This window comes from Mya arenaria, chromosome 8 (assembly GCF_026914265.1).
Source record: "Mya arenaria isolate MELC-2E11 chromosome 8, ASM2691426v1".
NCBI classification, from domain to species: domain Eukaryota; kingdom Metazoa; phylum Mollusca; class Bivalvia; order Myida; family Myidae; genus Mya; species Mya arenaria.
In genome coordinates, this window is record NC_069129.1 from 16,763,332 (window position 1) to 16,888,765 (window position 125,434).

At 35.4% G+C, this 125,434-nt stretch overlaps 4 protein-coding genes, 1 long non-coding RNA gene and 1 other non-coding gene across 11 annotated transcripts; 3 read left to right on the plus strand and 3 right to left on the minus strand.

Annotated features, from left to right (window-relative positions):
• Positions 1–38,503: 38,503 nt before the first annotated feature.
• LOC128243243 (DNA replication complex GINS protein PSF3-like) lies at positions 38,504–43,703 on the minus strand. Its single transcript, XM_052960866.1, has 4 exons — positions 43,507–43,703; positions 41,798–41,930; positions 40,716–40,857; positions 38,504–39,945 (listed from the first exon to the last, which is right to left on the minus strand). The coding sequence occupies exons 1-4, from the start codon at positions 43,604–43,606 to the stop codon at positions 39,709–39,711; spliced, it is 612 nt and encodes a 203-aa protein (XP_052816826.1). The 5' UTR covers positions 43,607–43,703; the 3' UTR covers positions 38,504–39,708.
• Positions 40,996–41,068, plus strand: Trnal-uaa (transfer RNA leucine (anticodon UAA)). The gene has a single exon. It is a non-coding gene; the product is annotated as a tRNA-Leu (tRNA).
• Positions 43,704–43,798: 95 nt separating the features above from the next.
• Positions 43,799–80,845, plus strand: LOC128243245 (uncharacterized). Of its 3 annotated transcripts, XM_052960870.1 has the most exons (5): positions 43,886–43,917; positions 46,946–47,022; positions 77,990–78,151; positions 79,240–79,356; positions 79,976–80,845. In XM_052960870.1, exons 3-5 carry the CDS (start codon positions 78,038–78,040, stop codon positions 80,048–80,050), a joined length of 306 nt encoding a protein of 101 aa, XP_052816830.1. In that variant the 5' UTR covers positions 43,886–43,917; positions 46,946–47,022; positions 77,990–78,037; the 3' UTR covers positions 80,051–80,845. The 3 variants fall into 3 exon arrangements, with proteins under 3 accessions (XP_052816828.1, XP_052816830.1, XP_052816829.1); XM_052960868.1 differs by lacking the exon at positions 46,946–47,022 and having other exon boundaries at positions 43,799–43,917; XM_052960869.1 differs by lacking the exons at positions 43,886–43,917; positions 46,946–47,022 and adding an exon at positions 73,532–73,607.
• LOC128243242 (uncharacterized) lies at positions 47,177–73,540 on the minus strand. The gene is made up of 2 exons (XM_052960865.1): positions 73,327–73,540; positions 47,177–49,991 (listed from the first exon to the last, which is right to left on the minus strand). Exons 1-2 carry the CDS (start codon positions 73,388–73,390, stop codon positions 47,938–47,940), a joined length of 2,118 nt encoding a protein of 705 aa, XP_052816825.1. The 5' UTR covers positions 73,391–73,540; the 3' UTR covers positions 47,177–47,937.
• Positions 80,846–83,832: 2,987 nt separating the features above from the next.
• Positions 83,833–94,329, plus strand: LOC128242309 (uncharacterized). 4 transcript variants are annotated; one of them, XM_052959411.1, is made up of 4 exons: positions 83,833–84,050; positions 86,342–86,904; positions 87,062–87,280; positions 87,814–94,329. In XM_052959411.1, the coding sequence occupies exon 4, from the start codon at positions 87,850–87,852 to the stop codon at positions 91,999–92,001; it is 4,152 nt and encodes a 1,383-aa protein (XP_052815371.1). In that variant the 5' UTR covers positions 83,833–84,050; positions 86,342–86,904; positions 87,062–87,280; positions 87,814–87,849; the 3' UTR covers positions 92,002–94,329. The 4 variants fall into 3 exon arrangements, with proteins under 4 accessions (XP_052815371.1, XP_052815372.1, XP_052815369.1 ...); XM_052959409.1 differs by having other exon boundaries at positions 87,062–94,329; XM_052959410.1 differs by having other exon boundaries at positions 86,342–86,748; positions 87,062–94,329.
• A 14,440-nt stretch (positions 94,330–108,769) lies between these two features.
• LOC128242315 (uncharacterized) lies at positions 108,770–110,520 on the minus strand. Its single transcript, XR_008262579.1, has 4 exons — positions 110,445–110,520; positions 109,728–109,840; positions 109,447–109,504; positions 108,770–109,084 (listed from the first exon to the last, which is right to left on the minus strand). It is a non-coding gene; the product is annotated as an uncharacterized LOC128242315 (long non-coding RNA).
• Positions 110,521–125,434: the final 14,914 nt, after the last annotated feature.

Sequence of the window (125,434 nt, forward strand, 5' to 3'; positions counted from 1 at the left end):
ATCACTGGCAACATGTATACAAAATCTCAGGAAATTTCTTCAAACTGTTTTTGAGTTGTGACTTTATAGTTTTTGCACACTTCCTGCCACTGACGAGATACCAGGCTGATGATATTTTCTTAAAAAAACAACAGACATGCTAAAAACTGATAGGTTTGTATGTACACCAACATGTTTCAGAAGTCCTAAAAATTTTAGTTACATAAAAACGTTCTGAGGTACAATTTTCAACACATAACAAGTGAGCAACACACAAATCTTTACAAGCTTTTAGCATACTTTGTGAGGTTATCAAACCGCAGTATAGCTGAAAGCTAAACATAGTACATGATCATTTCCTTATGGAAAACAAGTATTAAAGTTGTCAAAAATTCAATGTATTTATTTTTTCAAGCTTCATCATGAAAGGTTCAAAATGGTCAGGTGAGTATAATAACGCTTTTGCTTATGTGATCTTCGTATTCAGTAATTTGGCAAAAGATGACCTAGTTTACACACAGTTTCTTCATTTCAACACACATATTAATTGATTCCTTTCATGTGTTTTTTGGCCCTTTTTGAGGCCAAAATTCGACACCATTCCCCTCCTGAAAAGGTTTTTTTTTTCCTACACCAGTAAAAAAAAAATCCCCTTTTTTGAAAAGGAGCATTGACTCCTAAACATTATGCAAATGTAGCCAAACAGTGCCATTCATGAATATGTCGATAGGTTTGATGAATAAAAGGTTTGAAAACAAGTTGAACATGTGTATAATGTTAATTCCCCCCCCCCTTTTTGCCAAAACGACGCTATATACACCTATCAAAGGGCCCCGCCACGAATCCCATGAAAGTGGAATAAACCACAGACTCGACACAATCATTATGTCTACTTTATGAGGTACCTCATCACAGAAAAATAGTCTTAAAGTAATTAACATCAACAGATTGTGGTCACCAGCAAGAAATAACAAGCAATAAAAAAAGTTGGTTTTTGTATTCAATTTACCGAAGGCGGCCCTTCAGCATGTTCAGAGACAACTGTGGATTGGGCAACTGTCCCACAGTTCCCTACAGCATCTGAAACACACAGTTGAGTTGAATGTATACTGTTACAAACTCATTAAAGCTAAAAAAGTTTCACACAAATATACTGGTATTCAGGTACAAAAATAACACATGCAATTATTAACAAACTAGATGCTTACATCACCAAATTACGAACATACAAGATCTAGATGTATAAATCAACATGTGTTTGTCATTCCGAGAAACAATGTCCCCCAAGGTGACACCCAATACGTGATTAAATAACCCAGACTGAATAAATCTGTTAATTGAGAACAAGCATAAGTTTTACTGAATTAAGCTTAACAAACTTTCTGAGGTTTTACTTCAACACACACACACACACACACACACACACACACACACACACACACACACACACACACACACACACAATTCATTACAAACTTTTAGCATACATCATGAGGTACTTTAAAGTTGATGCTTGTCTAGATGCAACAGAAACATGTATGTACCTGTTTCAGATCATAAACTCAATTAATGTAAGGATGCCTCAGAGTTATAGTGTCCGCCTCGCAGCCAAGAGGTGCTAGATTTGATCCTCAGTCAGGAAAATGTACTAGTTTCCTCTCATATTTACACTCAGTACTGGTAAGTTTGACCAAGGAAACCGACTGGAGTGTGTTTAAAATAAGCTGTTAGCTTTTACACTAGCTTTAGCACTCCAGTTTACCATGATAAGCATGTTCCAAGACTTCTGCTGATTCACCGAGAGCATCTTCAGATGTTTCTGTGACCTCTGTAGTATCTGCAGCTGTATGACCATCTTTAACAGCATCTGAAATGTATCAAAATTCTATACCACGCGCACATCTGCCATGCCACAATGCCATGAGATATTAAAGTGTTTGTCTTATGTTCACAGACAGGGTTTCAGGAGTTGTAGTCATTTTAAAATTTTAATTTTAAGTTATATACAGTCATTTATCACACAGCAACACACCATTATTTAAAAACTTTTTGCATACTTTGTGAGGTAATAAAACATAGACAAGTGTGACCTGGATCTTTTACAAAGGGAAACAGGTCTTAACGTGCTGTCTTTATGTGGTTTAGATGTGCAAAGTTATTTTAAAATCTGTCCAAACATCAAAACCTTACAACATGGATATGACCACCTATACTCAATGTATATATATTGAACAATCTATAATGATCAAACACAAAGTGTGACTTTGACCCTGGAGGTAAGAACACAAACCTTGCACGTAACACCTGCCTACAGTATACTAAACATGTGTGCCAAATAATTTCAAAATGTCCATATATGTGAAAGATACAGTTCGGACATGAACAGATTCATACTCTATGTCATTAAACGCAGCATTCCATAGAAATCAAACCATAAGTGTGACCTTTGAGGTAGGGACACGGGTCCTGCAAGTGGAATGTCATCTTTGTATGCAAAACAGCAAGTTACTTTGAGATCTGTCCATACATGAAAAGGATACAGTCTGGGTTATATAGTGTAATTTTGACCTTGGAGGTAAGGACATGACGTCTTTGTATACATAACACATTTGCAAAAGTATTTTAAAATCAGTCCATAGATGACTTAATAACAGTCCAGACACAACTGGGAGGGACAAAGGACACACGGATGATTTTAATAAGCCCAATTGGGATTCATGATTATTTATGATATATCATAAAAGTATCTGTCTTCAGCACACAACCATGTATATCAAGTGCCATAAAATCATTTTACAATTTTAAATTATGACAAACCTTCTGAGGTACAATTCTAACACACTAAGGACAAATGAGCTGGGGGTAATTTTACATAATGATGAACTGCAGTAGCGATGATTGGGTGGTCTTGACAAAGGCCAATCACCAAGGCTTTTTCACCTTCTTTGCTAGGGGCCGAAATTAGGCTACTTCACAATTGGGAAAAATTGCATATTTTCACAATTTCCAGATATTTTTTTCACAATTCCCAGATATTTTTCCCAAAAAGGAAAATCTTACTTCAAAAACTTATAGTAAACAAGAGGCACATCAGTGGCCAAAAGGTTCAAGCAAAGACCACCTAACGAACATTTTCGTCAAGTTTCATAGAAATACAATCATCAATTTTTGAGAAGTTATTTAAAAAAAAATTTTACTTTAATAGCTCTGGCTGCCATGTTGTGCAGTGGACCGAAATGATTTGGGCAATTTGAGTAAAGGAGCACCAAACAAACATTTCTGTCAAGTTTTATCGAAAAAAGGTCATCGGTTTCGACGACAAGTCGTATAAAGTTTTTTTTATTTTTTAGCTCTGGCAGCCATGGTGTGCAGTGGACTGGAACCATTTAACAAATTTTGGTTAATGACCACCCAAGGAACATTTCTGTCAAGTTTCATCAAAATCTGATCATCGGTTAACATTTAATCTGAATAGATTATGAAGCAAATATCTAACCTGAACAAGAACTGACGAGATAGAATCGACTTGGTGTTTCACTTACACTTTTCGGCCATTTAAGTTACTAAAAATAGCTGTTTCATAAACTTTCAGAATGTCACTTAAACGAAAATTAATGTTCAGTCTATATATACTTTCCTATGTATAAATGTAAGGTTTTTAAATTGATCTTTTTGTGAGAACTTTATGCTTATATGTTTACTCATAAATTATTATTGTTTAAAAATTATTTAAAGATGCTATACGTGAAAAATTAAGACATTATTTTTTTTTTCTATTAAAGGGAGGTAATTCAGTAGTTAAATGTAATCAAAGCTATTAAAGCATGGCATTTCTTTTCTAACCATGTTGATATTATTGCAGTCTATTCAAGCAAGATGCCTTTTGTTTTTACATAGTACCCATAGGTTCTGAAAAACAAGGAGCACTATTCCCAACAGAAGGATGTCACTCCCTATCACTGCATGAGCATCATAATAAAGAAATGTTTACTCAAACTGCAAGCTGCTCAATTGAAATAGGTATTTACCTCAAGCATACAGTTTTATAATGTGGCAAAATAGTCGGACTACTTGATTGTCATTCGGACTAGTAAAATATGCCATTATGCTATTCCAACTGGCTAGTAGGTTAAAATGTTTTTCGTGAAGACTGCGGACGAGAAGTCCTTAAAGGTTTTTCTATTTTTAACTCTCGCAGCCATGTTGTGCAGCGGACCGAAACCATTTGGGCAATTTTGGTTAAAGGGCATCCCGATGAACATTTATGTAAAGTTTCATCAAAATCTGATAATCGGTTTCTGAGAAGATGTAGTTTAACGTTTTTTTCTATTATTAGCTCTGGTGCCCATGTTGTGCAGCAGACCAGAACTGTTTGGGCTATTTTGGTTAAGGACCACCCAAGTAACATTTCTGTCAAGTTTCATTGCAATACGATCATCGGTTTCTGAGGAGAAGTCGTTTAAAGGTTTTTCTATTTTTACCTCTGGGGGCCATCTTGTGCAGTGGACCGAAACCATTGAAGCAAATTTGATAAAGGACCATCCAAGGAACATTTCTGTTAAGTTTCATCAAAATCTGATCATCGGTTTCTGAGAAGATGTTCTTTAAAGGTTTTTCTATTTTTTTGCCCTGGCAGCCATGTTGTGCAGCGGACCGGAACCATTTGAGCAATTTTGGTTAAAGACCACCCAAGGAACAATTCTGTCAAGTTTCATCAAAATCTGCCTATCCGTTTCAGAGGAGATGTCGTTTAAAGATTTTGCTATTTTTAGCTCTAGCGGCCATATTGTGCAATGGACCGGAACCATTTGAGCAATTTTGGTAAAGGACCACCAAAGGAACATTCCTGTGAAGTTTTGTCAAAATCCGCTTATCAGTTTCAGAGGAGATGTCGTTTAAAGTAAAAGTTTACGCACGCACGCACGCACACACGCACGCACGCACGCACTCACGACGGACAATCTGTGACGACATAAGCTCCATGGCCTTCGGCCAGTGGAGCTAAAAATAATTATGTTTGAGCAAATTATTCTTTTGTAATCTTTTAAGTTAACAACAGAAGAATGCTGTATAATTTAAATGTTATTTGATGACCAATTAGTCTATATATCATTATCAATTCTTTCCCTCGATTTAAAATCAACTCTGTGAAGACTAAAACTGATCTCTCTCCCTCTTTTGTCATTGCGTCATGTTAAAAAAGTGAAGTCAAAGACATGAAATGAAAAGGCTAGGCCTCTTCAAAAATTTTGGTGAAAAAGCCAAGATCACATAATGAATTAATTATGGAAAAAAACTATTCATTTCAACAGTTTTAAGATTCCCACAAACATTCTGATGAACAACTTTTAAACACAAAATTCTAACAAACAAAAAAACAAGTCACAGACTGAAAAAGTAAAAAACTATTGAGATTTTTTTTATTACATTGTGGATTTTTACTGCAATAGTAGGACAGGGCTTTCTGTAATCTTGTTCAAATGGAGAACAAAATTATGAATATTCAAATGGTGGGGCGGAAAATTAAGTCATATAACTTTTAGATGAAATTGGAAAATAAAATAATGTAAGGCAAATACCAGTGTACATGAAATGAGTCAGAGAACATGACATTGCCAGGCTTTTATATATCATATGTCATGTGTAAATTCGAACTACGACAGAAAAAAATTGTCTCTCTATATTTAATGATACAAAAAGAATTGTTTGCTTTAAATTTTTAAGGCAATATGATTTTTTTTATTAAACATTAAATCCCATGTACACGCTTCTTAGAAACAGTAGGTACCAAATGTTTTAATAATCAATATTTTTGAACGCTAAAAGACTTTTCATGTACACTGAATATGTAGTTCTCACTTTTGCATATTCTGAAAAACCATGCAAAAAACAAAAACAATTAACAAGGAACATCTCGATATTACTGAATTGTTCAAAAACCACAGGCTAACATCATTTTTCTGCAAAATGTGGTATACAAGTTTGTAAATGCAGAGACATTGATGTCAACATTATGATTCAACTTACTATCATAAAGTTGCCGATAGTTGTCTGGATTCAAGTTAAGTCCATTTGAATGAAATAGCATTGATTGTGTGCACCTTGCTTGTAAAACAATCTCATTTACAAGGAATTCAATTATTGATTAAGTCATGTCTGTATCTACACCATAGGCTATGTAATAAATTATAACATACATTTCAATCAAGACAAAATTAGAGTAGTATCCGTAAGTTTTTATAGGTTTTAAAGGGAAAAATTCATAAAAACAAGCAATGAAAGAAATAATTCAACACTTAACGAAACTAGAGGTTGAGGTTGTACAATATAATTTATAAGATGTAATTTTGTTAATCAGCAGCATTTTTCTTTTATTAAATATAATTTACCTTACAATAGCATACAAAAAGAACTGTCATCCACCATGAATAGGACAATGATTTAAAGATACGTAATAGGGGTCGAATTTAGCATTTGCATATTGCAGGTAAATTGGGAAATGCAAGTTGTCTAGAGTTTTAAGGTACTTAAAACAAGAAAAAGTAACAAAGGGCAGAAACTCTGTAATTAGCTGAAATAGAATCGTGGTTCCTGTACACTGCACTTCCTCTCATTATGATCTATCACTGTTTGAAGCTTTATTAAATTCAATCCAATAGTTTTCAAGTTATGCTCGGGACAAGAAAAAAGTATTAAAGGCCATAACTCTGTAATTAGTTAAAATAGAGTTATGGTTCTTGTGCACTGCATTTCCTCTCATTGTGATTTACCATTGAATAAAGTTTCAATAAATTCCATCTAGTAGTTTGCAAGTTAATTAGTTAATGTCTGGAAAAAAAATTGACAGCAAAAAACAAATAAAGGGCAATAACTCAGTAATTAGCTATGGTAGAGTTACTGTTCTTGAACACTGCACTTCCTTTCATTGTGCTTTACCATTGTATGAAGTTCCAATGAATTCCATCCAGTACTTTTCAAGTTATTTTCCGGACAAAAAATTAACAAAGGGCAATAACTCAGTAATAAGCAAGAATAGAGTTATGTTTATTATACACTGCACTTCCTCTCACTATGCTCTACCATTGTATGAAGTTTAACTTCTGTTTGTCGGGGGTATAAAAATGCGAGTGAAAACTCTTGAAAAAGAGCAACTTTCAATTTGTTTACTTTCCATTTCTTGTAAACACACAAAATGATGACGTATACACAACTCACACGTTGTAGACTGTTAATTCGTGCTCAGAGTCTAGAGGGCAGTATTTGACTTATATCAATTTTGAGGCACAGTCCATCATCATGACAAGCAATAATATTTTTAAAGTTTTTTATGCATTGATATTTAATATCTACGGAGGCCGATGGTGATGATCAAACTAATTCGACATAGCAGCCAAAATTAACAAACTGTCCAAAGAAACTGTTACTCAATGGTAGAAGAAACTCCACCTAGAATTAGACTTCAATACAGACAATGATGGGAACATCAGCAAGATATTTTGTGCAGACTGCATATCAGGCCTATTCAAAACATTTTTTGTTTTCACAAACCTTATGCTATGATTATGACCCAGAAAACATTGTTGTTGTTTTTAAGTACATTACATTTTTCTAACAAACACAAAGGGGTGAGCAGTATTTTTTTCTAAAATCAATTCCCTGACGTAAGTCCACAAATATGCTGCTAATGTATCACCACAAAATCATACCTATATATGGATCGATATACTGCATATAGCACAGATTCAGCTCATTTTCAGCCGTGTTTGTCTGAAGGCAGTTTTGGTTGGCTTTTTTTCTGCGAGGGCGTTGATTCTGGACAAAAACATCTGCAATTGCAATAAAAGAAGCTGAAACAATGACAACATATCAACAACAGTCTGATGTAAACAAACAGCCACTATTCAATCCACTTACGTCTCGCGCCAGTTAATGACATAACCATCTGGGTTTACACAAATGACAAGCTTAATCAATACTGTGTATCAAAAAGTGTTTCATCTAGGCTTTTTAGCATAGCTCCCAATACTGCCATGTGTGATTGGTGCTTTATGAGCAGACGGTGTGTTTGCATAATTAGACCCTAGCTTATCTCATTATCAAATAAGTAAGTCATTAATAATCAATGTAGTCTAAATAATTTCGTGAATCTACTTTTCCCATAAACATATTAACTAGATGTTGTCAAAACAGCATGCATTTAAAAAAAACGGGCAAAAGTGACTAATGAAGGTTTTCTGAAGACAGTCTGAAATAGCATTTTTAACCAAAGGCCACTTGGACATAAAATCCATATATCATAAGGCCTGAAAGTTCCAAAAGAAATGAGGAATACATGGATGTGTACTGAGTCCTATCTCGATCTGCTATAACTGTAAAAAATATGAAAAACAAACACATTGCTCTCATTCTTCCGATATTTCGACATCTTCTGAGATGGATGGGTCTTTTTACAATCAATAATAGGATCGTTTTTTTTGAAAATAAACAATTGTGTTACAGCCATTAAAATTTCAAAGATTAACAGAAAGACAAATTTGAAAACATGGTTTGGCTGCCTTTTAACATCTTACTTTTGCTTTCACATTACGATAAAGATCGGTGACAGCTTATAGTTTCCATTTAACTGTATTAGCATTATGCAATAATATACTTATATTCTATATTTCACATCTGAATTCATCCTTTTTAAAAGGAAAGGCAATAAATTCAGAATCAGATCAGTTATGCAATAGAACTTTAATAAATCATACTCCAACAATGACTGTAAAAATGACTTCTGACTTAAACAACATGCACATGTTGCCACACATTTAAGACCATGATTTAGGAAATAAATTTATATTAATTTTTGTTTTACTCAAATCTGGGGCATTTATGCGCACTCTTATTTAGTCTGTTGATGTTTGTGTTGTCAATGTATATATACAAATCATACTGCATCGATTGTGGCTGCACATGCAGATTCTTGCCTAGTCTAAAATAATAGACATGTTATATGGGATTCTTCAATACAGTAGTGGTCAAAATAAGCACAAGCCCTTAAGCCCTGCACTGGTAAAATGTCTTTCGGGCTTGCTCAAATTCTGAATTTTAAATAGCAGTGCTTGTTAAAAAAATTGATGCCAAGCAAAACTATAAGAATTCATCCAAAAGTATAATTTTCATGACTGCTAATTCTTGCCTACTGGTAAACCACAAAATGTCAGTTCTTGCGGTGCGGGGTGATACAGGAATCCAGTGGATTTCACGTGAATTAAAAATTGCTCTAATTTCTTCATTTTTTTACCAATTTCAATAAAATTTGAAATATAAACCCTTCATGAGGCACTTTCCAATATGTATACAATAAAAAAAAAAATATTAATTAAAATTAATGCGTTCTGAGTGGATTTCACGTTTTGGATTCCTGTAAAACCCTGTACCCAGTTTTTGTGTTCTAACTGCATGATCAGGCACCTCGCATCTGTTGCATGTTTTCGATATTGAGAGAGCCGGTTTTCACACACTATAATCTCCTTTAACCACCACATAAGCATGTACTAAACACCGTTAAAAACCTTACTATAAAGTGTATATATATATATATATATATATTATATATCATTATACAGTACAGGTATGTGCCATGTGCTGTGGTATGAAGTCTTAAACAATGGTACAGAACGATGTTGAAGTGTTCTCCGACATCCATTAGGCCTTTTTTTAATTATATGTTTTACGAACGGCCAGAGTTGTGAAGTGTCGTAGGACATGGTTCATACAGAAATTTCATCTAAAAATTCAAGGACTTTTCCAGGAATTTCAAGGGAAAATGGTTTTTCAAGGACTCATTTGGTATGAAATATAAGCTTTAAAAATATGTCAACAATATTTTTTACTAGAATTTCTTTAAGATACAAGTTTGATATGCTTAAAGAAATTCTAGTAAAAAATATTGTTGACATATTATTTATATCGGAAACTAAATTAGATAACTCTTTTCCAGATGCTCAATTTTTGGTGCAAAACTACCATTTTTGGAGAAATGACCGTGATGGGAAGGGTGGTGGGATAGCAGCCTATCTTAGATCAGATATACCTGGCGACAGGCGCAGTGAACTTGAATTTAACAATATCGAATCAATTGCAGTTGAGGTTAACCTAAATAAAGTCAAATGGCTTTTCTTTGGGGCATATAAACCACCAAGTATGTCGAATGAAATGTTCTTTTCTGACTGTACACATATATTAGACAAATGCAGTTCATTATATAGTAATTTCACACTGATGGGAGATCTAAACTTTGATACACTGTGTCAAGCTAAAAGCACAACTCTTAATTATGTATGTGATGTATTTGATCTGAAAAACCTTGTCAGAAAACCGACCTGTTTTTCCAAGAATTCTAAACCATCCATTGTAGATGTCATTTTAACTAGTAACCACACCTCCTTTGGAAAGGTTTTTAATTTTAAATGTGGCCTAAGTGATGTTCATAATATGATTGGCTTCCAGTTGAAGGCTGAGGTCACAGCTAGTAAATCAAAGTGGTGTTCATATAGAAGCTATAAAAACTTTGATGCAAATGCTTTTAATTATGATTTACAAACACGTTTGGCTGCTCTAGATAGAGATACAAATGATATCAACAAGTCGTATAATGATTTTAGCATCGCTTTTGTAGACACTGCAAACAAACATGTTCCTGTAAAGCGTAAACGAAATATAGAAAAGTCAATTCCATATATGAATAAAACTCTCAAGCAAGCTATTTTCAAGAAACGCATGTTACAAAATATTTACAAAAAGTACAGCACCAGTAAGAACTGGGAAAATTTCCGCAAACAAAGAAACCTAGTCACAAGCCTAAAAAGGAAATCTATGAACAAATATTTTCTAGAAAGATGCGTTGGAGGTTGCAAATCTAAATCTTTTTGGCAAACCGTCAAACCATTTTTAACCAACAAAGGCACTATAGTAAACAAAGATACACTTCTGTGTGAAAACAATGTGCTAATAAATAACCAAGAAGAGGTGTGTACCATTTTTAATGACTTCTTTGTGAACGTGGCTAAGGATATTGGTACAGAATCCATTGATATAAATGAAAACCACCCAAGCTTAACTTCAATATCATCAAATCTGAAATGTAACGAGAAACTCAGCTTTAAACACGTAGATACTTCTTTTATTAGCAAACAAATAGACAAACTATCTGCCAAAAAGGCAACCGGCCATGATGGCATTCCTGCCCAACTACTTAAAAACTCCAGAGATACAATTACTCAACCAATTACAGATATGGTTAACATGAGTTTTTCATCTTCAGTCTTCCCAGAGACTCTAAAATTGGCCCAGGTGACTCCTATCCACAAAAAGAACAGCACATTAGACAAAGGCAATTACAGGCCAGTGAGTATACTCCCGATAATGTCAAAAATATTTGAAAGAGCCATAAACACTCAGCTAACGGAGTTCTTTGACCTACATTTTAATAGTTCACTTTATGCCTTTAGACCGGGATATGGCTGTCAGAGTGCCCTCCTAAAAATTACTGAAGACTGGAAGAAGGCTCTTGATGATAACAAGTATGTGGCAGCGATTCTGATGGACCTTTCTAAGGCTTTCGATTGTCTGCCTCATAACTTATTACTGATGAAACTTGGTATTTATGGTGTCACTGATAGTGCACTAGAACTCATTTCTGATTACTTAAGCAATCGCAAACAATGTGTGAAACTTGGTACAGAAATAAGCCCACTGAAACATATCTTTAAAGGAGTACCGCAAGGATCTATTTTAGGTCCTGTGCTTTTTAATATATTTATCAACGATATTTTCAACTTTATACATAGAAGCAATCTGTATAATTATGCTGATGATAATACTCTATCATATAGCGACAAAAACATAGACAACGTTGTCAAAACTTTGGAGTCTGATAGTAATATATTAATACAATGGTTCTCAGATAATCATATGAAAGCCAACCCCGAAAAATTTCAAGCCATTGCAATAGGACAAAAAACTAAGGACCAAAATATAACCTTTAACTTGAATGAGACAACTATAAAATGTGAAGACAGTGTCAAACTCTTGGGTGTCACAATAGACTTCAAACTTAAATTTGATGTCCATATTTCAAGCATTTGCAAGAAAGCCTCAAGACAGCTTAATGTTTTAAAGCGAATAGGTCATAACCTTTGTAAACTAGGAAAGTTAAACATATATTACTCATTTATCCTATCAAGTTTCAATTTCTGTCCAATTACTTGGCATTTTTGTGGCGAGGTGCATACTAAGAAGCTTGAAAAAGTACAAGAACGAGCCCTCAGATTTATATACAATGATTACACATCTGATTACCCAAAACTTTTATCTAAATCAATGTTGCCAACTCTTTAAGCTTAGAAGGTTAAGGTCCATTGCTATAGAAACCCATAAAATTATCCACAAGCAGGGTCCAATGTATCTACATGACTTAGTGGTTATAAAAGAACATTCCTTTAACTTTAGATATAAGATGATGGCTGATATCCCAACTGTAAGAACTACAACATATGGGTGCAATTCTTTCAGCTCCGGTGCCCCTAAACTCTGGAACTCCCTTCCGCAACATTTCAGGGAAGAAACTAATTTTAATCATTTCAAGAGTTTAGTCCGGGCATGGAGCGGAGATAACTGCAAATGCTCATTTTGCATATAAGAATGCTGTCATATATCATGCTGTAAAATGTCTTAATCAAAGATGTGTTGGATGGGACCTAGCGAGCTTAGACTGCCTAGGCAGCTGGTCTCTTTCAATGTGTCTTTGATTTAAATAATGTTAATTAATTGTGACTTCTTTTGTTTTATTTCCCATGCTAAATGCATTGTTGTATTACCTTGTGATTAGTATTTTCGATTAACTTATGCTTTAAATTATGCTAATTTACCTACATCTTATATACAGCCTAATGTCTATCAACTGCCAAATATGTTTTTGTGATTTTATTATAAGAATTATTTATTTGTTTCAAGTGTACATGCTGTACTGAATATTATTATTTGCATGCACTGATGTGTGTGATATATTAGTAATTATTTTATTATAAGAAATATTTATGATGTGTGTGATATATTAAACGTATTTATGCTTTTTTTATTATGTCGGTCAAAAGCTATTCATAGCTTATGTTAAACTGTTGATGATAGTACCCGACAATAAATAAATATTGACTTGACTTGAAGCTCTGGAAAACATTTAAAAAGCACAAATGTGTATAAATCAGTAAAAAAACACATTTTAATATTCATTTATTATAAGAAAACTTCATCTTTTACACATCTTTTTGTACTTTGTAAGCCAACGAGCATTTCTTACCCGTTTTACCCATTTTAAAGCATGATCACAAATAATATGGATTCCATCGTAAAAATTAAATACAGTATGGATTTTGATAAACGACAGTGCGGATTTAGGCAGGTGCGTGTTTATACGATTACGTCATTGATATCTGTGTAAACACATGAGTACACCACAGCGAACAAAAATGCTGGTTTGTAAAACCTTGAAAGAGGCTTCAATGAAAATCCAGGAGCTGGAAATGCAAGATAATTTGTGCCTGACTCTAGTACGAAGAATTTTGCGAAGACGGTATTAAATATTTCCATAATTTTATGCATTATTTAACTATTGATGCTTGCAATTTTTTTTTCAGCAAAGCACATCCATTTTACTGATTTAGGTGTATACCATGCAAACCCATGATACACTGACAGGTTAAAACAGTTAACACTGATTGATTTTTTTGCTTTAAAAACATTTCAAAAGCAGTACATAGATTAATAAATGACCATATAATTTGACCGACAGGTTCTAAAGCAGTGTAGTTAAACAAATGACAATTGGCTTTATACTGGTAGTCATAGCTGGGGCTCACGTTCTAAAGCACTGTAGGTTATCAAATGACCATATATATATTAAACTGATGATCGAGGCTCGGGGACACGTTCGAGAGAACTGTAGTTTATCAAATGACCATATATCTCCATACTGGTAGTCATAGCTGGGTGACACGTTCTAAAGCACTGTACATAGTTTATCAAATGACCATATGTCTTTATACTGGTGATCATAGCTGGGGGACACGTTCTAGAGCACTGTAGTTTATCAAAGACCATATGTCTTTAAACTGGTAGTAATAGCTGGGGGACACATTCTAATGCACTGTAGTTTGTCAAATGACCATATATCTTTATACAGGTAGTCATAGCTCGGGGACACGTTCTAAAGCACTGTAGTTTATCAAATGATCATTTATCTTTATACAAGTAGTCATAGCTCGGGGACACGTTCTAAAGCACTGTAGTTTATCAAATGACCATATATCTTTATACAGGTAGTCATAGCTCGGGGACACGTTCTAAAGCACTGTAGTTTATCAAATGACAATATATCTTTATACAGGTAGTCATAGCTGGGGGACACGTTCTAGAGCACTGTAGTTTATCAAATGACCATATGTCTTTATACATTATACAGGTAGTCATAGCTCGGGGACAAGTTCTAGAGCACTGTAGTTAATCAAATGACCATATATCTCCATACTGGTAGTCATAGCTGGGTGACACGTTCTAAAGCACTGTACATAGTTTATCAAATGACCATATGTCTTTATACTGGTGATCATAGCTGGGGGACACGTTCTAGAGCACTGTAGTTTATCAAAGACCATATGTCTTTAAACTGGTAGTAATAGCTGGGGGACACATTCTAACGCACTGTAGTTTGTCAAATGACCATATATCTTTATACAGGTAGTCATAGCTCGGGGACACGTTCTAAAGCACTGTAGTTTATCAAATGACCATATATCTTTATACAAGTAGTCATAGCTCGGGGACACGTTTTAAAGCACTGTAGTTTATCAAATGACCATATATCTTTATACAGGTAGTCATAGCTCGGGGACACGTTCTAAAGCACTGTAGTTTATCAAATGACAATATATCTTTATACTGGTAGTCATAGCTGGGTGACACGTTCTAGAGCACTGTAGTTTATCAAATGACCATATATCTTTATACAGATAGTCATAGCTCGGGGACAAGTTCTAGAGCACTGTAGTTTATCAAATGACCATATGTCTTTATACTGGTAGTAATATCTGGGGGACACGTTCTAGAGCACTGTAGTTTATCAAATGACCATATGTCTTTATACTGGCGATCATAGCTGGGGGACACGTTATAGAGCACTGTAGTTTATCAAATGACCATATGTCTTTATACTGGTGATCATAGCTGGGGGACACGTTCTAAAGCACTGTAGTTTATCAAATGACCATATATCTTTATACTGGTGATCATAGCTGGGGCACACGTTCTAAAGCACTGTAGTTTATCAGTTGACCATATGTCTTTATACTGGTGATCATAGCTGGGGGACACGTTCTAGAGCATTGTAGTTTATCAAATGACCATATGTCTTTATACTGGTAGTCATAGCTCGGGGACACGTTCTAAAGCACTGTAGTTTATCAAATGACCATATATCTTTATACTGGTGATCGAAGTTTGGGGACACGTTCTAGAACACTGTAGTTTATCAAATGACCATATATCTTTATACTGGTAGTCATAGCTTTGGGACAGGTTCTAAAGCACTGTAGTTTATCAAATGACCATATATCTTTATACTGGTGATCTTAGCTGGGGAACACGTTCTAGAGCACTGTAGTTTATCAAATGACAATATATCTTTATACTGGTGATCTTAGCTGGGTGACATGTTCTAAAGCACTGTAGTTTATCAAATGACCATATATCTCCATACTGGTAGTCAAAGCTTTGGGACACATTCTAAAGCACTGTAGTTTATCAAATGACCATATATCTCCATACTGGTAGTATTAGATTTGGGACACGTTCTAAAGCACTGTAGTTTATCAAATGACAATATATCTTTATATTGGTAGTCATAGCTGGGGGACACGTTCTAGAGAACTGTAGTTTATCAAATGACCATATATCTTTATACAGGTAGTCATAGCTCGGGGACACGTTATAAAGCACTGTAGTTTATCAAATGACAATATATCTTTATACTGGTAGTAATAGCTGGGTGACACGTTCTAGAGCACTGTAGTTTATCAAATGACCATATGTCTTTATACTGGTGATCATAGCTGGGGGACACGTTCTAGAGCACTGTATTTATGCCCCCACAAAGTGGCGGCATATAGGGTTGCCCTTGTCCGTACGTACGTCTGTACGTACGTACGTCCCGAAGATTGTTTCCGATCTAATTCTTGAAAACCGTTTGTCCAATCCTCACCAAACTTTAAACACATGTTTGTGACCATAATATCTTGATCAAGTTCGATAGTCATGGAAATCGCTTTAGTTATTTAGGAGTTACGGCCCTTTTTTGCCAAAAATACTTCAAAAATATATGTTTCCAATCTAATTCTTGAAAAGTATGTGTCCAATCCTCACCAAACTTTACATACATGATTGTGACCATAATATCTTGATCAAGTTCGATAGCCATGGAAATCGCTTTTGTCATTTAGGAGTTACGGCCCTTTATTTGCAAAAAAAGACTTGAAAAATACGTCTCGAAGATTGTTTCCGATCTAATTCTTGAAAACTGTTTGTCCAATCCTCACCAAACTTTAAACACATGTTTGTGACCATAATACCTTGATCAAGTTCGATAGCCATGGAAATCGCTTTAATCATTTAGGAGTTAGGGCCCTTTATTTCCCAACAATACTTAAAAAATATCTTATCCGATCTAATTTTTGAAAAGGATTTGCCCTTGTGCAGATTATCCTGAATAATCATTATGGCTTATTTTCTGTGACAAAAAATCGAAGTGGGGGCATCCGTGTCCTATGGACACATTTCTAGTTTATCAAATGACCATATGTCTTTATACTGGTAGTAATAGCTGGGGGACACGTTCTAAAGCACTGTAGTTTATCAAATGACCATATATCTTTATACTGGTGATCATAGCTGGGGGACACGTTCTAAAGCACTGTAGTTTATCAAATGACCTTATGTCTTTATACTGGTAGTAATAGCTGGGGGACACGTTCTAGAGAACAGTAGTTTATCAAATGACCATATGTCTTTATACTGGTGATCATAGCTGGGGGACACGTTCTAGAGCAGTGTAGTTTATCAAATGACCATATGTCTTTATACTGGTGACCATAGCTAGGGGACACGTTCTAGAGGACTGTAGTTTATCAAATGACCATATATCTTTATACTGGTGATCGAAGCTCGGGGACACGTTCTAGAGTACTGTAGTTTATCAAATGACCATATATCTTTATACTGGTAGTCATAGCTGGGGGACGTGTTCTAGAGCGCTGTAGTTTATCAAATGACCATATGTCTTTATACTGGTGATCATAGCTGGGGGACATGTTCTAAAGCACTGTAGTTTATCAAATGACCATTTATCTCTATACTAGTTATCAAAGCTTTGGGACACATTATAAAGCACTGTAGTTTAACAGATGACTATATATACCCCGGTACATATCTATACATAACATTGGTTGATATGACAGGAAGTATATTGTCTTCAGCCGTGTTCTTATTCCACTGACCATACACATGTATATTAGAGATTTTGACGGGACTTTACCTTAAAAGCTCTGTTTTTTAATAAAATTCTCTTACCATATATCTCTATAAAGGTGACTTTCTCATGCACTGAGGGTCAATTGACAGATGCTCATTTTTTTTAGATTTGGCCTAAAAAGACCTGTAGCAGTTAACAAGCTATTAGAAGCACAATAGCACAAAATAACCACCACCACTTTCACCATAAAGTGTGTGCGTGGTGTCTGTCTACACGTGCTTGCTTCTGGAATGTTGAAGAACAAACTGTGTTGAAACGCCAACTGGTAAGACTGTGCTTTGTGTTTGTAATTTTGTATAATATATTGTTTCTGCCAGGCCTAAAGTAAATGTCTATGAACAAGTACAGGTCTATACTCGAGTACAGGATTGAAATATAAACAATGATTTAAAGAGCATTGAGTTGATGAGTGAGAACAAAAATGATATACCCATGTACATTTACATGTTTAATAAATAATGCATCTCATACTCTGAATAATAATTCATTTTGCTATTAGGAGCTGGTCATGGCCCTTTGCCGCCCTTCATCCAGAGCCTTCCACAGCGATGGCAGATACATCGCTGCCTGGACCAACAGTTGACCATGCCGTCCATGATATCAGTAGCAGCCATGAAAGCATCTACAGAATTACATCTGCCTATTAATGGATACATTCTGCACCACTTCCATGTGTAAGAATAAAAATTCCATGTCCTCAGCATCAGCATTTCTGTATTTAAAACTAAAAATAATTAAAAAAAATTAAATAAAAATATAGTTTTAAAAATTATATACAGACAAAGTAAATTATATCATTTGTTTCATGAATGTGTTTTTTTTTAAAATGCTGTTAAAGCAACTGTGCACCAGATGATCAAATTGCAAGAAAAAAAGAAAATTGTCGAAAACTGACATAAACTGACATGACTGGTATTAATGTGTACAATGCATTGATACGTGTATTTACTAACTAAAGTACCACATAGTTTACAATTTATTAAGTTTAACAGTTATTTCATATTTTTCCATTCAAAAAGATTACTGGGTATGTTTACCTAGTAGAATTCATTTCTTATGCGTGATTGGCTAGTCGATGTTATCACATGATGTTACCAAGTTAGGTTTATAGCTTTAATATACCTCTTGATTGAAGTAAGCTTTCGTAGCATAGTTGATACAACACTGGACTTAAATTTTGGCGACAGATTTTTTTTTTACATTTGTACTTTTTTTACAATTATGACATAAAAGCGTAACACATTCTATTAAATAATTGTCCTGAGATATGTTACAGAAAAAAACTTTTAGTGCCAATCTGGTGTACAGTCCCTTTAAGGCCTTATACTTGTAGACTTATTGTTTATGATAGTCTGTTTAATCATTTGATTGTATATGGGCAACATTTTATGTAACATTACTTTATGTAAAAAGTTTTATAAAAGGTCACTGTGAATTTAAACAGTTTTCAAATATGTACATAAAAATTGCAGGCTGTCAGTTTGAAACGTCTCTAATCTGACAGAAGGAAGGGAATGAATCCCCAGGATTGTTCCTCAGGAAAATCTCTTCAACAGGCTGTTGTCAGTTTGCATGCTCTTTGGATGGAATTACCCTAGCTTGGCTTGCAGAGAATCTGTGATATAAAAGAACTCTTTTGTGCTGCATTGTGTCATTGATTTATTGACCTTAAAGATATTTTATATGTATTATGCGACTATTGTAAAAACAATGGGCATATGTTTTAGCATATGTTTGCAAACAGACACGTTATATTTTTGAATAACTTGAAAATACATTTTGTAGGTTGACTTCACACCATGAAACATTAATGGTAGGTTATATTTGACCAGAACATGACAAGTATTGTTTTCGGAGTTTGTTGGTCGAAGTTGAAGGTCATGGCAAACAGTGGTTATTTTGCACAATGACCATTGAATTCTTTGACCTAGGACCATTAATATTTAGTGATTGATATATCTCTCCAACTCATATGTGAAAGGGACATGACGAAATTGAGCAAGAGCATATTAGCATTGCAAATTATTATTTGTGCATTTTTAGCTCGACTATTTGAAGAATAGGTGGGCTATACTATCGTTAACAATTCTGCGTTAAAGTTTTAATTTTATGAAATAAAATCAAGAGTTTTTATCCAATGGTAATCAAACTTGGTCAGGCGATTTGTCGGCATGTTATCTTGAAGATATATGAATATGGGTCATCCCTGGTCAAATTCTAGGTCACTAGGTCACATCTTAGAGAAAATATTTCCATGTCACAAATTCAACATTTTTTTCATATCTTTATGAAACTTGGTCAGAATATTTGTCTGCATAATATCTTGAAAGTTTTTTAATATGGGTCATCATGGGTCGAATTCTAGGTCACTAGGTCAAATCTTAGGAAAATCATTCCACATCATATATTGAACAATTTTTGTCAACTCTTTATGAAACTTGGTTAGAATATTTGTCTGCATAATATCTTAAAAGTTCTATATAATATGGGTCACCTCAGATCAAAAACTAGGTCACTAGGTCAAATCTTAGGAAATATTTTCCTGATGTCATAAAAATATCTATGCTTACCAAAGCTATCCATATCAGTTAATAACTAAATTTAATTGTTATTTTATAAACACACATCCCAATCATGATTTTCAGATCTAACCATATTTTTCAAAAATTTAAACTTTAATTAACTTTAAAAATATTTGTGTACATGAAATCTTAGATGATAAAGTGTGTCATCTGGGGTCAAAAACTTTGTCTCTGGGACAGATCTTATTGGAAAAGCTGATGTATTTATAAAATGTTCGTTTTTCCTCACACAAATGGAATAGTTTCTGTTGATCAAGTTATTTGTATGAATGATATCTCCGATGAATATAAATATGGGTCTTTTTGGTTAAAAATACTAGGTCACTAGCTCAAATCCTAGGTTTGCAAAATTGCATCATCAAATAAAAAATCCAGCTTTATGCGGCCAGGAGGAGGGCAGCATCAAATACATCTACAAACTTAGTATACAAAGTATTATAGAGACCTCTCATGGAATTGCTTTTGGGGCCCATAGGATCAAGGTCACTAAAACAAAAAAAACTATTGAAACTTAATCGCACACCAAAGGCTTAATTAATTAGGTTTGTCTGTCAATCATTGAAAACTTGTTTTTTTTGCCATGCAGCATTTCTTGCTTAATTCTTATTTTGTCTCTTTATTGCATATTACCTTTATCATTATTGTATTCATTTCTAAGACAAAGCAGCATATAGTTGAGGGCACTGCCCCATGACAGCTCTTGTATATCCTAAAAAGAATACAATAGTGATATACCCTGATATAGGTAGTTTTGGTACATAATCACGGTTTAAAGTCTAGCTTTACTGGCCAAAGATCAGAAGATCTGATGTGATGGTAATGTGTACGTAGTATGTGCTTCCGAGCACCTGTAAACAATTGCTTGTGAACACCATACAGTCTTTAGTTATGATTGTATCTCAATAAAATAGTATTTAGATATCCAATAGAGCTCGGTTCGTTTCGAAAACCAGTCAGATCTGCCCATGCATGCCTAGATTATGGGCCTTGAACGTCTGTGCGTCTGTAAACAATTGCTTGTGAACATGATACAGTCTTCAGTTTTAATTGTATATAGATGAAACTTGTACAGTATTAAGATATCAATTAGAGCTTGGTTCCTTTCGAAAACCAGATCCGCCTTTGCATGCCTAGATTATGGGCCTCAAAAGTTAAAAAAAATGCTATTTTTAGGTAAGTCTATTTTTAGCCAAGTCTACATGAGCGAATTCTATTGTTAGACAAGTTTACATGTAAAGTCACAAATTCATGTGAAAAATTGTTCAAATTAGGCTCCTGGGGTCGTTATTGGCCACGCCACTGGGTTCACAGGTTTGGTATACTTAAATTGGGAAATGTTTGAATATCTCTATGTCTGAAACAACTGTGCAGACCCTTGTTATTTTGAATAAGGATTATTTTAGTGGTCTGCTACCATTGTTGTTCAAATTATGCCCCTAGGGTCAAAACTGGCACTATCCCCGGGGTCACAAGTTTTTTAAGAAATATTTTCAAAATCTTCTTGTTTCAAACCACAAGGCTCATATCTTTGATATTTGTTGTGGAGCATTATAATATTATGTAGAGCGTCTAGCAAAACAGTTGAAAGTATGTGCCCTGGGCCAGGGCCAAAGCTGGCCCCATCCCTTTTGTCCTTTTAAAGCTACAAAAATGAAATTTTGACCAATAGTACAGTTTTGTAGCACATTTTATTCTCCTCAGATGACCTTTACTTGGCACATAATAGAATACTATTAGTTCATGCAACTAATATGCTTACAACACTTTCTGTTCTCAGATGTTGAATGTGCAATGTTTTAAGCTAACCCAAACACAAACCGTGAACAATATGTTTGTTGGCTATTACTCATACATACATGCTCTGGATTAAAAATAATCACATGAGCCATGCCAGTAGAGCATAGGCACTCATGGGCCTCTTGTTTTTTTTTTAGAAAAAAAGCATACTGACCGACCCTATTTATTTTAGAGAAGTTAGCTGAAACTAAGAACTGTTTTTACCTTACTTTTATATTAGATAGTGTATTAGTAAGATTTTTGCTTAAAGCTCCATTTAAGGTAACTGTTCATCTCAAATGTAATAGCTTTTGCCTTCAAACTTTTAAAAGTTCATTGAACCAGTGGGTTCATCAAGATGTATATCTGTAAATGTTTCTCCCTAATATGGGCTTTTATGTATGCAAACAGAACATTGAACAATTGGCTTTCTGTGTAAAGTAAACCCTGTCCAGAACATTTGTCAAATTGCTGTGTCAGCACTTGTTTAAATGGATTTATTTTATTTTCATATTATGATTTCAAATAAAGTATTTAAAAATGTTGATTTCTTGTATAAAGTGATTACTACAATCCTTATAAGTCAACAGGAAGCTTGAAAAAGTATCTGTTACATGATTAAAAGCATTTTTCCATTTTGCAAAAAGCAGATGGTTAATTTATACCACCTTCAGGTAGTCATGATGAACTCTTCAAAGATATCCCAGGTAAAGGTAGTCACGATAAACTCTCAAGTTATCCCAGGTGTGCATGGTCACCTCTTAAAAGATATCCCAGGTATTCATGATCACCTCTTCAAAGATATCCCAGATATTCATGATCACCTCTTCAAAGATATCCCAGTTATTCATGATCACCTCTTCAAAGATATCTATCCCAGGTAGTCATGATCACCTCTTCAAAGATATCCCAGATATTCATGATCACCTCTTCAAAAATATCTCAGGTAGGCATGATCACCTCTTCAAAGATATCCCTGGTAGTCATAATCAACTATTCAAAGATATTCATGATCACCTCTTCAAAGATATCCCAGGTAGTCATGATCACCTCTTTAAAGATATCCCAGGTAGTCATGATCACCTCTTGAAAGATTTCCCAGGTAGTCATGATCACCACTTCAAAGATATCCCAGATATTCATGATCACCTCTAAAAGATATACCAGGTAGTCATGATCCCCTCTTCAAAGATATCCCAGGTAGTCATGATCAACTCTTAAAAGATAACCCAGATATTCATGATCACCTCTTCAAAGATATCCCAGGTAGTCATGATAACCTCATCAAAGATTTCCCAGGTAGTCATGATCACCTCTTCAAAGATATCCCAGATAGTCATGATCACCTCTAAAAGATATACCAGGTAGTCATGATCACCTCTTCAAAGATGTCCCAGGTAGTCATGATCAACTCTTCAAAGATTTCCCAGGTAGTCATGATCACCTCTTCATAGATATCCCAGGTAGTCATGATCAACTCTTAAAAGATTACCCAGGTAGTCATGATCAACTCTTAAGATTTCCCTTTATAACCATGCAGTTGTTGCAAGCATACTTTAAAGCCCTGGTCAAGGGGAGATCAATGCAAACTGAACATGGATGGTTTGTGTGGAAATGAGCCCACTTTATTGGTAGAAAGTTATATGTGATTAGTTAAACAACAAGTCAAATTGCAGATGATGTTAGCAAAATGATGCATGAAGTTAAATGACAGGCCATAGCTGTCAGACTTGAAAGGAAATTCACTTGGTGGTTTAAGCGTGAACAAAAGCCAAGATCAATCAATGCTTCAGACCCTTGATCTATGTATTTTAGCGTGATTTGCAAACAAAAGTGTATAATAGTTACTGTGTACTTTCAGAAGAATTAATATGTGACACAGTTCACATAAGTTCCGCTTATGTTGATTGTTCCATGCAGATAAGTAACCATACTTGTATGAAAAATTATTTCTCAATTTCACCAAGCATAGAAAACTACCTACAATGGAAGTGTTTTTGTCACAGACTCAATCATGTCATCTAAAATCCACACAATTCTTTCATATTATTTCAATCGTCTCTTCAACTTTGGCCCATTTCAGGTGACCTTTTTTCAAAGCACAGTAAAAAAGACCTTCATCATATAGTTTCTTGTAATTCCTCAGGTGAATCCGATTCTGTTTATCTAGTAGTTTCTTCACATAATCCAACCTATTTTTGTAGATTTTCTTAATCCAATGTCCTTGTAACTCCTCAGGTGAATCCAATTGTTGAGCTAGTAGCTTTCTTCACATAAACCTTTTCTTGTAGATCACTTTCTTAATCCAATGTGACCTTTTTTCTCTAATTCCATTTTTATGTCTCTTCACTAAACCAAAAGTTACCTATTTCTTAACACATCCAGTGAAGACTTTCTTTTAAGTCTTTACTAATTCTAACCACATTTCTTACACTTGTATAGATCCTGAGTTTTATCTGTAGACTTCAAATCAAACAACTTTTTTTTTCATAGTTTATCAAACTTAACATCTCTTTGCTCCTGAAGTGTATCCAGGTGAAAATCCAATCTAATGATTCCAGGTGATCAGTTGATAAATTGCATTGCTTAATATATAGAACTTCACATCAGCTGTCACCGCCATAACTACTCATATGAAACATTGAAGGCTGGGGCGTAGCCAGCGTTATGCACTTACGCATGTGTGTAACATCAATTTGAAAAATGAAAAAATAAATATGGCAAAAAATGGCATCAAATTCAAGGGCTAAGCTAAATATTGATATCAGAATAAAAGGGAAGATCAGCTATAGTAAGCATTGTTTCTCTGTGTTGGATAGCTTACTGAGCCTAAATCAATCACTTGGTTACTACAAAGTTGGCGGCCCCGAACCTATAAATCCCTCCAAATACACATCAGTGCCCAACATGTTAGTTCTATACTTCATTTTTTTCCTTGGGGAGCCCCCCTGAAGCTACAGCGATATTCCTCCTTCAACACCATCCCCATTTCGTGCGTAACATTCAGTAAAGCCTGACTACGTATCTGGAAGGCATGTACCAAGTAATTTTAATGCAGTACTTAAAAGTGGCTCGCTTTTGTTTTTGGACCAAATATTAGTTTTCCCGGAAATGCATCTGAAAACACAATTTTTATCATTATTTTATGTTATCAATAATGCAGAAAAAAAATCCAGTGCATAAAAATTTATTTTGTTTTTTGTGGGGTTCAAACCCACGCCAGGAAAAACCAAGTAAACAGTAAAAAAAACAGCTGGCTAGTCAACACAGCCACCGGGACTTTAACAAAAATGGTGAATATGTTTGCCCCTTAAGGAAACATTCATTATATCCCATGATAATGTCAATCAACCAATCAAGCAACACTACAGCTGTAATTAATTTTGAATACATGTTTGAAATTGTGGTCTTCAACATTATTTTGCTAAAGGGTTCCAGCTTTTGCTATTTTTGTTTTAACACTCCTTATGATTTTACACACTTTGCATTTAACAAATTATGAGCTTGTCACTTTTAAACATGTCCCCTAGCAAAAGTCACCAGTTGCCTAACTACAGCACTTTAAAATGTGTCAATCAACTATGAACATAAATAAAAATGGTCATTTGGTAAACTACAGTGCTTAAGAATTTGTCCCCCAACCATGATCACCAGTATTTAGATATATGGACATTTGTTAAACTACAGTGCTTTAGAATGTGTCCCTCACCTATGATCACTAGAATAGCTAAATATGGTCATTTGATAAACTACAGTGCTTTAGAACGTGCCACCCAGCTATGATCACCAGTATAAAGATATATGGTCATTTGATAAACTACAGTGCTTTAGAACGTGTCCACCAGCTCTGATCACCAGTATAAAGATATATGGTCATTTGATAAACTACAATGCTTTAAAACGTGTCATCCAGCTATGACTACAAGTATAATGATATATGGTCATTTGATAAACTACAGTGCTTTAGAACGTGTCCCCAAGCTATGGTCACTAGGATAAAGATATATGGTCATTTGATAAACTACAGTGCTTTAGAACGTGTCACCCAGCTATGATGACCAGTATAAAGATATATGGTCATTTGATAAACTACAGTGCTTTAGAACGTGTCCACCAGCTATGACTACCAGTATAAAGATATATGGTCAACTGATAAACTACAGTGCTGTAGAACGTGTCCCCAAGCTTCGATCACCAGTATAAAGACATATGGTCATTTGATAAACTACAGTGCTTTAGAACGTGTCACCCAGCTATTACTACCAGTATAAAGACGTAAGGTCATTTGATAAACTACAGTGCTCTAGAACGTGTCCCCCAGCTATGATCACCAGTATAAAGATATATGGTCATTTGATAAACTACAGTGCTTTAGAACGTGTCCCCCAGCTATGACTACCAGTATAAAGATATATGGTCGACTGATAAACTACAGTGCTTAAAACGTGTCCCCAAGCTATGGTCACCAGGATAAAGATATATTGTCATTTGATAAACTACAGTGCTTTAGAACGTGTCACCCAGCTATGATGACCAGTATAAAGATATATGGTCATTTGATAAACTACAGTGCTTTAGAACGTGTCACCCAGCTATGACTACCAGTATAATGATATATGGTCAACTGATAAACTACAGTGCTTTAGAACGTGTCCCCCTGCATTGATCACTACAGCCATATGATTTATAGTCAAAATACTTCAAAACGTAATGGATGTCTTAAATTTCAGTGTTAATGTTGGATGCTTTTTAAGATAAACATAAATATAGGATTGATAGGTATTAAAATTCAAACAATGGACTTTTTGTTTAGCCCTTCTAAAATACAAGCCACAATAATGCGAGTATAGGGAACTTTCGCCTATTCAAAAACCGTTAAAGACTCTAAAGCGGCTGTTTATATGGAGTACTAAAATACTAGCTTAGAAATCTAAATCAAAGTCAAAGATGGGCCCCTCAAAGATGAAGTACAGTGTAGATCTTCCTTTATTTCTTAATTGTTTGATTTACCCTAATTATTTCATAATATAATCATGGGAAAATGTGGCAACTACGAACATTTTTTGAGGTTACAATAAATATTTTCTCTTAAACAAGCACATTTAATTTAACACAATCCATTTCCTTGTTGTTACAATGGGCCTTCTTTACGCGGATTGAAAACGGTGTTATTCGCAGGCAGCTGCATCGCACTTTCGTATATCCTTACTACTATTTACGAGGTCTATCTCGAAGCTTGCCGGAGATGGCCGAGTTGTTACGATTGGCTCTCTACCTCATTTAGATATTGTCAAAAAACCGACACAAACAAGATGTCCTCTGGAGTAGTTTGTCCCTGTGGATGTATGGAAAAAGTGTCTACATGTATTTGGGAGATGTGGAAGAACTATATTTAAAACTTCTAATGCAGAGCTCCAGATAACATTTGAGGGCTGCTTGGTAGTTACACACCACTTTTGACTTTAATTGGGTAGCAGCCATTCTAATTGGTACAATAAAAAAAGTTAAAATTAAACATTGTCAACACACTTTTTGGACATTTAGTATTTAAAAAGTGATGCAACATGGGCATCGACAACAAAGAGGTCAGTTTATATATTTAAAATTTGTGAAGAAAAAACAAAAGTTATCGCTATGTTTAAAGTCTTCTTTCGAAGCAAAATGTTGCCTTCAGACGTATCATTTGTGACGTAATTTATCACGTGGTATATACACTCACTGATCTACGACTGTAACAAACAGAAGAGTTGCCTCTCTTTCAGTGTCGTTTGAGCCCATATCTCGGCCACTAAACAGGACTTAGATTTGAATATTTGACTGCTGGGCGTGTCCCTGTAGTGTGCAGTGCATTATTGAAAGCAAAGGCATAAACGATACAGAATATTTATTGTCGTAAAATAGTTATTTCATAAAGATTTAAACAAACAAAATCCAAAAACAGACAAACATAAATTTAACTATGAGGAGAAAATTGTCAATACTTCTTACATATGTGGTACAATACGTAATGTCTCAAATATAATTTAAACCGCTAAAATCATTTAATCGTTGTTTGTAAATATAAATATAAGTAGTAATGCATACGTATCATTTATTGAAACAACTTCCTTGTCATTTGAAACCATTTAATAAAATCAATGAATGAAAGATAAATACAATCTTTAAAGTCGGTCCTGAGCATATGCAATCGAAGTCGAGACTGCTGTTTACAGGCTTTGGATGAATTTTGAGCTTTCAAATGAGCTCCTTTCCCGAGAGATGTTCGTTTATTCTTCTCTATCAAGTTTAAAAGCGAGATATACGACATAAGCAAAAGCTTTGCCTCCTAGTTTGCCTGGGTTGAGCGACTGATTTGCAAGTCGATTGTCATTCTTCTGAAAGAGGAAGTAATGGATCAGTTGTTGTTCTAAAGCAATACTATAAGTTTGCTGATCAAATATTTCATTTTTTCGATTCCGTTTTGGTTTTACATCCGGTAACAGTTCTTTTGTAACTGCGCAAAGAACAACCATCCCGTCAAATCCATCCACTTCGTATGTTTTTCTCCATCGACCATTAACTCCATCAGCTAGTCTCCATGTCTGAAACTTTGAAGGATCGAAATCTTTGCCATCTCGTTGTCTAGCAAACGTCTTTCCTATAACAAAATCTTCGATTGCTCCACGTTTTGCATTAATTTCTTCAATAATACCTTCTGTATGTTTCTTAAGCTTGTCCACGGACTCACTGAACGTTAGAGGTTTCCGTTTAGATTCTTCCACGTTAAACAATTCAGCCAAATTAGAAGTGTATCCCCTTTTAGGGTTTTCTTTATTTAAAAGGTCATCATACTCAATACCAATACGTGGCATTGTAATGGATTAGTTTTAACGGTAACGCTAGTTTACTTCCCTCTCGATACAAATTAATGCTCTGAAACATAAAATGTATTACATTAGCTAACTTATCTTGTAAGTAAGCAACATACTTATGCTATTTGTTTAAAAAACAACATTTACTTCTTGTCGCATCTTTTATCTATTAAACATATTCGATTACAATTAAGGATTGAAATTTGAATGCTATGGTTAAGGCAAGAATCACCTGGCCCCAATTTCTCGAAACTTCTTAAGTTCATTATAACAGGATTAAGCTAAGCTCATTATTTTTGTTTTCTATAATATGCGTTGTATTGACTCCTTCAAGAGTTTTTAGACCTTATATAGGAAATATCTGTATGATAATCACAATCAACCATTTTTTATTTATCAAAATCGATTTTAAGTGTGTATTTCGGCTTATTGAAATAAGCTACTTAAGCCTGTTAAGCTTAAAAAGTTTCGAGAAATTGGGTCCTGATATCACGCATCGATTAAACACTAAAACATATGAATCTATAAAATACAATGATGGAGTACTATAATATGTATATCAAAGTCTTAACAATTCCCTCAGTTAAACGATGTGAACATGATAACCATTTTACAATAAATAAATAAGACAGAGACTGATGGATTGATAACTATTTATATGCATCGTCCTATATATATACTTGTATATTTACTGGGATTTAAAAGTCAAATGACACCTGACCAATAGTTGGAAAATAAAAATAATCTCATCTTATCATCTACAGCGTAGACCCTGATAAGAGAGCAGCAAACCGAACGTTTACGGGCTTTTTTCAATTCAAAAGGTGTACAATTCTACAATTATTAAAATCATAGTTATGGGCGGGCCTTGTTTAACCTAAACATACTCGTATTGTCAAAGGTAACATGTATTTAAAGTTCCATTAAAATACCTTGAACGACATTAGTGTTCTAGCAAACATAAAATAAATGCACGTCGACAACAACGATGACGCATTAAGGCTACTACAACACGTCGACCTTTTCTCCGATTTTTTAAGGCTAGCTTAAACTATAGGATTTGGAATAAACTAGGGATTACATATTATGTTATGTAGAAATCCATTCGGAGTTCGCTGATAAATTAAATAGGCATCATTATTTTTATCAATAAAATAATGACTTGTTTCAACATCATGTGCTCCAACTTATTTCATTTTTGCGAAAACTTAAGTGAGGGACATATAAGATGCGGAACAAAACAAATTGCACTAGAATATACTGAACGGCCCTGTTTGCACCAAAAACTCATTTATGAATAAATATACGAGTTATAACTAATCAAAATCCATTTTTACAAATCAGACAATCATCGTTGCCATCCACTTTAAACAAAGAACATTATATGTGTTGTATCAGTCAAAATAACATACCTTATAACGCCAGTGAATATCACAAAAGAATCTTGCAATGCAGAAGATCCGATACATACAATTGTCGCCGTGCTTATGACGATATCACAGTAAGAAATAACATTTGTATTTGTTTATTTGTAAATAGAGCAGCCAGGCAACCCCAATCAATAGAATGTGAGTTGATGTATTGGAAAAAATGAACTTATCTATTGCTCCCATAAGAAATGTTTGAGGCGAGTTTTAAATAACGATTATCTGTTTTGGGGCAATCAAAATTGAATGCACGAAACTATCACGTTTCGTTCAAAGAGATTATTATGAAATTGAATAATATTGAAATGAAATAAAATGTAGGTACCTGTTGTTTTTTTAATAAAAACTTTGTGAAATGAATAAATGTTTAACTATTTCCATCAATCTCCACTAAAGGTTCTATTACATTACTTTATTTTTTATTTTTAAAAAACGTTTCTTTATCGTTTAACGACGCATGTTTTGTCTTTGGCACCTATATAATTCAGACTATCTGTTGTTGGTTTTTCATGCAAAATTGTGTAACTATAGTTGTTACAATGTGAATGTATATATAAATATGAAAAGAATGAAGGTACCTTTCAAAAGACCACAACAAAAAAAACATTATTGACAAGCTTTTTAAATCTATTTACAGTAAACTTCTGCGCAGGCAAGTAAGATTTATCAAATTTAGATAATTAATTAGGGTTTACAAACAATAACACACTTTGTATCAATTTCAATGAAAAGGTCAAAGTAACTGATCTGCAACGAAGAACGAACAAATTGATCAACAGATAAGTTCATATTGCACAAGTCGATACTGCCTTTGTTTTTTAATATCTATATCAAAGACGAGGCGTGTCAAAGTGACTTTGGGTTCGCGACAGGATTTTGATTCCCAACGCCCCACGCAGCGTTGACATGACCCTGCCTTTGACCCCGCCCCCACCCACACACATTTTTTTCTAATGGTAAAAACTAAGAACAAAAATCATATTACATGAACATTTATCAAATAAATCTTCATATCAACAAATTTATGCTTCAAACTTATAATACTGGTATTTTTACATTTATCTGTTAAAATATGAAGGTCCTCATACGGTGGGTGGTGGTTTTGTAACAGGCTGGTGAAACTTATCAAATCGAGTAATATTAATTAGAACAGATGAAGTAACAATTTTTCATATTTGCGCATCCTAGTCTCTGAAGTTTCATTTATGTCGCAAGGAAGACGTAAGACAGGTTGGACCGAAAAGATCGATTTATTAACAAAATCATGTATTATTACGTAAAGGGATACAAGAAAATTAGGCATAAAGTTGGACGGCAAAAAGTCCATAGTCAGTCCAACAAAAGGGGCGAGGAGACACACAACACAAACGTACAACGATTGACATTGATCATGTTATATCATAAATAACAACAAAATTGATGGTTTGTTTTTTGAAAAACGAAAAAGACTTAACAGATTCATTGACTAGAACACTAACAGTTAGTTATATAAACTCTAACAAGAAAAGAATAAAACAACCTGAAGTATTTCTGAAGTGTCTTACAAAAACAAGTATAGATATAATACAGTGTAATTTGAGATAAATGACCTAAAACAGAAAAGAGCCACACCGAAATGACTCTTATGACTTGGCAATGTCAAATGTAAATGACAATAAACATAATGAGAAACACACGCATCAATGTCTCCTATATGGCAATTCTAGTATTTGATCAAATAATTAATGCAATCGCGCAAAAAAGGATAAAAGTTTCAGTTAAGGTTTGGTGGCAAGTTGGCATTTTCAATTTTAACTAAAATAAAATATTCTTGTCTGTATTGGTAAGGCCCAGACCATTGATATTTAGTTTGTTAAAGTAGTGGGCCTTTACACGCACGCACACAAGTCAGAGATGGCGGGTCCCAAATATCAGACTCAGCAGATGGTATTCTAGTTGAGTTGGGCATAATTGTCATAGATGAAGATTTCAGTACCGTCAAGATGCATTTTCCGAGGACTGGTTGGCTGGTCGTTTTGGGGGAATGGTAGCAGGATGGACATATACATCAAAACCACAGTGTCCTTGGCTATGGGTCTACAATAAGGTTGGCCAAACGACTAGGTCAAGGCTTAACATGACCTGCAGCAAGATTCCCAACAACATCAGTATGTTGGCCTTTTTTACCATACCGAAATGAAAGGCACAAAAACAACAAGCATAGTTAAATGGAAATAGATAATGCCAAAATTAGTGTTATTATGTTCGTTAAGGCCAGGGTATGTGTGTGTGTGTGTGTGTGTGTGTGTGCGTGCGTGTGTGCGTGCGTGCGCGTGTGCGTGCGTGCGTGCGTGTGTGAACATCGCCAACACTGCAATACTGTCATATCCACGTACATTGGAGTGCAGTGTGCCACACGCAGGGCGATGTCTTAGTCCCTGGATCTATCTTAACGTTTTCAGCCAAGTTATGTTACATGCACAACTGAACAAAAAGTGTTGAAAGAACTTTAATAATGTGCAGGGACAATAAGCAGTTGGAAGAATGAAAACAAACTAAATATGAACACCTCATAAACTGAATCTATTATGTTTGGCAGTACCACACAGTTAAACAAATGTTGTATAATTAACGAAATAGACATAACTGGTGACAAAGATCGCCCTGTCAGTGAGTCAGTTTTTTATGGTACATAGGTGCTTATTTGGACAAGACTTTAAATCTAAAGGAGCATGTCGAGGGATGAAAGCGAAAAGTGTCTATCTTCTTCTTTATTCTCATTCACCCCTCTATGTAGAAACCACATGAACCATATGACCGCAATATTAAACTATATCAGAAGTAATGGTATTCGTAAATTCGTACTGTAGATAATACAAGAATCTTCATACTTTCATAAGTCATTTTGCACTTTAATTGATTACAGCAAATTTAAACTGATGGCATAGCAACATGTTATCTATACCACATGCAACGAATTTATATATGTGTGCAAAACTAGTCTTAAACCGTAGCAATTTTATAAGGTCTAAACAACCTCTATATAAACTGCATTGGTTACCTACCAAAGCCAAAACTAGTTTCAACTTTTTATGTTGCATGTACCAGTGTTTTGTTAATACCTGCATACCTCACGGAACTGTTGTCTAAATTCAATTAAATTATATCAAGGTTAATGTTTTCCGATTCAAAAGAGTGGCAGTTTGAGATACATTCGAACAAACGTAAATCGTTTAATGACAGAATGAGATGTTTTTGTACAATTGGCCCGAGACTCTGGTACAAACAAAAACGCATCTTATGACTGCTATGCATTGTTTTAGATATAGTAGTCAAGTAACATCATTTACAAGACTTTTCTGACATTGTCTTGTATACAGTACTGAGATATATAATGTTTTTTTGTCGTTACATTCATCACTAGCGGATCCAGGGGGGAGGGGGCGCACCCGGACCCGCCCACCTAAAATCGTCAATGCTTAGTTTATTTAATATTTAGTTTTATATAAAGGAGAATAAACGTAGTAAAATACGCCAAAATACATCAGTTCTGACTAGCAATGGTTAAATTATCTTGGGGAGTATCCCCAAACCGGCCTACAATAATTTTAAACCAAATAAATTTTCAAATATATATACGTCAGCATAATGTCCGGCGTGCCTTACATATTGCATTTCACAGAGAGAAATTTAACACAGTCGAAAACGAGCTGAAATAATCCTTAGGAGTCTGAGAAAATCAGAAAGTTCCATCTAGATACGTCTGCAAGGAATTGCGTCGCAAAAACATGAATGTCACATATAAATGATGGAAGCTTACTTGACTGTTTTGATTTGTTTAACAACTTGATGGTATAATTGTATAAGAGGTTATCAGGGTAGTTTAAATCATTGATTCCATAGTAGTTATATACATGTAGTTGCTTTTTCTTATTTGTAATTGATTATATTTGGAATGTATTGCTTGCTAAACTCATACGTTTAGCAATTTGTGTACCTTCTGTTCGTTCAATATGTTATCTGAATGTTACCCGTATTTTTAAATATCAATTCGTACAATGTTTTATACATGAACTGACTCTCTGAAGTTTGAGAAAATCTCTCTCCCTCTCTCTTCCTTTCTCTCTCTCTTCCTACCTCACCCCCTCTCTGCCTACCTGTTCCCTCTCTCTTGTTCTACCTGACCCCATTTTACCCCCTCTCTGCCTACCTGGTCACACTTTCTCGTTCTAACTCACCCCTTTTAACCCCTCTCTGCCAACCCGTTCCATCTCTCTCGTTCAACCTCACCCCCTTTTACCCCCTCTCTGCCTACCTGTTCCCACTCTCTCGTTCTACCTCACCCCCTTTTCACCCCTCTCTGCCTACCTATCCCCTCTCTCTCATTCTATCTCAACCCCTTTTACCCCCTCTATGCATACCTGTTCCCACTCTCTCCTTCTACCTCACTCCATTTTACCCCCTCTCTACCTGTTCCCACTCTCTCTTTCTACCTCACCCCCTTTTATCCCCTCTCTGCCTACCTGTTCCCACTCTCTCTTTCTACCTCACCCCTCTCTGCCTACCTGTTCACATTCTCTCTTTCCACCTCGCCCTCTTTTACCCCCTCTCTGCCTACCTGTTCCCACTATTCTATCTTCCTCACCCCCTCTCTGCCTACCTGTTCCAACTCTCTTTTTCTACCTCAACCCCTCTCTGTCTACCTGTTCCATCTCTCTCGTTCTGCCTCACCCCTCTCTGCCTACCTGTTCACATTCTCTCTTTCCACCTCGCCCCCTTTTACCCCCTCTCTGCCTACCTGTTCCCACTATCTCTATCTTCCTCACCCCCTCTCCGCCTACCTGTTCCAACTCTCTTTTTCTACCTCAACCCCACTCTGTCTACCTGTTCACACTCTCTCTTTCTACCTCACCCCCTTTTACCCCCTCTCTACCTACCTGTTCACAACACTCTCTCTTTCTACCTCACCCCCTTTTACCCCCTCTCTGCCTAACTGTTCACACTCTCTCTTTCTACCTCGCCCCCTTTTACCCCCTCTCTGCCTAACTGTTCACACTCTCTCTTTCTACCTCACCTCCTTTAACCCCCTCTCTGCCTACCTGTTCACACTCTCTCTCTTTCTACCACAGCCTCCTTTTGCCCACTCTCTGCCTACCTGTTCACACTCTCTCTTTCTACCTCACCCCCTTTTACCCCCTCTTTGCCTTCCTGTTCACACTCTCTCTTTCTACCTCATCCCTTTTACCCCCTCTCTGCCTTCCTGTTCACACTCTTTCTACCTCACACCCTTTAACCCCTTCTCTGCCTACCTGTTCACACTCTCTCTTTGTACTTCACCCCCTCTCTGCCTACCTGTTCACACTCTTTCTACCTCACCCCTCTCTGCCTACCTGTTCACACTCTCTCTTTCTACCTCACCCCCTTTTACCCCCTCTCTGCCTACCTGTTCACACTCTCTCTTTCTACCTCAACCCCTTTAACTCCCTCTCTGCCTACCTGTTCACTCTCTCTCTCTCTCTTTCTACCTCACCCACTCTCTGCCTACCTGTTCACACTCTCTCTCTCTCTTTCTTCCTCACCCCCTTTTAACCACTCTCTGCCTACCTGTTCACACTCTATCTACCTCACCTTTTACCCCGTCTCTGCCTACCTGTTCACACTCTCTCTTTCTACCTCACCCCCTTTTACCCCCTCTCTGCCTACCTGTTCACTCTCTTTCTACCTCACCTACCTCATCATCTCTCTCTCTTCTTACGTCACTCGCTCTCTTTCTTCCTACCTCCCTTTCTCTCTAACTACTTCAATCGCCCCCCCTCTCACTCTCTTTCTCCCTCCCCCTCTCTCCTCTCTCAAATCTTTCCCTCCCCCTCTCTCTCATAATATTACGACTCTGTAAACGAAGTAAAATAATACCGGGAAGTTGTTTTTCTCTGAAAGCCGAAAATAAGGGTTCAACTACATATAGTTGATTATCGCACGATTAACAGCAGCAGTAGTTGTGATAGTTGAAATAGTAGTTGTTGTTTTAGGAGTGGCAACCCAAATCAGTAGCAGCAGCAGCGACAGTAATAGTAGGGGTTGCAGCATCATCACCACCACCACCTACATAAGTGATTATGATGGTAATGATGATGTTGCTAGAATGAAATGCTCCAGACTTCAAATATTTTTTCTGTAGTTTTAAACTTATAATAAGATTATAAATACATACACACTTCACATAAATTGCAGTTGAAGCCTAATATTACTTCAATAATAAGCAAATTCTGACTTTCTGCAAAATTTGTTATGTTCCAAGTTCTTTACAGCCTGATTCAATGTGCCCTTTTCTCCCTTAGCACCCTGTCCCTTTTCTGCAGCACCCTGTCCCTTTTCTGCAGCACCCTGTCCCTTTTTTTCTTAGCACCCGGTCCCTTTTCTGCAGCGAACTGCCCCTTTTCTCCCTTAGCACCCTGTCCCTTTTCTTTCTTAGCACCCTGTCCCTTTTCTTCCGTAGCACCCTGTCCCTTTTCTACAGCACCGTCTCTTTTCTGCAGCACCCTGTCCCTTTTCTGCAGCACCCACTGTTTGTTCTGCAGCACTCTGTCTTTTTTCCGCAGCACCCTGTCCCTTTTCTGCAGCACCCTGTCCCTTTTTTTCTTAGCACCCTGTCCCTATTTTTTCTTAGCACCCTGTCCCTTTTCTGCAGCACCCTGTCCCTTTTCTTTCTTAGCACCCTGTCCCTTTTCTGCAGCACACTGTCCCTTTTCTGCAGCACCCTGTCCTTTTTCTGCAGCACCCTGTCCCTTTTCTGCAGCACCCTGTCCTTTTTCTGCAGCACACTGTTCCTTTTCTTAGCCCCCTGTCCCTTTTCTGCAGCACCCTATCCCTTTTCTGCAGCACCCTGTCCCTTTTCTGCAGCACCCTGTCCTTTTTCTGCAGCACCCTATCCCTTTTCTGCAGCACCCTGTCCTTTTTCTGCAGCACCCTATCCCTTTTCTGCAGCACCCTGTCCTTTTTCTGCAGCACACTGTCCCTTTTCTGCAGCACCCTATCCCTTTTCTGCAGCACCCTGTCCCTTTTCTGCAGCACACTGTCCCTTTTCTGCAGCGCACTGTCCCTTTTCTGCAGCACCCTGTCCTTTTTCTGCAGCACACTGTCCCTTTTCTGCAGCACCCTATCCCTTTTCTGCAGCACCCTGTCTTTTTTCTGCAGCACACTGTCCCTTTTCTGCAGCGCACTGTCCCTTTTCTGCAGCACCCTGTCCTTTTTCTGCAGCACCATATCCCTTTTCTGCAGCACCCTGTCCCTTTTCTGCAGCACACTGTCCTTTTCCTGCAGCACCATGTCCCTTTTCTGCAGCACCCTATCCTGTCCTATTTCTGCAGCACACTGTCCCTTTTCTGCAGCACACTGTCCCTTTTCTGCAGCACCCGGTCCTTTTTCTGCAGCACCCTATCCCTTTTCTGCAGCACCCTGTCATTTTTCTGCAGCACACTGTCCCTTTTCTGCAGCACACTGTCCCTTTTCTGCACCACCCTGTCCTTTTTCTGCAGCTTCCTGTCCCTTTTCTACAGCACCCTTTCCCTTTTCTGCAGCACCCTGTCCCTTTTCTGCAGCACACTGTCCCTTTTCTGCAGCACCCTGTCCTTTTTCTGCAGCTTCCTGTCCCTTTTCTGCAGCACCCTGGCCCTTTTCTGCAGCACCCTTTCCCTTTTCTGCAGCACCATGTCCCCTTTAAATCATGGCTAAAGCCCTAGAAAAACAATGACCTGATCATTCTGTCCATGATCTACATGCCTTATTCTATTAATGTTAAGGGCCATAACTATACATGTACTTGAGGAAGCTACACAACTTTACTCAGGTGCATAACATGCTGGTCAACAGTCTAGTTATTAACACGCCTCTGACTCTCAACCATTTGGAGATATGTAGGACACAAGATTGCATACACTATACGTCATATTCTCACACAGCCAAGGGCCATAACTCTGAAATAATTGGACAAAGCAACACAAAACCGCATGTGCACAAGTTCACGTGTTAGTTACTTTTATTGTTAAGTTTTGGGGCTCATATTCTTTGGATAAACACATGACACAAGATTGCATACTCTGACTTTATTTGTTACTAGGTCAAGGGCCACACCATTGCACTTACTGGATGCAGCCACACACAAAACCCTAGGTACTTCCCATCCTGCTTAACATTCAAGTTCCATGACTCATGCTTATATATTTTTGGGGATATTCACAACACAAGATTAAGTGTCTGACAAATCTATATGCCACCCTTTTTCAATTGGGGCATTAAAAAACACATTTTCTAGTTTATAAACTTATCAATAAAATAGCCTTTATTCAGTATATATATGTTTTACAGATAAATAATATGTCATATACTGTCCCAGTGTACAAGAACAAGAGTCCTGGGGAGCTTACACTTACACCAGTCTGTTGTTTTTCAGTTGAAAAAGGGACATAACTCAACAATTATTTAAGCCATATAACTCAACAATTATTTAAAGTGACACTGTTATTCAAAATCAATACATACACATGTTAAACATACATAAATTTGGAGTGATACACCCTCAACTACTTACTAAATAATGCATTTATGGAAAATATTAATTACTAATAACAGTATTATAACTGTATTTAAAAGCTGAAAACGCAAAAATATTAAATAATTGGTGAATGCCCAAAGATTTACTATGGTCTCATTAGGTAGCAAAACCATGTTTTCTGCACATTTCTTATAAATTAAACTTGGTACCCTTCATAAGAATCATTGTTTTCGACATGTTTTCATCCTTTTTGATATATTAAAGCAATTGTTAAATCTCATTTTGGAGTAAGAGTGCATCTTTAAGCCAGAGTGATAAGCCTTGCTTTACACATATGGAAATTGTCTCTTTGTAACAGGTGTACCAAGTTTCATTTGAAGATCTTGGAACAGTTTTTGAGTTATAACCAAGTTTCAAGTTTTTGCACTTTGTTGACACCAATGTTATGGCAATACCTCAGGGCTTCCATTGAATTTGAAACTGGAAGTGAACTTCCTTGACACCAATATTGGAAGCTTTCCTCTGAAATATTGAAGTTTATACCACTGGAACTCTCCAGAACTCTTGTAAGAATGTTCCGCTATTGTCTAATGAGATACTTTAAGTGATAAATAATTTATAACTATAACTTGCATACTTCATTAAATTGTATTTAAAGAATTCATTTCACTTCAAGACTTATTGAAAATGTGGCCATAAAGTAACAAGGACACCAAGTTTTGATATTCTTAACTTCCATGCCTATACTTTGGGAAGTTTTCTCCAAAATAGAGGAAGTTTTTGTACTTCCAAGGACCCAATTTGTTAAGTTTTTGGCACCGTTTTAGGAAGTGAAATACTTCCAAACTTCCTTTAATGGAAGCCCTGATACCTTATTTTCTTCTAAAAGCACACGGCCTATAAATCATATTACAAAAGTTGATTACATGTACAACAAAGATCAAACAGGTTCCTCCATGATAGCGCGTTTTCTTTTCCTGTGTTTTTTAACCATTTCTGATGTGACCAGTTTTTCTGTCTGCCGAGTCTCCCACCTCATAAAGTCATTGAGTCCCAACTGACCGGCACGAAACAAAAGTCTCTCCGACTCGTCCAGTTTCTCTGTGAGTTTTGATGTGTCCTCATTATAACTGTTCTGGGAAGAGTCCATCACTTTCCGGAATCTATGTTGGAAGGACTGGAAAAAAAGGATCTTACTAAATGTAAATTTTACGCCTAAAAAAAGGATTTGTTTCAGGAAATTGGACCAACAGTGTTCTATTTAAAATACAGACAAGTTAAAACCTTTGACAGACTTCCTTTTTAAATCTATTGATATTTACAAAGTCTTTAACAAAGCAGTTATGCATGGATTACGGCTATTTCAGAGAGACAGATAAGGTGGATTTTGAACCTCAGCAGAGTAAGGCATTAATCGATTTAATATTGTAGGGTTGAGGGTAGCAGGCTCAAGGCATCTTGGCTTAACAAACCTAAATCATATTCAATTTTAAGGGTAGGTCACTACATAATATTTGTCATCATTTTTGAAACCAGTTTAGCATCTACTTTAAAATTATTCAATAATCATGAATCTATTTGTTTGGAAACAACTGTTGAAATGTTTTAATTGTTAAATACTCTTGTATATGGATGAATACTCTCTGAATAATTTTAAGGGTGGGTAAATTACCCTTTGGCCCAAAAGCTTAACTGGAGCTCTGCTATTTTGAATGATTGCAAGCTTAATAAAAATCTTGCTTTCATCATACATGCAAGCTGAAAGCTGACGTTGACAAGCATTTTGGCCACATCAGGCAACTCTGGCAGGCATTTGAATGAATACTTCTAAATAATTTTAAGGGTGGGTAAAATACCCTATGGCACAGAACCTTATTTGGAGCTGTGCTATTTTGAATTACTGCAAGCCTAAGAAAAACCTTGCTATCAACAAACTGAAAAGCTCACCTTGACAAGCATTTTTGCCACATCCTGTGACTCTGGCAGGTCGAACTTGAGAAGATGGGTTCCAAAGCTGAAGTAGTAGGGCCCCAATTTGTGCAGATCTACTACTGATGCATCAGCCGTTAATATCTCCCGATATGACTCTCTGAAAGTAACAAACAACTCATATATCCATACTAGAAAAAAACAAAAACAATGCTTTATGGTTGTATTCTGCAAAAATAGAAAAATTATGTTTGTCACAGTACCGATACCTATACAGGTGGTGAGGAGGTGTGTAAGTGGACTGGTAGCTCAGTTGGTAGAGCACTCGCCCTAAAAGCGAGGGGTCCCGGGTTCGAGCCCCGGTCTGACTGCATATTTTTCTCACCCTGTTACATTTGGCGCACAACAAGGGACCATGGCAGCACTGTTTGACAGGATTATGCACTCTCAGTGCTAATTATGTGTATTCCTTAGCACTGGTGTTCCTCAAATTAGAGGACGAATTTCCAGTTTGTGGGGAAGTATGTCACGGTACCAATACCTATACAGGTGTTGAGGAAGAGTGTAAGTGGTTTTGCCAGGTAGGGTCAGGTTGCCCTAGACACAGGTATTTTGAATTAGAGCCAATTTAAGGAACAATTTAGTCCACTTGTTTAACTTTTTTGACTTTCGAGCTTATTTCAAGACACAATTAATAACCGGTTTGGGAAAATAACATTTTTAATAAGATACATGTTATAAATCTTCTTTGACAACAACACTACATTACATAAGTTTACATGAAAATGTACATGTTATGCAGGGTTCTCCTATAGACACAGTTGGCACTGGACTCACAATTATTGCTACCACTTTAAAAAAAAAAATACTACAAAAATTGAAAGAGAACTAAAATGGCAGTCGACCCTGCAACTCTTAAAATGTTTCAATTTCCAACGTGCTCATTTTTTTTATATTTTATATATTAGCAGGGTTTGTTAAATATTTTGATACCAGGCACAAAAATTCTAATTTTCAGTGACTAACAATAAAATTGATTTTGGGACTCCCATATTTCAGATTCAAACGATAACACTGTATCAAGCAAATTCTATCATTACCTATACTGTTTTGGTGTCTCAACACTGACCATGTGTCTTTTGCGACTACACAAGGAACGAGCCATCCAGTGTGGGAACTCTATCTTGGTGCCAGGCATAAGATCTTCATTGATAGAACTTGAGTCCAGGAAACCTATAGTGCAAAAAAATAAATAGTTTTCACAGTAATCAAACTGTTTGTTTGTGCAGAATGTACAAGCCCGAAGACCAGAGTGGAAAAAATCTATAAAAAAAAATCAAAACCAGCCTCCTACACACGAGTCCGCCCATTATTATTAACCTTTGCAGCTTGCCTGGCAAACATTTTTTACTCCTGACACTAGTAAAGTGAACCTGGAAAAAAGTGTGCCCATTGTCGGGCTCAAACACGACCGCCCGAATACTGGAAGGGCGCTTATTAGCCACAATAATGCGCATTTAGGGAACTTTTTTAACATTTGGATAATCATTTTGTTCCCTAAACGCCACTAGTCGACTGATCCATATCAATGTAAACTATATTCTTCAACTGGTACTCCACAATACTAAACACTTCACTGTTATGCACCAGTCAATTGTAACCACGGCCCCCCCAGGTTCGGGGGTATACCGGGGATAGCCGGGGAAATGGGCCGTGTTTTTACCTTCCAGGTGGCCCCGCAGTGCCGGGTGAATGCGTTGGTTTTGTCTTCACGCCAAATATAGCAGGAAATTGGCCTTATCTAGGGTCCCATGGGTGCGGGGGCATTTGGCGAGGGTTTTACCAGCAGATCTTCCCAGCAGGGCAGAGATTTTGCCCGGGTTTGGCTGGACCGAAAGTCAAAGTCACCGCTATTCCCCGGACCTTGGGGGCCATGGTTACAAATGACTGGTGCATTAAAAAAAAAAAAAGTTACACTTTAATTATTTTAGCCAATATCTTTTAATTAATACACTTAAGTGTTTAATGAAACACAAATAATAAGTTTAATTTAGATCGACTTTAGTCAATAAAGCAACGCCATTTTGAAACCATCTAGCAGGTGCCCGTTATCTTTCCGTCAATATACTTAGCACTGGGACCTGTCATTCTTGGCTAGGAAAAAACAAGTGGGATATGGACGCGTAGAGTCGCCAAATAAAAAATTGTCAAAGACTCTGAAGCGTCTGTTTATATGGACTAGGCGCTCAATGTTTTCAATAAGAACTGGCTGCCGGCCAAAATGGATGGTTCAAATGGCAATTGGGCCGGTTCAAATTTGGAAAACTAAATGAATTTTAAGTAGAATAAGTAAAAGCTGGTCGGTTACTTTACTTTTTGAGACGGTTCAACCGAAATTTATTGAGAACCCTGGGTGCTTATCAACTGAGCTACCCGGGCAGCTGTTTCCTTCTTATGTTTTTACTAAATTTGAATTGCAGTGAAAAACTGTACAGGGCCTTAAAATCTTTCTTCAGTCCAATGAATTGATAATTTGAAACGCCAAAATTATATAAATCACAATATAATGAGTACTACTTTGAAAGTAATTTGATTTGTAATCTATTTTCGCGACACTTTGACAGGAAAGTTTTTTGTGAAAATATCAATAAATATAGCATAATAGTGTTATATTATACCTTTTTTAGCAATTATAGACAAACATATTCATTGAAAATTAATTAAATGAAAAAAATGTTTTGATATCACTGTTGATTCAATTATTGTCTTTTTCCAAAGGATTGGTGCTTTGCACATTTATCTAACTCACCTAGTCGATATATTGGCATTTCTATCTTGCATGGTATTTTTTCATTTGTTGCCAATATGTCATCAATGTTATAGTAATCGTCGAGGGCTTCAAGGGCCATATTTGTGTGGGGCGTAGCGCTTTTGTTTACAATCTAACTATTTGCAGCGACCGCCAATCGAAATCGAGGCTTGATCTAGTAGGGATAGGTTTCTAATAAATATTCGGAAAAAAGAAACGCCCCATTCGTTAATGAAGACATCAAAGTTTGTATCAGTTTAATGTCATATTATTTTTATAATTATTATTTGCAGAAACACTTGAAATTGGAATGTCTTAAGGGATAATAAAAATCATCTATAACAGCTGCTCCCTAAAAATGGAAATTCCACCGGAAGCTGCACGTGGTTGAAGTAAACAAAGTATTGAGAGGTAAACATGTTTTACATTCTGGTAGTAACTGACAATAAACAATCAGTCTAGATACAAAGGCATGTCAAGGAAATAGATATATATGATTTAGTTGCTTAATAATGCATGTTGTCGTTGCCATCAACATTAAATTATCATCTGATTAATTATAAATCACAGTATTTTATACATGTACACATTTGTAAAGCACGGTACAAAACTATGTGAACTTTTATTGGACATGATTACAAAAATATTAGCAAATTATTACGTACTTTTTATAAGCATTAATATTCGATCGATGCTAACTACACCAGCAGCAACGATTTATTTCTTTTATTTTTATGAAGTAAACAATCGAAATGAAAGGTAACTCATGAGCCATCTTTTTAAAAACTGGTGTGTACTGACCTCCCTTATACTTTAACATGTATACTATTATGATAGGTCATACGTCTAGCCTTGAGTGCAGTCTTTTTGTTATTTTTGTTGTTTATTTTGGCTTAATAATATTCTACGAAGTTGTTTCATTGTACATTTTTTTTCATATTATCACAGATACTGTGTACATAATATGATTTGTTTAAAATTTGAAACGTGGTTTTATAATTATATCCAGCAATGATTGACAAAAAAAAGAAAAGTAGTTATAAGAAAATGACTGAACCTTTACTTTTTATAAACGTATAATAACCATTTTATTACATTTTTTTTCGTCGTCGACATCATGAAAACACGTCTATGTAATATTAAACATTCTTGACAAGACTCTGTGGCCAAGGTTGACCTACACACGAGGCTTGTCCTGATATCGCCGGCCAGTTGTTGAGCCAGCAAACTCTAACAATGGGTATTGAGGTGGAATGTAAGTTTATTTATATTCGCACTTGGGCTTTGCCTATTCGGCGAGTGCTCCGTTAAGATTGTTAGTCATTTTAGGTTTTAGGAGCATAGTGCAGAGACAGAATGTAACCCTGGTTAGAGCTACCCTGGTTCTATAACGTGCACCAGTGTATAGCACTGTCACACGGGACCCCCATTTATCGTCACTCCCGGAAGATGATTAGTATTTTTTTAGTGGTGCGACGGGGAATCGAACCTGCGACCCCTGGATTGATATTAAAGTGTGTTACCACTAGAGCACGGATCCGCCGGGTATTGATTGTCAGGCGCCCGGTATATAGGATAGGAAACTCGAGTAACACAATCTCGAAAGTAGAGTGATTCATTAACTGAACTTGTTCACAATACAGTTTATGGAAGGTTCTTTCCAAAATTATTGTCAGAAGTAAGCATAAGACATTTACACAGGTTAACCTCACAGACTACTAAGCCGATTTCAAACTTTCCTGAAGAAGTTCCGTCAGGAAACATTACCGATGACAGGTTCTATAATATGCTTATGCCATTATCTCATGTCACAATGAATTATAGTTTGTTAAACATGCATTTTTGAAAAAAAAACCCAGATGCCCTTTAAAAATAAACACTTACCGAATAGGATTTCCAGAAATTCTCAATATAGATAATATTATGACATTATATCATGTCACCATGAATTATGATTTCTTTAAGATGCGTTGTTTAATAATAGATGACGTTTAAAAAGTGATTTCCTTCCTTACTCAACTCGGCGTGAACACCTTGGAACAGCTCTTGAATTCTACTTATCGTTTCAGTATTCTGCAGTGTTTTATACATTGTATTAAATGATAATTCTCTCAGCAGTTTGATTCTTTTAATTTTCTATCATTTCGCAATGCATGCGAACAAAGAATGGAAATAATTATCTGTCGGGCTGTCTGTCTGTCTGTCTGTCGGTCGGTCGGTCGGTCGGTCGGGCTGTCTGTCGGTCGATGGACAAGGTGTCCGCACAATAACTCGAGAAGGCTTTGACCTGAGACATTGTTGATAGTATAGAGACCAGGATTCTCGGCACCCCAGTGTATTCATAGCCTATATCGTATATGGGTTATAAAAACACTGGGGTGCCAAGGGTGAGAGACCAGTAGAATATTTCCTAAAGATTTTGGGTTAGTAGGTCAAAGCTCCAGGTCACGGCTAACAGTTTTTTTGAAACTTTCACCCGCACTCTTCCGTGAGAACGCTTTGACTTGGGACAATGGCACTTTAATGGGAGGGTGTACTTTACGAGTAGTTGACCCCTATCGTTTTTGTAGTCACTAGATCAAAGTTCAAGGTCACAAAAGTATACTTTGTCCACACTTTTATCATGTTGTTACAGTTTGGGTGGTAAGTAGGTCAAAGGTCAACGTCCAGTAGAGGGACTCAGAAAACAATAATTGTTTTGGTTATTGCTTTATACTTTTGCAAGCCCTGCTCTTTATCACTCCGTTATTAATCAATTTAAATGCTCACAATTGTTTTAATGTGTTCATTACTCTGGTTTTACCGAACCAAAGGTCAACAACACGACGGAAATGTAAAACTTCATTCCGAACATACACTGGGTATAGGTAGACATTGGGCCATGAACTTCGCTGCTTTGTTGTACTTGACTAGTATATGTCCTTATTTGTTTTTATATTCATTAGTGACAGACAGTGGTGTTCTGAGACTCTGTCCAAGTAATTTCAGTAGGTTAAGTACGATATGAATAAGACCATGACACTTAAAGATGCACTCTAACTCCCCGAAAAGATTAACCACAATTAATACTATTATTTCAATATTCCAAAAAGGATGAATAAATGTCGAAAACAAGGGTTCTTATGAAGGATACTGCGTTTAATTTGAACGAAAGGTGTAGAAAACTCGGTATTTCTACCTTATGAGACGATAATAGATCACAGTTAATCTCTTAGCATTCACCAATCATTTAATTTTTTTGTGTTTTCAAGGTAACGGCCAAATGTTTTTTAAACGTTTTGCCCAGGGACCATGCAACTTCTGCGGTAGGTTGTACTTGAACAAGATCTTAACACTATTATTTTTTATAGTCAATAGGTCAAAGGTCAAGGTCAAGTTACTGGTATGTTGCACTTGACCAGTAAATGATGATCATAAAAAAGTTTGTTTTTAATTACAGTCGAACCCCATTGGCTCGAACTCGCTTGGCTCGATTTCCTGGTTGGCTCGACCTTGACCGATTTCATTCTACTGAATGTAAGCATTCCCGCTTGGCTCGAATAACCCGATGCTCGAGGTATTTTCCTCGGTACTAGGGATTCGAGCCAATGAAGTTCGAATGTAGTTTAATTTAGTTTAGTTTAATTAATTTCGGAAGTCAGTGATCATTATACACCAAAACAAAACGTACTGGAATTTTGAACTATTTATTGAAATAATATTCCATTGAATAATAATGTCACCAAATGTTTATCTAAAACATTTGCGATGTAATGAAAACAATAATAAACTTTAAAAGTTCATATAAATGTAGACATTTCACAAAACTGTATACATCGTATACCCGATCGCGACTATATAAACACATTAGTACAACTATTCTATAGATTTAAATATGATATCTACGTATGAACCATTTACAATGAGCATTAGTGATGGAGAGAACCGTTCAGAACATTTTGTTAAGCCAATCTTCACCTTGATAATAAGGTATATGCAAATTAAAGGGTTTGCTGAAAAAATAAGTGCAATTGATATATAAAACTAAAATAAATTTTTAATTGGAAAAAAAATCCCTGTTCATCAAGGTTTTTTAAATGTTTTGACAAGATTTATTCACCCGAAGTGGCTCACAAAACACAAGGACTGTACTATTTGTTGGTAATAACATGTTTACCTTAAGAAATAATTGAAACTTGTACAGAGATGAACCTGGTTTCGTCTGCGCATGAATAGGCAGCTTAAACAGTGTATGAAATTGAAAATTTATTACATTGTTAGTTGCTGTTTCTATATCCAGCAACTAATAACTCAGCACTCGCGCGTTTCTAAATGAATCTGTTTCTTTTCGCAATTTAATGATTTGCATTTGGCAAATATTTAGGTGCGTAATTGCGCCTGTTTTAAACAGACATAATGTTTATCACAACAACATAAAAATCCACTTAAGCTTTAAAGAAAACGCTTTGATTCCGTAGGTTTCTCTAGGTAGATGGCAAACTTGGGACCAGTGCTCTTCTTTGAGGTGCTGTACCCTACAATAACCGAGGGTAGATATCCCTCCTTCTGTTTCTCGGTCACTGTGTCCAAAATTTGTTCTGGCGTCTGACCAAGGCTGAACAGCCACGTCGTTTTTCGGGACTTTTTAAACAGTGCTGAAAACTTCGGCCTACCTCGATGATTTGAGGCGTCTAGGTATATTAACCTGCTTTGCTGCTTCGCGTATTTCTGGACAGCCCGCTCTAATCTAGCTTCGTTAAGGTCCATTTCCGATGAATATATTTCTTTTTGATCTTTTTCATTGCCCGAATCGGCCTCTAGAATGAACGTGAGCAGAGCATCGTCGCGATTGTACTCCAGTGATTGTACGAGCGGTTTAAATCCCTTTTCTTCGTACAGGCTTAGGAGCGTCTTGTACGGTCGGTCAAAATGTTGAATCCCGTACAAAATGTGACTGTCATTTCTAAACGCGCCCTTATGGAAGACGCCGATGAAAACAAACGAGTCGCGGTGAGAGAAGCTCTTGTAGTTCTGAATGAAGGTGATATTGTAACCCTCCTCTTCCAACTCCAATTTCCGCTCCACGAGTTTCCTCAGCGGAAGTCCAGCCAGAGCCACACACTCACGGCTCGCCTTGGGGTCCTGCTCTGCGATCACTGTGATGAATGTACCATCGTCATGCGTGTAGGCATTCACCCAGACGACATTAAACTCGACCCGTTTCAATGCAATCAGGAACTGGTTTGCCCTGTGCTCTTCTATTTTCAGCTTAATGACCTTCGTCGAGGACCCCATGCTAAGAAGGCGGTCATACAGATCATCTACGAACGAGTTGATCGTAGGCCAGTGTGTCTCTGACTCGATCATGACCCGAGAGAGCTGCTTCAGGGGCGCGTCTATGGACGGCTTCCCTTCAAACAAGAGCGTCCAGGCTACCGGGTCGTTCTCATCTCCCGTGTATTCACGTTTGAGGTGGAAGCGCTGGAGGTTTTTGTGGAGAAAGACCACATCCGGCGCATGCGTCTCGTCGTTCACCCACACCGCGCCGTTCTCGTGCACCATGAAGCCCGCGCCGAACCACGATGTGGCGTCAGGTGCATATTTCGGCTTCTGTAGCATGAGATCGATGGTAGTGGCATTTAGAAGCATGTAGTCTGCGGTGCCGTCAATGCATTGCGCGAGACGCATGACGTCATAGGCGTTTGTGAACCAACCGAGACCAGAATCTACAAGATGGGGCTGAATGTATGCGTAGTATTCGCCAATGACTTGATGTTTTTCGCGTAACTGTGCGTTGATTTCCCTTGTCTTTTTGCCTTTGAACGGCAGGTTTCCCTCCGTCTGATGGGGTCCAAGCCGCGTGTGCCACATACCACAATTTACAAGAACGTCTTCCTTAACGGCGACGGCGTACGTTTCATTTGTAACTTGTTCAATCACTCTTCCAAGAAGCAAATATCCATAATTTGACACAGAAGATTTCGTCCCAGGGGTAAAGTCCAGATCTTGTGTAAGCATAAACTTTATGATGTCTTCTTGACTCAGTGCTTTTTTCAGCTTTAATTCTTTAGAAATGTTCACAATGTGCTGGTTCCCGTCTACTAAGAACTCATTGAAAACGGGGTCGGCGATTTTCGAAATGTCCGCGTCCCACCCACCGGAGTGACGCAACAGATCGTCCACCGTAATGTCAAAGATTCTGTTATCTTTCACAACATTTTTTTCTACCAAATGTGACAGGGCGCCATCAGCCCCGAACACTTTGTCACTAGGGTACATTTTCCCCTCCTGAATCAGTTTCAACGCTGTCAGGGCGGTGAGGATCTTGGAAATGCCGGACGCCGGAAGTACGGTGGTCGCCTCCATCATGTGGTCCGTCAGCGTGGTGCCGTACCCTTCCACGTAAGCAAGCCGGTTCCCGACCAGAACGCCCGTGGCCCCGCCCTTGTAGCCATTTTCGTCCATGAGGCTGCGGAATGCGACGCCATACTTGGTACCCCGCGCTTCTGAAAGTAGAAAATCGAATCAATAGTTTGATACATTGTTATGACGTATGTTTAAATATGTCTACTGGCAAACAGATTAAATTCATCAGGTGTTGTACCCACTAGCGGATCTAGGGGGGCGCACCCCCCCCCCCCTAAATCGTCCAAGTTTATTTTTTATTTCAATATAGGATAAAAACACTAGAAAGTGTTAAAATTTCCTTGGGTGAGTACCCCAAACACCCCTGCCAACACTTGAAACCAAATAAATTTCGGTTCTGAGGGAGGGGCGCAAGTCAAAAGGTTACGCCCGCGAAGTTACGCCTTCTCCAACGTCGAATCCTAGATCCGCCCCTGGTACCCCTCAATACACTTGATTGAAGGACATTACTAATGCATGCGTTGTTCATCGACCTTATCACACATGAAACATGACAGATTAGTAAGAACATTACATGAAACGAATAGTCAAAATCGTGTCCGTATTTCTCCCCTTAATGGTATTATAATTTTGTCAAGATCTTGGATTCTTCTATCAAAAACTATGTAGCGTTTTGACATTATATCGAGTTCATGCTGAGGTATAATAAATTCAATATTGTTCTATTACATATTTTGATTATTTAATAAGCAGTCTTTTGTCACAATTTATTGTCATCCATCAAACTTAATGTCATATTTCAAACTTGAAACATGTACAGTATTTTATGTATTAGATTATTAATTGTTTAGCGACATGAAACCGGTGATGATGTTCACTTATTTCATGTACGAAATTCATTTGATGTTACGGCGTATGGCTTTGAGTTTCTCAACTTTATTTGCATGTTTGCTGAAATCAGAAAATACAACAGCTTTTCAAGCAGGGGGTTGGAACATTGGCATTAATTGCATACACAGTTCTTTGTTACACTCAATATCTATCCGTCTTTTCATCTCAAAATGTTTGAATTGCTTTTGGCAAATGAACCTAAAAGCGTATTTACATTTCTTACATTAAACTTTCATAATATTTTCAACTTAATGTGAAGTCACTGAAAAGCCGCAGTGTAATGAGTTTCAAATGTCAGGGTACTCTTGGTGTTTGTACAATCTTATATTTCAGTTTGTCGGGCCATCTTTGAATCTCGGTATCGTAATAGTGTTTTTGTTCCGTTCTCCCATGGCTTATTTACCTATCATTTATCATATAGATTACACAACCTGACTGCCGAAGAATAAAAGGCCCCATTGTCGGGTGTTCACCTACCTGGGTAGAGTTACGGGTAGCCTGGTACTTTCAACGCTACCCGGCTACGCTATACGGGGAAAAAAAGTGTGCTATCAAGATTTAAGTTTTGAATTTTTAATTAATGTTTGGTTTGATAGCAGAGACAGCTTCTTCAGAAAAAGGTATACTTTGGCGACAACACATAGTTATTTGCCAGATTAAGTAACATGAAATGCATATAGTTTTTTGTGTGCAGTTTTTTGTGCGATAAGTTACAGCCAAGGACTGGTTTAATTTTGAATAGCAAGCCCAGTTAAAGCCGCGAGTGCTGTGGTTAGCAAAATGGATCTATTGAAGGCACAGGCTCACACTAGCGGATCCAGAGGGAGGGGGCGCAATGTTGAGGGTGGGACGGAAGTCATTAGGGAACGCCCCCAAACGTCGAAACCTCGATCAGCCCCTGGATCACACATAAATACTCATCACTATCAGACAGCAACTTACATTGGCTTTATATCGACAATATATCGGGGGGGGGGGGGGGTACTGTCAGAAGGTAGCATAACTTATATATTAGTTGTATCATCTACCACTATACACACGTTTCCAGTTATTGCAGTCTAATACCTTATACGACCAATGACCCCATGATAATGCCTTCAATAGTTTTGAATCAAAGCTCATGTCATTTTGACTTCCGAAAAGACTCTTAGGCGATGCTCTTAACAGCCCTTGAGTAGCCTGTCCACACGATTGACACATTTCAAGATGGGGACCCTGGGGTGTGACTAGAGTTGTACGGGACTATTACGCAGGATTACTTCGGGCTTAAAGCATTTAAAACACACTTGTCTCATATATCATTTTCACTTTAATGATTTTTGTACATTCCATCGCACAATCTCATTATATGGTTTTTAAGGAGGAAGATGTAGTTTTGAATAAACGATGTTCACCGAAGCGTCGTTTATTATACGAGATATTGTCAGCTTTTGTAGCTCACCTTTCTATGAATTGCTCCGTCGCTACGAGTTTAGAGTGAAATTTAACACTGTTTGTAAGAGCCCCTGTCGAGAGGCAAAATATTTTTACACACCTGATGGGGTCCTTAGCGGATAGGTTACATAATATAGACACAAATTGTAGATGGTACAGAAATTGACCCATTTGATTGTTCTGGTGTGAACGTTTATGTCGAAACATTGGTTCACATCTATTCAAAATTTTTAAAGGTTGAAAGATGTGATCCATTAAAATACAACACTATCTTATTTCATGAGTTTTTCTTTTTTTGTCTATCACTCAAACAATTAATCACTTTAGGTACACTCAATTATATTTGGCGTGGGATGGGGTGGGGGGCTTGGAATGGGGGGGGGGGGGTACAGGTTTTAAAATCATTTTTTCTTGAAAGTTATTTATGTCACAGATGTCTTTTCACATGAAGTAGAATCCAATTTTAATTCATAGTACTGGTATTTTGACCCCCGTCATTGAAGCATTGATGACGCGCTGCAAGTTTATTTAGTCAAATTCTTATCAATGTGATATGTTTAACCTGCTTTTTTAGAAAATCGATCTTCTTTCAAATCAAAATTTACATTCATGAATTCAGTTTGTTTAGTAATTATTTGCGGATTTACTCCGTCGGGTAGTCCTTTATGCTTGCCATGTTAATGTCTAGCGATATCTTCTACAAGGGTTGAACACCCCAATGAAATGATAAAGGTATTAGAAAGGATTTCCCGGGCCTTATTGACTCAGGTCGTGTTATTCCAAACTTTTACGAGGTCATAACAGTTTAGTTTCTTCTGAAGGTATATGATCTGCAGATACTTTATATCTATTATGTCTGCGTTTTAGCGAGAAAACTGAGTTTATATTTTACCGATTTAAAAGGTCAAGTTTGGTCTATATGGTATGCAGATACCTTTTATCTATTATGTCTGCGTTTAAGCGAGAGGAATGACTTCAGATTTTAGCGATTTATTAGGTCACGTTTGATCTATATCGTATGTAGATACTTTTTATTTTTTATTTCTGCGTTTTAGCGAGAACACTGATTTTGGATTTTACCGATTTATAAGGTCATGTTTGTTCCATATGGCGTGCAAGATATATACTAACAAAATGTATTAAAGTTCGTATGTTGATTTCCAGCCATGTTATTCCAAGCCTTTAACGACTGACATAAAAACATAACGTACTACAGCTATTATTACGTACTAGAGGTAGAAGGGTGCAAATATTTGTTCAACTCTATGTTCAGAGTTATTGGAAAGCAATCATCTTTATAATATTAACTCCCAATATGTATACCTATTTTGACCATAAGTATTTTGACGTGTTATATAGGAAACGAAATCGGGAACAAAATCGACTTTGAAATAACGTTGTGTTAGGGTATAAAGGGTTTGTTAGGGTTGGGGTTAGTTTTGAATCCGCTACATCATTTAAATAATGCGAACATATACCCATTTAACACCACCTTCAGCGTCGATGCTGTTTTCAATTACAGCCTCCTTTGATGTCGAAGTTGGATATTGAAAAGCAATGTCTTGTTGTACACAATCAAAGATCGTTGTAAGATTTCCAACTAGTATTGCCAACAAACTTACGGGTGGAAAGATTTTTGTTAATCGAATTTGAATTTAATAATTGATCAGAATATAGATCGAATGCAAAGGTATATCATAACATTTTACTACTCTCAAAAATATTGCATATTCTCTTATTGAAGAACCGCTCTTGAATGATAACGATCATTCATCATAAAATGGTTTTTGCAGCTGCTCGGTGAGTTCAAAGTCAATTTCCGTCAGGGTTTTAAGACATTATATGCCCGGCTACTTCTTAAGAACTTTCTGATAATCAGAGGATCAGGAGAGGTATAACATTCAAAAACCTGGTTTTACAATTTTCCACCAAGATGCTTTTGCCAGCCCAAGATAAATCGTATAATGAACAATACTTATGGTTAAGAGATAAGCCTTTGAGTGTGATAACGAACAGTCCTATATCCCAGTCTAGACTGAGACTCAGAAAAGCCCTTCTACTAAATTTCAAAGAATCATCTTTATTCCATTTGTTTTTAAAAAAGTATATGTAATTAAAGGTACAATTTCAAGTATAAATAACATTCAGAAAATTTTACCATCAAATCTCAACTAGAATGAGAGTTGCAAAGCAATACAGATTTTCAGTTTCGCCTCTTGAGTCTGAACTCAGACTTGAGGTAAATATATGATATTGATATTGCAGTTTCGCCACTTGAGTCTGAACTCAGACTTGAGGTAAATATATGATATTGATATTGCAGTTTCGCCACTTGAGTCTGAACTCAGACTTGATGTAAATATATAATATTGATATTGCAGTTTCGCCACTTGAGTCTGAACTCAGACTTGATGTAAATATATAATATTGATATTGCAGTTTCGCCACTTGAGTCTGAACTCAGACTTGAGGTTATTTGTAATGGCCTCAGTATCAAAATATATAATATTGACCGGCATTTATTTCATTTCTACAACTGAGGCTTTACATCTGTACCAGATCTTTGTACCAAACGTGCGCAAACGCTATGAACATTATTCATTTAGAGTGGTTCACCGTTATCCTTTCTTGTGTTGGTCATGAGTTAAGTGAATATTATTAAAATGACATAATAATGCAAGTATGATTTATGGGTAAAGTACCAACTGTTTCTGTCAATAAAACCAATGGAAATGAATATTTCATGCGGGCAGAACCCATTTCAAAGTTAATGGGAACCGATGCATCATACATTTTGTTTCTTAATGTACCGTCGTTTCTAAACAGAGTATATATATATATATATATATATATATATATATATATATATATATATATATATATAAATATATATATATATATATATATAGACTTAAGTATTGGTTTCGTTATAATTTCATAATAATTAGCATAATTAGCTGTAATGTCTGGTTTGCACTCTGTAGAAAATATGTTGAACGCATATGAACCATTGTTTTCAAAGATATATTTATATACAATAAGATGATGAGTCGAGAATTACAAGCTGTTCGTTGACATTCATTCAGCTTTTTGTTTGATTGTATTTAGGTAACGTTCTGCTGGTTGATGGATTGATAATTAGTTAAACATTTTTGTGTCCTTGCTTGATCAAGACATATGTTACGTTTGTTTGAAAAATTGATGTTAAAGTTTATGTTCATGTTGGTTTCAAATATTGTTTTAACCCCCTGGTTGCTCAAAGTTACCTCCATTGAGACCATGAACCGTATTGATTTTACTTTTTATTTGTGAACATGAATACAGTGTAAGAACTCTAGCTTTATTGCAAAGTGGTTACACAGTAAAAAATTGCCGTATGTGAATAATTTGGTATAATATTTGCCTATGGACCTACAACATGCTGATAGAAAATGTTCTGTTCTGTTGTATGACACCATTTGCTGTTAGTATTTACATGGATATGGTTTTTCCTAGGGATGAACCCGAAGGCTTAGTTTTTAACTTATTTATCTTACAACTGTAACGTGCGAGCCAATGAAACACCAGCAGATCCCTTTAGGGAAAAGCCTGAATGGGTCCACTTGTCTTTATATACACTAACTTTGCTAATTTGCATATTACCAACCAAGTTTATCCGGTTCCTTCAGGGAAAAGCATGCTCGACCCTGAAGGGGTCCACTGGTCTTTATATACACTAACTTCTCTATTCTCACATAGCCCGGGCTTTGCTAATTTGCATATTACCAACCAAGTTTACATCCGGTATGAACGTACTTCCGTTTTATACGGAATATTATTATGAACGTACCTCCGCCGCCTACAGCGGACCGTTACACAACGATTGTGAAACAAGTTATTGCACCATCATCTAACTCACTCACGTTTGCATGTTTTGCTTTTTGTTATTGGGGAAACCGGAGAACCCGGAGGAAAGCGACTTGTCTGCCTTGGTGACCAAAACCCAAAGTCACACTTAAGGCTCTTACTTTAAAGGCAGGCCCAATTACGGTAAAGCCAATTGCGCAACAAAAATAGTACCTTTAAAATTAAGTAGATAATGAGGGGGTAATGCGTTTTCAATGAAAAAGTTAAATAAAAACCGGGTTATCAAATATTTATGCACGACAAACCGCATATATTTATTTACTTGACGTATTCTTATAAAAATAAAACACGTCTGTTATGAACGATTATCAATGGAATATTGATCCATTGAACACAGGCGGCAGTATTGGTTAGTATCGCTACCACTTGCATAAATTGTCATTACCCATCGAAAACATTCTATGTTCTATCCCTAAACGATACTACCGCCTATGGTATGTTCTACCTGCCTGAGCAAAACTCGTAAGTGACTGTTTTCGTTAAAGAAATATATTACTCCCGATGGCCAAGGCTTAAAAAGATACACTCATTCAATGTTAAACTGAAACGTTTCATTTGTCATTTGTTTTTTATCGTCAGGTTGTTGAGAGGTTCAGAGAGTGTATGGTAATTTATTAAATTACAAATTGCATCGGTTGCCTTGAAACTTGAAATATCTCGGTTGCTAAATGAGTGCGAAACTTAAAACGGCGAACTTCCTTGCAAGGTGCAAACCAACTTTAGAATACAAGTGTACGGTTCACGTAACAGGTCGGGTTGAAATTTAAATCAACTTCTTGCTTCTGCTAAAAGTATTTAGCTCGTCTGTTTTGCGAAGAAAATATGTCGAAGTATTAAGTATTATCATTGCATTGGTGTCATCGTCGGCGGCGATGGCGGCTTCGGTGTGATTACATATTATGCACCAGTCAATTGTAAACACGCACCCCACCCCCAACCCCCTCAGGTCCGGGGAATAGCGGGGACTTTGACATTCGGTCCAGCCAATCCTAGGTAAAATCACCGCCCTGTAGGGACAAACTGATGGTAATATCCCCGCCAAATGCCCCCCTCCCCCTCACCCCCGGGGATATCCTAGGTAAGGCCTATTACCCGCTATTATTGGGAGAATAAAATCACCACATTCACTCGGCACTGCGGGATCACCTGGAAACACGACCCATCCATTTTCCCTGCTATTCGGGTATACCACCGATCTGGGGGTGGGGAAGGGGGAAGGGGATACAATTGACTGGTGCATTAGTTTAGTCCGCTTAAAATCATGTACTAAATATAATATACACTCAATATTTCATACAGAGGAGATCGTCATCTGGCAACCTTTCCTTCAGCCGATCAGACGAAGCTCGAGCGAGTACTAAGTCAGATTGGCATCGGCCATAACTCGAATAAAAGGTTTTAGGTTATACATATATTCGAGTGAATCTTTATAGACACATTGCCATAGTCAATACGCACATGTATACTTCTACGCCGCTGTATCTAGCTTAAATAATTGTCGAGTTATTCATTTTGTTTCACTGAGAGAAAAACAAACAAAACAGACCAGCGTGTGCGTTCGCCCCACAGCGCTCTTGTTATACGCATTACGTTTTAATGATTTGTTTAGGAGATACGATTAACACGGAAGGTATATATACATGACGGATTTATTAGATATTACATATTTTTTATTTTTCATTTCCCGGATTTTGCTGGTACTTAAGTTTTATGTAAACATTTTTAACCGAAGGGTATTTTCACGAAAGTACATATGTAAATGAAAACAAATGAAACGTTTTGTGACTGGAGATGAGTACGAAATCGACTACGTTATAGATATGTCGGGTCAATTTTCGTTCTATTATTACTTTCTTTGGTTACAATGAAGCGATAGTAATTTTGTTTTATTGCTATTTCATTTCACTTCGTACTTGAACGATTTCATACATGATGTAAAGAACATTCGATGCATTCAGGTATTTTATTTCAATTTTAGCACAGAAATATCCCCATAATTCGTCTTAGTTAACTTATTTCTCGGTTGAAAAGTGTATAAAATTTGGGGTTAAAGGCAGGCTTTATGAACGTTTTGTTATAAAGTTGTGGTTGAAATACAGCATGGGTGTTCTTTCGCAGGTTTACAGCTAATGTTTGAACTTTTAGAGTATATTTATGTATAAACATGGAAATGGCGGTTGCTGTTGTTGTTTTTTTTTAAATTTCCAGTCGCTAAATTTCATGTAGATCGAATTGGACGGTGGAGTGTACAGAAAGGTTGCCCCATATTCTGTAGATCGCCCGAATTGAGACTTACATATACATTGAGGCGACCTTTCTGTACATCGCCCGAATTGAGACTTACATATACCTAAGGTATTGGGTATGTCATGTTTGTATTCGTACATGAAAAAATGAAATATTTAGTATTCCACTTTAAACCGTTTTGTGCATTCAAATCTGATATTTAAAGTGAAATTTTATCCTGTGGAAAAAACTTTTGTTATGATGCATCTAGTTTTACAGTGTAAATCTTTATTTGAACAAACTGGTTTTTACTGTGTAAATCTCTATTTGTTTGCCATTATATTTCCTATCACGACTGAGGTCAGAAAGCGCATAAATAGTTCGTAAAATCCATTTATAAGCCTCAAGATGAATGCAAAAAATGAAAACATATTATTCACCTATGGCGTCATGCCCTGGCTTGTTATTGCGAACAATTCTGATGTTTTTACGATCTTTCAAGACTAGAAAGATAATAGTTGCTTTCTCTCTCACACACTCATTCTGCCACAGGTATGTTTAAATATCTGGAGCTCAAGGAATGGAAATGTTGTTTGCTGTTTAATTGGTTTGTTAATTACGGTAATAGATTAACCATGCATATTAACTGATGTGACCTATTACTCTATTAACTTCAATGAACTAATCATAACAGTTATGTTTATATGTATCTACAAAAGAATACAAATAATAAAAACACTTATTATAATCAGTACTTAGTTGGCTGTTATTTCATTGATAATGAAGTAAATGTCGGCAATTGCAAATTAATGTTATGTTTAAAGATGCATTCTAACTCCCAAAAAAGATTTACTATAATTACAATTGTTTTGATATACCAAAAAGGATGAATAAATGTCGAAAACAATGGTACTGATGTTTACGGGGTTTAATTTTAAAGAAAGGTGCAGAAAACATGGTATTTCTACCTTATGGGACTATAGTATATCACCGTATAACTTTTAGCACTCACCAATCATTTGAAATTTTTGCGTTTTCAGCTATTAAATACGCGGTTCCAATCTTGTTATCAATAATTAATATATTCAATAAATGCATTATTAAGTAAGTAGTTAAAGGTGTATCATTCAAAAATGTCTTTGTTTTAAATGTGTATGTATTGCTTTTGAATAAGATTGTCACTTTAAAAGCATAACTGAGCTTTCTAATAGTCCATGATACAAAACAAAGAAATCATTCATATCGCAATAAAACCTCATATCAATCTAATTGATACGAAGCCATATGGTAATATTCAAGTCTGTAATAAAAGTTCAAAGTAAATGCTGAATAAAAAGAAACATGGTTTGAGGTAATAACGCGGAAGTTTTTTAAAGCTTCTCACAGATTTACCGTTTTTACAACTTTTTTTATTTTTTGTCTTCGAAAGAGCAAACTTTTGCGTAAAAAATTGTAAACCAATGATATAATGTTGCTGCCTAAAAATCAGATCGTAGATTTTCATATATCCGTTCGAAAAGTAATGTTTTGTGGCTTAAATCGTTACTAACGGTTTTAGAAAAATGTATAAAACATCAATTTTTGAACTTAAATATAAAAGTCTGCGATCTAATTTTTTGTCAGCAGTCTTATATAACTGGTTTTCTTCGATTTTCGCAAAAAAATGGCTCGTTCCAAGACAAAAAGTTGTCAAAACGTTCAATCTGTGAGAGTGCAGCTTTAAGTCTATTCTGCATGTATTTCTGTTACAACATAAAACTGCATGATGTATTGTTTTATATTCATATCAACATGTTTATCCGTCAGCCAATTTTTATTCAGCAATGCCCTTTAAGTTTTGAGTAACAGACTGGTTAATTACGATGTAAGTATTAAACGTTTTTATTGGCATACACAAGGTTATGCATTGTGGTTCTTAGAATTGTAGTTGGTATTAAATGAAAGTTTGTTATGGGCATAATCTGGGTCAAGGTAAATAAAAATGTTATACATTTAAAATTTTAAAGCGTTACCTAACATGTTCTTACATTTTCATAGATTAGGATACAACCTAAATGTTCAGCCAATGAAATTGCAGATATGTAATCATAAAGTACTAGGCTTTATCATTAATTATTTCAACTTTCGCGGATATTTAAAGGTCCGCATATTGCCACTCGGAAACAAACCCTCTGAGTCAGATTTTACGTTGACAATGTGTCAGCCAATGAGTTTGTTTTCTAAGATAGTTAGATTGCCTTAAAACACGTTTTCAGCAAACGAGGAACCACACGTGACGTCATGTCTGTAAGTTATAAAACTGCAATTATAAAAGATTAAGAGTGCTGTCCGCCCGGTTAGCTCAGTCGGTAGAGCGTTGGACTGTTAATAGGACAACCCGGGTTCGATTCCCGGGCGGACCAGGTCACTTCTGTTGTGATTGGTTATGAAATCCTTTCTACGACCAATCGCATTGTACCACTGCCCCTGGCATGTATAGAAGTTGTCAGTTCCTTGCAGAAGTGAAGGCACCTAGTACTGGTTCATCGCCCAGGATAGGTGTGCGGTGGTTGAACTGTCACTCTGGGACCCTTCAATGTGCTCACGCCGGGACCCGGAGTATAAACTACTAAACCCACCATTAAGAGTGCTTCTTGTTAAAGACCGTTAGGCGATCTGATTGGCTCTAAATTTAGGTCATATTCACAGGGAAAATATTTCTGTTATGTAGGGTCAGTGTCAAGGTCACTGTTATAAATATAGGAGGACATGATAAGAAATATTAATTTCTGACTATGATGATTTTTGGTATAAAAAGGCAATAAGCTGAACAAAATTGCCTGTGTTTTTATTGACCATATCTCCTCTAAGCCTTTTTAATTAGCCTGGTTTTATCGAAACATGATTAAGTTTTGAGCCTTTCCTTAAAATAGACACATCATTTTTACATTTCCATGACGTGTGTATGATTACTTGAATATACAAAAACTACTTAGATAAATAAAGCAATTTTATATGCTTACAAAATCCATTTGCGGATTGCAATCTGTCGTAAAACTTTCAAGAACATTATCACATTTACAAACTGATGTGTCTCGCTAGGTGCCCAAATTATGACTCATCTAGGATGTTTTGTAAGTTTCATACCGCGTTAAATTTACGAACAATTAGACTGTAACATTGTCAAAGCGGTTTTACATCAAACAGGTATCTGCAGTTTATGCATGAACACTTAAACTGACTTTTTACAGGGCATTTGCATTTAGGCGTAAAAACAATTATGTTTGTTTCCACAAACCCGACCGACCCTATTTTTGTTCTTCCCGACCCTACACATTTTTTTACCGTAATTAATGTGGAAATTTTTTTTCGTAATTTTCTAAAAAAATGTTTATTTGGTTTAAGTGGACATGTTAAAATTTGACCGTTTCATGTTTGAAATTTTCTACAATAGCGATATATCCTGATATTGGTCGGTTTGGAACAGAATCCCGGTTCTCAAAAGAAAAGATAGTAACAAAAGTTATTCCTACCTACCTCCCCTATTATGTTCGAGCTGTTAGTGAAAATATTTTATTTGTTTTGGCCTTAATTTCTGATGATTAAATTTGATAACAAAAACTCAATTTGCTGTCTAGATGGAGCGATACAGTTAGCAATATTTCACATATTAAAAGTGAAAAGTTGCATACAATCGCACCCTGTTGGCTCGAACTCGCTTGACTCGAACTCCTCGATGGCTCGAACTAGATGTAAAGTACCGATTTCTTTCGAGTTCGAGCCAGTGGGGTTCGACTGTATATAGATTGGGACATTCATTAACTATAAATGTTTGTTTAATTAAATAAATTAAGACATAGTTTAAACACGCTGGCATTTTTAATGCAACAAATCAAAATCAACGCTGTCCCTCAAACATTGGAGCAATTATTCGTTAATTCAGATATAAATCATTTACATTTTTGAATAAACGTTTTGATTGAATGTATCTGACTGGCAATAATCAGACAATTGTAAATTAAAAGACCTCGGAGACGTCACTTAATACCCGAATCTTTTTTTTTACTGACAGCTTACAGACAGAATATCTTTCATAGAGTCATAAAACTTTTGATTGAGAGAAACTGATACCTCGTACCTTTGTTGAGCTAGGCACACCCGTTTTTGATAAAACAAAAAATAAATAAAAAACATACACATATTTTATGTTCATAAAATGAAATCCAAATTGCACTTAATAATCTTTTTTGTCAGTCGACGTGATAAATAAAAGGTTTCTTTATAAAAAATGGTTATAAGCTTAGTTATTCGTTATTAAAAAAAGTAAGTCTTCAGACTTTACTGTTCTGTTCGTTATATTAAGAATGTGACATGTTTCAATTTGAGTGGATTAAAATTTGGTGTTCCGAGTGCAGCTTTTCTTGTCAGTGACTTCTAATAATAAGAACAGAACAGAACAGAATTTAACGTAATTTTATTAAGTACAAGCATGCATATATACAGCTTATCACCATTCGAACAGCTATTATGATTATAACATGCACCCACACTTATCACGAATACTTTATGTTGAATATATAAATATTTGAGCTGCAATAAGTTTACGGCTATATATTAAAAAGATTTTATTTTATTTCCAGCTGTGCACAGGTGGTTTAGAATATTAAGACATTTCAACTTCAGAGCCCACCTGTCAAACTTGTGGTTAGGTATTTCGTATTTTGGCCTGAATCTGAACGTGACTGATGATATTTGATACTATTAATTAGATGCGCCTAGCGTGCATTAAACTACAATAATGCACACTAAAATCACAGTCAGTAATCTATCTTGTTACGCGGAATAAAGGTTTGGTTCTTTTCCAAGTGTGAGAAATGCGGTAGACTGAAATAGGATAAATTGTCAGAAATTATGTGCAAGAAGGCACATGCAGCGCGTACATCCTCCTATACATGTATGTAAATAACCAAGCACGTGCATGCATGCGCGCGCGCGTGCGTGTGTGAAAACGTGTGTTTACGTGCGTGCATGCGCGCGCGTGTGTTTTTGTTTATACGCGTGTTTGCGTGCGTGTGGGTGGGGCTGATCATTGAAGGTTACACAACGGAACTCTTTCTAGGAATTCTAGAAATATGTCCCAAACATTTATAAATTTGCATTAATGATCTTGTATTAGAAGTGATTTTCCCATCGCCTTGATTGATCTAGAGTTACGTGTTTCATTAGCAGCTTTGGAAACGTCTACCTTCGGCCTAAACCTGTAAAAGCTCTGACATAAGCGAGTAAAACACACCATGCTTTATTTTGATGCACGTAAACTACTGTTTTGTAATAAGATGAGACATTGTTTATTTATAAATTCCCGTTGAGTACCATATAATCAGGTATGCTTTTATTAGACGAGCTGGCTTTTATCTTAACAATTTTATTGATAAAAAACATATTCTTATCATCCCACACAGAGATTTGGGTAGTAATTTTATCAAATTGTGTTTAAATTTCCAAGAGGTAACAGTCGAATTTATTTCCTCTTTTATTTTACGCGTAAAATTAAATTAAAATATGATAAATAGCTTAACTGGTAAAGGTGAATTCAACTGCTACATCTATAGATGTGCAAAATTTGATTTTCGGGCCAATTGAACCCACGAAATGAAACCAATATAACGTCTTTCATAAAAACGAATATATTGCCCTTAATGTATTCCAGAAGATGTTGCAACTAAAATAGCTCACACAGATATCGCTATATTGCATTTTTAATTGTTTTAGATTAGGGAAAACTATCAATGTCTGTTAATTAAATTTTAGTTTCATAAAGCATAGCTTTATTTTTGCATTTCTCAAAAGAGCGTTGAATATTTCAGCGACTAGGGAAGGTTACTGTATTTGTTTTTGGCTTTTAAGGAAGGTATGCATATTCTGGTTTTCCTGGAACGTTTAAGTTGTCGCATATCCCTTTCTTATTAAAAGGTTATGTGTATTGTGGCTTTTCTGGGAAAGTGTTGCATACTAATACGGCGTTGCTGGAAATTTTGTTGCGTTCATAAGCTTTTCTTAAATGTTTGCTGCATCTTTCTGACAAGTAGCTGCAATCTTTCGCATTCATGAACACATGAACACAGTCGTTGCATAATTTGGCTCTCAAATACCAGATAGAAGAAGATTAAATTCGACGTCAATTCTTTCTCAAAAGATGTTACATCTTTATGGCTTTTCTGAATGGCTGTATATTTTTGCGTTTCGAAACGCTGGTTTCATATTTTATCTTTTCGTAATGGTTATTGCTTTTTCAGCTTTTCTAGAAAGCTGTTGCATATTTTGGTTTCTTAACTTTATTCTTAAGAACCTTGCATAGCGTTTAACTCCCCGATGCTTTGGCTTTGCAGGACTCGCCCGGCATATTTTGGCTTTTTAGAAAGGACCGTTACACAAAAGTCTAGCTTTTCGAAAAAGTTGTTGCACTAAGGCTTGTTTGTTTTTAAAGTTCACGCACATTTTGGATTTTCGAAATGGTTTAGGGATAGTTTTGGCTTCTTTTAAAGGTAGTTTCATTCTTTGGCATTCCTGAAATGTTTTTCCTGTGGTTGTCCGGTATGCGGAGTGGTTTGGCACACTCGCTTTTCACCAATGCGACCCGTGTTCGATTCCCTGCTTGGGTACATGTGAGTTTGGTTTGTGGTCACCTAGTCGGGCATGTTGGTTTCCTCTGGGTACTCCGGTTTCCCCCACAACACAAGACCACACTCTATCGTGACAACGGGAGTGATTAATATAATGCTGTAGTAACTTCTTTCACAACCGTTGTGGAAAAAATACGTATAACCTAAAGGTTGTGGCATAATTCGACTCAAATTTAAATATTAGGAGACGCATGTAATTTTGAAGGATATAAGACGCCGTCCATTCATTTTAAAACGTATACATTTTAAATCTAACATTATAATCCCACCGGTACACAGTATTCACTGATTCTACTGTTTACCCAAAATCGTCGATTGCTTTGTTTAACAATACCTGAAGTTTAATAAATAATATCATTTTCGTCCGTTATCAACTATATTCCTAACATAATATGCACGCACCAGACACTAACATTGTCTTAATGTGACACCCGCGGGGCTATGATCTTTGTCATGGAGTTAAAGAGATAATCAAAGATTGTATGCCTACTTTGGCAGGTTTTGTGGGCTAACGACTCAGTTTACAATGCACGGCTGGGTTTGACATAAGAACAATAACAACGTCTGCCGAACCGCCATGTAGATTGATTTACCGTAGCAGGAGGTATACTGAAGTCTTGGTTGGAATGCCGTGACAAGGGGTATTGTTTTCTGTTGGCGTAGATCAGAACATTGTCAGATGAGTTGCCCATAAATGACTTTGCTATTATGAGTTGTGTTGATAAATGGCATATGTTCTGATTGTCAATGCTCATTAAATGTGTTCTTGTATTAAATCAAGTTTTGTAAATTTTGATTAAGCTACTTAAGTTTATTTAGAGAATTAGAGAACCTACTGCTTGCGCCCCCCCCCTTTCACAACTTTTTGTCATGTGACTTTTCTGGGGGTTTCTAGGAGCCAATTCCTCGCACCATGCTAGCGCGCTTATATTCCCGATCAAGCACTGGCTACCCGTTCTTGCTCTTGCAACTTTCCTTCCTTCATCGTAAACATTTTCATTGATGTGAATTAGTTTTAATTCTTAGGTTGTTTCATGACGTGCTCAGAAGTCTGTTTGCATTATTATAATCTAAGCAGATGCTCTTTTTTAAGTAGTTATCAACTTCATTAGTAAAGTTTCTGCACACTTTAAGCGATTGTTTTCCTATGCGCGTCTACCCGTGCACCGCGTTCGAGCAGTCTGTGTCTATTATGAGCATTAGCCAACTGCTAAACAAATCACTCATGTTTAAACCAAATTTTCTCCACGTTTGCGAAATTCCAGTCTCGCTAGGGTATACAAACTTTGAGGAAAAAAATCAAACAACGTGATCATTACTGCAGTATGTATAGATAGCTGTTCTATGGTTGTCCATGTTCTTTCAATTTATTCTAGCAATATTTGAAAACTAATTTAAGTTCTCAAACGAAGTTTCTGGCTATCTGACTGCATATATCTCGAAAAACATGATAAATATCTGAACTGATAAATAGAGGTGTTTTATTAAGTTTTTGTATTACGGATGTGGTACATGTAAGGGTCACATTGGCAAAGAGATGACCATCTGATTTTTCATTACCGCAGCTACAGCTGTATTAAACTGTTTAACTTTCGTTTGGCCAATGTCAGCCATAATGGTAAGTGATTGGTCAAGTAAACATCATTAAACAAAAATAAGTTATTTGAATGTATCTACGCCCTACCCAGGCTTGGTTGAACCGAAAGTCAAAGTCCGCGCTATTCCCCGGACCTTGTGAGGGTGGTTGCGTGGTTACAATTGACTGGTGCTTTAAAACCTTAAAACCTTACGAAGGTCGATATACAGTTTGAAGGTTACGCGCACATTGGTTAAACTTTAATCCAAATATTCGCAGTATCATTTCACCATAGTATCCGTCAACAAGCGTAAAATTGACACGACATCTGATGGACGTTCCATTTAACTCAATGTCCATCGAAGACCTGTTCTATTGTCGAATGTAATTGCTTGTTGGTTCGGTTTCAAGATTTCCATGGGTCATCAAAAGTAATGGCCAGTAAGCAACTTGTAATGTACTCGCCTTACACAATTAGTAAATAAAACGAGATTTGAGTTGAGTTGAGTGTACTCGCCTTGCGCAAGGTTTGAACATTCTATCAAGTTGAATCTTTTTATTGCTAGTGATTTGGTCGCTATATTTATATGGTGTTTTTTTTGCCTTTCTCTATCGTTCAACTGCTATGTCCTCTTTAAACTATGGAGATAAAATTGTACCAAATTTAAAAAAAATACATGTTTTGTTCAAAAACTGTTCTTTTCAAAAGGAGTTCACTAATTTTAGTTCTTATTCATATAAAGTGAGTTATCAAATTTTCATCTATTTTTTTTATTTCACTCTTTTTCATTTCAAAAGTTTCCTTATACATGGCTACTTACAATTCTGCACATAGTCAAACAAAAATGATTATTATTGATTGAAACCTGCGTTTGTGGTTGCGATTGTTAATCGTCTATGTTATAACATTTTTGTTGTGGTTGTTGTTGTTGTGGTTGTTGTTGTTGTTGCTGCTGCTGCTGCTGTTGCTGTTATTATTATTATTATTATTATTATTATTATTATTATTATAATCATTATTATAATCATTATTATAATTATTTTTATTTATATCATTATTATTATTATTATTATTATTATTATTATTATTATTATTATTATTATTATTATTATTATCATCATCATTATAACTATTATTATTATTGGTGTTGTTGTTGTGGCTATTGTGGTTGTTGTTGCTGCTGCTGCTGCTGCTGTTATTATTATTATTATTATTTTAGTATTATTGTTTCATTATTGTTGTTGTTGTTGTTATCATCATCATTGTTGCTGTTGTTGTTTCTGCTGCTGTTGTTGTTGCTGTTGTTATCAACGTACTACATGGTGCATTTAACTACTAGTTTCTGCGTTATCTAAAGTACAAAGCACTTCTAAGCATACGTAAATATGTTTGTTAACATGTCATTAACAACATTCTTGCTATTGTGTAGCCTTCCATCTTGTACAAAACATCAAAAACCTTGTTCCAAACTGAAAAAAGACAATTTGCCAAAAATGTGTTCCTGCCGTTGCCCATGCGTTGGTAAAACGTATACTTTTTGCATTAGTTCTGCCCAATTTACCTGGCGCTTGGAGAATTTAGGATGAAATTAGACGCCCGTGTATTGTTTGTTTCGGTGTATATCCTTGGTTTGTGAAACTTTGTACAATATGTCCACTTAAATGACCAGGGTAATGTTATGGGTACAAATTGTTTAGATGTTGTCTGTAATTATAAACACATTTCAAACGTTACTGACCGTGTTTCTGATTATGAAGAATTTCTATATATTTTCTTTTCTTTAGGAGGTTTTATGGCAAACCACCTTGAAAAACAGTATAGTTTTGTATAGATGAACTTAGTTAAAGAAAATATTGATGTATTTCAATCGAAAATAAACATTCCATATTGTACGTTGAATATCAGTTGTTGGTCTTTGCAAAGCAATTTGTTTTATTTCGAGCGAACAAACATGCTATTAAAGGTTGGATGGTTAATGTTCACCTCAAAATAAATGAAAACCAGTATCACACGATACGAACCACAAAATAGATTATTTAGAAATCAACTTCAATTTAAAACAGATTACCCTTTTGGTGTTTGGATGAGAAAACCTCGTTTGCACTGATTTTTGATTGCAAAAGCAGACCTGAAGCAATCAGTCGGTATACTGGGAAACCTGCCTTTGATCTGGTTTATTTGTTTGGCAAAGAAAGAATTCATTGTTTGTTGTAGTTCTATATGTCTTTGCTTTTCTGTCTGTCAATTAGGTCATTTGACGATTCATTGTTGATTTACATCTCAAGAGCACAATGTTGAACTGTACCATGTTGTAGAACGGTCTTCTTGTTTTCGTCTATGCATTAACTTCCATATCGGAACGGTAACAAGTAGAAGGAGCTTAACTGTGCAATAATATATCAGCGTGCGAATAAAGTACAACGCTTTCACTTATACGCATGCTATTTATTGAACGTTGCCCTTAACAACATGGTAAAAAAGTGTTACGTCATCCACAACCCTTATGTTTGAAAGTATACAACTTGCGCTACGTGCTCATGTACACGTTCAATAACTCGGGTTGTGGGCTTAGTAACTATTAAATAATTGTTATGGATATTATAGTTAAACTGATTTAAAAGAAAATACTAAAACACCTATACGTATACATGGTCGATTGTAAAACGCATTGTTGTAAACCGTTACAGGGTGAGCTCAAACCAGCACAGCTTAAACAGCGGTCTCAACTTGAATAAGAAGTACAGCAGATCATAAGTGTGTCCATGAAACTCTCAATGTAATACATATTTGACGTAACAATGACGTAATTAACAAAGTTGTTTAATTGCATCAAAGTACTGAACAATCGGCCCCATTAACTTCTATCCATTGTCTCTTAGATATTTTCATTGCTTCATTTAAAAGGTTGGTGTTCAGATAATTGAATTGCTTCATTTAAAAGGTTGGCGTTCATATAATTTCATTGCTTCATTTAAAAAGTGGGCGTTCAGAATCACCCCCTTGCCCAATTAAGTCTATTAGTCCATTAAAGCACTGGTCAAGTACAAGGTTATTTGATATTTTGTATCATGCAAAACTGTAATGTCAATTTAAGAAATAAACTTTTTTTCAATTTCCCTGGCGTAATTTTAGTTTCGACCGTTATAAGTTATTAAGACGTTTCGTGAATAAATAATGTAAGAAAATACCCAAGATGGTTATTACAGTTATATAGGTTTGTAAGTTTTAAGTGGATGGAGATGGCCTTAATCGAAGAGGAAATTATCACTAATTGAAAACAAAATGTATTTAATTCATGTTAATGGAATTTATGTTTCATTGCCATTTTAGAATGATATAAAATATGCTATAAACAGAATGTGTTTTAACGAAAATTTTCGTTTTAATTTGTTCCAGGGAATAAATGTAAAGTGCTTTCTAGGAAAATGAAAATAATTTAAAAAAAATAATGGTAAATAGTTACGAAACCCTTAACATACCAAGATATAGTTTATTTTATTTTTGGTATTTTAAGCCATTATTTCAGCAGGCTTAATTGTTTAGAAGACCAAAAATAAATAGTAACAATCCTAGTGTTTTGCACGAAATGTCTTTATACTAGGCAACGCGCGTGCCCGAACCGCTCTTAAAACAACCCACTGAATAACACCAATTAACGACAAATTGGAACTATTATGGTCCATTACGTCGGAAGCTTTCTAAAAAAATAAAGCAGAATCCGTCGTTCTAATTGGCGATGGTATAAGCGTAAACACTAAATATGTTTTGTTATTGAGAACACTCCTTTTCACCCTTCTTTTCTTCAGATGGCAAGCCTTATTTGATAAAAAGCATGTTTAAAACTATATTTAGAAGATATTTATATTTTTGAAATTACCAGTAAGTTAGAGAGTAAGTATGGTCTGATGGAATAGGTTTCCGCCTCTCATACAAGAGGTTGTTGGTTCGATCCCCAACAGGGTCATTTTCACAAGTCCTCTCAAAATCGACACCGGTACTGGTTTACCCCCAGGAAACGGATTCTGTGTGATTCTATAATCTGTCAGCTTTATCACAATTGAGCAAAACGAAACTAGTGTAAAAAGATATTTTGTAAGTTAGTATTTTAACCAGGAATCGGGCACGATAAAAGTACATTTGTTTCTTTCTCGGAATGAATTTTCTGAAATGGTAATGAACTGGCGCTGTGTTTTTAAACATTTTTTCTCATCATTATCATAGATTGTTTTCGAAGATGACCGCATTCTAGCTTTATCCGAAAACATATCTATTGTATTTCTATAATTCATTATATTTATACCTAACATATGATAAACCGAATTGTTTATGTCCAACTGTTCTTAAAAGTCTGCAAACAGTTGTGGTCAGTTTACATAGTTTTAATAGAAGCCTGGACAATAAAGGTGGTTCCTTGAAGTGTGAACAGTATAGAAACAATAGGTGTACGGTATGTACAAGAACATGTGAATTGGGACCTAACTCCTGAGCGTATTCTTTATGGTTTATGCTTACCGGTTTTTGCTCCAAACTTAGGGTATAGTGTGTTTTATGTTGAGTTGAAAATGAAATTTTGCATTTCTAACTTGAGTACTTGACACCATCGCTTTCAAACAGTCATCTACCATAGTGGTTCGAAACGATTTTTTATTTTAAATGTCTGTGATTCATTTTGAAATTTGCTTGTATTTGTCTTAAGGACTAACATATTCGAAACAAAACTCCTGCGAGTCCAAAATCGTGGGTCCTGAGCAAGAGAATGCGAGTCCAAAATCGTGGGTCCTGAGCAAGAGAATGCGAGTCCAAAATTGTGGGTCCTGAGCAAGAGAATGCGAGTCCAAAATCGTGGGTCCTGAGCAGAAGAATGCGAGTCCCAAATCGTGGGTCCTGAGCACAAGAATGCGAGTCCCAAATCGTGGGTCCTGAGCACGAGAATGCGAGTCCCAAATCGTGGGTCCTGAGCACGAGAATGCGAGTCCCAAATCGTGGGTCCTGAGCAAGAGAATGCGAGTCCCAAATCATGGGTGCTGAGCAAGAGAATGCGAGTCCCAAATCATGGGTCCTGAGCAAAAGAATGAGAGTCCCAAATCATGCGTCCTGAGCAAGGGAATGCGAGGCGCAAATCATGGGTGCTAAGCAAGAGAATGCGAGATCCAAAACATGGGTGCTAAGCAAGAGAATGCGAGTCCAAAATCATGGGCGCTGAACAAGAGAATGCGGGTCCCAAATTATGGGTCCTGAGCAAGAGAATGCGAGTCCAAAATCATGGGTCCTGAGCAAGAGAATGCGAGTCCCAAATCATGGGTCCCAAGCAAGAGAATGCGAGTCCCAAATCATGGGTGCTGAGGAAGAGCATGCGAGTCCAAAATCATGGGTGCTGAGCAAGAGAATGCGAGTCCCAAATCATGGGTCCTGAGCAAGAGAACGCGAGTCCCAAATCATGGGTGCTGAGCAAGAGAATGCGAGTCGCAAATCATGGATCCTGAGCAAGAGAATGCGAGTCCCAAACCAAGTTAACATATTATTTCCTCAAAGGTAATTATAATAATGCTGATGCTCATGCGTAAGAATAATGGGTCCTTAGGAGAAACAATTAGTAGCGGGGAACCGATGACTCGGTATGTAGGTCAAAATGCTTTTCTGAAATCTACGAACCATGCTCGAAGCATTGCTCGAAGCATCAACGCTATCCTGTTGTAATGAATCGTTATTGTTGACAAAAAGAAAATCAAATTACTTTAAGGAAAAGAACCATTCATTTACCCCTAATATATCTATATACCAATTAACTTTGCTTAACTTTCCTTTATAACCAAACATTTTGTGCTCCTTACTTAGACTGTAAAGTGTTTTACATTGAATTGAAACCTTTTTAAACTAGCGTTGGACTCGCCACCGTCGCTTTGAACTGTCGCTAAATCATCCTAACAAATCTATATAACATGATGGCTGCATCAAACTTGTCGTTTTGTATTTAATTGACGACGTTATTCCTTACTACGTTGATGTTTACCATTTAACTATGCTGTTTTAAAGTGACACTCTTATTCAAAATCAATACATACACATGTATAACAAACATCAAATTTGACCCATAAACCTTGAACTACTTACTAAATAATGCATTTATGGAAAATATTAATTATAACTGATAACAAGACTGTAACCAAGTTTTAAATAGCAGAAAGCGTAAAAATATTAAATGATTGGTGAATGCTAAAAGATTAACTGTGGTCTACTATAGTCTCATAAGTAGAAATACCGTGTTTTATGCTCATTTCTTTCAAATTAAACTCGGTATCCTTCATAAAACCATTGCTTTCGATATTTATTCATCCTTTTATTAAAACAATATTATTACTTGTGGTAAATCTTATTTGGGAGTAAGAGTGCATCTTTAATACTATTTAATGAGTTCTGGGTTTTATATCACTGTTTCCTGGTTTTAATGTTCATTTAAGTTACCATTAGTTTTTAGCCATTTATTGGTTTAGTTGAATAGGAATATCTTATAAAAAAACGTACTTCAATATATTGCATACTTTACAAGAATAAATTAAATAGTAATTTTGTACATCTTTAGAAGCTAGTGTGTAAATATCATCTCCTACTTTGCAAATGACTGTTAAACGTTTCGCTACTTTAATAATGACTTCCATAAAAGTACTTAACTTAGTTCTTTATTCAGGTGATGGGATATATATTACAGGTTATTTTGCATAATTACCCTTTATTATTCAACACAGTATAAACACATGCGTTTAATAAACTAAGAAACTCACCTGTAGATCTCACAAATACAACCAAAAATAAAATCCAAAGTTGCGAACACTTGAAAAATCCCATTCTGAATGAAATATTCTTATATTTTAAGTTTCAAAATCAACAAAATCTTTTATTTTACACATTTGTATACAGTTTAGGTAGTATCGTCTCTAAAATCCCATTAGAACGTCGAATCTATACTACCGGCGAATGAGTTGAACGGCTGGCTAGACCTAGCGCACACTGACATTTTACTAAACCACGTGATTCGATAGATGGCTTTATGAAAATGCTATAGGTAGGTTTCGTATGTTTTTATTGCAAAAATCAAATTAACAATTAAGAATAACTTACTATTTATTTTTAATTTTGGACATTTATTGGAAGGTATTTAGAAACATGAAAATATCGTTCACTTCATAAACTTACAGGTGTAATACTAGTATTGGTTCGTAAATGATATTCATTCAGGTATAACTATGATACAAACAATCAGAATTGTTGAATACGTATGTGTTATATCACTTTATTTAAAGCATATAAAAGAAAACATTTTTTTTAATATCAATCAAGTTTGAACAAAATGTTAATTGGGAAACGTCCATTGTGGTCAGATTGCTTTAGCTTTGGTAATTTGGAAATACACAACGTGTAATTTATACAGTGTCTAATCAAAGCATGTGTATTTGAATTTAAGCTTAAAGAAAATAACATTATGATTCACAGATAGATATACAGTTTAACTAGAAAAAAAATGCGCAATGTTATATTATGAAGGACTCTGATGTATGTATACATGTATGGTGATGTATCTCTTCAATTCTTGTTTATTGAAGTTAAATATATACCTATAAATGTAAAACTGTGAAACTGTGAAACATTGTCTGTATAAAAGTATTGTAGGCGTGATGTGTCGCCTTCCACCCTCCAGCGTACCAAATTATATTTTAACCCGTGAATTCTTCGTACCGGAAAGCATGTATTTGTTTTTAACTATCCTGAAAGTGACGAGAATCAAAACTGAACTAGTCAATCAATCGACCAATCAATAAAGTAACCAATCAATCAATTAATCGATCAATTAATTAAATGTGACTTAAATTTGGTATAGCAAGCGTAGCATAGCAGACATATAAGGATGACGATATTCGGCGCCGTCCACGTCGTTGCTGTCGGCGTCACACTTCCGTTTCGTTCCCGATCAATAACTGTTGACCGACGGGAGCAAAGTCTTTAACCTTGGTATACATGTGCACTTTCCAAGATCAGTAGATGACCCCTCTTATTGTTTGGGTCATTAGGTCAAATGTCAAGGTCATATGACATTTTCATAAATAAAAGTCGTGGTGACCTTTATAAGAACAAATTTGAGCTCTCACGGAATTTTAGTGTATTTCTTTATATTATTTTCGACCCTGTATTTTCCCTGTAAGACGTGTTTTACAGCTGACAGAAATATGATTCATGTTCCATTAAATGTGTCTTTGTAAGGAGATTGAGTAAATATACAAAATAACAATATTCCGTGAGAAGAGGGCAAATATAAATACTGCCATAAGACAGGCAACCTTTGTAATGTTGGTCAATATTGTGAATTACCTTTTCAAATACCTCAGCTATGTTTTCATTTAGACGATGGAAATATGTATCCAATTACTTAGATCAATGCTTTTTTACGTAAATATTTAGGTCATTCAGATTGTATGTGACATTTGTTGATATAAAAAGTCTTAAAGGTACTCTTTCACTGTTTTTTTACTGGCATTTTTTTTTAAATCAAAATGTTAAAATTGTTTTTTCCTCCTTTTATTAACAGAACACTTAACAGAGTCTGGCAAATACTCATCAACACAGAATGTTGTAAGTTTAAGCCTAAACTCATTTTACTTGCAATGGCGTCTATACTTACGATTTTTGGCAAAATATATATTTTTTTGCATTGCATTTTCAAATATGGTTAACAATAGCGTTCTCACTTGAATTTTTCATGATGTTTTATCATTGTAACAACAACAAAACAACAACAACAACATGCATTGGTGAAATTAATCTGAACAGCATAAAGCATGACGTTAGAGGGGGGTGTAGCTAATGGATGGGTGCGCTAGATTCGCTTGTGTATATAAAAATATTTTATATATAGCATTTTAATGATTCAAATTAAGAATAGATATATCCGTAAAAATGTTTAATATAACAAATCATAATGACAATTATATTCCATGGTAACTGTATTCATGTATAAACGTAGCATAATGTTTACTTTTTACACAAACTCAATGTTCCCGATGTCTTACCTTATAGAAAGTGGACGAGTCACTTTAAACTTGGGGATTGTCAAAGTTTATTTTACTTATCACAAAACAGTTTGCGGCTATCATTGAAAACTGGGTACTTGATGTGTTTTCTATCTATTTAGTATTTTAAAGCGATGAAAAATTCAATAGGAGCCGTGTATAATTTCTTCAACGGAATCTACTAAAAGATGAAAAGATTCGAAATTCAAAGTGTTTATTTTTCAAAGTGGGTGTACAAAAACATTAAAGGAAAACTCTGCCAATGAAAATAAGCTTTATTGCCTTTCGTTATTGCTTTTCGAGTGCAGTGTATATTCCTATACATGCTTTTGAATATTTGTTATCTGTTATCGTTAATTCAAACTCTTTCCGAAGAAGATAATGAAGATATTTCGCCATAGTTTATATGGATCATTCACAATTTTAATTTTATGAACTTTAGAAAATTGGTATTTTGTTTGAAAATGTGCAACCGGTAAAGAAAGTTATTCATGCTATTGTTACCCCCCCCCCCCCCCCCCCCCCCCATTGAGTATTAGTTTAAAGCTGCACTCTCATAAATTTACATTTTTTACCCTTTTGTCTCAGAATCAGCTCATTTTGGCATCATGAGTGCCTTCAATTCAGTCATATAATATAACTCGACACAATAGAACACATCTTAATCGATTGGTAAACTGCCCAAAAGTATTTTTTCTTAAAGCTTTAGTAACGCTTTTAGCCATGAAACATTTATTTTCAAACCTGAACATAAAAACTGCGTTCTACGTTCTACTCTTTTGTCGGCAGTTTTTTATCACTGGTTTCCAGACATTTACGCAAAAATTGGCTCATTACAAGTCAAAAAATATATAAACGTTTTCAAAACAATCAATTTGTGATCTTGCAGCTTTAACAGGCTTGTACTAATATGCCATTATAACAATGGGCGCTGACAGAATTGTCTAAATACGAATTTTATATTAAGTATAAGTTTGTTTAATACCCTTCTTTATGTACGTGTATACGTTTATGACTAACCCCGATGTACATGTTGTTAAGCTGTATATGCATAAGTCTAAATAAAACGTATGCTATATTACAAAATCTAAAACAACAACAACGTTGATGCGCTTTTTAAGGTTAAACATCAAATGAAAAAGCGAATACAGACTTCTTTCTTCTATCACGCTATGATGTATATATCTGTAAATAATTACTTTCAGGAATTCGTTTACTGGTTCCATTTTACTTTCTTAGAACTGTGCACATGTTGAGATTGTGTGCAGGTGTTGAGGTTTTGATGTCATAGGTAAACGTAATGATTAACAGATGTGGTTATAGGGGACTTCCTGAATACATGTATCTTAATTATTTTTCCGCGTTTACATATGCAAATGACAACTTATAATTACATAGTTTACTCAATCATTATTAATTCACGAAATACGTCCGCTATATTTAACATTTTTATAAAACCGCTGTAAAAAATACTCTTTGGTTACCCGGCCGGGTCTCTTTCGAAACCATTTTTGCTTTAAAAAGAGCATTTCATGTAAGTGTGAATGTTAAAAGTGAAGCTTGATTAGTTTCATTATCGTTACGTTTTCTTCTTTTTAATTTACTGTCTATAAAGAGAACGTAGACCTAATGACATAAGCTTGTTTAATAGCAATATAAGTTCAGATTATGTAACACAGATGGGACATTTCTAACTAAATTATGTTTTAGTATTCGTATATTGTTGGTTTTATTAGTGTTTGGCGCGAATATATCTTTACTAACCAGTGCGCATGGGCGGACCGCCAAATATCCCTATTAACGAAAATCAATTTATGACTTAATGGGACTTAAGCGGTAGTATGTGTTAGATACCTTCAATATGTAAAAATAAGATGACATGAATTAAATATTAATGTTTAAGAATGGGCGGAGTAAACGTAGTGAACAAGTCCATCTTAATCATTAAGATTTTAATTCAGGGCATCGTAATGACTTAGAATACAACCTCATTGGCGTACACAATGTTATCGCAAAATCCCACGCAATGATTGTGTATCGGATGAGTGGCAGTGGGCGGACCTTAAACACCCGGGAAACTTGAAATTTTAAATGATGTACTTAACGAATGCCTATCTCATGCAAGTTAAATGGTTGTAATTGTAGGTTTTATTCTAAACGTAAATCAAACCCGTCCGGTGATCCCATATAACGGAGACATGCGGCCACTAACCTATTTTGTTGAAAATAATTGGGTTTCAACAGATTAACCGGATTCACCACCGCCTGTTTATTTGACCTTATTTGGGTTGTGTTTGTGTGGAAGGTCAACCTATTCGATCAGATTCTTTATAAACGGTCAGCTGTAAATGGTTTAAGCACCTTTTTGCTCTTCTATTTCCAGATCCCTTTTAATTGAGCACCACTCCCGCCCCCGCTGCCGTCGAATAACATGGCTAAAAACAAGCCAAAATCACAGAGCCAGAAGAGCAAGAAGCAGAAGGCGTTCGTTGTTAACTCAGTGAAGAAGGCAAAAACGAAACCAATAGCAACCAACTTGAAGAAAGTAAGCCTGTTTCCCTCCCTGCTTTCATCCTTGATTTGTCTTACACGCACACGTGGATTCTATCCAGATGAATTAGATTGTTTTACCCTTTGCTTTTGTTAGCCCTTTTATCTTGCTGTCGATTGATTGTAATATTTATTACATCATCAAGAACAAAAAACATTCGAGGAGTGCGAGCAAAAAGGGTCTATCTGCCTTGTTATATAATGTCTCTTAGAACCATTTCGCTTACACCGTTCGAATTGTTCTTGCTACTCGCTAATTCATATGTTGTGGGTGTTAGACTGACGTAGTATGGATGCAGTTTCGATTGGATTCTGGGCCCACTTATTTCACTTATGTCTCTTATGTCGCTTATGTCACTGATTTCAATGATGTTGATTATGTCACTGATGTCGCTTATGTCACTTATGTCGCTTATGTCACTGATGTCGATTATGTCACTGATGTCGTTTATATAAATGTCACTGATGTCGCTTATGTCACTGATGTCGCTTATGTCATTGGTGTCGCTTATCTCACTGATGTAGCTTATGTCAGTGATGTCGATTATGTCATTGGTGTCGCTTAAGTCAGTGATGTCGATTATGTCATTGGTGTTCGTTATGTCAATAATGTGGATTATGTCAGTGATGTCGATTATGTCATTGGTGTCCCTTATGTCAGTGATGTCGATTATGTCATTGCTGTCGCTTATGTCACTGATGTCGCTTATGTCACTCATGTCTTGGGTTTTAGAATTCAGTGTTCTTTACCATTTTTGCTCTCCTAAGAGCGATTTTACTGACCTGTCTAACAAACACTACATGGAATGCTCATAGTATTCATATTATATTTATAAAATTTACTAGTTGTAATGTAGGTGAATCCTGCACGATGTGAAATAATTAGTTTTAATCTTTGTTTATATTTTCATGAAAATGTGGTGATTTTTTTGTTTTGCGGAAATTAATGAGCATACGGCAGTAATGTTATAGAATGATAAATAATGGCGTGTTATATAGATTAAGAATGTTTCTTTGGAGGTCTACTCTATCTTACTTTGATTATACTCTCATGTGATATCAATTAAATTGTTTTGTTTTTAGATGAACCTTCAGTCAAAGGCAAAGACGGAGAAGGCTGACGAAAGTTTCCGCTCCATCCGGAAGGAGCTGACAGAAGCGGCTAAAACTTCGTCACAAAAACCGAAACAGTCACCAAAGGTAACTGGTGTATGGCATAGTTGGTTTGGGTTGAAGGAGTTCTCTCCCATGCCGTTAGCTGGTACCTCACATTCTAGCTTGCGATGACATGTTTGCGTTCTTCCCACACTTAACGATAAGCTTTTTTTATTTATATCAATGATATTGGATCAATTCAAATAAATTAATCAATGTAAATCATGTGCTGCATGAATCGACTTACATGCTACATAATTTTCTATTTTAAGTTTCGATATTTCGAAAGTTTTGCTATGTAAAAGTTAGATGAATTGAAGTAAATTATTAATGAATAAGAATAGGCGGGATAAGCGTCATCAAACTGACTAAGAATACAACCTCATTGGCTGATGCATCGATAACGCAAAATCTGACACAACAGTGACCGTAGGCGGACTTTTAATCACCCGCGATAGGTGAAATTCTTAATGATCTAGTTTAATACTTAATGAATGTCTATCTGTAAATTCATTGGCTGAAAATGTAGGTTGTAATTCTAATTTGTGATATGATTTATTAACTAGGGTTGGGTTGAGTGTGGTGTGCTTAAGTGTCATATCGGCGTTCATTTTCCAGTCAACAGCAAGATATTTACGAAACATGCATTTGATGAATTTTTCAGGCACAGAAACTGCCAAAGAAGGACGTGGAAGCTGTTGATATGGATATTGCTGCCGAAAGCTTCTCCAAGTTGTGAAGCACGCGTGAAATAACATTTATTAACTATATAATAGCCAACTTTTTAAAAAAATGAATATTTCCGTATGGATTGGAATGTTGCTGGTGAATGAAAAAAACTGGAACATCTATGCGTTTGAGAGTGGAGAAATAAGCATAAAGAACATACGTTATACTAAAACTGTGCATAACAAAATATACCTGTTCGGAAATATCTCCTGAAATTGCATTTGTTAAAGAATACTTAATTCTGAAAATTCTCACAAGCTGTTAAGGAGGACATCTCTGTATTACAGTTACATTTATGGCAAGTAGTTGAGGTTAATAATAAGTTATCATGGAAAGGCTTGACGTTATTTTATACTAATTTAATATAAGGCACAGTTTCTTTTTTTCCGTATAGTTGATATTGATGGTGTTTGTTTTTATCAAAATGTTCTCTACTTGTAAAGTAAACTTTGATTGTGTACCCTTATAAAATGTGTTTGAGACGAAACTGTTTGCTTGTATTGTTTTTGATGTTTTTACTGCTTTTGATACTGTCTTAAAACGAAATTGAGTATGTAAACTACACTCTTCAAAATTGATAAAGAGTCATTAAAACGACTGTTTTTTTTTACTTTTATACATAAACTGTCTACATGAAATCGTAGCTAGGTCCCTTTATACTGTAATGACCGACTGTGTTTCTCAGCTTTTGTCTGCAATCAGTATGTTCTATATCAGTGAATGAACCATTGACTGTTTAGATGATCAATAAATAATTTTGCAGAGTGTATTATCATACCAAATTCATTGGAAATAAATAAATAAAAAACAATCCATATGTTAGTTGATCTTGTCGAAAAGAGTTGGTTTGCCTGAGGCTCTTTTTGTCCCAGTGAATAGGCAAAGAAGGAACTTATGAACCTACTGTGTAACATATCTTTGATGAAGATTATTCTATTCGTGTATGTGCTTAAATAGCTATTGTTAACGAGTGTTTACCAGTGAATTATAATTCAGAAATTACAAACCCTCTCCACCCAATAAACGCATACTCCTTATTTCCAAAAAGTTCCAATTCAGGGTTTTTGTGAAATAGTGAAGTTTAATGTTATTTCATTTATAACAGAAATCAGCTTTTTGATTTGACATTCGCAGTACATGAAGAAAATTAAGTAATAGAGGGGAGGTAAATATGGCGGTTTTGAGCTCAACTGATCACGGGGTTGATTCCCCTTCATGCCTGTGACTAACAAACTCATTTTATTTGACCCATAAATAAATCTAATTTTTATAGCAAAAAATATACTCCAGTTATTGCTTAAAACATTGAGTTTATACATTTTTTTGCAGTTAATGTTTTCCTTGAGAATTGCTGATGTTATGTTCCTATATGGGAAAAAACTGTTGTGAAATCCTGTTAAACGCATGAATAGATAACATCCATTCTGTATTGTCGTGAAATACTCTACTTTCTCTACCTGCAAGGTAACTATCTTTGCCTGGTACATGCTCAGCTGTTAGCCACATATTATGCTCACAGGCATATTCCCAAATTACACGTGCAATATCATTGCATTGTTTTGATCGGATACCCCCATGTGATTGATGCATGCAACTGCCGTAGAATTTTCAACTCTTACTCTGATGTGCTTATCTTTTAGGCGCAATGTATAAGCCTTTAACCCAAGTATCACAGCGTTTAGTTCTAAATTATTGATATTGTCTTTAAAAGAAGCTTGAGCTACAGTCCACTGGCCACCTGTACTGTTATCTTTACATACTGCCCCCATCCGTTTGAAGAGGCATCGGTTGTCAGTGAGATCACTGGAATGTCCATGTAAAGAGGCGCCTCGCTGTACTTGACAGCTCATAACCACCAGTCTAGATCATTCAGAAATTCAGCACTTAAATTCATCTGGGAATCAAAATTGCCTTTATTATATTTCAAAGCACTTGTTTTATCCTGTTCTAAATATTTTGTGTAAAGTATCTCATAAGGTATTGCAATATTATACGAAATCATTTTCAATAAAGCTGACCTCTCCATATAAATCTCAAATAATTCCTAAATTCCTCGGATACGTTCACGGTATAATATGCATCTTTTAAATATCGACTCCAGAAACAACCAGGTGTTATAAGCCGCATAGCCGCATGTAAACTTTCCATTTCAAAATGTATGTACTCGATTGACTCATTAAGAGATTTTAAGTTTAATATCACTCTGTATGAACCATTAGATTTTGGCCGTAAAAACACTGCCGAGATAAATTCCGCCACCATAATGCTCTGCAGTCTCTATTACGCCTTAAAGTAAAATACTCTCTGTTTCTCCATCCAGCACTAGTGTCTTTTTTTGAATTTAATTTAGTTTCACGTACACGAGACTGATTTGGCCTGTCAATAAAGTCTATGGTACAGCAGTGAAAAGTGTCTAAAATATTATTGTTAGTGGTCAGTTGTTCACATTGGGTACCGAAATGCTTTCGTCTGCCTGCTTATTTAATGGCATGTTGTTTGGGAGTCGCACTGAACTGTCCCCTGTGCGATCCTCTTCGGGGATATCCCCTCCCCCTCTGTGTTTGAGGATAACGCGGTGGATACGATCGTTATCCTAAAAAAGAACCTGATTTCCGGAAGGCACGGTGTTTCGTGTAATGTGTCTGTCTGAATTTCCCTGCACGTACTTTAAATCCAATTTTGTTTGGTTCAGTTAACGATTCCAGCTGATCAATGATATTGTCCCCGAATAACATCTGTGTGACAGGATTCGTAATGGAACATTTGGCCTGATATTCCTCGTTCAAGTCGCGCTTGTTTTATTCCCGCCTGCAGTCATTAGCATCTGCATTTCCCACGGCAGTCAATACTTTGGCATCCACCGATTTTGTAACAAGTTCATCAAAATTCACACTCTCCTGGCAATCCCGTCCTGCAACCAAACTATCAATCACCTGCATGATCGGCACCATAGCTCTGAGTGCGAACTGCTGGATCTTTTGAAGCATTACGTCTTAAGAACGCGTTTTCGCTTCAATTATTCTCCATATTTCAGGATTTACTTGAGGGGGATTCAACTTCGTGACGTTTTCTGCCACGGGGTTCTTATCTGCCAAATCACTCCGTTTTTTGTCTTGCATTTTCTTGTCAATGATATTGTTTGTCAAACAGGCCAAATGTCCCGAAACTGGTGAGCCTTTAGCTTCACTCAATGACAAAGCCGCGCAATGCACTCAAATATAACAGCCACCGTAACTGGCTGGCTGCAGCTGGCCTGGTCAGCGACATCAGGCGTTGGCATTGAGGAAGACTCATCTTCACTCTCATCGCATGATTCATGCATTTGTTTGCGAAGTCAATCTACGTCTGGCTTCAAATGCGCGAAAAATTGCATCATCTCTTGCATTTATGCGACGACCTAGTTAAGTTATATGTTATGCGATTTACAAAAACAATAAAGAAACTATGTATTTTCTCCTATAATTAGTTAGACATAAACGTGACTGAACTTTGAGCTTAAACATGTTAGTCGTCTTTAAGTTATAGCAGTTTGAGTTTTAATAATAAAACATTAATTGGTTGTTGGTAAAATTCCTGTAATTTGTAATTATTTCTTTAGAAATCGACAGTTAAGCAGCATATCGTTTCTACAATTGAAAGTTAACACACACATGTAAGTACGAAACCTAGTTGATCATAAATCTATTTTGAGCTGTCTAATTACATTTTTAATCAATATAGTCTTTACAAATATTGTCATTGAAATTGATATAGCCGTAACTTGAAACGTGATACTACAAGGGGGATCGAAACTAGTCTAAAATGGCGAACGTTCAGGTAAAGGACATCCGAAAAGATAAACGTAAACAGAATTATGATTCATGTAAGGCTGCTCTTGATCAAACAGGCGAGGCCTTGTTGCCTTTTACGGAGGACAAGCTCAAGGATTTACATCAGCAAATCTCACTACAAGTCGGAAATCAACCTGTTTGTCACCAGCAATGCAGTAAGGTTATGCGAGATGTCAACAGGTAAGACTTTTTGCATTGCTCTATTGTGTACATCTCTACGGTTATATGATACAAATATTGACTAGGGAGCCAACGAAAATGATCTGATATTTAATGGCAGAAAACCATAAAAAATTATTTATTTAATAACACAGGGTTATTTGTATATCTTAATTCACCATGGATTCTTACGAACACAAATAATCAGCAAAAGTCTTCTTTGACTGATATAATTTCTTGGAAAACGTCCATTTATACGTACATTGGAAGTAGTACGGAAATGACGTAACTTGATTTGTACCAGCTTTGTTTGTAATTGCTGAGATGTATATCAATGAGGTGCTATTTATAGATTATGAATGTTAGAAGGGAAAACCCCAATCCCATGATATATGAGATATAGTGCCGATTGCTCTGAAGTTACTGAAAGTTATAAACCTTCGTAACGTCATCGTTGTTAAATTTTAAATATTTACTAGTGTGAAAGGAAACACTTGTAATTTTCGTTTTTTTTCGAACAAGGTTCCCCACGGAGATGGAAGGGGATTATAGGAATGCACTTCGTCCGTCTGTCAGTCTGTCTGTCTGTCCGTCTGTCCGTCTGGCTGTAACATTTCGTATCCGGACTATAACTTACATGGATGGATTACCATATTACTTGGTACAAATGTTGCCCTCATTGATACGATGTGCAGTGACCTTGACCCGGGTCCATACCTCAAAGGTCAAGGTCACACGGGACATTTAAAGGTCAGAGTACACATGCTCGTGTCCGCGCTATAACTTACTTATGCATTGATGGATTACCATATTTCTTGGTACAAATGTTGTCCTCATTGATATGATGTGCAGTGACCTTGTATAGATAAATTCACGTTTAAAGTTAACAACGGTAGCGTTAACAACGTTGTTAACTAAACCAGTTCTGAACAATCCGCCCATTTATCACATGCTTACCCTTGTTTTCCGTGTAATATACCCATTACGAATATTTTTATCTTACACATGTGTAAGATAACATATCAGACATTTCTATTGGCTAGACTAATCACACGCGACCTAGATATCCCTCCGCATTGTTTGTAAACAAAATGGTTTAAACGCCAACAAATACTAACCTCAATAATGAAGCGGAAGGACTTCCGGGAGACAAATGGCTTACGAATCATAGTGCCAGAAAGCATCTTGTTCGAAAACTTTCTGATAACAATGTTCCGCCAACCAGATAATGCAGATTACTAGTCACAGAAATATCCAGTCAGTCAACAAATACAGCCACATTAGTGACAAACAACACGAGAACATTTCAAACATCTCCATCTTAACAGGCAATATGCGACCAATGCCATAAAATTTGCTTGCCAGTTTAATCAGCTGTCGGTTACCAAAACACAAATACGAATTCCGCAGCACAGGTTTCTCATCACACGTACGTCCCAAGACGGTAAGAACAGCTTGTTCTCTGGAAACATTCTTGATGGAACTTTTTCAACATCAACATCCATGCAGTGCAGAGTAAGGCTTCGTCGTAATCATCTGCATGTTGTTAAAATCCATGTCCACTAAGAAAACGCAGTCATCGTCATCGTAGAAAGCGACAGCGAATAACTTTTAAATCCGTGCACACAGTAGAACTTGACAGACGATGTAGGTCACATAAACCGCGTAAAAGCATGTACTCTCAGTGTGACGTCATCAAGTTGTGTACTTATTGTGTTTTAATGGTTAAAATTGTTCGTTATTCATGTTGTTCGATATTTTACTACACATGTTTATACTTGTGACTTGTTCAGCGCTTTATCAGAATAAAAACTTGATAACTGCTAGCTGTTTTTGTCATTTTCATTTGGAACTATTTATATGGCGCATCGTTGACATTCCACTCAGTGTACTTTGGCTGTCAAACAATGGGTTTAGAAAGTGGAATGTGGAACTAAATTGGTAATAAAAACACCGTTTTAAGCATGTGATAAAAAAGATCTGACACTCGTTGTCATTTTATACAAGATTTTTATTAAACTCGTCCATGAAAGTTGTTAGTAAGCTCGCCAGAGGCTCGCTTACTAACAAATTTCATGAACTCGTTTAATAAAATCTTGTATTAAATGACAACTCGTGTCAGATCCTATATATCTTGCTTCACCGAATGTGTTCTTGAAAAATGAGAAACTGAATATTCATATCTTCTTTTAATTGCTTTTGCGCGGAGAAAAAGGGTAATCATAACATAAAAGTAAACAAAGCCGATACATTTTAAGCTTCCTTATTACCAGTAGTTTATGATATGTAATGAAAAACATTTGAATTTACAGATGGTGCATCACCTGTGGATTGTGGAGACAAGCGTTGTTACGTTTTCATACAAATCCGAGGGAACTGGTATGGCATAAGCTTCAATCATGGGAATGGCCAAAGCATCACATGAACCTAGTTGAAGTATATATGTGGCAAAATTGGGGTAAAGCTGATATGAATGCGAGTGATTTATCAGTGGCATTGACGGTGTGGAGAAAGTGTTCAGTCTTTCCTGCCACAATATTGCCTTTGGCTGATAAACTTAAAAAGAGCAGAAACAAGATAGCTCATGGAAAATCGCTAGATGAAAACGAAAAACAAACTGTATTTAATAACATAAAGCAGGTTATTCAACACGCAGATGTGGTTAAGTGCTTACAGAATCCCAACGAAATACTAAAAATTATCACCGACCTTGAAAATGGTAATCTTTTTAAATCTGAAAATCGTACTATTCATTGGATTTTCATTGCAGCGTGCATCATTGTGCCAATTGCACTGTTTCAACCAGGGATTATTATTTATTGTTTATCGATGATCTTCAGTAGACCACAAATCCAATCATCAATGGAAAAAACGGGTCAGGTTATTTTTCTTTACATCATTTCATTTACATTATCGAATTAATTCCTTAGATCATTTTAAAGTATAAACACAATCTTTTACACAAAGTTATGTATTAAAAGTATATTTTTCAACATTTAACGATAACAATAAAAATAAGTAACGTTTTACAGGCTGTCTGCAGGAGTATTCGCCTTTGCTTCCAACATCGCCGCTACTTGTAGATTATTTCAAACAGCATGGACCTCTCGTTGGCCGGGGATGGCTGTTTCAGTTATTGGATGAACATCTGAATAATACCAAGAAAAACGGCATTCTACTCGAAGCTGGGATGGGGTACGGGAAATCTGCTATTGCTGCTCACATTACATGTGCCAAAGAGGGTGATCAAGGTATGGAAATGAGGAAACGTCTTATTGCTTTTCATGTTTGTAAATTTGATGTCAAGAAAACACACCAGGCAGGAGTCTTCATTCAACGACTAGTTTCAATGATCTCAAACAATATTCCAGAATTTAACGATACTATTAACGACTGTTTACATTCCTTCAATACCGAGCAATGCGATTCCGACCCATTTGGTTGCATAGATGAATGTATCATTTTCCCCTTAAAACAAACGAATATATCCGATGAAAGAAAAGGAAACAGGCTTATTTTAATCGATGCTTTGGATGAATGCTATGGAACATTTTTGTTTGAAAAAAGTAACAAATTGTTCAATCTCATTGAACGCCGTGCACATATGCTGCCAAGTTGGATAAAGTTACTGGTAACGAGTAAAAGGCTATCACGTAATGAGAGACTTGAATATAATTTAGACAGAATTTACTTTCATAACCTTGAACCCCGGAATTTAAATGACATTGATCTATATTTCAACCAGTCTAATGCTTCTAGAGAAAAGAGCGTCACGTTTTTCCAGCTTGCCGTTAATGCAGATCCTACACAGCCAAACCAAATGAGCGATTTGAATAGCTATTATAGAGACCAGTTTGATAGATGGTATGACCACGGGTTTGATTTGTCAAAATCCATTTTGGAAGCGTTGTTGACAACCTCTCTTCAGAAATATCCGGACAATATAAGAAAAGTGATTTCATCAAATGTCGTCCACAGTGTATCACCTCCGATATTTGAAAAGGAGCTTTCCATTATACGACAGTTCACAGACAAAGTTAATGGCGAAATTGAGTTCAAACATTTTTCGTTAGTTATGTGGCTGCTAGAAAAGTGCCCCCGTGAGTACAGACTTTCCCTTTCTGATGGCCATCAAGCAAATGCGCATTATATTCTGTATGAACTAAACACATCTAATATAACTTTTGATGTCACAGATTTACTTTTACACATACATTATGCTAAAGCGGATTCAGGTCTACACGAAGAATTCATAAACATACCGAAACATGTCATCTTTAAAATGGAGGAGAAATTTCATGAAGGACCTGTGGTAAGAATAATTAAAAAAGGAAAAATGAAAGAAATACCGGAGGTATTGTTCCATCACTTTCCAGGGGGCAATCACTTTAGTGCTGAAAACATTTCAGTGGGGTTTATTGCTGCAGAAAACGGATATACTTACGCTTTAAAACAACTGGTAAATCACGATGCGGATATACACTTTCGCATGCCAACGTTTTCAAATATATTAACGATGCATGACGCTGTAGAGATAGCAACTAATTTTAAGCACTGGAATTATGGGTTGCTAGACATAGCAGCACAAAACGGACATACAGACACAGTCAAACTAATTTTACACGATGATTTATTCTCCTTTTATAAGTTACATGAACGAAACGGATTAAACCTCTCACCATGGCATCTTGCTTGCATGTTTAATCGTAGTGAAGTGGTTGAAGTGTTTTTGCAGTTCAATCGCTCATTTGTTGACTGGAAATGTTTGTACTTTGCAGCTGAAAAGGGCAATATTGTAATCGTAAAACTCCTTTTGGATGCAGGTATTTATGACGAATGTGTGTTATGCACAAATAAATTATACTGGATTCCAGATGGCACAGCTAGAGTACAAGGAAATATGATCCCTGAAAACGATTCGATGTACGTTCTCTTTGATGACTGGAGCGAATTGGCATGTGAATCCGCCTTACATGCAGCTATTCGACAAAATCACCTAAATGTTGTAAGGGAGTTGTTGAAGGACAGCCAGCATTCAACGCTTCATTGTTTTGACCGAGGGGGTCGCCCTGCTTTGATCGCTGCACTTCAAAATAATCGTACTGAAATGGTTAGACTTTTCCTTCAAGTGAGTAACGCGCACAGAATAAAAGTACAATGCCATAAAATGGCGGTGTTAGAAGACAATATACAAATACACAACATAGAATTGGTAAAAATGAACACTATGAAATGCAAAGCCGGACACGGTATTGAGCACGCCATTTCACCGATGCCTGTGGTATTACAAAACATATTTGATCATACAAAGTTTGACTTTAACCGAAGAGACGAAGACGATTGTTTACCAATCCATTATGCCGCCTGTGGAAACAACGTTGAATATCTTCAATTTTTACTGCAACGTCATGAGATGTTGTTTGAAACACTTATTTGCTTTAATAACACAAACGCCTTCCATTCAACGATTCACTGTAGAGCATTTGGTACCTTCATTTACTTTATTAATAATGACACGTTGTCTAAGTCCAGTTTTGGACAAAATTTTAAAGAATATGTGTTGTACCTGCTCAAACTGTTAAATAACCAAGAAGAATACGCAAATAACGCCACTGACAAAATATGGAGTGAAATGTTCAAACTTATGATTGAAAAGTTTCACGTTGATATTTCAATGATGGTAGATGATGACGGCAACAATATGCTTCATTACATCGTAAAGAACGGACATTTTAAATTACTTAAATATCTGGTAGCAAAGAAGCGCGATGCCACTTTGGAGTTATTGCACAGAAGTTCATTAAACGGAAAGTCACAAATTACATATTTAGCAAAATACATGGCTAAGCGCATGTATGTCCGAACTGGAATACCTTTATATACAAGTCCACATTCAAGCCCACATTCAGTTCAACAAGAACAGAAAAAGCTATCGTCGAGTGAATACTGTTTTTCACTAATATCGCGTTTTTTGAATCAATACGGGATGTTTAAAAGTGAAGACAAGATTACCATTATGCAACAATTACTTCGAAGAAAAAGTTATAATTTAGTTGACGTTTATCTTAAGTATATCATTCCAGTAGATGAATTATTCAAGACAACTGTGTTTGCTACTTTTCTGGACTTCGACAACACTGGGTATGTAACTACAAACTATCTGTCGTTTCTTCTTCATGACATCAAAATGCAACAGAAGATTGACTTTGAAAGATATGAATTTGTCCATTGTTCCACATGTCAAGATCTACGTTACAAATGCTTAGCACATCAGTTTACACGTAAAATTGCCCTTTTTCAAGGAAATTTGAATATCCATTTCGGTGAGGTACAGGAAATGATATATCGTAATGTATTTAAACGTATGATTGCATATACAGATACAAGTATCTTATCATCTTGTGTGGATCAACAGGGTTTGAATATTTTAGAGTTGGCTATAAACAGGAAATCCTTAATGTTGATGACATTGTTTAGGGACAAAGGTGTTCAAACTAAATCTCCTGAAGAACTCTTACTCCGCTCCTTTAAGGCGAACGATCATATTGAAAAAATACCAGTTACTTTATTGAATTCCACATCTCTGCAGTCGGTAGATCTGGTAGATATTCATTTCCATACACATGAACAAATCGTGCAAATATTTAACACAACTACGAAAAAGGGTAAACAAGGTAACGCCGAGTTATTGTCCCTTATGATGCAAAACGATATACACCTTCTTAACATTGCATGTGTTCTCCGGGAAAGACATGACCATTTTTACGCTAGTTTTATTGGTATATATAGCTCAAAACTATCGAAACTTTTTATTTGCATGGATCGTTCAGCGAACTTCTCTCTGATTCACGTGTTGGCTCTACATGGCTATTCGAACACTATTGAAAGATGCGTGAAGTACTTCGGAAGAAATATTCTTGACTGTTTAAATATTGATCATTTTACGCCATTATATTTGTCCAAAGTTTATGACAAGACAAATACAACATTTAACACTATTTTAGAAAACAGTCCCAATAAACATCTCACATTTCCTAGAAAACCAGCCGAAAAGCATTTTCTATATAACCTTGTTACCCAATTCTATTTTTCGAAAGGCGAACACCGAAAGGCACTGTGCTATTTGCGATATTTAAATAGACCAAAAATGAACATTTATAAAACTATAAAACAGTATAGGTGTTTTAAATCAATTACGCAATACATTATCACACCTAAATCCTATCAGCTATTTCTAAAAGATCTTAAGCTTAAACTGATTGAGCGTTCTTTAAACGAACTTCGCCAGTCGTTTTTAGACAAAATGAATGATTTGAAGGTATCCAATGCTCTTGTCTCTGTTCCAGTTAAGCAAGAAACACCTGTAAGCTTATCAAACATGATGAAACTCAAACGTTTCATATGCATTCACTATATGCATAATTATAAACAATGTTTAATTCGAAGAAATATAAAAGTTTTGTTACAAACCAAACCGGATGGTTTTACCTCTTTTGATAAGTATATCATCAGACTGACTCTTTCAAATCGGTTTGAATACATTTGTAAATATCACATGGACGATTATGAATCTGAAATGTTTCGCACAAAACAATCATCTCAGAGTTGCGTCACCAAACATTTATTCAAACGGTTTTGTATTGATCCAACGATATATTTTCAGAAATTTCTTTTAAGAAAAGAATACATACACTCGCCTGACTTTGAAACATCATTTTCCGGACAAAGATTTAGACAAGTATTCCGTAATACAAACGAGTTTAAGATTTTTTCCGATAATGAAGTATATAAATACAAATATATGGATGCTTTTAGATACTATCCAATTGTTAAATTTTCTTTTCAGTATAGTATAACAGATCACCATAAAAAGATATTTCCTAATTTTGAATATATTAACTCGTCTATGAGTAGTGAATTAGTACGCAATGCCTATACTAAGTTCAAAAACGCACAGGGCGGCGAATATTGATATTTTACTCTTAAAGGAAGGTGTTTCTCTTTTCGGTGTGGGCAAACTATATTTTCTGTTAATGTTGAATTCGTAAAAAACTTTAAAATCAAAATAATTCCTAGCCAAATCTAGCATATCGTTGTATTTTATGTAGATATGTGTTATATGATTAAACTATGTTTGCTGTCATCTGATGAGTGTCCTATCGTATGTGTTATTTATCATGATTATGTTTGCTGTCATCTGATGAGTGTCCTATCTCTTGTGTTATTTATCATGGTTTAACTATGTTTGCTATCAACCGATAAGTGTCCTATCATATGTGTTATTAATGATGATTACAGATGCACTATTACTCCCAATAAGAATTACCATCTTAAATACAATCGTTTTAATTTACCAAAAAAGGTTTGTAAATGTCAAAACAATGGTTCTTATGAAGGACACTGCGTTTAATTTGAAAGAAAGGTGTAGAAAACACGGTATTTGTCCATATGTGCATGATTTCGTAATAACTAAAAGGTTTATCACTCAAACTTTATGTTTGTTATACATGTGTTTGAATTGATTTTGAATAAAAGTGTCACTTTAAATTATGTCTGCTGTCATCTTAATCGTGTCCTATCTTTGCTGTCACTGATGAGTGTCCTTTATCGTATGTGTTATTCATCATGATTAACTATGTTCGCTGTCATCTGATGAGTTTTCTATCTCATGTGTTATCTATCCTGATTAAACTATGTTTTCTGTCATCTAATGAGTGTCCTATCTCATATGCTAATTATCATGATTAAACTATGTTTTTTGTCATCTAATGAGTGTCCTATATCATGTGCTATTTATCATGATTAAATTATGTTTTCGGTCATCTAATGAGTGTCCTATCGTATGTGTTATTTATCCTGATTAAACTATGTTTTCTGTCATCTAATGAGTGTCCTATCATATGTGTTATTTATCATGATTAAACTATGTTTACTGTCATCTAATAAATGTCCTATCTCACGATATTTCATCATGATTAGACTATGTTTACTGTCATTCTATGAGTGTCCTACCTCATTTGTTATTGCTCATGATTAAACTATGTTTGCTGTCATCTGATGAGTGTCCTATCTCATGTGCTTTTTGTCATGATTAAACTATGCTTGCTGTCATCTGATGAGTGTCCTATCTCATGTGCTATTTATCATTATTTAACTATTTTTGCGGCCATCTGATGGATCTTACGGTTATTCATCATGATTAAACTATGTTTACTGTCATCTTATGAGTGTCTTACCTCATTTGTTATTTATCATGATTAAACTAGGTTTGCTGTCAACTGATAAATGTCCTTTCACGTGTGCTATTTGTCATGATTAAACTATGTTTGCTATCATCTGACGAGTGCCCTATCTCATGTGTTATTTATCATGATTAAATTATGTTTGCTGTCATCTGGTGAGTGTTCTATCGAATGTGTTATTTATCATGATTAAACTATGTTTGCTGTTATCTGACGAGTGTTCTATCTCATGTGTTATTTATCATGATTAAACTATGTTTGCTGTCATCTGATGAGTGTTCCACCTCATTTGATATTGATCATGATTAAACTATGTTTGCTGTTATCTGATGAGTGTCCTTCCTCATGTGTTGTTTATCATGATTAATCTTTGTTTCCTGTCATCAGATGTGTGTTCTTTCTTAAGATTTTTTTACCATGATTAAACATGTTTATATTGTTGTCAACTGATAAGTGTCCTATCTTACGATTTATTTATCATTAGTAAACTATGTTTGCTTTCAACTGTAAGTGTCCTATCTTACGAGTAATATATCATGATTCTACTATGTTTGCTGTCAACTTATAAGTGTCTTACCTTATTTGTTATTTACCGTGATTAAGGTATGTTATGAGGAATGTCCTATATCATGTGTTATTCATCACGATTAAACTATGTTTGCTGTCATTTGATAAGTGTGCTATTGTATGTGTTATTTATCATGATTTATCTATGTTTGCTGTACTTATGTATTTCCTATCTTACGAGTTATTTATCATGATTAAACTATGTTTACTGTTAACTAATGAGTGTCCTATCTTACGAGTTATTTATCATGATTAAACTATGTTTACTGTTAACTAATGAGTGTCCTATCTTACGAGTTATTTATCATGATTAAACTATGTTTACTGTTAACTAATGAGTGTCCTATCTTACGAGTTATTTATCATGATTAAACTATGTTTACTGTTAACTAATGAGTGTCCTATCTTACGAGTTATTTATCATGATTAAACTATGTTTACTGTTAACTAATGAGTGTCCTATCTTACGAGTTATTTATCTTGATTAAGCTATGCTTGCAGACTTCAGATGAGTGTCCTTAACTGTAATTTTTATCCTGTCACTTGCATACAAATCGGTCACATAACAAGATACCATGTAAATTTTAATTTATTAGGATAGTTGACCACGTCATGATTATCTACAGGCAGTTGGTCATGTGACCGCAAAAAACATACAATTTTTCCATTCTGAAATGTCAGAGTAAAAGCAAAATAATGCTTGAACAGTATGTTATCAAACGTCCGCCAACAACCGACCTAAACAATCACTCACCCGATTAGTTCTTTCAATCTGCATAGTAATGACACTGGCAAAGAAAATCGGCCAGAAAATCTACATGCGCACTTACCTAACCCGCACATGCTGAAAATTGTGCAGCATTCAACGATAGTTAACTCCATTTCTGTGGTGAATGACGAAATCTCACATACAACTGAAATGAATTTTCTTTCGTTGGGACGTTCTAAACATCCAACAGTTTATTCTTTAATATCAACATAAATTAAATCCAGTAAACATTTGTTTGTAAACACTCGTGATCTTGAACCAATCCACTATATTTCTTACAAACTAAGAAAAAATACAACACAGTTGCGATTTGCGATTGACGCATATATTGTGACGACACGAATTAGAGTACAAAATGACATAAACAGCTTGAAAATTGATAACGTAAGCAATAACCATTCCCGAAAAAAAACTATATAGCAATTAGAATGATATTCCGATCTTGGTCGACTCACCGAGGCAAAACTTAGATAAAAAAGGCCGTCTTTTGAGGGAAAACACAGAAACCTCTGCCCGTTTGTCACCAGAGATACTGGAATATTAATTACCACTTGATGTCTGGCCACTTCCGTAACCTCCCTAGCAACAATGTATTGAACAATCATCGTATAATGTATTTATTTATGATATGAAACAGTATTGAGTTTGTATTATTGGGTAACATGAGTAATCAGAAATACGTTAATAAGGTAATTTTGAAATTAAAAGCCTACTTAAAGAGTCTTAAAGAGTCTTCAACATAGCCATTATTTGCTGCATCGGTCTTCCAACGACCAGACATCTTTCAGACATTTTTACTGCATTTGCATTAGAATTTGCACCGCTCGTTCGCAGTGAATGAGTGCTCAAGTTTAAATCTGGACCTACTCACTTCAATTTGTCAACAATACATTTTTCTGTTCTTGTATAACTTAACTTTTCGTTCTTATGAATAAGAGCTGAAACATACTTGGAACGAAATGCTGGATTAACAAAAACTCATCGGATTTTACAGTCAAACTGACTGCTGTCATATACCTTTGTCAAATCCCGTATGGAGTTGCAATCTTTTGTACCTTTTGCTATAATGAATTCAAACCCTTTTCCTGTACATATCAGTTTTGCTCTTTTAACAGATATCACAATATAATCAGATTTAAACTGTACATTATAACAATGCAAATTGCAGACTTCATTCATGCGCATAAAACCGGCGTAACCCAACATAATCATTGCGAGGTCCCTTAGATAAACAAGTAGAAAATTGCTGCAAATGCAGCAAGGAGAGTACATGGTGGAAAACGAATTCGTTTGATTTGTTTAAATCGGAAATGGTTATCAATGTGTTATGAAGTATAAGTACTGTAGGTATAGTAGTTGTATGATAAAGTATTGATATAAAGGAGCCTAGTACATACAGTATACTGTTTGTCATAGTGCACGATGACAATGTATTTAACCAAGCCAATTGAGCATCAATAGTTAGATTACATAAGTGGATCGAATGAAAAACATTGACTTTTTGTGTTCTTGAGATGAACTATATTGCGATCTTAAAATGAAACAAAATATGTTTGTTATATATGATTAAAAAATAACAGTTAAAAGCGTTGCAAATTGAAGGCAAATGAGACGTCATTTCGTTAATGACGTTGTTGGAATTGTATTCCAGCCTCGTGTGTGCTAATGTTTGATAGATTATGTTTTTATCAAGGAATGCCACTTTAAGGTCATAACAAAGTTTAACTGTCCAGGTACAGTGTTTAACACCTTTTCTGATCATGCCCCTATTATGTTTACAATTAAATGTAATATCTCGATCACAAAAACTCCCGATGCAAATGGGGCACATTCAGTTAAATGGGACGGAAGAAAAAACGACAAATTTCGAAGAAATATAATATATTCATTGTCTGAATTCAATGCAATAAGTAATTGTCAATATAGGAATAATCAAGATAGCATAAATAAAAGTGTTTCAAAATTTGCGAAATTTATAAACGATGCTGCTTTGCCACTATTCTAAAAAGAGCGAAACAATAAAAGGGGTCTGCAATAAAATTAAACAGACTGGTTTAGTGGCGATTGCCGTGAGTGAAAATCGGAAAATAAAACTGCGTTGTAACCTTTGAACGTAACCAACAATGCAGAAAATAGAAATATATTGAGTGAAAGAAGAAAGCGTATAAACTCATAGCACGACTAAACGCTTATATCATGAAAATAAAAAAGAAATTGAAGGTTTAAAGCGTAAACGCCCAAAGACTTTAGGAAGTATTTCTCCAAGAAAAAGTCGCCAATAGGAGAAAACGGCTTGACGGCCTTTATAAATACTTTAAATCTTTATCAGAAGAAGCAGATAGCGGTCATAATGCTGCCGCGAATGATATAGAAGAGGATGAGCCCCTTCCGCACGAGGATTTAGACATCGACGTCACCGTGGACGATGTTAAACGTGCAATGACAACATTAAAACGAGGGAAAGCTGGTGGACCTGATTTGCTTTTTATTAAATATTTTATTGAAGCGTGCGACATTTTGATAGGTCATATAGTCGATTTGTTTAGCCATATACTACATAGCGGAGTCTCCCCTAATGAATCGATGATCGGTATTATAGTACCAGTATTTTAAGAGGTATTACTTTGATTCGCCTAGATTTTCACATCTGTTATTCACCACCGCTCATCTATGAGAAGTATAATATTTTCACCGATGCACAAGTTTTGTTCATGAAAAACATGTCTACTGTAGCTGCCTTTTGTTTCAATGGGCTTATTTAGCACTATCTATAGAACGGTAAAAGACTATACATCGGAGGAACTTTTTGACGTATGCAATAAATATAAAGTACTGCGCGTGATAGCGTAAGTAAACATCATCGCACGCGCGTTTGGTAGAAATCTACAAAAAATGCGCTTTTCTATGTATTTTTTTCACAAATCGATATTTTTAGATATGCAAGAAAAATTTCAATCATGTTTTCCGGTTTGGATAAAAAAACGACACGAGGGCACCTGCGTTGCCAAGTAACAAGGCGTGTCCAAGGATCAGAATTTTTTATCCGAACTGGAAAAACATGATTGATATTTTTCTTGCATAATTATATAAAATTATCAATTTGTGAAACAAATTGACGTAGAGAACGCACTTATATACATTTCACCAAAAAGCGGGTGCAACGTTGTTGTGCGTCATTAACCGCAGTAATTATAATTCACTATTGACTACAAATAATTCCTCTGAAAATCGCGTTTTTACGAATAATTTTCAAATTTAATTAACAGTCTTGCATACTTATATATTTGATTGCGCTTTATTCAAATGACATACTTTACATTTCATAAACCCTATAATAAAATAAATAAGAAGTGGTGCGTTGTTGCGCGTGAGCATCTAACATGGAGGTGTAAGACGGGCGTTTTCCAGCACTGGTGACATGACCGAAAACACACGTCCGGTATGCAAGAATATATTAATTATATATCACGTGTGTCCGGTACGGATAGAAAATTTCCGACCCAATGGCACGCGCGTAAACCGGTAACGAGGCTTGCCTAGTTACTTTTGCAGCCACGCAGCGGGCCTGCGGGTCGAATATTTCGATCCAGACCGGAAACCCACATTTGCTATTTTTTCCTGCATATCTTAAATTATAAATTTGTAGAAAGCTTGACGTAATAAAAGCACTTTTGTATTTATCACCAACACGCGTGTGCGACTAATTTTAGATCATTATTGACGTAAAATAGTCTAAAATTCGCGTTTTTATGTTTATTCATTTTCAATTTTAACTAAAAGATTTGCATACTAGTATATTTGTTTGCGCTTTTCCCAAATGACATAATATTCTTTTCATTAATAAACCATACATAAAGGAATTTGAAGAAATAGAAGTGATGCGCGTTGATTCGCGTAACTCATCTTTCATGGGGTGCGTAAGACAGATTTTTCTAGCACTGATCACATTACCGGAAACACACGTCCGGTATAGAAGAATGAGCTTTTCTTTCAAAACATTGCCTAGAGTGAAAAACTTAATTTATCATATCACAATTATACACATCTTAACTACCTCATTACATGATGATCAATAACAAACAAAAGGTACTGAAGAGATAATTGACAATATACTTGATTCGGTTATTCTGTTATCTGGTAATGCCACCTACCGTACTCACATCTACGGTTTGTTTACATTTCCGTCTGGTTCATCGTCCTTTTAAAGAGTAAATACGCACGAAGCTTTTGTACAAAGTGTTCACGAGTACGAACTAATGTATTAACGCGTTTATAAAACGGTCGCTGATATCTTCATCCAAATGTTCATACGTAATGATCGTAGATATCGGGTCAAGTTCTTACAAGTGTTTTTTAATAAAACTTGCCCTTAATGCAGCATACTTTCTATTTAGGTTGCAGCTTTGTCTGGTACCCGACCCTACGCATTGAGCTTTAAATGAATGGTTCCACTGCCACGGAAAATGCTTGAAACCGTCAACCAAACGATATTCTTGCAGAAGCTGGAAACCACCAGTCACGTGCCTTTCTATAGGCAACCTCATATACCATCCCTAAACACACGGCAATTATGCGCCGTGTGATAATATCAGAGCTGTTTTTGTACATAGAGCACAGTGAATGAGACATAACCGAGTATCTTTCTTTTTTACTGGTTTTGAACTAGAGCGCTTTGCTGTTTTTAGCAATTGTTTAACAATACTATTTTCTGTATGATCTGTACAACCATTTACGCTGTTCACCCAGTTTATGGCGTAAAATGCCGAGGACACAACATTATCTTATTTCCCTTCGTCTTAAAGCTAGGTAAAGTACATAATGGAAAGTGCAGGTTTTGAATGTGACTGATGATTGGTGCATATAAACAGCAAATATATCAGTTTGTTAGCAGAGCAGGCATGTTTGCATGCTATAAAATAGAAAAATGTTTGATAAACTTTTTTGAAAAAATTGTTGAAAATCGCTTGAAATTGATATTTCGTGCACAAAACATTTAATTTGTCATTGTTTAGAAGAAAAAGCATATATTCCTACTTTGAAATAAGATACCATATTAGGCCGCTAACTTCACGTCGCTAGGCCGCTAGATCGACTTCTTTGAACAAATGTTAAAAATCGTTTCAGACTGATGATTGGTGCATATAAACAGCAAATATATCAGTTTGTTAGCAGAGCAGGCATGTTTGCATGCTATAAAATAGAAAAATGTTTGATAAACTTTCTTGAAAAAATTGATGAAAATCGCTTGAAATTGATATTTCGTGCACAAAAACATTTAATTTATCATTGTTTAGAAGAAAAAGCATATATTCCTACTTTGAAATAAGATACCATATTAGGCCGCTAGGCCGCTAACTTCACGCCGCTAGGCCGCTAGATCGCTTGATCGACTTTTTTGAAAAAATGTTAAAAATCGTTTCAGACTGATAATTGGTGCATATAAACAGCAAATATATCAGTTTGTTAGCAGAGCAGGCATGTTTGCATGCTATAGAATAGAAAAATGTTTGATAAACTTTTTTGAAAAAATTGTTGAAAATCGCTTGAAATTGATATTTCGTGCACAAAAACATTTAATTTATCATTGTTTAGAAGAAAAAGCATATATTCCTACTTTGAAATAAGATACCATATTAGGCCGCTAGGCCGCTAACTTCACGCCGCTAGGCCGCTAGGCCGCTAGATCGCTTGATCGACTTCTTTGAAAAAATGTTGAAAATCGTTTCAGACTGATGATTGGTGCATATAAACAGCAAATATATCAGTTTGTTAGCAGAGCAGGCATGTTTGCATGCTATAAAATAGAAAAATGTTTGATAAACTTTTTTGAAAAAATTGTTGAAAATCGCTTGAAATTGATATTTCGTGCACAAAAACATTTAATTTATCATTGTTTAGAAGAAAAAGCATATATTCCTACTACTGAAATAAGATACCATATTAGGCCGCTAGGCCGCTAACTTCACGCCGCTAGGCCGCTAACTTCACGTACATCAATATTGTTCGAACAGAACCAACGAACTTTTGTCCTTTTGCACAGTTTTGTTTGCTTTCGTTTAAAGTAAATCACCCGATATATTGCCTGTCGTCACATTTGGTACGTTATCTTGTGACCCTTCCTCGTCCACGTGCGTCCTTTTAGCCAACACCTGATATAAATAAATAGCATGAGTATCTCAGAAAAATAACGATATGTCAAGTAATGACTAGTTATTCAAAACAACACCTTTAAGCAATCATGTCAAATTTCAAAGGTGAAATTCCGTAACAACCGACTGTATTGTTTCCCAGTCCTTAAAAATTATTGCCTGAAATTTTCAAAATCGATGACAAATGTTTTGAACTTGTCTTTTCGTTAAGTAAGCATGGCCACTATGACGAACGTGCTTGTAAAACATCTTTAATACTACTACTGGTTACCGTATACAACTGGCTTAACTTTGCATTATGTTCTATATTACCCCCAGAACCACTCGCATCTGCAAATACAGTGTAGAAGCAAAAGTGATCATGGTAGAGTTTCCCTTCATATTGATAAGAAATCGTTTTCTTTCCAAATTCTAGTTCTTTAAACGCTTCCTGTTATTGACTAAATCAAACAAATGCCAGGTTAACAGACGCACATTGGTTGCCTACAACAGTTTGCAAAGACATGATCTGCCCAACATAAAACAAATCGCACTGGTAGTATATTGCTACGCTACGTTTAGCCAAAAAAATATCTTAGTCAATAGCTACTATCAAATATTAAATTATATTCCCAGAACTGAACAACAAAATTTGTTCCATATCTAATACATGACCTTACCATATTACCGTTTTGGCTGGTTTTCGATTACATTTCTCATCGGCAATAAGGAATTCAAATTTCTTTAAAGACGTTCTTGGGAATACGCTTGCTTCTACAACATTATCAAATTTTATATGTCTCCCATTCCATCATCTTTAAACATTATTATTGCATTCTCGTATGCTCTCAACGACGTTACCGCTACTTTAAATATTGTCTTGAAAATATGTCCAGCTGGTTTGATACCGAAAGCTAAAGGAATGAATATGTAGTACTGCTGAACTCCTTTATCTGAAATAGGTCCGATGTTCAGCACAAATGTCACTGAGATGATAAGCAGTTTTTAGCTCAAAAGTGAAAAGAAAATCATTCTTATCAAACAAAGGTTCTGCACTTTTATATATTCTTTTTATTTTGAGCTGATGTTTATGTCTACAATCTAATACTTGTCTAGTTTTCCCTTTTTGTTAAAAGCAACAGGCAAAGGCTTAATCACATTTGGATCCTGGCCACATCGTGATACCACGCCCTTCTAGAGAAGATTTTGAATTTATTTTCCACAAATGTTACGTTTTCACGAGTTGTCTTGTTAATTTTAAAACAACGTTTTCTGGGACCGTTATGATTTGTAATTTTACCCATGTTCTACTACATCGAACAAGTTCTCACTATATGTAGCTTCTTTCCACTTACTACTATTCTTTTTAAATTTCAAATCCATACTAACGCCAACAAAACATTTCAGTTCAAGACTACCATCGTTTTGTGACGTCATACGTTGGAACTCTTATCCCCTGAACAATGTTGTTTGTTTCTACATTCGTATACAAATGCATTCTACTTATCTTATCATTTAATCCGTTAGCTGTACGTTATGCAGCTCCTCACCAGTGACCCGGGTTTTTCACATGCAAAACACCGCCCTTGAGGCCACGTAGCCTGTTGTAAAGCATCCGGTACAACATATACGTGTGCAGGGTTGCTAGAAGACACCGATGGTTTCCGGTATGGCCATGATCTTGCGCTGCCTACTTTCTTAGATTTTTCTGCCTTCAGTTTCCGGGCCCTCGCTTCCGCATTGTACATCCGTTTTTCTTGAAGTCATTAGAATTCAAAAATGATAGTCGTTCTGGCATGGTATTGGGCATTGAAGTTCCCAAATGAAAATCGTGATGGCACAACATTGGACATTCAAATATGAACATCGTGCTGGCACGACATTAATTTGACATTTATAAATGAACTTCGAGCTGGCGCGACATTCAATAAAATACAACGTCGTGAAAACAGCAAACGTATCATTGAAATATTGATTTATTTGTGAAAATTTATCTAATTCAATTCAATTAATTAGTTTAAAAAAGTTTGCTTTTTTCATGCAGTGAAGAGAATTTTTTTCGTAACTTTCATTGTTTTCGCATTTTTCCCATGATATCACCGGCGTCCTCGAGCGTTAATCAAAAACATAAACAAACTTAATTCACACGTATTGAATAACCTCCAATTACGACAGTTCGTTATTTTGACACTCACATTTAGCGACATGCAGCAAGTCATAAATATTTTCGCACCTACAGCTTGATCTATAGTTCGACAGAAGGGACAAGGGAAAGGTGTCAAATTCGACCACAGGGACTTAAATAGGAGGTCGACATAGCGAAAAAATCGAGATAGAAAAATCGACACAAGCAGATTTATTTTTTATAGATAAGGAAGGAAAGAATTCGGGACCGGAGAAAAAAGTCGACACAACCGGAAAGTCGAGATATCCGACGTCAACATAGCGAGTCTGGGGTGCGTTTCAGATAGATTATACGATCTGCCATTATCGTAAATTTACGATCATAATAACGACCAACTTAACGATAATCATAAAGGCGTTTCAGAAACGTCTCGTAAACTCTCCGGTCGTACGTAAAAAATAACGATAAAGCACAGCGTTAAAGCGAGTGACCCAGTCTGAAGTGAAATGACGTTACGTCGTATTAACCTGATGAGCACCTGTCTTTTTTATTAATAATAATAATAATAATAATAATAATAATAATAATAATAATAATAATAATAATAATAATAATACTGATAATCTCTTGAAGGGAATCAATTAATGTAACTCTCCTTTTTATAATGATTGACACAAATGATACAAACTCGTTGTCTCTATTCTGATTAACCATCTGCTATTTATGTTACAATTGTATCTTAAGTACATCATCATCCGTGATTTTTTGTGATGGAGGCAATGGCGGGTTCAGATCGACGTTCCCTTTAAAATTTGTCTAATTATAATGAAAATTGGACAACAACAAAATACGTTTTTTTTCAGGCTGGTGATTTTACTTTGATAAGTAAAATATTATAGTATGCGTATTATGAATGTTCTGTAAAGTAAATGCAAACGTGCAGCATGGTGCTGATGATGATAGTCACGAAGATGCGACGACAACGGCAATGATGATTTAATAATAATAATGCGACAACGACACTATAATCATAATAATGGTGATGCGATGACGACGATAGTGATAATGCGGCGACGACAAAGACGAATATTATGATTATTATAATGATAATGCGACGACGACGACTAAGATGATGATGATAATAATAATGATGATGCGACGACGGCAATGATACTAATTATGATGTGACGATGACGACAATGACCATGACGAGATGATGATGTGTAGATGTTGCTGATGATTGATTTGGATGATGATGAAGGTGGTTAAGTTGGTGGTGGTAGTGGTTGTGTATGTGTGGTGGATGATGATGATGATGATGATGATGATGATGATGATGATGATGATGATGATGATGATGATTACTGATTCCAATCATCAACAACCGGCCTTAGTTCAGATAACGAGTAAAGTTCATACGTTTATGCACCAAAACAGTGACTGAGACTTATTGTATTGGGAAACAGTTCGAAAATATAATTTTGACTGGTTGGATTTTTTGTATGAAGACAATTCATAAATCTATCTTTATTGTGTCAATCGTTGTAATAACAGTTAAATAAACATTATTTCAGATCCATTCAAAATACATGATAAAATCTACATTTGCAGACATGCTTCAAATACACAAAATGACTAAAAGAAATATAGCTATTTTACAAGTTCGTCTCATCAAAACACATTATTCAACAAAAAGTATCTTAATAACTGGTGCAGATTGCCATAGTGGTTAAGTGTTCAGAGTTTCATGCAAATATTATCTATTATCTATTTCAATCATGTTATGATATACACTGGAGTAAACTGAGATCAATAAATACAACTCTTAAACACTACATTTAATTAATGCTTTTATTAAAAAAATACGGACTACTTCAACAGATGTACCGGCATACATCCGAGGTTGTTTTTGAAAAAATGGCCGAGCAGCTCCGAATGACCAATTAAAATGAACCATATATTCAGCCATTACCAGCGCTGTTAAAAGCCGGTATTCGGTACAGTGTGAAAATGGTATTAGATCCTTAATGATTTATAAGTTACGTTCTGTTTTGAATACATTGCTAATTGAAATTGTAAGACAATTGATGGTATACCAATGATTTTAAATGTCTTTAATGAAAACTATATCTCTCTATTAAAGGCTTTAAATTCACAGCGAGGCGGTCTGTTCATGTGCATTATTAATGTTTCAATGGTCTTTTAATTAAAATTATTTTTTCTATGGTCTTTTTTCTATGGTCTATTATTAATGTTTCTATGGTCGACAAAAATACGCCAGCTCGTTAACGTTTTCTGACAATGATCTTCAGAATTGGGTGCCTAAATGTCTTACGATATAGTATCGGCAATGTGATGCGTAAGTATGATAAACGTTTGAAAAGCTATTTTTTGTTTAAATGTATTCAGTGCTAACATTGTTCTATGTTACAAATATTCGTTCTGCATGTTCTGTTGCAATAAGGAAAATAACACAAACCATACAACGAACTGAACATAATGGAACATAAGACAGTGTTCGCATAACACAACTAACCTCTCGATTCTTTTATCCCTCATTTTTGTAAGAGTTTTTTTTTCTTTTTTAAAGGCACTCACTCATATATTGTTTTACTGTTGAAATTTAGTCGTATTACTAACTTTTATGTACAACCACCAAACAGCAACTCGCAGATACCCGTTTGAGCAAAATATTCTAAATTCAAACATAAGACAATTCAATTTTAATAGGTTTAATAAGTTTAAAATAAATACATTTTCAGAGGTTATTAACATATTTCGGTCCAACATAACTTTTTTCTGTAACGTGATTCAATTAGTATTTACAGCAGAGCACTGTTTATCACGTTTGATGCATTCGGAGCACCTCGGCCAATTTTCATCAAAAACAACCTCGGATGTATTTGGACGGTTTACGATGTCAAAAACCTTTACATTTTACTACGCTGCAAGTAGATCGCGTAGTAATTTTAATTTAGCAATTCAACTTTGTGACTTTACTCTTAGGAATCTCAATTATGTATGCAACAATACACATCACTGGCAAGCATTTCAAACTAGGATTTAAACTACTATAAATGATTAATACTATTATCTAAAAAAATACTAACTACTTCTACTGATGTACCGGCATGTAACCTAGGTTGTTTTCGATGGAAAATGACCGGGGTGTTCCGAATAATGTGTTATCATTGTAACAAACGTTTTATTTACATTTAACAAAATGATTTGTTTCGATGCCTGACTCGACGAACATAAACGAGTTCCTTTAAACCAAAAGCTTGTCTGTCAGAACAAACAAGAAATAATGCTATTAAATGAATCATCCGATGACTTGGCTTATATTATATTACACAAAGCCAAACTAATGTGCATTTTATCAAACGAAATCTTTTTCGTCCATTGTTTTCACGTTATCACTCCTAGTCTTTTCAAGTGCTCACAAGGACAAGCAATACTGCCCTGAATTGGGATAGATTGAGGAAAAATGTAAAAACCAGCACAGTGTAAGTGTTAAGTAAACAAACAAATTAGGTAATAAAATAAGGAAAGGAGGAACGGGCGAGGCGAGCTAGTCGTACTAAGTTTCAAGATTTTACCCAACATGTTTAAAATATCTTATAGCTAAAAGGCGCGTAGCTGCCTATACGCGAGTACGCGGCTGAATACACATGATTCTGACAAAAAAAAACAGCCAAAATTGCAGTATGCGTACTTGACTACATGATTCTAAAACCGTCCATTTTCTAGTCCTAAGTAAAGCAACTCAGAACGCCCAGAATGCACAAGACTGCACCATGGTTTTCAAAATAATCCGAGGGGGCATGTCCCTGGACCCCCCCCCCTTGCATACATTATGCATTATATGAATCCACATGAATAAAGGGCTAGCTACGCCCCTGGTGTATAACCTGTTTCGCTTTCTCCGCCCAGCTTGATCTTTGAGATTGTATCTTATATGTTGTAAATGTCTTAGACCCAATTTGAGAAGGCGGGGAACCAAATTAAATGTCATTTCTGTAAAATTGTTAAACTACAAATCTTAATAACGACTAGTCTTGGTACTAATCAAAGACTGAAAATGTAGGTTATAATTCAACAGTAATCTCTGCTGCCTACCAAATGTTCGCATTTTAAATGATTGAAAATGTTCATGTTCATTGTACATGTATAGATTATGTTTGTATATTTTCTATATGTTCGAGAGGACCTAAATGCATTGTTAGAATAATCGGAATTGAGGAATGGCCACTTAAATAATTTATAATTAAAAACAATATGCAACCACAGATATGGCACTTGAGTTGCTTTTGCCAACCGAGGGAGACAAGAACTAGTCTCACCCCGCCCCCCAATTTGAATTATTACCCGTCTTTGGGAAACTTCCCCCAGGCAAATCTACCAACAATAATGACCCTCATTGCCCTCCCTCTAAGAGTGCGGACTCTGCAGACCCCACCGGCGGTGTGACTACATCATCCTCTGAATTAGGCACCTTAACCTTCATATTTGCCCCATTTTCAGTTAGAGATACCATGACAACGAATGGTTGAACCTGTACCAGGCGTGGATCAGACACAGAAACAGCCTGTTTGGCCAAACGTTACCTGGGAGAATTCTCTGAACTTTATTTTGGGCCCGGAGACTGTTCAGCCTCGGCAAAAATGAAATCTCTACTCTTGTACGACAGATAAAGCACCCATCCCTTTTCCAAAAGGACGGACCCCCGAACGTGCCCCACCCCTCTCGAAGTTACTACCAGAGGAAGCATTTCTACCTCTCTGAGCTAACCATTTGACCGACAAATTGGCATTATTTGCACAAACAAACCTAGCTACCCGCCTCTCAGACTTCAAATACTTTCCAATTAGAGGACCATCAAACTGCACCCCCACGGTTTATCTAACTTGGGCCTTCCTAACTTTCGCCCCCGGGGCTGCATGATTCAGGTTCAACCATCTCGTCATTATGAACCACGTCAAATCTCCCCCTTCGTGCGTACTCTAATTCCTATTAGGGCTTGGCCACCTCCAATTCCCTTGGTCGGCCTCCTGGTGTTACCAGAAAATCCGATAAGTTCAAGTTCAACCCAGCCGGTAGAGTCGTAGGAATATAAGTAATCCCCTAACATGTGTCTTAACCACTACCTACAGGTGTGAAACTCAGATACCTCCCCTCAGATTCTATAAACCCATAGAACCATGCAATCACCCACAGGGGTCATATTCCCCCGCGTATTCCGCCCCATAGATCGCGGTCCATTGACGGAGTTAAGGTAAAAACCCTAAGTTAACACCCGATCCTGGACGTGGCGAACCAATAGCAACATTTTAATGCCCAATTCTCTGCACTGCTGACCCGATTCCCCTGACGCGGTACATGACACATTGCCCTAACCGGTACTTGGGATCTGTATGACTGAGATAGATCCCGAGGATAATTCAGGTATTCACAAAATGACTAAAAGAAATACAGCTATTTTACAAGCTGGTCTCATCAAAACACATTATTCAACAAAAAGTATCTTAACTGGTGCAGATTGCCATAGTGGTTAAGTGTTCAGAGTTTCATGCAAATATTATCTATTATCTATTTCAATCATGTTATGATATACACTGGAGTATACACTTTATATAGCATTCTGTGTTTAAACATGAGCCAGTAAAAGTAAAAATAAATGTATTTAGAAATATCAAAAGATTCACATAATTTCTATAAAAGATAGTATGAAGGTTTACATGATCAACAATGGTAGTGTGTGTTTTATATTTTATCATAAGTTTGAATAAATGTATCATTTCAACTTTCCTATATAATTCAAAAGTGTTTTAATCCTTAGAGGAAACATGTACAACTGGATATACATCACAGTTGAAATACATATATTTTTGAAAAATCTAATGCTAATGGCTTTTAAATGCAAAATCAAACTTAAAAAAAAGGAAAAAGAAATTTCAAATATTAAATGAAGATTACACACAAATGCCTCACTGCCTATTTAACCGTTTAAAGTATTATGTTGTATTGGGATATGCAATTAATTTCAGGTTCTGTTTAAATATATTTGTAGTTATCTGTTGGGTCTGGTATCTCCAGTGTATGTAGGTATAATGTACTGTTCTGACAAAGTCTCCTAAATCACACTGGAACCTTTAAGGTGAGTATCTTGAAGACTGACCGTGAGCATATTCTTGATGTTTGAAACATTGTGATTTCTCAGTGTCCTGAAAAAGACAAAAAGTTATAAAATATTGTTTAATACAGCACAATATAATACATTTATGAAAACGCCTTTTAATGGTTAAACTACAAGTAACACATAATTTACATTCCCATTTTTCAACTGAAATAGTATGCATATTTTATGATAATTATTGTCTTTTGAAAAAAGAAATAAGTGGGGTATTTAAGAAAACATGTAAACACCATTCTGGTCACATTTTATTTCTTGTTTAATGTTCATATAAGTTAAATAACAATTATGTTATACCAGTTAACTGCTCAAAGTAAGATGCCCAACATCATCTTATTGTATTATTCATAAAATTTGTTAATATCCTATTGCATTTTATCATTTCCTACCTACTTTTACACTGCTCTCCATTGCCATCTTGAAGCATTCCTGGTAGTTTTTTATCATAAGCCTGAAATAATTAACTAAAACAAATATTTAACAAGCAAAAAAACTAAATAAATGAAAACATATTATATCAATAAGCATTTGTACATAGCCTGTACATTAACTGCAGATATATAATATGGTTTTGCAGTTCAGTTTCTACATTAGTCCTTATGTGTTCATATGTTGAATATACCTCTTATATTATTCATAAAACCAACATTAGAATTTAATTCCCTTTTCCATACCATTATTAAACAGAGGTCAATGAAGAGCACAGCATTTTCCACCAAGACCATGACACTTCTGCTGTCAATTTTCATTTCAGTTTTTATTGTACACTTGGCATCAAATGGTATGACTGAAAAAGACAAGATTTAACCTTTGTCAGTTGAAAACTCACATATGTACTATACTACAGAGTTCTACATAAACCATAGGATACCTTACTAAAACAAGTTTCAATTACAAGTAAAGGTGAACTAAAATGATTACGTTGTCACCTAAAAGTGTTCATGGTATTTAAGTAGTCAATAATATATATTTATATATATTTAGCACCAGTTTTAGATTAGTTCTGGCTTCCATAACTTTAATGTTGATATTTATTTTTTTGATGTTTATACATCCAAAAAGGTAATATATAACGTGTTCGCTGAAGTTCTTTAGCTAGTTTAAGATGTGCAAAAATAAGAAAAATAATAATGTTATATCATGACATGATAAAATGGTAACACTGTTTAATAATTCACTGACTACATGCCACAAAGACCGGTAATATTACAACAAAATATGTACAGACATTTATTTATCCGAATTAAAAACCATCCGAAATAGAAGAATTCAAGAAAATGTTTTACATAACATATAAAACAGCAATGGAGCCAAATCAAATTCTACATCATATTCAATGTTTTAGATGTACACAATATCAGCACATTTACTAAATATAACAAAAAGCTTACATCTTCTACAGTTAAAATCCTTTTTTTGACAGAACGGCGAAAATAGAACATTGTCGTACTGTTTTCAGCTATTTTTAGACATAGTTTATAAGTTCCACACCAGCGAACATGCTACACGCAATATTAAACTCTCAAATGTTGGTAAAAAGTAAAAGTATACTTTGATATGGCGAAAATCTTCATCCGCCATCTTGATCGTTAAGTTAACGAGTGCCTCTTACTGGTCGTAGGTTTACGAGCAAAATTAACGATAAAGCAGGTGCACGTTGCGTCTCTGAAACGGTGCCGATCGGTAATTTTGGTCGTACTACCAAAATCAGCTAACGATCGCCTTAACGATCGTCTCTGAAACGCGCCCCAGGAATGTTATTAATAAATGAATGTCGTTATGGACATTGAAAATATTTATAATAAAATATTTAATTATAAATAAAAAGGGTTTTTTCGACGTTCGTTGTTTTGGATGGCATGCTATTTTCGGAATTAATTCTTTATATATTTTGTTTTTTGAATTATTTGAAACAGGTTGGAGATCACAAAAGCAATGAACGATAATAGAACACAAAGATAGCATTGTTAAATAAATATATTTATGAATTGTCGAGAATTATATGTAGACTAACAGTGATATGATTTCAAACTGGTACACTTTTAACAAGCTTTATTATTAACAAACTATTGCTACACATCCAGTATCATTTACAAACGAAGTGAAATTAATACTATTTAGAGTATATAACGACTTTTTGAAAATATTCACATGCATTCCAATGAGTATTAATGTTATCGTTTGTTCATATGTTTAATTTCGATTGTATATATTATAGCATGAAATATTGACAATGTTGTGTCGATTTAGGAAGCTACTTACGTATTTCGATTTATTTTTTACCGACTCAATTAGTTGAACATGCTACGACGTCTTCATTTGGTAAAGTTTATACGAAATAATGTGTTTCGTAAACTTTTTGGATAATCATAAGTCGACATGATTATTACATAGCGTTTTATAATCAATCACATCGACATTAAACAATTTAAAATGACCTCTTCGTCACACACGACAGATGTTTTTATAGGTTTTATAGAATACAGTTAACTACACAATATAAACATGTATATATTGACACAAGAGCCATTGGAAATGGTATCTCGGACAGAACTGACAATATGGACAACAATTGAGAAAGACGCTGAAAGGAAACAAAGCGCAAATAATTATATAAACCTAACAATTTCTAAGGAAGTAAAGTTTTTTTCTGTACGTACCTTTGACATCATTATCGCTAAAGTTTAAACACAATACCCAAATAGGGTGAAACATCTGAAAGACATTTCGAAAAGTTAAACTTTATAATGCTCAGTTTTATTTTAAACTGGAAATATACTACACAAGCTGTATTCAATTATACCAAACACATCTAAAATAGATAAATTCGAACTTCTATAGAATTATATTTTGAACAAGTTTTATCAGAGGAATTTGGCCGATTTCGATTTAATTTTCATTCGTTTGTTATACTTTTAACATTTCTGTTCGGTACCATGATTTTTTTAAGGTCGGACATACATGATTTAAAACAAGATATTGTAAACACCCAGTTTGATATGAAGGCTGTTTGGGTGTAAAGATGTTGACTCGCGAGTAAATAAAGTAAATGAAAGGCAAAATCGTAATGACAGGAAAATATCCAACTTAGAGACTGATATTAAAAAAACAACAAATGTATGAGACAGAAATGCTACAATTGGATATTGATGCAGTACATTAAGATTGTGATCAAAATTTTGATAATATTTTTTTAGTATCGACCTGGCAGTTGACAGGTTGGAAAAGGTTAAATTAAATATTAAAGCAAATATAAGGGTTTTTGGCTTGCCAGAGTCCGCAGATGAAAATAGAATCAGGTTGAAATTACAAGTTTTTAACTCTGTAATGCAAATAGCCTGTCCTGCTATTGAATGGCCTACAAACTCAATACTGGATACATACAGGGTAGGGAAACCTGCGGATTATAACAGAACTGTAATTGATACATTCAAACACGCAGAAAGCAAATTTAATATTTTTGCGGGTAGAGAGAATCTCCGAAGTAACGCTATAAAAGTTGCAAATGACCTTACGACGCGTGAAAAGGAGTCGCTTTATAAATTAAAACAGAAGGGGCAAACGGGGTATTATTATAAGGGTAAACTTCAGATACGGGCCAACAAAATACAAGACTCTGACGTTGTGAAAACTCGAATCGTTAGGCTGGCACATAGAAGTCGCGACCAGCAAGTTAATACAGAGCAGCTGACTCAGAGTGACGCTGTTGAAATGGAGACTGAAGCTGCGCCAGACATTGTTCACGCTGAAGACTAAGGGGATGGTCAAGGCTCTTATATTAAGAACTGTGGCATAAAATATATTTCTTGTGGAATTTATAGTAAACTTAGTAATGCAGAATTTATAGAATACTTGATTTCATTTGATATTGTATGTCTACAAGAAACTTGGTGTTTAGATCTTAATGATAGCCAACATATTTTACCTGGATATATTTGTTATTTTCGTCCTGCCAAACAGTCTTCTAAAGCTGGTAAAAATTTGGGGGACTAGTGATATATGTAAAACATGTTAAACGTATTTGTGATGATTTCATATTCGGAATTATACTTGTTTTTAAAAAGGCTTTATTATCCTCCCCCTTCGTCTTCTTTTTATGATGCTAAAACATGTAATGGATTGGTCTAGTTTGTGTAATAGCGAATGTAAATTACAGAGATATGATCTGATGCTGTGTGGAGATTTAAATGCTCGAACTGGTTTATCTAAAAAAAAATTGTTGATGTAAATTTTAATGTTCCATTATTCGCTAATTCGGAATCTATATTTGTGAATGATATAACTGTAGATCGTTATTTTAAAGACACTACTGTTAATACTTATGGAAAAGTGCTTTTACAGTTATGTATATCATACTCCTTATATATTATTAATGGTCGTATTGGGGATGATAAAGGTGTAGTTGATTTTTCATACCACGGTAATATAGGATCGAGCGTTGTAGATTATTTTATATGCAGTCATAGTTTGTTTCACATATGTAATAATATTCAAATAGATGATAACCCGGAAAGTGATAATGTGCTGGTAAATTTGTGCCTTGGTAACAATCTAAATGCAGATTGTGTTATTAAAGGCAAATGTGAGTTTATTAGCAAAATATGTTTAGATGAGAATAACTGTGAGCAGTTCCAAGAGGTGTTAAGACAGAGTATACTCAGTGGTGATTTTAAAGCGATTGATGATATGATGGAATTAAATTCTGCAAACCTTAGTAAATTAGTTGAAGAGTTTCAAAAATACATATTAATCATTTCTGATCAATTTGTTCAACAAATTAGAAACCCTAAGAAGCCTAAATTATGTTTGAACTGGTTTGATAATGTAAAGAAATGTAAAGAATTGAAACGTGCTGCGGTACGAAGTCTAAGATTGTACAGATCGACGAAATCCATGACTAGATTATTTGAGTATAAGTTAGTGAGATCTAAATATAAATCTGTTTGTAGATATAAAAACTTGCAGTGCCAAAACCGCACAGCTTTTGGGCTTTAAATGTCAATGACTAATCCCAAGTTATTTTGGGATAAAATTAAACTTTTAACAGGACAACAAATGCCTTATCCGGAAATAAGTGGGGAGGAATGGCTAAACCATTTAAACAAATATTTCAACCTGAGACTGAAGCAGGTAATGATAATCGTATTGTCAGCAATTATAACAATGATGTTGACAGCATAGATAATAACATATTAAATTCCAAAATTGAAGCTTATGAAATAAGGAGGCAGTTAATGATTTAAAGTTTCATAAGGCTTCCGCCGGTGAGCTACAAGCCGGTCATTTTAAATATGGTTTATATTATTTGTTACCATATATGATTCACATTTTAATCGTATATTTATGTCTGGGCAATTTCCAAGAATCTGGACTCTGTCTATCATTGTACCAGGACATAAGAAGGGAAATTATGATAATCCTGATAATTATAGAGGCATAGCCCTTGTAGAAGTGTTCAGCTAAATATATATAAGTATTCTGAATAAAAGACTTACATTTTTTACACAAGTTTATAACACTATAAAAGAGTCCCAAGCAGGTTTTAGATGTGGTTACAGCACAGTTGATAATGCTTTTGTCTTATATTCTGTTGTAAAGCAAATACTAATGTAAAAAGGGCAACAAATTATGTGTCGCTATTCAACAAATTTATACTGATGTTAAAATGTGTATTAGATTAAAGGAAGGCGTTACTGGGCCATTTAGTTGCCCAATTGGTTTAAGGCACGGTTGTAATTTAAGCCCGATTTTGATTTCAATGTTTATAAATGAGTTGAATGATTACATAGAAAGATGTGGGACACATGGTGTTCAGCTGTCTCCGTCCGATATACTACTGTTCCTTATTATGTTTGCGGATGATGTTGCGCTATTGTCGAATACAGTTATCGGTCTGCAAAGGCAGTTAAATTCCCTTTTGTTTATTTTGTTCTGATAATAAAATGCAAGTAAATATTAATAAGACAAAAACTTTGGTATTTAAAAGAGCAGTTATCTCGAAATGAAAAGTGGAACTATAATAATGAATATTTATGCAAAAACCTACAAAAACAAGCTCAGTAAAAAAAGTTTAAACATAAACCCGGTTTAGTGGCAATGGGCAAACGCCAAAGACATAAAACACAAAATCACAAACAAGAAACATAGAAGAACAGCAATAAACTCCACAAACAGCACAGTGCATACATACTATATATATGAAAATAGGTATGTTTATCAATAATTGTTAGGTACCTCTTTGGAACGGTCAGTAAAATGTAAATTTACTGGGGGTTTAAACCAGTTTATGTGCACAAACCTCACTCTTATCCCAACAAACCTTAGTAAAGATAAAACGCAAAAGGTAATTCTTATCAAAGTATGCAGGAACTTGAGGAAACGTATCAATAAAACAAATCATAATAAACGTATAGGTAAACCCAAAGTACTTTTATGATTACAGATCCCAACTCTATCTGCAGACGGAGGGAAACAATTCAGAGCACCTTATGCAAAAACTTTTCAAAGATACGATGCAGTCATCGTTAGAAACTATAAACAACCCACACAGTCTGCCTTATAAAATAAAAGGTTTAAAACTGTGTGATCATAGAGTTTCATAATAAAAAGCATCATTGTACTAAAACTGGGAACAAAGAAGGAAAACAATATTAAAAATAAAAGCGACTTGCATTTGCTAATCTTTCCTTCCAAATGATTTGAAAATGTAAAATATTTGAAGAAAATGAAGTCACGTACCAAAACACTCGGTGTCAGCCAAAAACGTTTTCGCCATAAACGGTTTTAAAGATAACATGAATTAGCAAAATCTTCATAAAAAATCAAAGGACTGAAAGCTTAGTTATGAAAGGATGCTATATTCAACCCTATATTTTGTTTCAGGTATTCATCTTCAAAAACTAGAAGGCAAATGCTCTTCAAAATATTGCCTTTATATCCAAAATTTAAATAAAATCCAAGTAAATCATTAAGTCTATCTGCCCAACTACCTGCTGGAAACATTTTAATTTTACGAATTTTCTTTAAAACATCACCATAAAAATCGGGATTAGCAGTACTATCAGCAATGAGCTATTTAAGACTACTATTGTACTTTGATATAAGATTTAATGACCATAAACAAATTTTGAGAAAGTTTTCCTTAATTTATAATATCTGAAACACTGTTTTAGAAGTTTGCGTCATAAGTTTACTGCGAGAGCTGAAATTTTTCACATCTGTACATATATTCTACCAAATCTTATCAACTGTGCAATAAAAACACCATATGATGATGAACTAGGAACATCACCATCTTAAGAAGGGTAATTAATTATTTTAAAATTAAAATCATCACGTTTATCATAAAGATTGATACTCAATATATCTTCCTTTACCTCGAGTTGCAGATCTAAATAGGATGCTTTTAAAACGAATGTCTTAGATTTATTAAGTTGCAATTGTAAAGGGTATATCGAATGAATGTTATCTGTAAACACAGGATTATCTCAACTTAGAGGCCATAGAGGTAGTATCAGGGTTTACATATGTTGGGATATATTTTAGTAGTACATTGTCGTTGTACCATGTAACCTTCATCTTTTTGGGGTATTTAAAATAAAAAGAAAAAGAAAAATGATAATCAGGGATTTTATAATTTAAGGTTTCATTATCAATTAAAGTGTATTTTTTTATAAAACACATTGAACTTCACATTTTATCGTGCAACGTGGGAAAGGAAATATCCAAAGCATTGTACTACATTTTATGAACTGGTCCCTTAGTTGGAGCAATATCTTGAGCAATATCAAAAATATTATGGGCGCCGACTAAGAAGGGCGCCGACTAATCATGCAAACCTCGTTTCCGCAAAACTACCTACGCTCGGTCTTGAATGAACCTTTCTACCACTCTCGGCCATAGAAGATACTTATAATATTGTTACTTCCGAGATACTCTCGGATAATGTTCGTTATGGTATTAATCATTATGAAACAGTTTGCATTCATATTATATCAGCAATAACAATAAACAAAGAAAACCAAGAATCATGAACAACATTATCACCTTACGTTTTCGGGATTTTTACAGTTGAAATGTGTTTTTAAATAGCGCATATTTTAAAAGGCGCACTTTAAGGTTGATGCAAAACCTTTTTTAATGAAAAAACATGTTTAACCCTTATGACTGGAAGGATGAAACTAAATCAGTACATGTGTTGTGTACATATAAAATAATATTAGCCTTTATTAATGTTTAAAATTAATAGCTACGTGGCAACAAAGTCTCGTGGATTATAAGATTATACTCTTAACGTTTACCGTTGGTTTCATATTCATTGTAAGTATCGTTGACGTGTATGCCGACCGATTAAAACATCCGACTAATTAAAATATCCGACCCAAGGACACTAGCAGAAACTGGTAACGAGGCTTTTCGAGTGAGTGGCCAAGCAGCGTCGGGCCGAGTTTTTTTTATCTGCCCTGCATACAACTAAACACTTTTTTGGATTCATTTTGACGTTGTAAATGCCGTGTTGTGCACCGTAAAATAGCGCGTATACGTTTTCATCCTGTCTCTTGCATGCAAATCGGTCATATAACAAGGTACCGTGGAAATTTGATTTCATTTGGATAGTGGACCACGTGCTGTTTATCTACAGTGAGTTGGTCATGTGACCGCGAAAACGGACTTTTTCTATTCTGGTTTCAGAGGAAAAGCACAAAATAATAAGGTTTCAGTATCTTATCAATAGTCCGCCAACAACCGATCTCAACAAGCGCTTGCCCAGAAAGTCCCATCACTCGGCATAATAATGCGAATGCAAAGTAAATCGTTCAGAAAATCTACATGTGCAATAACCCTCCTCGCAAATGCTGAAAACTGTTCAACATTCAACGATATTTAATTTCATTTCTGTAGTGAATGACAAAATCCTACTTACAACAGAAATGAATTATTTCTTTTACGGTGCAGTTCTGAACATGTTTTGAATTGATATTGAGGTGTTTAAATGCAATTACTTTCACTATGAAGGAAATGAATAAAATTGAAAAGTTTTGAAAACTTTTTTGGGGTCACATTTAAACGTAGATAACTAGTTTTTCAATGCCAACAGGGAAAAACAATTGTCCCTCTTTTTATTAAGGTACTTGTTAATTTTAAGGTTCTTTTTAAAAAACAAAGTAACAGTATAAATGGAATACTTAGTTAGTGCCGTGGATGGAGAAAGTTTATCTGACCCTTATATTTATTCGTAAATTTGTCTGCCTTGCCAGATAAACTTCCTCTATCCACGGCACTAACCAAGTATTCTCTATCTCTTACCCGACGTTAACGTTATGACAGGTAGCCATTTGCACAGTAAATGTCAATTAGTTCTTAAGAAAAAAACGTTTTTAAATCATTTGAATTTTTCTTTATGAAGAAAAAGAAGAAAAAACGAAGAAGACGAAGAAGATTTTACTCTTAAACTCAACTGTTTCTTGTCATAGGAGTAAATAGTGACATATATACATAATCTAAAGAAACATCCAAAATCGTTTTGAAATGAAAATAATAATTTTAATAAGAAAACAATATAGTAATATTCACATGCCGTTTTGTAGAAAAACATACCAATTAAAAGACATTCACAAATAATCATACTCGAACATTGTTTTTTACATGTTTGGATATAGGCTAAATTTTAATATTAACACTTGATGACATAATTCACAAGAATTCTAAAATACGTAAAATTATTAAGCAATTTCAAATTAATTTAATATATGATACAATTAACGACACAAACAAGATAAAGAGAAATACAAACAAACATAACCACTTACAGACCACAAAAGCATCAACATAGCATTATTAATAAAATATGACATTTACACTTAACACATGTGAAGTAAAACACATATTCACTGGAAGACGAGTTGACTTGGGTATGCGCGTTATCTCACACTTTTCCCAACATTTATAAAAAACAATACACAACTTAAGATATAAGTCTCATCGGAGCTAGCATTAACTTGAAAACATTGACGAATAAACTTAAAATAACTAAATGACATATTAGTCGATAAAGTAATTTTAACGCTTTGAACATATTAAAAGTATAACAGCCAATGTTAAAATAATATTGTCAATGATGATGACTTTAAAAAAATATACTGTCTTACAAATATTAGCACCAAAATGATAATCCATGAAATAACCAGAAAAAAACACACCAATAACTCAATAACTTCTCAATTTAGTCTGAAAATCAACTGATTTCTTTGTTAACCCATCAGAGTACATATTTTAACTATAAAAAATGTGATTGTCTATTTTATACAAACGATCAACATTTATACTTGAACCAAAGAAACTACATAAAGCATTTGTTCTGCACACCCTAACATACATTGGCAGTTTTCTGTACAAGTAATGGAATATACATAGTATACATATAAATATATAAACATACGTATATAGATATTACAATCATAAAACCATTGTCTGTCATCATTTTTACACAATCAGTTACCAGTTTTGATGAGGAAAAAATTAATTTTCGTTGTCATGTGCATTCTTCAACTTACTATAAACATTGCGTATTAGTTCACTGGACCTAGACGAATTAATATAATCAAAATTAGGTGATAACTTCCTCTGATATTCGAATAGATCTGTTAAAGTATACCGCGATGAAAATTTGACAATTGGAAGCGACCTTATAGCCTCCATATATTTGTATTTATATATTGCATTATCGGAAAACATCTTGAAATCGTTTGCATTCCGGAATATTTCTCTAAACCTTTGTGCTACAAATGGATATTGAAATGTATGCGATTGCAAGTATACCGTAGATAAAAACAGCTTCTGAAAGTATTTATTCGAAATAAAATAAAACTGTTGATATACTCGTTTACTGTCAAACACAATGTTCGCAAAACACATTGAGCTAAATATGTCTGATTCAATTTTGTCTATATTGTGTGTACATAAGTCTTCAAACCGTTTTGATAATGCCAATCTTATAAGGTACTTTTCAAACTCTGTCAACGTAGAAGTTTTACCTTGACAGTCAGTATAAGTATCTTGAGCAGCTGTTATATTTCGATCGTTCAATCGCACTTTTAATATATTCATGAACTGAATGCACATGAAACGTTTAAGTGCCATGGTATTAAGAAGAAAATCATATGCGTTGTCGAAATCAGAAAATGAGACAAGAGTTTTTTCTGAGGAATTCACCCAAAAAAGTAAGGCCAGATACTTCATTTTTTCTAAGAACGACCGCCGAAGTTCGGCAAAAGAACGATATTTAATTGCAAAGTTAAGCTCTTTCATTAATGATTTTAAGTTGTCAGTTTTAAGAATGTCTTTGGTAATCGATTTTAAACACTTGTATTGTTTAATCGTTTTAAAAAGGCTCATTTGAGGTCTATTTATATATCGTAAAAAGCAGAGCATTTTACGGTTGTCGTCAATTGAAAAAAAGAACTTCGTTACAAGATTATAAACAAAGTGTTTTTCTGCTTTTATCTTAGGAAACACGAGTTGTTTGTCCTCAATGTTTTCCAAAATAGTATCAAATGTTTTGTTGGTCGTATCATAAACACGAGACAGATATAAAGGTGTGATATGATCAATATTTAAACAGGTCAAAATACCCTTTCCGAAATATTTCACGCATGTTTCTATCGAGATAGAATAGCCGTGCAGGGATAATAAGTGAATTAACGAGAAATTTGCAGAAAATTGTTTGCAAACAAAATATTCCGGTATACGTTTAAAGTGAATATCAATAAACTTTGCGTAGAAATGATCGTTTCTTTCGGGAAAAAAGAACGGATTTTTAACAAAAGTTACGTTATTCACTATCATTAGGACAAGTAACTCACTGTTTCCTTGTATACCATTGGTCGTGGCTGTTGTTGTATTAAATATTTTAATGATTTGTTTATATGTTAGGAAATGATAATCTACCAGACCGGAAAAAGTGACAGATGTGGTATTTAATAAGGTAACTGGTAGCTTCTCAATATCATCGTTTTGTTTATATGAGCGCAGAATGAGTTTCTCAGGGGATATATAAGTTTCAACACCTTTATCCATAAGCAACTTCATCAACATTTCTGATTTACTGTATATAGCCAACTCTAAGACATTCAATCCCTGGTGATCCACACAAGAGGATAGGATTCTTCGATCTGTGAATGATATCATCAGTTTAAATACACTTAGACATGTTGTGGCATATATATTACCGAAATGGCTATTAAGATTGCCTTGAAATCGTGATATTTTTCGCGTCAACTTATGTGCTAAGCAGTAATTACGTAGTCTCTGGCATGTAGAACACATCAAAAACTCATATCTTTTTAATTCAATTGTTTGCTGCATTTTTATGTCATGTAGAACAAATAGCAGATATTTTGTAGTAACATATCCTGTGAAGTCCAGGATGGTAGCAAACACATTTGTGTTGAATATTGTTTCCCTTGAAATAATATGTTTAAGGTAAATGTCAACTAAATTATAGCTTTTTTTTCGGAGGAGGTTTTGCAAAATGGCAATCTTGTCTTCTATTTTAAATACTCCATACTGATTAAAGAATCGAGATAATAATGAAAAACAGTATTCACTCGGCGATAGCTTTTTCATTTCTTGCTGAACTGAATGTGGGCTTGCCCAAAAATTCCCAGATATGATTTCAGTTCGGAGTTGTTTGCGATTAGGCAAATATGTTGCTAGATACAGTATTTGAGACTGTCTTATAAATGCACCCCTTTGCAGTAAATCTAAAGTAACACTGCGTTTGTTTGATACCAAATAGCTAAGCAATTTAAAATGACCGTTCTTAACAATGTAATGAATAATGTTTTTACCACTTTCATCCGACATCATTGAAATATCAACGTGAAACTTTTCAATAATAATTTTAAACATTTCACTCCATGTGTTTTTGTCCGTGACGTACTGAGTGTATTGTCCATCGTTATTTGACAGTGTGATTAGGTACCATAAATATTCTTGAAAAGATTCTGCATTAAAGTAATTAACTAACTTCTCAAAGTGACTGACGAAGTAAATGAAAGTATCAAAGGCTCTACAGTGAATCGTTGAATGGAAGGCGTTTGTGTTATTAAAGCAAAGAAGTGTTTCAAACATCTCGTGACGCTGCAGTAAAAAGTGAAGATATTCAACGTTGTTTCCACAGGCTGCATAATGAATTGGTAAACAATTGTCCTCGTCTCTTCGATTAAAGTCTAAGTTTGTATGATCAAATATATTTTGTGATACAACAGACATCGGTGAAATGGCGTGCTCAATACCGTGTCCGGCCTTGCATTTCATATTGTTCAATTTTATCAATTCCGCGGGATGTAGTTGAATGCTATCTGTTAACAATTGGACATCCTGGCATTGAATTTTTATTTTGTGCGCAGTGTTCCTTTTAAAACAAAGTACTGCCATATCAGTGCGATTACTTTGAAGTGCAGCGATAACCGGGGGACGACCTCCTCGGTCTAAACAATGAATCGTTGAATGTTTGCTATCTTTCAACAACTCTCGAACAACGTTCAGGTGGTTTTGTCGAATAGCCGCATGTAATGCGGATTCACATGATAATTCGCTCCAGTCATCGAAAAGAACGTACATCGAATCGTTTTCAGGGACCATATTTCCTTGTATTCTAGCTGTGCCGTTTGGAATCCAGTATAATTCATTAGTGCATAACACACATTCGTCATAAATACCTGCATCTAAGAGGAGTTTTAAGACTTCAATATTGCCCTTTTCAGCTGCAAAGTATAAACATTTCCAATCCACAAAAGAACGATTGAACTGTAGAAACACTTCAACCACTTCAATTCGATTAAACTTGCAAGCAAGATGCCATGGTAAAAGGTTCAATCCGTTTCGTTCATACAAATTATAAGAGGAGAATAAGTCATCGTGTAAAACTAGTTTGACTGTTTCTGTATGTCCATTTTGAGCTGCTATGTCTAGCAACCCGTATTGCCAGTGCTTAAAATTAGTTGCTATCTCTACAGCATCATGCATCGTTAAAATATTTTGAAACATTGGCATGCGAAAGTGAATATCCGCTCCGTGATTAACTAGTTGTTTTAAAACGTATGTGTATCCGTTTTCTGCAGCAATAAACCCCACTGAAATGTTTTCAGAACTAAAATGATTTCCACCTGGAAAGTGGTGGAACAGTATCTCCGGTATTTGTTTCATTTTTCCTCCTTTAACTATTCTCACCATAGGCACTTCATGCAATTTCTCTTCCATTCTATAAATGACATTTTTTGGAATGTTCATAAACGTTTCTTGTAGACCTGGACTGTCTTTAGCATAGTGTATGTGTAAAAGTAAATCGGTGATATCAAAAGTAAAATTAGATGTGATTAGTTTATTCAGGATATAATGTGCATTAGCTTGATGGCCATTAGGAAGGGAGAGTCTATATTCACGGGGGCACTTGTCTTGCAGCCACTTAAATAACGAAAAATGTTTAAACTCAATTTCGCCGTTTACATTGTCTGTAAATTGTTGTATAATGGAAAGCTCATTTTCAAACATGGAAAGTGATAAATTGTCGCTAGCATTTAAAGAAATCACTTTCCGTATATTCTCTGGAGTTTTTTTTAAGATAGGTTGTCAACAATGCCTCCAAAATGGATTTTGACCAATCAAACCCGTGATCATACCATCTATCAAACTGATCTCGATAATATCTATTCAAATCACTTATTTGGTTTGGCTGTGTAGGATCTGCATTAACGGCAAGCTGGAAAAACGTTACTTTATTTGCTCTAGGAACATTTGATTGGTTAAAATATAAATCAATGTCATTTAAATTCCGGGGTTCAAGGTTATGCAAGTAAATTCTATCTAAATTATCTTCAAGTCTTTCATTACGTGATAGCCTTTTACTTGTTACCAACAACTTAATCCAACTTGGCAACATATGTGCACAGCGTTCCATGAGATTGAACAATTTGTTACTTTTTTCAAAGGAAAATGTTTCATAGCATTCATCCAAAGCATCGATAATTATGAGCCTGTATTCTTTTCTTTCATCAGATATATTCGTTAGTTTTAATGGGAAAATTATGCATTTATCTATGCAAGCAAATGGGTCGGAATCGCATTGCTCGGTATTGAAGGAATGTAAACAGTCGTTAATAGTCTCGTTAAATTCTGGAATATTGTTTGAGATCATTGAAGCTAGCCGTTGAATGAAGATTCCTGCCTGGTGTGTTTTCTTGACATCAAATTTACAAACATGAAAAGCAATAAGCCTTTTTCTCAGTTCCATACCTTGGTCACCCTCTTTGGCACATGTAATGTGAGCAGCAATAGCAGATTTCCCATACCCCATGTCAGCTTCGATAAGAACGCCACTTTTCTTTGTATTTTTCAGTTCTTCCTCGAGTAACTTGAACAGCCATATCCGCCCAACGAGAGGTCCATGATGTTTGAAGTAATCGACAAGCAGCAGTGATGTTGGAAACGAAGGCGAATACTCCTGCAGGCAACCTGTTAAATGAAACTTGGTATATAGTTTCAGGATTTTTTTTTATAAAAAAAAACTTAGGGTGAGCAGGTATATGATAACATTTAAAGTAACAGGGACCTTTTCGATACGTTAATGAAAATAACATCTGGGATGTAATAAACGTTTAATCTCACCCATTTTCTCCCCTGATGCTTTGATTGGCGATCTACTGGAGGCCATGGACATGTCTGGTTCTTTTAACTTCTCCGCAATTGTCGCAACTAATATAACAGAAAATAATAAAAGAGCAAGTCTAATATTGGCAATAGTTCTGAATGTCTTAGTCTGGGCCTCGTGCACCTCGGTCAATTTTGAATCCATAGTATGTAGTTTCTTATCCACTTGGTTTGTTTTGTTCAGTATTTCATACAACTCGTCTTCAAACTTAAAAAGGTCACCATTTTCAAGGTCATTCATATCGTTTTGTATCTCGAGGGAATTCTGTAAATAGTTTACCATATCGGCTTGTTGAATAACTTGATTTATATTATGAAAGACAGTTTGCTTGTCATTATTGTCTATTTCTAGCGACGCCGAGTGGGCTAACTTGTTCCTGCTTTTCCGTAAATTATCAGCAAAAGGAAATATTCTGGCTGGAAATAGAGAACACTTTTTCCACACGGTAATTGAAACTGACAAATCACGCGCATCCATGTTAGCTTTATCCCAGTGTTGCAGCATAAACACTTCAACAAGGTTCATGTGTTGTTTTGGCCATTCCCATGATTGAAGCTTATGCCATATCAGTTCCCTCGGATTTGTATGAAACCGTATCAACGCTTGTCTCCACAATCCACAGGTGACGCACCATCTGCAAATTCAAAATGATCTAATTTTAGAAAAATCCTA

What these genes read in the sequence shown, in the direction of transcription:
- LOC128243243 (XM_052960866.1), bottom strand. Translation starts at nt 43,606, where the DNA reads ATGGCCCTTGAAGCCCTCGACGATTACTATAACATTGATGACATATTG. An exon ending in GAGACACCAAAACAGTATAG is followed by an intron (nt 40,858 to 41,797) that starts GTAATGATAGAA and finishes TGTTACTTTCAG; the next exon opens with AGAGTCATATCGGGAGATAT. An exon ending in TGGCAAAAATGCTTGTCAAG is followed by an intron (nt 39,946 to 40,715) that starts GTGAGCTTTTCA and finishes CTTTTTTTCCAG; the next exon opens with TCCTTCCAACATAGATTCCG.
- LOC128243245 (XM_052960868.1), top strand. Translation starts at nt 78,038, where the DNA reads ATGGCTAAAAACAAGCCAAAATCACAGAGCCAGAAGAGCAAGAAGCAG. An exon ending in TAGCAACCAACTTGAAGAAA is followed by an intron (nt 78,152 to 79,239) that starts GTAAGCCTGTTT and finishes TTTTGTTTTTAG; the next exon opens with ATGAACCTTCAGTCAAAGGC. An exon ending in AACCGAAACAGTCACCAAAG is followed by an intron (nt 79,357 to 79,975) that starts GTAACTGGTGTA and finishes TGAATTTTTCAG; the next exon opens with GCACAGAAACTGCCAAAGAA.
- LOC128242309 (XM_052959409.1), top strand. Translation starts at nt 83,842, where the DNA reads ATGGCGAACGTTCAGGTAAAGGACATCCGAAAAGATAAACGTAAACAG. An exon ending in GTTATGCGAGATGTCAACAG is followed by an intron (nt 84,051 to 86,341) that starts GTAAGACTTTTT and finishes TTGAATTTACAG; the next exon opens with ATGGTGCATCACCTGTGGAT. An exon ending in ATCATCAATGGAAAAAACGG is followed by an intron (nt 86,905 to 87,061) that starts GTCAGGTTATTT and finishes AACGTTTTACAG; the next exon opens with GCTGTCTGCAGGAGTATTCG.
- LOC128243242 (XM_052960865.1), bottom strand. Translation starts at nt 73,390, where the DNA reads ATGGGATTTTTCAAGTGTTCGCAACTTTGGATTTTATTTTTGGTTGTA. An exon ending in TGTATTTGTGAGATCTACAG is followed by an intron (nt 49,992 to 73,326) that starts GTGAGTTTCTTA and finishes TTCTACTTTCAG; the next exon opens with AAGCGCGGGGTACCAAGTAT.